Source organism: Bombina bombina, chromosome 9 (assembly GCF_027579735.1).
Source record: "Bombina bombina isolate aBomBom1 chromosome 9, aBomBom1.pri, whole genome shotgun sequence".
Taxonomy (NCBI): domain Eukaryota; kingdom Metazoa; phylum Chordata; class Amphibia; order Anura; family Bombinatoridae; genus Bombina; species Bombina bombina.
Window position 1 is genome coordinate 17,743,469 of NC_069507.1, and position 144,179 is coordinate 17,887,647.

The 144,179-nt window shown below is 43.0% G+C and overlaps 1 protein-coding gene across 4 annotated transcripts in view; it reads left to right on the top strand.

Annotated features, from left to right (window-relative positions):
* The window catches only part of ASCC1 (activating signal cointegrator 1 complex subunit 1), a 376,933-nt gene extending 375,718 nt beyond the window's left edge, over positions 1-1,215 (top strand). For 3 of the 4 annotated variants that reach the window (XM_053691927.1, XM_053691929.1, XM_053691928.1), the window contains exon 10: positions 475-1,215. In XM_053691927.1, the coding sequence (XP_053547902.1) occupies positions 475-591 (117 nt within the window). In that variant the 3' untranslated portion in view covers positions 592-1,215. The remainder of the gene's footprint in view (positions 1-474) is intronic. The other variant, XR_008399255.1, reaches the window with a different exon arrangement.
* The last annotated feature ends 142,964 nt before the right edge of the window (positions 1,216-144,179 follow it).

The following is a 144,179-nucleotide window of genomic DNA, read 5'->3' on the forward strand; positions in this document are numbered from 1 at the left end:
ACGGTGTGCGTGAGAGATAGTGTGACAGTGTGTGTGTGTGATTTGTGCAGCTACATTATCCTTAAGATATTCCAGCACTGTTGCAGCACATAAGCTGGGAGCATTCTAGCGCTTAGCATGAAAACACCCAATTAATATTTAAAGTTTCCCAGAGGAAAGTTGTTCTAAAGCTCTCTGATTAAACAAAATGATTAGCTGCACTGAACAAGCAAAGAAGTTAAACAAATCTTTGCTTTGGGAATTTCGTTTCCAGGCAGTGAAAGTGTTAACATATTAATCCCCTGGCTGCCAGAGTAAGCTGCAGGGCAATGCAACACAACACAGTGTGTTCAGCCCTCTCTGGCTGTGCAGGGGTTAAACTGCAGGTTTGTGCTTAGTGCAGCCCCCTTCTGTATGACCCCCCCCCCCCCTTATCATACCATCCAATACTGAGCATTGTTTTATGTTTCACCACATCTCTTTTTTGTTTTGCAGCTTTTTGGCAACTTCAGCTTTGGAGAGTTGGATTTGTACACTGTTCACCTTTCTCAGAGATTTTCATCAGATGGTTCTGGTTATTACACGTCTGCTGGACAAGTCGCCTTCTGCTAACGCTGAGACATATATAACACATACTACGGGGGGCCCATCTGTCAGCTCCACCGCGCTCTGTCGTCATCTACCAGCGACCCCTCACAGGTAGCAGTGGTGCTGTAACATAGTACAGGGTGCCCTTCTCACAGCACTGACCCTCATGAGCTGTGGCCGACACTGTAAGATGGAGCAGATCACATTCACTGGGTCTGTTTGGCATTTTAGACCTTTTGTCATTGGCTTTTTAAGGGACATTAAACTCAAAACTGAATCTCTGTAAGTTTATTAATTAGTGAAATAAAGATATATTCTGATGTAAATATTGCATGCGCTAATTAGTTAGAACATGTAATGTCTGCTTTACTGGTGCTTCATAACTATGTGTTTAACCCCCAAAAATGGATTAAACACATAGGAAAAGTCCCACTCAAGTGTCACAAGCATTGCTGCTCACAAGTAGGAAACCATTGGCGACTGGAGGCTATGTGCAGCTGGTGCTTCTGATTGGCTGCCTTCTGCTTAGGAGCTGCACCTTATTGCAGGGGTTAAACATCTATGTCCAGTAATGCACACACTTCCTGCTGTAATGTCATTTTGTACCACAATGCTCCTTCAATGAAAATAAAACAACGTATACCTATATATTCATTTTACTGTGCTTGTCTCCCTAAATGTCTTACTTGGTTGCATGCTATATGGTGATGATATAGTACACACTCCCTTATAGCCCTAATTGGTCACAGTTAAGGGAGATAAGATAAATATGCCCATCTGGATTTCTTAATGGTTTATTAATGATTTGCAAAATCTGTACATTGTGCTAAGAACCATTTTAGATGCTTTTAAAATCTTTGCATTGTGTGCAGATATTTCTTTCCTATGGCATGGAGAGTCCACTACGTCATTCCAATTACTAGTGGAATATTCAACTCCTGGCCAGCAGGAGGAGGCAAAGCTGTTAAGTCTAACTTGACTTACCCATAATCCCCAGTCATTCTCTTTGCCTCTGTCAATGGAGGATGTGCAAAGTTGGTGTGTGAAGATATTTAATCCTTTTATGGGTACTTTTCCCTGCATGCAAGGATTGGGGTCTAGCTGTGTCCACGTCAATCTCTTTAGTAAGACCAAGAAACAAAGAAGCAGCACCTGGGAAAACAAAAATCCAGTGGTCTGATAGTCCAATAAATCTTCCAAGGACAAAGGCAAAAATATTCACTCATTTATTACAAAAAGCACAAAAATTAGCACATAGTACAACGTGCAGTGTACAAACCAACAATAAAAATATATGGTCAAACATGTTTTGTAGGGTATTTACATCTTACTTTCTCAATGACCATCATATGGCAAAAGACTAAATGCACCTATAGTAAGAGTAGTGGTGGATTTTAGCAGTTAAAAGGCTTTACTTTTAACACTTTGCTACCCCTTTGTAGAAAGCCAGAGTTGGTTACTCTGTTCTTTCTTTTCCTACAGGTCCATGACAGGGAGTGAAGTACCTGCCACACCTAAGGATCAGCATCTATCATGCATTTGGATCTAAGGTAAGTGCCTAAGCCTTCTAGGTACAGAAGGACAACAGTACTTAAGAGGTTACTCCTCATTATCAGATCCTTTTTGGGACATAATAATCCTTATCAGTAAAGGATTCATATTGGGGACAATATATTTGGCACTTATAACACAGTGGGACACTTGGCTAAGGAATACAAGGGGTTAATGGTAAAGGATATCCTTTATTATATAACCTATCATTCTTTATTTCTTCTATGTTTAGAGGTTTATTATTTATTGCACTTGATGGGGCTTATCTGATTTAAAACGGGAACACAGTTTTTTAACTGTGAGTCATTTCACACATTTTTTTCACTGTTGAAGAAAATAGATGGCGCAGTTATTTTGGTCCCGCTCACGTGATGCCCGCACTTACGGTTTATCGGAGCGGAGCTGTGGAGGAGGATTGTGAACCTTTGCTATGCAGCTAGAGGCTTCTTGTGTCGGCTTTGTTTCTAACATCTATCCGGATCGTTTAATAGGAGAGGATCTCTGCAAAAGAGTTCAGTTTTTACTAGTGGGGTGTCTCTTTTGGCTGGTAGAAGCCTCAGGCAATCTGAGGTTGTTTCAATATAAACAACCTTCTATATTTGTTATTAAAATTTGGTGTTTAATTTTCATATTCCTCCTTGATAATTAATTTTGGTATTTAAAATTACATATATGTTGTCATTGCTAGTGGGACCTGTTATACTATAGCCATGGACTCAGAACAGGATCAGTTCATCTCTATGGATAAATGTTTACTATCTTTAGAGGCCCAAATTGTTCTGCCTATGCAATTTTGCTCCTCATGTTTAACTAAAACTTTAAAATTTAAGGACAAGTTACTCCCTTCTGAGCCAAGTGTCTCTCAGGATAATGCTGTGCGGGACATGCCTCAGCTTTCTCCTCAAATGTCCCAAGCCTTAGTTGTTTCTCATACTGTGCCTTCTGTGTCCTCTCATCCACCTGGGGGTGTTTATTTACCTGGGGATTTCTTCACTCAGATTTACTTCTGCAGTATCAGCAGCTTTGTCAGCTTTCCCTGCCTCGGGTAAGCGTAAGAGAAAATCTAAACATTTGCCTGATAGTAAGACTTTTGACTCTAAGTCTGCATTAGTCAATCTTTCTCATTTGTCTGATGAGGAAAATACTTCAGTAGCTTCTGAAGGTGAAATCTCAGACTCTGACACTTTAGCAGAAAAATCTTCAGAATCTGAAGAGGTAAATTTTAGATTTAAGCTTGAACACCTCTGGTTACTACTGAAGGAGGTCCTAGATACTTTGGACGACTCTGAACCTTCGGTTGCTGTCAAGCCCACAAAGTCTTCTAAACTGGATAGAGTTTATGATTCTCCATCTTCTGAGGAGGTTTTTCCTGTTCCAATAAAGATGTCTGAAATTATAGCTTAGGGATGGGATAAGCCAGGGGTTCCTTTTTCCCCTCCCCTGTTTTTAAAAATATGTTTCCTGTTTCTGACTCTATTCGTGACTTATGGGGCAATGTGCCTAAAGTAGAAGGAGCTATTTCTACTCTTGCTAAGAGAACTACCATTCCTTAAGATGATAGTTGCTCTTTTAAGGATCCAATGAATAGGAAGCTTAGAGACTTACTTAAAAAAGATGTGCATCCATCAAGGATTACAGTGGCAACCTGCAGCGAGTATAGCCACTTTTGCGGGAGCAGCATCTTATTGGTGCGATGCCTTGTCTGATCTTATTTCAGAGGAAACTACGGTAGATGAAATCCAAGATAGAATCAAAGCTCTCAAACTGGCCAATACCTTTATTTGTGATGCCAACATGCAGATAATTAGACTGGGAGCTAAGATGTCTAGCTTCACTGTGTTAGCCCGCAAAGCTCTGTGGTTAAACTCTCAGTCAGCTGACATTTCTTCAAAGGCCAAGCTTTTGGCTTTACCGTATAAGGGTAAAACTCTGTTTGGACCTGGTCTGGCGGAAATCATTTCTGAGATTACAGGTGGAAAGGGATCTTTCCTTCCTCAGGACAAGAAGAATAGACCTTGGCGAATTTTCGTTTCTTTTGCATATTTAAGGGACAGAAGTCCAATTCCAAACCAGATCAATCCAGGTCCACTTGGAAATCCAGCCAGCCCTGGAACAAGAGAAAACAAAACAAAAAGCCTTCCGCTGACTCTAAATTAGCATAAAGGGTCCGCCCCCAATCAGTGTTTGGATCAGGTAGGGGGCAAGCTTTCCCTTTTTCGACAGGCTTGGATTTGTGATGTCCCAGATCCATGGGCTGTGGACATAGTATCCCATGGTTACAAAATAGTATTCAAGTCTTGCCCTCCAAGGGGCAGATTTCTCCTGTCAAGACTTTCCTTGAACCAGGTAAAGAGGGGGGCCTTCTTAAATTGCGTAAAGGACCTACCCTCCCTGGGAGTTATTGTTCCAGTCCCTCTAAAGGAACAAGGTCTAGGATTTTATTCAAATCTATTTGTGGTTCCCAAAGAGGAGGGAACTTTTTGTCCAATCCTAGATCTAAAGTGCCTAAACAAATTCCTCAGGGTTTCGTCCTCCAAGATGGAAAATATACGTTCCTTTCTTCCATTGGTCCAGGAAGGTCAATTCATGACGACAATAGACCTGAAGGACTCTTATTTACATGTTCCCATTCACAGGGATTATTACCAGTTTCTAAGGTTTGCCTTTCTAGACATGCATTTCCAGTTTGTTGCCCTTCCGTTTGGTCTTGCCACAGCTCCCAGAATATTCACAAAGGTTCTGGGAGCAATGTTGGCAGTGATCAGATCCTAGGGAATTGCTGTGACACCGTATCTAGACGACATCCTGGTTCAGGCATCATCTTTTCAACTAGCAAAATCTCATACAGAGATGTTGTTGTCTTTTCTACGTTCTCACGGGTGGAAGGTGAATCTGGAAAAGTGTTCTCTAGTTCCATCTACAAATGTGTGTTTCCTGGGGACAATCATAGATTCCCTGTCCATGAAGATTTTCCTGACGGAGGTCAGAAAATCCAAACTTCTTGCTTCCTGCCTTTCCCTCCAGTCTGCTTTACGTCCATCAGTGGCTCAATGCATGGAGGTGATTGGTCTGATAGTGGCCTCGATGGACATAATTTCCTTTGCTCGGTTCCATCTGCGACCGCTGCAGTTTTGCATACTCCGTCATTGGAACGGAGACCATGCAGATTTTTTGCAGAGGGTAAATCTGGACCCTCTAACAAGAGATTCTCTCTCATGGTGGATTTCACAGGACCATCTGTATCAGGGCACTTGCTTCCTGAGACCTTCCTGGGTGATTGTGACTACGGACACCAGCCTGTCAGGCTGGGGAGCTGTTTGGGGTTCTCTGAAGGCTCAGGGCCTGTGGCCTCGGGAAGGGTCTTCTCTTCCCATAAACATCTTGGAGTTGAGAGCAATCTTCAATGCCCTGTCAGCGTGGCCTCAATTATCTTTAGTCCAGTTTATCAGATTCCAGTCGGACAACATCACCTAAGTGGCTTACATCAACCACCAAGGAGGAACTCATGGCCTTGAAGGAGGTGACTCGCATTCTGCAGTGGGCGGAAGCTCACAACTGTCTCCTATCTGCCATCCACATTCTGGGAGTGGAAAATTGGGAAGCAGATTTTCTGAGTAGGCAGACCTTTCATCCCAGGGAGTGGGCTCTCCATCCGGAAGTGTTCTCCCAGATAACCCTCAGGTGGGGGGTTCCAGAGTTGAATCTGATGGCGTCCTGGCTGTCAAGCCAAAACGCGTAGAAACCTGATAACCATACCGGCAGATTGCTGGTATCAAACAAAGCCATATAACCGAAGATATGTAGCGTGGGACCATACGCTTACTCGGTATATGTGGAGGATTCATCTTCGACGCAGGAGGAGAGTACAGACCGGGACTTGATCATCTACTTGCTAAAACTTAGCAACTGGACAAGGCATCTGATAAACCTCCAAAAACCGACTGACAAGACAAGAGGACAACCGGACAACAGTGCACTGTTAAGCGACATCGGAGCGAGCGGTATACTCTTATCCGCTCTAAGGTACTACATCTTTGCCCACATGAGTTGGAGATCAACGTAAGTCACACGACTATTTCTATTTGGGAACTATCTTGAACTTAGCATCTGCCAATATAGCAACAAAGCCCAATTGATAAATATATCAGAATAAGACTGACATCAGATATATTCATCAGCCCATCAGATTGGACAGTATTTGCGGTTACTTTACTCACAAATCCTGATCACAATATACATTGTTTATTTTAATTTGTTTAGGTAGATACTATGTATTAGGTGATATATTAATTGTAGAAGTGAATTTAGGATTTTATTTGCTACTGCATTTTATTTAGGTAATACACCGGTGTCTGTTTTTTATAATCTGCTTTTTATAATCTAACGTTAACGTATATATAGAATGTCATCCCTTCTTATTTAATTATATATGTTCATATCGATAGGATATCATTGGTTATTATATCAATTATTTAGGAATAAACTTTAATTTTGATAAACCTCACATATTGTTTGTTATGTAAGGTTATAATTACCGCTGACTTATTTGGAATATGCATTTAAATAATAATTATTTAATAATTTTTTAATATTGGTTACTTTTAGGAACAGCAGTTTATGCGCCACCTATTATCTATTAATATCCAAACTCTTTTCGGGGAAATTTGTTTTAAGGTGTGCCAGTTTCCTATATTTTGATTTTATACATCATTTTTATATTGTATTTTTATACTTATATTTCTTTAAATGGAGATCTTCAATATCAAAGATAATATTCTAGAGGAAATACAACACAAAGTTAACACAAAAAAATTGATCACTGATCCATCTAAAGGCAAAATAGTTGAAGTTGAAGTCTTCAATGAGTTAGAGACTATTATGATCAAGGAGATCAAACAGAAATTAGAAATAGCGTTCCTTAATAAATACACGAAAATGACTATGGTCCCTAGAGGTTTGAGACTGAAAAAAGACTGTACATTCGAATTAAATGAAGATTTAAATAAAGAATGGTATGATGTTTTAGAAACAGCATCACTAGGGTTAATGAAAATTATCATCAAAGCCAGGGAATTTCTACAACATAGGTGTGTCCGGTCCACGGCGTCATCCTTACTTGTGGGAATATTCTCTTCCCCAACAGGAAATGGCAAAGAGCCCAGCAAAGCTGGTCACATGATCCCTCCTAGGCTCCGCCTACCCCAGTCATTCTCTTTGCCGTTGCACAGGCAACATCTCCACGGAGATGGCTAAGAGTTTTTTGGTGTTTAAATGTAGTTTTTATTCTTCAATCAAGAGTTTGTTATTTTAAAATAGTGCTGGTATGTACTATTTACTCTGAAACAGAAAAGAGATGAAGATTTCTGTTTGTAAGAGGAAAATGATTTTAGCAACCGTTACTAAAATCGATGGCTGTTTCCACACAGGACTGTTGAGATGAATTAACTTCAGTTGGGGGAAACAGTGGGCAGACTTTTGCTGCTTGAGGTATGACACATTTCTAACAAGACTTGGTAATGCTGGAAGCTGTCATTTTCCCTATGGGAACCGGTAAGCCATTTTCTTAGTTTAGTATAAGAATAAAGGGCTTCACAAGGGCTTTAAAGACTGGTAGACATTTTTCTGGGCTAAAACGATTACTTTATAAGTATATTTAGTGGATTATAACTATAAATAGTTCTTTTAATCTTGGGGATGTATTAAAAAAACGGCAGGCACTGTATTGGACACCTTTTTCACTGGGGGCCTTTTCTAGTCATAGGCAGAGCCTCATTTTCGCGCCACTAATGCGCAGTTGTTTTTGGAAAGCAAGGCATGCAGATGCATGTGTGAGGAGCTAAGAACCACTGAAAAAGCTTATTGAAGGCGTCATTTGGTATCGTATTCCCCTCTGGGCTTGGTTGGGTCTCAGCAAAGCAGATACCAGGGACTGTATAGGGGTTAAATGTAAAAACGGCTCCGGTTCCGTTATTTTAAGAGTTAAAGCTTTCAAATTTGGTGTGCAATACTTTTAAGGCTTTAAGACACTGTGGTGAAATTTTGGTGAATTTTGAACAATTCCTTCATACTTTTTCACATATTCAGTAATAAAGTGTGTTCAGTTTAAAATTTAAAGTGACAGTAACGGTTTTATTTTAAAACGTTTTTTGTGCTTTGTTATCAAGTTTATGCCTGTTAACATGTCTGAACCATCAGATAGACGATGTTCTGTATGTTTGGAAGCCAAGGTTCCTCCCCATTTAAATATATGTGATGAATGTGACATAGTGTCCAAACAAAGTAGGGACAATGATGCCACTGATAATGATGTTGCCCAAAATGATTCCTCAAGCGAGGGGAGTAAGCATGGTACTGCATCATCCCCTTCTGTGTCTACACCAGTCTTGCCCACACAAGAGGCCCCTAGTACATCTAGTGCGCCAATCCTTCTTACTATGCAACAATTAACGGCTGTAATGGATAATTCTATTAAAAACATTTTGTCCAAAATGCCCACTTATCAGAGAAAGCGCGATTGCTCTGTTTTAGATACTGAAGAGCATGAGGACGCTGATGATAATGGTTCTGACATACCCTCACACCAATCTGAAGGGGCCAGGAGGGAGGTTTTGTCTGAGGGAGAAATTTCAGATTCAGGAAAAATTTCTCAACAAGCTGAACCTGATGTTATTACTTTTAAATTTAAATTAGAACATCTCCGCGCTCTGCTTAAGGAGGTGTTATCTACTCTGGATGATTGTGACAATTTGGTCATTCCAGAGAAATTATGTAAGATGGACAAGTTCCTAGAGGTCCCGGTGCCCCCCGATGCTTTTCCTATACCCAAGCGGGTGGCGGACATTGTAAATAAGGAATGGGAAAGGCCCGGCATACCTTTTGTTCCTCCCCCTATATTTAAAAAATTATTTCCTATGGTCGACCCCAGAAAGGACTTATGGCAGACAGTCCCCAAGGTCGAGGGGGCGGTTTCTACTCTAAACAAACGCACTACTATCCCTATAGAAGATAGTTGTGCTTTCAAAGATCCTATGGATAAAAAATTAGAGGATTTGCTTAAAAAGATGTTTGTTCAGCAAGGTTACCTTCTACAACCAATTTCATGCATTGTTCCTGTCACTACAGCAGCGTGTTTCTGGTTCGAAGAACTAGAAAAGTCGCTCAATAAAGACTCTTCGTATGAGGAGGTTATGGACAGAGTTCAAGCACTTAAATTGGCTAACTCTTTTATCTTAGACGCCACTTTGCAATTAGCTAGATTAGCGGCGAAAAATTCAGGTTTTGCTATTGTGGCGCGCAGAGCGCTTTGGCTAAAGTCTTGGTCAGCGGATGTGTCCTCCAAGAACAAATTGCTTAACATCCCTTTCAAAGGTAAAACGCTGTTTGGCCCTGACTTGAAAGAGATTATTTCAGACATCACTGGGGGAAAGGGCCACGCCCTTCCTCAGGATAGGTCTTTTAAGGCTAAAAATAAGCCAAATTTTCGTCCCTTTCGCAGAAACGGACCAGCCTCAAATTCTACACCCTCTAAGCAAGAGGGTAATAGTTCTCAAACCAAACCAGCCTGGAGACCGATGCAAGGCTGGAACAAGGGTAAGCAGGCCAAGAAACCTGCCACTGCTACTAAAACAGCATGAAGTGTTGGCCCCCGATCCGGGACCGGATCTGGTGGGGGGCAGACTCTCTCTCTTTGCTCAGGCTTGGGCAAGAGATGTTCAGGATCCTTGGGCGCTAGAAATAGTTTCTCAAGGTTATCTCCTGGAATTCAAGGAACTACCCCCAAGGGGGAGGTTCCACAGGTCTCAATTGTCTTCAAACCAAATAAAAAGACAGGCATTCTTACATTGTGTAGAAGACCTGTTAAGAATGGGAGTGATTCATCCTGTTCCATTAGGAGAACTGTTCATAGTTCCCAAAAAAGAAGGAACATTCAGACCAATTTTAGATCTCAAGATTCTAAACAAATTTCTCAGGGTTCCATCGTTCAAGATGGAAACCATTCGAACAATTCTTCCTACCATCCAGGAAGGTCAATTCAATGGATTTAAAGGATGCGTATCTACATATTCCTATCCACAAGGAACATCATCGGTTCCTAAGGTTCGCCTTTCTGGACAAGCATTACCAGTTTGTGGCACTTCCATTCGGATTAGCCACTGCTCCAAGGATTTTCACAAAGGTACTAGGGTCCCTTCTAGCGGTGCTAAGACCAAGGGGCATTGCAGTAGTACCTTACTTGGACGACATACTGATTCACTTCTAAGCTCTTGTCAAGTACTTCATTCTGTTCTTCTTCCTTCCATAGCGCAGTGCATGGAAGTAATAGGTTTGATGGTTTCAGCAATGGACATAGTTCCTTTTGCGCAAATTCATCTAAGACCATTACAACTGTGCATGCTCAGACAGTGGAATGGGGATTATACAGACTTGTCTCCGACGATCCAAGTAGATCAAAGAACCAGAGATTCACTCTGTTGGTGGCTGAACCTGGACAACCTGTCACAGGGAATGAGCTTCCCCAGACCAGAGTGGGTCATTGTCACGACCGACGCCAGTCTGGTGGGCTGGGGCGCGGTCTGGGAACCCCTGAAAGCTCAGGGTCTATGGTCTCGGGAAGAATCTCTTCTCCCGATAAACATTCTGGAACTGCGAGCGATATTCAATGCTCTCAAAGCTTGGCCTCAACTAGCAAAGGCCAAATTCATAAGGTTTCAATCAGACAACATGACGACTGTTGCATATATCAACCATCAGGGGGGAACAAGGAGTTCCCTGACGATGGAGGAAGTGACCAAAATAATTCAATGGGCGGAGAATCACTCCTGCCACTTGTCTGCAATCCACATCCCAGGAGTGGAAAATTGGGAAGCGGATTTTCTGAGTCGTCAGACTTTCCATCCGGGGGAGTGGGAACTCCATCCGGAAATCTTTGCCCAAATAACTCAATTATGGGGCATTCCAGACATGGACCTGATGGCGTCTCGTCAGAACTTCAAGGTTCCTTGCTACGGGTCCAGATCCAGGGATCCCAGGGCGACTCTAGTAGATGCACTGATAGCGCCTTGGACCTTCAACCTAGCTTATGTATTCCCACCGTTCCCTCTCATTCCCAGGCTGGTAGCCAGGATCAATCAGGAGAGGGCTTCGGTGATCTTGATAGCTCCTGCGTGGCCACGCAGAACTTGGTATGCAGACCTGGTGAATATGTCATCGGCTCCACCATGGAAGCTACCTTTGAGACAGGACCTTCTTGTTCAAGGTCCATTCGAACATCCGAATCTGGCTTCACTCCAACTGACTGCTTGGAGATTGAACGCTTGATTTTATCTAAGCGTGGGTTTTCAGATTCTGTCATTGATACTCTTGTTCAGGCTAGAAAGCCTGTAACTAGGAAAATTTACCATAAAATATGGAAAAAATATATTTGTTGGTGTGAATCTAAAGGATTCCCATGGAACAAGATAGAAATTCCTAAGATTCTATCCTTTCTACAGGAGGGTTTGGAGAAAGGATTATCTGCAAGTTCTTTGAAGGGACAGATTTCTGCTTTATCTGTTTTACTTCACAAAAAACTGGCGGCTGTGCCAGATGTTCAAGCTTTTGTTCAGGCTCTGGTTAGAATCAAGCCTGTTTACAAACCTTTGACTCCTCCTTGGAGTCTCAATTTAGTTCTTTCAGTTCTTCAAGGGGTTCCGTTTGAACCCTTACATTCCGTAGATATTAAGTTACTTGGAAAGTTTTGTTTTTGGTTGCAATTTCTTCTGCTAGAAGAGTTTCAGAGTTATCTGCTCTGCAGTGTTCTCCTCCTTATCTGGTGTTCCATGCAGATGAGGTGGTTTTGCGTACTAAACCTGGTTTTCTTCCGAAAGTTGTTTCTAACAAAAACATTAACCAGGAGATAGTTGTGCCTTCTTTGTGTCCGAATCCAGTTTCAAAGAAGGAACGTTTGTTACACAATTTGGATGTAGTTCGTGCTCTAAAATTCTATTTAGAAGCTACAAAGGATTTCAGACAAACATCTTCTTTGTTTGTTGTTTATTCTGGTAAAAGGAGAGGTCAAAAAGCAACTTCTACCTCTCTCTCTTTTTGGCTTAAAAGCATCATCTGATTGGCTTATGAGACTGCCGGACGGCAGCCTCCTGAAAGAATCACAGCTCACTCCACTAGGGCTGTGGCTTCCACATGGGCCTTCAAGAACGAGGCTTCTGTTGATCAGATATGTAAGGCAGCGACATGGTCTTCACTGCACACTTTTACCAAATTTTACAAATTTGATACTTTTGCTTCTTCTGAGGCTATTTTTGGGAGAAAGGTTTTGCAAGCCGTGGTGCCTTCCATCTAGGTGACCTGATTTGCTCCCTCCCATCATCCGTGTCCTAAAGCTTTGGTATTGGTTCCCACAAGTAAGGATGACGCCGTGGACCGGACACACCTATGTTGGAGAAAACAGAATTTATGCTTACCTGATAAATTACTTTCTCCAACGGTGTGTCCGGTCCACGGCCCTCCCTGGTTTTTTTAATCAGGTCTGATGAATTATTTTCTCTAACTACAGTCACCACGGTATCATATGATTTCTCCTATGCATATTCCTCCTTTACGTCGGTCGAATGACTGGGGTAGGCGGAGCCTAGGAGGGATCATGTGACCAGCTTTGCTGGGCTCTTTGCCATTTCCTGTTGGGGAAGAGAATATTCCCACAAGTAAGGATGACGCCGTGGACCGGACACACCGTTGGAGAAAGTAATTTATCAGGTAAGCATAAATTCTGTTTTCTACACAGGAACTAGGGATTAAAATACAGAATTGTAAAGATACCCTTGATACAACACATTATAAAGAAACATTCAATACTAGACAACAGGAGTTTAATTAAAAATTTAGGGGAACTTAAAGCAGAAGTACTTGAGATGAAATGGAACAAATACAATAGAGATTTGGAAGATTATCAACAATCCACAGACACTGAGGATAATATGAACACAACTAAAGCATGTAATACACACATATTTAGTAAGAAACAGAGAATAATAAGTGAAAAACTACAATAAAAAATGAATGGGGGACAACAGAGAGAGCAACAAAAGAATACAGAGAATCATATAGAAAGGTTTGAAAGGAGTACAGACAGATGTTATTACACTCAGAAAAACGAAAGACATACAAGATTTTTTGGAAACCAAAGATATAGAAGACAGGATGAAGTATCACATGAAGGAGGAAATGGTTATTTTACTGGAAATAGGAATAATTGGTTTTCTCATAAGAATGGAAGAGAATGGCATTATAGAAATAGAGGAAGCCCACAAAGCTATCATCATGACAAACAGGAATATCACAAACACAACTTTCACAATTATAATACCAATCACATGCAATATAGGAACAGTGGAAAGGAATATTACTCAGAAGAACCTAGGCAAAATAGAGAGGATAACACATATTATAAAAATGCACAAGAAAATCGGACACCTCAGTATAGAAATTATACACAACAAAATTGGAAAAATCCATACTCTGAAAAACTAGATTGGAGTAACCCACGAGAATTTAACAGACACACAAATCAATCTAGACAAGGTGACCAATCCAAAGAATGGATGACCGACACTCACAAGGGTAACAGGAATCACTATAAAAACTGGGGCACAAGCACACACAATAGATTTAGTTCACTTATAGAGGACCATGGAGAAAATGATTCACCAAAGGCAAGTACTTTTAGTAATATTTTTTTAGAAGAGGGCCCACTACAATCTCACGACACTCAGAAAGGAAAAGAAGGTTAGAGCTACTAGAGGAAGGGGAAATAGAAATGAGAAAAGCAACAAAGAAGTCCAAATAGAATTAAAAGGTATATTTAATTTGAGTCACCTTACCCTTAACCTTGAACAAAAGAATGTTCTCAATAAAGGTTTATCATTTGCCCCCTCTAGTAAGATCAATAAATTTGAAACACTTATTCACATCAACCAATTCACCAGAAAACTTGCCCTTAAAAAATATTTTTTGAAGAATCCTATTGAAAATAGGAATACAAAAATATCCACTTTTGTCCACACAGATTTAAAACAGAAATCTAATTTCTTCCCTTTACAAGAGAAAGGTAGTGCCATTGAAATGTTCAAAAAGAAAGTGAAGGAAGACATTGACAAACTAGATACTAGTAAAGATATTAGATGGAGTTTAACAAAAAAGGAAAATCTTGTACTTAACTCAATGAGAACAAAAGTATTATAATAAAACAGGCAGATAAAGGCGGAGGGGTTGTGATTATGGACACAGATAAATATTTGAAAGAGGCGTATAGACTATTGGGAGATGAAGACACATAAAAAACACTATTAAACAACCCAATTGAGAAAATGAAAGAAAATCTAGACGCTATGCTAATGAAAGCTTACAAGGAAGGAATAATCAATAATAATGAAATTAAGTTCCTAAAAACAGAACATCCCCGCACACCAGTTTTTTATTTTCTCCCAAAAATACACAAAGACATTAGAAATCCACCTGGCCGCCCCATCATTTCGGGAATAGACTCACTGACTTCAAACCTTTCACAATACGTGGAGCAATATCTTCCGAAAATATGTAAAAGAAATACCGTCACATTTGAAGGATACAAAACACTTTTTAAATACAATAAGAGAAATAGAATGGCGTGAAAACTATATTTCTTTTACAAGATATGACGAGTCCATGGATTTCATCCTTACTTATGGGATTACGCCTCCTGGTCAGCAGGAAGTGGCAAAGAGCACCACAGCAGAGCTTTATATATAGCTCCTCCATTTCCTCCCACCCCAGTCATTCTCTTTGCCTGTGTTAGTGATAGGAAGAGGTAAAGTGAGGTGTTAGTTTAGATTCTTCAATCAAGAAGTTTTTATTTTAAAATGGTGCCAGTGAGTACTATTTTTCTCAGGGAGAAATCGTCAGTCTGTAGCTTCCCAAGAGGAGTGGAGACATTTTATTTTTCTGCCCTGATGTTGATGATCTTAGCAAATGTTATCTAAGATCCATGCTGGTTCCCACAGAGCAGTTAAAGGTAGTGTAACGAAACATCTTCAGGGTGGAGAACTGTGTCATGCTACAAGCAGCATTGAGGTATGTTCAGTCTTTTATTTCTGGGGAGACTTGATACATCAGAACAGGCTGACATTATTCCCTAACTGGGGAGGGGTAATCAGTATGCATATAGGAGAAATGGTGTACCTGGAATTCCCTTTTATTTTACTTATTTAATAGTGTGTTGGTGTTTCACTTTAAATTCACTGTGTGGGCTGACGCTGGGAGATGCAGTTTGCTGGCTGTCGTTATGATGTCTTTGTAACTGGCTTGGCAGGAGACAATATTCACTGAGATTGTGCTTTATTGTATTAAGTATAAGAGGGGCACATGGCTTTAGTATAGTTGGAGGACCTACATGTTATTTGTCTTCCCATGCGGGTCTCGGTACGGCTCGAGTAACGCCTATGGTGGGCGGGGTCTATTTTCTCGCAGTGTTTTTTTCCGGATCGGCAGCAAGGTTCTGTGGCTCCGATGGGGCCTAACTCAGTTTGTACTCGTAGGGTACAGAGAGACTTGAGATCGCTTCTTCTGGAGGATCAGTGTGATCTGGGGGCAGGTAGGCGCCGCATCAGAGCTGTGACAAGGTGCAGGGGCCTGAATGATATAAATTAATAAAACTGATAAATTTGACATAAATTGATATATAACATAACCTAACAAGTGGTGCAATAATGTTAAGCTATTTTGGGCACACTCGTGCATTTTTTATGCTGCAGACGTTGTTTTGATTGATAACAGAAAAATTGTTGCGCTTTTATTATTTAAAGGCGCAGTACACTTTTTAGTTCAAAATTTTTGAGTATATGTTTTGACTTCAGAGTTCAATATATCAAGTAAAGAACGACTATTATTGCTATAGCTAGTCTGTTTAACATGTCTGAACTTCAGGAAAGTACATGTTCTATGTGTTTAGATGTGGAACCCCCTCTTACTTTTTGTCCCTCGTGTACTGAAAGGGCCTTACAATGTAAAGAACAGATTTTCTTTAATGCAAATATGTCTAAGGATGATTCTCAGACTGATGAGAATCAAGGTATGCCGCTACTTTCTCCCCAAGCGTCACAACCTTTAACGCCCACCCAAGCGACGCTGTGTTCTTCAACCGCTTCCAATTCATTTACTCTGCAGGATATGGCTGCAGTTATGTCATCTACCCTTAAAGAGGTTTTGTCTAAGTTGCCACTATTGCAGGGCAAACGCAGCAGGACAGAGGCCACTCTGATTCCTGTGACTTCTGATGCTTTGATGGCTATTTCCGATGTACCCTCACAGGGATCTGAATTGGGGGTCAGGGAACTTCTGTCTGAGGGGGTACTTTCCAACTCGGGAAGTGTGCTACCTCAGACGGACTCGGACGTAATGTCATTTAGATTTAAGCTTGAACACCTCCGCCTGTTACTTCGGGAGCTTTTAGCGACTCTGGATGATTGTGACTCTATTGTGGTTCCACCAGAGAAATTGTGTAAGATGGACAAATATTTAGAGGTGCCTGCTTACTCTGATGGTTTTCCGGTTCCTAAGAGAATCTCGGAAATTATTACGCGCAAATGGGAAAGACCGGGTATCCCGTTCTCACCTTCTCCTAATTTTAAGAAACTGTATCCCATAGCTGACACCGTTCGGGACTCTTGGCAAACAGTCCCTAAGGTGGAGGGACCTATATCTACCCTGGCTAAGCCTACTACTATTCCTATTGAGGACAGTTGTGCTTTCAAAGACCCTATGGATAAAAAGTTGGAGGGTCTGCTAAAGAAGTTATTTATTCATCAGGGTTTTTTGTTACAAACGACGGCCTGCATTGTGCCAGTCACAACTGTTGTGGCCTTCTGGTTTGACGCCTTAGAAGAGTCTCTTAAGACTGAGACTCCCTTGGAGGAAATTTTAGATAGAATTAAGACTCTTAAGATGGCTAATTCTTTTATTACGGACGCCGCCTTTCAGATTGCCAATGCTGGATTTGCCATTTTAGCACGTAGAGCGTTATGGTTAAAGTCTTGGTCTGCTGATGTGTCATCTAAGTCAAAGCTTTTGGCTATTCCTTTCAAAGGAAAGACCCTATTCGGGCCTGACTTGAAGGAAATCATTTCTGACATTACGGGAGGTAAGGGTCATCTCCTACCTCAGGATAAAGCAGCTAAACTGAGGGGTAAACAAAATAATTTTCGTTCCTTTCGGAATTTCAAAGAAGTCCCCGCTTCTTCTTCCGCTAAACAGGAAGGGAATTTTGCTCAAGCCAAGTCAGTCTGGAGACCCAACCAGGCTTGGAACAAAGGTAAACAACCCAAGAAGCCCACTGCTGCTCCCAAGACAGCATGAAGGGGCGGCCCCCGATCCGGGACCGGATCTAGTAGGGGGCAGACTTTCTCTCTTTACCTAGGCTTGGATAAGAGATGTTCAGGACCCCTGGACGCTGGAAATCGTGTCCCAAGGGTATCAACTGGAATTAAAAAATTATCTCCCAAGGTGGAGGTTTCTTCTTTCACTATTGTCTGTAGACCAGATAAAAAGAGAGGTGTTCTTACGTTGTGTTAAAGCCCTCTATACTATGGGAGTAATCCGTCCCGTTCCAATACTGGGGCAGGGGTTTTACTAAAATCTTTTCATGGTTCCCAAAAAAGAGGGAACGTTCAGACCCATTTTAGATCTCGAGAGTCTAAACAAGTTTCTCAGAGTCCCATCCTTAAAGATGGAGACTATTCGGACAATTCTACCATTGATCCAGGAGGGTCAATATATGACTACCGTGGACTTGAAGGATGCATACCTTCATATTCCTATCCACAAGGATCATCATCAGTTCCTAAGGTTTGCCTTCCTGGACAAACATTTTCAGTTTGTGGCTCTTCCCTTCGGGTTGGCCACAGCACCCAGGATCTTCACGAAGGTTCTAGGGTCCCTTCTAGCGGTTCTCAGGCCGCGGGGTATTGCAGTGGTGCCTTATCTAGACGATATTGTGATCCAGGCGTCGTCTTACCATCTGACAAAATCTCATACAGACATTGTTCTGTCCTTTCTGAGGACTCACGGGTGGAAGGTGAATCTAGAAAAGAGTTAATTAATTCCACAGACAAGGGTTCCCTTCTTGGGAACTCTAATATATTCCATATCCATGAAAATTTTCTTGACAGAGGTCAGAAAGTTAAAGATTCTGAATACATGCTGAACCTTTCAGTCCAATCCTCGGCCATCAGTGGCTCAGTGCATGGAGGTAATTGGATTGATGGTGGCGGCAATGGACATCATTCCGTTTGCTCGTTTTCATCTCAGACCGCTGCAACTGTGCATTCTCAGGCAGTGGAATGGAGATTATGCACATTTGTCTCCTCAGATAGATCTGGATCAGGAGACAAGAGACTCTCTTCTTTGGTGGTTGTCGCCGGATCATCTGCCCCAAGGGACGTGCTTTCGCAGGCCCTCATGGGTGGTAGTGACAACGGACGCCAGTCTACTTGGATGGGGTGCCGTCTGGAATTCCCTGAAGGCTCAGGGTGTGTGGACTCGGTCGGAGTCTCTACTTCCAGTCAATATTCTGGAATTGAGAGCAATATTCAATGCGCTTCAGGCTTAGCCTCAGTTGGCTTCGGCCAAATTCATCCGTTTTCAGTCAGACAACATCACGACTGTGGCTTACATCAATCATCAGGGACGAACAAGGAGTTCCTTAGTGATGACAGAAGTATCCAAGATAATTCGATGGGCGGAGGCTCACTCTTGTTATCTGTCAGCAATCTACATCCCAGGAGTGGACAACTGGGAAGCGGACTTTTTAAGCAGACATACGTTTCATCCGGGGGAGTGGGAACTCCATCCGGAGGTCTTTGCCACTCTGATTCTCAAATGAGGCAGACCGGAATTGGATCTGATGGCATCTCGTCAGAATGCCAAGCTCCCAAGATACGGATCCAGGTCAAGGGATCCTCAGGCCGAACTGATAGATGCCTTGGCAGTGCCTTGGTCGTTCAACCTAGCTTATGTATTTCCACCGTTTGCTCTCCTTCCCCGGGTGATTGCTCGGATCAAACAGGAGAGGGCTTCAGTAATTCTAATCGCGCCTGCGTGGCCTCGCAGGATTTGGTATGCCGATCTAGTGGACATGTCCTCTCTGCTGCCGTGAAAGCTTCCATTGAGGCAGGACCTTCTTATTTAGGGACCCTTCCAACATCCAAATCTAGTTTCTCTGCAGCTGACTGCTTGGAGATTGAACGCTTAATTTTATCTAAGCGGGGGTTCTCTGATTCGGTCATTGATATTTTGATTCAGGCACGTAAGCCTGTCACTAGAAAGATCTACCATAAGATATGGCGTAAATATCTTTATTGGTGCGAATCCAAGGGCTACTCATGGAGTAGAGTTAGGATTCCCAGGATTTTATATTTTCTCCAAGAAGGATTGGAGAAGGGGTTATCAGCAAGTTCCTTAAAGGGACAAATCTCTGCTTTGTTGATTTTACTACACAAGCGTTTGGCAGATGTTCCAGACGTTCAGTCTTTTTGTCAGGCTCTGACCAGAATCAAGCCTGTGTTTAGACCAATTGCTCCACCCTGGAGTTTGAATTTAGTTCTTAATGTTCCTCAAGGGGTTCCGTTTGAACCTATGCATTCCATAGATATTAAGTTGTTATTTTGGAAAGTTTTATTTTTGGTTGCTATTTCTTCTGCTCGCAGAGTTTCTGAGCTTTCAGCTTTGCAATGTGATTCTCCTTATCTTATTTTCCATTCTGATAAGGTGGTCTTACGTACCAAACCTGGTTTCCTTCCTAAGGTTGTTTCTAATAAGAATATTAATCAGGAAATTGTTGTTCCTTCATTATGTCCTAATCCTTCTTCTAAGAAGGAGCGTCTGTTACATAACTTGGACGTGGTCCGTGCCCTGAAGTTTTACTTGCAGGCGACTAAAGAATTTCCTCTTCATTATTTGTTGTTTTTCCTCTTCATTATTTGTTGTTTTTTCTGGAAAGTGTAGGGGCCAGAAAGCTACGGCTACCTCTCTTTCTTTTTGGCTGAAGAGTATCATCCGTCTGGCATATGAGACTGCTGGACAGCAGCCTCATGAAATAATTACGGCTCATTCTACTAAGGCTGTGGCTTCCTCATGGGCATTTAAAAATGATGCTTCTGTTGAACAGATTTGCAAGGCTGCAACTTGGTCGTCTCTTCACACTTTTTCCAAATTTTCCAAATTTGATACTTTTGCTTCATCTGAGGCTGTTTTTGGGAGAAAGGTTCTTCAAGCAGTGGTGCCTTCCGTTTAGGTTCCTGTCTTGTCCCTCCCTTTCATCCGTGTCCTATAGCTTTGGTATTGTATCCCATAAGTAAGGATGAAATCCGTGGACTCGTCATATCTTGTAAAAGAAAAGGAAATGTATGCTTACCTGATAAATTTATTTCTTTTACGATATGACGAGTCCACGGCCCACCCTGTCATTTCTAAGACAGGTATTTACTTGTTATACTTCTGTCACCTCTGCAAGGGAGGAGCTATATATACAGCTCTGCTATTGTGCTCTTTGCCACTTCCTGCTGACCAGGAGGCATAATCCCATAAGTAAGGATGAAATCCGTGGACTCGTCATATCGTAAAAGAAATAAATTTATCAGGTAAGCATAAATTTCCTTTTTAGCAACATGCGACGTTAGTTCTCTCTACACATGTATTGAACATACTAGTGGATTGAAAGCAACTAATACATTTATAGAGAAGGATACAGAAATACCTAATTCACTAAGAGAATTTATCTTGGATTGCATGAATTTTATATAAAAGAAATAATTATTTCAAATTTGATGGTAAATATTATTTACAGAAAAGGGGGACAGCTATGGGCACAAGATTCGCACCCAGTTATGTCAATTTATTTGTAGGTCATTTTGAGGAAGAATTTTTGGCTACGACACCGTGGGGTACGAATCTCGTGCTATATAAGAGATTTATAGATGATGTATTTATAGTGTGGCAAGGAGATCTGGAACTTTTTAATTATTTATAGAAGATCTTAATAATAATAATGTTGGATTAAAATTTACGCACAAATTCAGTAAAAACAGAATAAATTTTTGGGATATTGAAATAACAATCATAGATAATCAAATCACTACAACAACGTTTTTTAAAAAAATGGATGCTAATAACTATAGACCACAAAATCTGTCACCATGAAAAATGGAAGAGAAATATACCCAAGGGACAATTCTCTAGAATTAGGAGGAATTGTTCACAAATTTCTGAATACGATGCACAATCTAAAATACTTCAAGATAGATTTGTAGAGAAAGGATATAATCTAACAAATATAATAGACATAAAGAAAAAGGTTAGAGATATAGAGAGAGATGATCTATTACAAAGTCAATCTAGAAATGAGGTCGAGCAAGATCCATTTAATATTCCGCTCGTTACTACATTTTCATCACAACATAGACTGATACAAAACATCATTAAAAAAACACTGGCATTTAGCCAAAAGTGACCCGATAATATGAACGAGATTGAAATATCAACCAAATATAATATTCAGAAAATCTACCAATTTAAAGAACATTCTCTCCCCAATTGAATATAAACAAAATACTACCAATACAGCAAAATATGAAAGGTGATAAGCTAGAAGGTTTTTTTCCATGTCATGACTGCAAATCCTGTAACTTCAGTAAGAAAACAAAATCAGTGATATAGACAACAATTAAAGTTGAGGTTAAATTTAGAGATATTATCAGGTGCACGGATCATAACATCATCTATCTACTACAGTGCTCGTGCAAATTACAATACTTAGGTCAAACGAGTAGGAAACTGAAGGACAGAATAAGAGAGCACATCAGGAGCATTGAACTAGAAAAAGATAATACTAGACTATACAAACATTTCAAAGAACAACACAAGGGCAACCCAAAATATATGATCTTCTGGGGTATTAGGAAGGTGAAAGATGATGATAGGGGAGGAATTATGGAGAAAAGATTACTCCATCAAGAAGCTGAATTAATCTATAGGTTGGGAACACTCTTTCCAAAAGGCCTCAACAGTGAAATGGATCTTAATTCTATAACTTAATATATAAGAAATGCAATCAGAAAAACAAATATGGATTCAGGTAAATTTGAATCAAGTAACCAGAGGAATATTCTGGTTTGAGCTAGCTCACAGTAAAGAAATATGGACATTTTTACCAATGGAATTATACTGCCATATAATATAAAACTGATACAAATAAATTTAAATTACCCTAATAGGACAGTTAATAGTTTTGAGCTAGCCCACAGTTACTAGTTACGTCTAATAAAATTGTAAAATTATGTATCCATTTGAGGCTATGATAATATATACCAAGCTACTATAACAGACAGTACATATATAAACCAAGTATGTAATACATATTGTAAAAGTATGTATCTATTTGAGGCTTTGTTAATATATATCAGTTGAACTCAATAATATGTATATATGCACTATGTATTTATTACAATGGGTAATCCACAAAGTTAAATTAATTTAGTCACTCATCAAATTTACTTTCTTGATAAAATTATAGAAACATAAATATAAAATAAATGGGATAGTAACAAAATCCATTTATACCCTTAGATTTTCCAGAGGCATTAATAGTAACATATTGAAAATACTGTAAGAGAAAGATTTCTGATTAAATAAGTATTATAGAATGCATACTCCAAATAAAAATCTAAAAAAGAGTTTATACTGTTTAACTCAAGATTATAATAATGATCAGTAGTATATATTCATAGAATTACCAGGCTTAATAACCGCAGGAGAACGTTAGGGGTTAACTGGAGATGTAACAGTTAATAATGGCCGTTAACTTGAAGGGCTTTAAAAGAAGAAGAATCGACCAGATCAGGTATCTTGATAAAGGCTGTCAAGCCGAAACGCGTAGAAACCTGATAACCACACCGGCTGATTGCTGGTATCAAACAAAGCCATATACCCAAAGATACGAAGCGTGGGACCATACGCTTACTCTGTATATGTGGAGGATTCTTCTTCGACACAGGAATAGAGTACAGACCGGGACTTGATCATCTACTTGCTAAAACTTAGCAACTGGACAAGGCATCTGATAAACCTCCAAAAACTGACTGACAAGACAAGCGGACAACAGTGCACTGTTAAGAGACATCGGAGCAAGCAGTATGCTCTTATCCGCTCTAAGGTACTACATCTTTGCCCACATGAGTTGGAGATCAACGTAAGTCACACAACTATTTCTATTTGGGAACTATCTTGAACTTAGCATCTGCCAATATAGCAACAAAGCCCAATTGATAAATATATCAGAATAAGACTGACATCAGATATATTCATCAGCCCATCAGATTGGACAGTATTTGCGGTTACTTTACTCACAAAGCCTGATCACAATATACATTGTTTATTTTAATTTGTTTAGGTAGATACTATGTATTAGGTGATATATTAATTGTAGAAGTGAACTTAGGATTTTATTTGCTACTGCATTTTATTTAGGTAAGACACCGGTGTCTGTTTTTTATAATCTGTTTTTTATAATCTAACGTTAACGTATATATAGAATGTCATCCCTTCTTATTTAATTATATATGTTCATATAGATAGGATATCATTGGGTATCATATAAATTATTTAGGAATAAACTTTAATTTTGATAAACCTCACATATTGTTTGTTATGTAAGGTTATAATTACCGCTGACTTATTTGGAATACGCATTTAAATCATAATTATTTAATAATTTTTAATGTTCGTTATTTTTAGGAACAGCAGTTTATGCGCCACCGATTATCTATTAATATCCAAACTCTTTTCTGGGAAATTTAAGGTGTGCTAGTTTCCTATATTTTTATTTGAGCAGCTATATAAACTCTTTACCTTTTGTGTACCGTCAAAACGACAAGGTTCCAAAGTACGGTTCAAGGTCAAGAGATCCTCAAGCTGTTCTGATAGATGTTCTAGCGGTTCCTTGGATGTTCTTTCTGGCATATCTGTTTCCTCCAGTGGTGTGTTGTATACAGCGCCAAAGGCAGAGGTATTTAGGAGGAGCATATCTGTTTCCTCCGTTTGCTTTCCTTCCATGAGTCATTGCTCGTATCAAACAGGAGAGAGCATCGTTAATCCTAATAGCTCCTGCATGACCTCGCAGGATATGGTTCTTGGATCTAGTAAGGATGTCATCTCTTCCCCCTTGGTGGTTACCTTTGAGGAAGGACCTTCTAATTCAGGGAGATTGAACGTCTAGTTTTGTCTAGGCGGGGTTTTTTTGAATCAGTCATTGATACTATGCTTCAGGCTCGCAAACCTGTTACTCGCAAGATTTACCATAAAGTATGGCGTAAATATCTTTATTGGTTTCTCCTGATGCCGGGTGAGGATTCCAAAAAAGAGAGGAAGTGATGGCACTACTAATATAATTTGGTGGGGATAGGCCTAGAATAATCCAAACTTAGCCTTATATAAAGTGTAAGTATCCCCAAGGACTCTTCAGGACAGTATATCCAAGAGGCAACTCGATTTACATATACATACATTTGCTTTAGGAATTGAATTGTGAAATCTATTCATTTTACATCGATAGAAGGGTCTTAAGTAATCCGCTACAGATTGAAAGGTGGAACATACACATGTTGTAACACCATAATTTATACAGTTTGCACCAAACGCCAACCCAATTTGGGAATTTCCCTTGCCAGACCCCAATTTATCTCCTAGCCGCAACATCAACTTATAGGGGCCATATATATCATAGGTCTTCTATTTGTCTACCCCATTATTATATTGACTTTTTCACCGTATATTATTTAACTTTTGGTGTAATTGTACAAAGGACAACATATGTTGACCAGCCCTATATTTCTCTAGTTGGTTTTAAAAGTACCCATTTTTAATTATACATAATAAAGTTTAATTTTTTATTCTTTTTTGTTGATGTACACCATCCAATAGTAATTACATTTATTGTGTGTGATTAGAGTGCTAAATGTGTATTCTTTTTTTGCAACTTCTTTATAGTTGTATTGGTAAAAGTGCCGGGTGAGGATTCCCCATATTTTATCTTTTCTTCAGGATGGCCTGGAGAAAGGTTTCTGATTTCAAATATTTCTGCATTATCTATCCTTTTGCACAAACATCTGGCAGACTTTCCAGATTTCAAGCTTTTGTACAGGCCCTGGTCAGAATCAGGCCTGTGTTTAAACCTGTTGCTCCTCCTTGGAGCCTTTATCTAGTTCTTAAAGTTTTGCAGCAGGCTCCGCATGAGCCGATGCATGTTGTTGATATATAATTGTTATCTTGGAAGGTTTTGTTTCTTGTTGCTATTTCTTCCGCTCGCAGTGTTTCTGAGCTTTCAGCTCTGCAGTGTGATTCCCCGTAACTTATTTTTCATGCAGATAAGGCGGTATTTTGTACTAACTTGGGGTTTCTCCCTAAAGTGGTGTCGGATCGAAACATTAATCAGGAAATAATTGCTCCTTCTTTTTGTCCTAATCCTTTTTCTCATAAGGAATGTCTTTTGCATAACTTTGATGTTGTGCGCGCTCTAAAGTTTTACTTTAAAGCTACTAAAGATTTTCGGCAGTCTTTGTTGTTTTCTCTGGAAAGCGTAAGGGTCAGAAGGCCACTTCTACTACTCTGTCTCTCTGGTTGAGAAGTTTGATTCGTTTTGCTTATGAGACTGCTGGACTGCAGCCTCCTGAGAGAATTACGGCTCATTCCACTAGGGCTGTCTCCTCTTCTTGGGCTTTCAAAAATGAAGCTTCTATGGAACAGATTTGCAAGGCATCTACATGGTCCTCTCTGCATACTTTTTCCAAAATCTTCAAATTTGATACGTTTGCCTCGGCTAAGGCCTCTTTTGGGAGAAAGATTCTTCACGCGGTGGTGCCTTCTGTTTAGGTCCTCCTGCCTTGTTCTCCCTCCCTATTCATTCCGTGTCTTCTAGCTTGGGTATTGGTTCCCACTAGTAATTGGAATTACATTGTGGACTCTCCATGCCATAGGAAAGAAAATAACATTTATGCTTACCTGATAAATTTATTTATTTCAGGGCATGGAGAGTCCAGGATCCCGCCCTCTCTTTAATTATAATTCAGCAGTTTTTTTGAGTAAACCTCAGGCACCCTTTCACCCTTGTGTTTCTTCTTTTTCCATTTTCCTTTGGCTGAATGACTGGGGATTATGGGTAAGGGAAGTTACACTTAACAGCTTTGCTAGGGTGCTCTTTGCCTCCTCTTGCTGGCCAGGTGTTGAATATCCCACTAGTAATCGTGGACTCTCCATGCCTGGAAAGAGAGAAATTTATCAGGTAAGCATACTTTTTGTTTTTGCAATGCCATAATGTGCAGATATACATAAATTACTTGAATGGTCGTTCTCCATAGTAGACTAGGCACAGCTACGCAGTCTGCTTATGTTACTTCAGTCGTACCAGTGTCATGTTATACGAATGCCAGTGCTACAGATATCCTCACCAGATTACGCCCCTCTCACACATTCAAATAAACTGATTTTGTTTCCCTCTATATTTGACTATTTATATATATACAGTATATATTATAATAAATGTATTTGTACAAAATATTCTGTTTCCTGCTACAAGCTGAGTTTGTGCCGACACTGAGATTGTATAATGCTTGTCACAAGAATGATAGAAATACAGTGTCATACAGTGTCATACAGTGTCATACAGTGTCGGGGACCTGCTGGTTTATGTGTAATGTGATTGTGCTGACACCTTCTGCAATAATTGTGCTGCTGAATAACACAAATAAATTTACACTTGAGGCCACATTGTCACTGGTGGCTCTGGGGAACCCATTGTCCTTGTAGTATACTGGTCGGCACAGGGAGACCCACTACTAGACCACTGTTTGCTTTGTTCCTACTGCTGCTTTGCACGTATGTCTGTACACTTGTGCACACTATCTGCCCAGTGATTCCTACAACAGACACATCCCTATGGTCACACAACGCAGGATCAGATAATTCCCACACTGAATCACCAGGCTCTGTAAGTCCATAGCCAGGTAATGTAGGAACTTGTGTTTTCAGAGTTCCGTGTGCTAATGTATGCAGCTCTGTACAGAAGCTCCTGTGGGGGAACGCAGCTTTGTTTAATGTCCTCTCTGGTGACAAAATGACCGATTTGTGCAGCTGGCTGTATGAAACCGTATCTGAATAGAGTTAATCATTGCTCTTTCTGTTAAAATGATAACCTCTTCTTGATACTTTTTTTTATTAAAGTCCTCAATGGTCTAATGTCCATAAGAAATGTAAAACTTTAGGGCCACATGAATGGAAAATTAAACCTTTTTTTCTTCTTCGCATCTAAAAGATATTTTGCTATTCGAGAAGCGCTGATTTTATTCAAGTTTTTGTTGTATACACAGTTAAACACATAGGAGTGTAAAATATGCATTTTGCGCATCGGGTTTCGTGATTTAGGTATAATCGCTGGCAGGATAGCGCACATGAAAACTTAGTAATCTTAAGGCACGTTATTGAAATATTACAGATAAAATATTATTAAAAAATATTAAACATACTGTAAAACATATATATATATATATATACTGTATATATATTCTATAGATTATTTAAAATATTTTACCTCATAATTTTTTTTTAATATGTTATATGTAATATTTCAATAATGCGCCCTAAGAGTACTAAATTTTCATGTGCGCTAACCCAACCATGTTAAAATTGAAATTCGCGCAAAACACATATTTTGCATTCCTATGTTCTTCACATATAAAATAATGTACTTTTTATAATATATATATATATATATTTACTGTATGTGTATGTATGTGTATATATATATTATACTATTCATGTTAAATACATATCTATACCTATATATCTATAGGAATAGAGATATAGGTATATATATATTTATTAAAAAGGACATTATCCTTAAGTGAAGAACACTAGAATGATAAATATATACAGTACATATACAGTAAAATACAGAAATATTTAAATACATATGTACACACTTATATACATACACATATTTAGACATACGTATGTAACTCTATGTTAAAGTCCGTTGTAGCCTTGTTTTCTTTCTAACACCTGAGACCTCATATCTTTGAGCCCCTATAACTTTTTAATGCCATATTTATTTATTTTTTAATTATTTTTTTATCAGATATTGTTATTATTAGTGTAACTGTACTTTTAAATGTATTTTTGATGTATTTTGTGCAATTTTTTTGTCGTGTAATAGTTAATCAGATCTCTGAGGTTGCTCTAACCCGACACAGTAAATTAAATTGCGCTCAAGCGAACGCATTTACTTTTAACTCGTAATACACTCACTACTTCCGAAGTGTGCAAAGAGCCAGAATAAACCCCTTATGACGTAATTTAGCCCATAATAAGAGACTGTAGACACATCTACAAACTGGTTGTTCATCATTTACAATAATGTAGCAATGTATCTGTAAAAAATGTATGTATGAAAAATGATTTCAGACGTTATTTGTTGCCTTAATATCCTGCTTTGTGCAATTCCTTCCAGCGAGCCTCCTGTATCCCAGGGTCTGTTATAGGCGCATGTTTGTTATCTAAATTACACATCAATGAACCATTTGTCTTTGTTAGAGGGAAGGAGAGAGCTCTCATTATTTTCCCTTTGCGTACTGACACATCCGTCGCTACCAGAGCAGATTACGTCTTTTCTTATTTTTATCATATGACTAACCTTAAAAGTCATTCTATAATTCTACCTACCTGTGTCACCTGAATGTGTGTGCTTAGCATTGTAGCCCGTGTATGGTATTAACCCCGTAAGGATCAGCGACGTATCCTGTATGTCGCTGGTCTTTCTATGGGGATTGAATTTTTAATAGTGCGGTCTCTGGAGGCCAGCAGGAAGGAGGGTGGGTATAACCAAGAAAACCCTTAAGAACCAGCGATGTACACGGTACGCCGTGGTAGCTAAGGGTTAAAGGAATCTGGAAGTCAAACTCAAATTGTATTGATTCAGATAAAATCAAATTTACCTGTATTTTTTTAGTTTCATCTGAATAATGAGTTTCATTTTGATTTCCATTACCCTTTACCATTTTGTCCTTTAGATTCCAGGGTAAATGCGTCTGTGCTTTGATCCATAAATGCCGGACTCTGTTACACAACCAGGCACACACAGCAAATTCTTATTAGAAGAAGCTTCACAGCTGGTCAAAATGACTTGTCAAATGTCTCAAAGAATGGAATTGTGCTGGTTATAGTTGTACTCTCCTCAGGTTGCACAAGCAAATACTCAGATGTTTACAACAAATAAATAGACGGAATGATGTTGCTTGAAGAGCGATTTGCCACTAGTAATTGTGACTGTGCCCAAAGTCTTGGAGATAGGAAGACAACCCAAAATATATGTTATAGAAGTATCAGGCTATTCAAGGAAATCCACTGATGGGGAATTCACAACAGGTTTGTATGCAGGAAGGTGTAGGCATCAGCCTGGGTGAAATTCATTGTAGGCTGATTTCTGCAGTTCATGTTCTGGGTCACTTGAACTCTCAAGCAGATTTCCTGAGTCATCAGACGGTTCACCCAAGGTAGCAGCCTCCCCACGGCATGTTATTCTGAAATTTGCTACAATGATGAACCCTTGGAATTCCTTACCTTTTTTGAATATTTTAGATTTTCTTCAGAATGTCATTAATTTGGGTTTATTAGTTCTCTCTGCCCTTTCAGTGGTTTTATATTGTCTGTTTGCAACTCTGCACAACTTCTCATTAACCTATTAGCTTTTAAGTCTGTACTGTTGGTGGCTTTGACCCCAGCTTGGTATGTTCCTAAGAAAGGAGCATTTATTTAATTTAATGAGCATTGAACAACCTGCACCACATCGCCTGAAAAGCTGCAAATGCAGCTTAATAAATGTACCTCAATGTTTGTGTGTGAACAGTGCAGATATTTCACAGCACTTGCTCTGGGGCTGCATGTTTATGAGCAGTACGCATGTGCTTACAGTGTAACAAGTGGTGATTATCCTGTACTCTTCCTCTGGGGCTGCATGTTTATACGCAGTACGCATGTGCTTACAGTGTAACAAGTAGTGATTATCCTGTACTCTTCCTCTGGGGCTGCATGTTTATACGCAGTATGCATGTGCTTACAGTGTAACAAGTAGTGATTATCCTGTACTCTTCCTCTGGGGCTGCATGTTTATACGCAGTACGCATGTGCTTACAGTGTAACAAGTAGTGATTATCCTGTACTCTTCCTCTGGGGCTGCATGTTTATGAGCAGTACGCATGTGCTTACAGTGTAGCAAGTGGTGATTATCCTGTACTCTTCCTCTGGGGCTGCATGTTTATACGCAGTACGCATGTGCTTACAGTGTAACAAGTAGTGATTATCCTGTACTCTTCCTCTGGGGCTGCATGTTTATACGCAGTACGCATGTGCTTACAGTATAACAAGTGCTGTATATCCTGTACTCTTCCTCTGGGGCTGCATGTTTATACGCAGTACCCATGTGCTTACAGTGTAGCAAGTAGTGATTATCCTGTACTCTTCCTCTGGGGCTGCATGTTTATACGCAGTACGCATGTGCTTACAGTGTAGCAAGTGGTGATTATCCTGTACTCTTCCTCTGGGGCTGCATGTTTATACGCAGTACGCATGTGCTTACAGTGCAACAAGTAGTGATTATCCTGTACTCTTCCTCTGGGGCTGCATGTTTATACGCAGTACGCATGTGCTTACAGTGTAACAAGTAGTGATTATCCTGTACTCTTCCTCTGGGGCTGCATGTTTATACGCAGTACGCATGTGCTTACAGTGTAACAAGTAGTGATTATCCTGTACTCTTCCTCTGGGGCTGCATGTTTATACGCAGTACGCATGTGCTTACAGTGTAGCAAGTGGTGATTATCCTGTACTCTTCCTCTTGGGCTGCATGTTTATACGCAGTACGCATGTGCTTACAGTGTAACAAGTAGTGATTATCCTGTACACTTCCTCTGGGGCTGCATGTTTATACGCAGTACGCATGTGCTTACAGTGTAACAAGTAGTGATTATCCTGTACTCTTCCTCTGGGGCTGCATGTTTATACGCAGTACGCATGTGCTTACAGTGTAACAAGTAGTGATTATCCTGTACTCTTCCTCTGGGGCTGCATGTTTATACGCAGTACGCATGTGCTTACAGTGTAACAAGGGGTGATTATCCTGTACTCTTCCTCTGGAGCTGCATGTTTATGCGCAGTACGCATGTGCTTACAGTGTAACAAGTGGTGATTATCTTGTACTCTTCCTCTGGGGCTGCATGTTTATACGCAGTACGCATGTGCTTACAGTGTAACAAGTGGTGATTATCCTGTACTCTTCCTCTGGGGCTGCATGTTTATGCGCAGTACGCATGTGCTTACAGTGTAACAAGTGGTGATTATCTTGTACTCTTCCTCTGGGGCTGCATGTTTATACGCAGTACGCATGTGCTTACAGTGTAACAAGTGGTGATTATCCTGTACTCTTCCTCTGGGGCTGCATGTTTATACGCAGAACGCATGTGCTTACAGTGCAACAAGTAGTGATTATCCTGTACTCTTCCTCTGGGGCTGCATGTTTATACGCAGTACGCATGTGCTTACAGTGTAACAAGTGCTGTATATCCTGTACTCTTCCTCTGGGGCTGCATGTTTATACGCAGTACGCATGTGCTTACAGTGTAACAAGTAGTGATTATCCTGTACTCTTCCTCTGGGGCTGCATGTTTATACGCAGGACGCATGTGCTTACAGTGTAACAAGTGGTGATTATCCTGTACTCTTCCTCTGGGGCTGCAGTTTATACGCAGTACGCATGTGCTTACAGTGTAACAAGTAGTGATTATCCTGTACTCTTCCTCTGGGGCTGCATGTTTATGAGCAGTACGCATGTGCTTACAGTGTAACAAGTAGTGATTATCCTGTACTCTTCCTCTGGGGCTGCATGTTTATACGCAGTACGCATGTGCTTACAGTGTAGCAATTGGTGATTATCCTGTACTCTTCCTCTGGGGCTGCATGTTTATACGCAGTACGCATGTGCTTACAGTGTAGCAAGTAGTGATTATCCTGTACTCTTCCTCTGGGGCTGCATGTTTATACGCAGTACGCATGTGCTTACAGTGTAGCAAGTGGTGATTATCCTGTACTCTTCCTCTGGGGCTGCATGTTTATACGCAGTACGCATGTGCTTACAGTGTAGCAAGTAGTGATTATCCTGTTCTCTTCCTCTGGGGCTGCATGTTTATACGCAGTACGCATGTGCTTACAGTATAACAAGTGGTGATTATCCTGTACTCTTCCTCTGGGGCTGCATGTTTATACGCAGTACGCATGTGCTTACAGTGTAACAAGGGGTGATTATCCTGTACTCTTCCTCTGGGGCTGCATGTTTATACGCAGTACGCATGTGCTTACAGTGTAACAAGTAGTGATTATCCTGTACTCTTCCTCTGGGGCTGCATGTTTATACGCAGTACGCATGTGCTTACAGTGTAGCAAGTGGTGATTATCCTGTACTCTTCCTCTGGGGCTGCATGTTTATACGCAGTACGCATGTGCTTACAGTGTAACAAGTGCTGTATATCCTGTACTCTTCCTCTGGGGCTGCATGTTTATACGCAGTACCCATGTGCTTACAGTGTAGCAAGTAGTGATTATCCTGTTCTCTTCCTCTGGGGCTGCATGTTTATATGCAGTACGCATGTGCTTACAGTGTAGCAAGTGGTGATTATCCTGTACTCTTCCTCTGGGGCTGCATGTTTATACGCAGTACGCATGTGCTTACAGTGTAACAAGTAGTGATTATCCTGTACTCTTCCTCTGGGGCTGCATGTTTATACGCAGTACGCATGTGCTTACAGTGTAACAAGTAGTGATTATCCTGTTCTCTTCCTCTGGGGCTGCATGTTTATACGCAGTACGCATGTGCTTACAGTGTAGCAAGTGGTGATTATCCTGTACTCTTCCTCTGGGGCTGCATGTTTATACGCAGTACGCATGTGCTTACAGTGTAACAAGTGGTGATTATCCTGTACTCTTCCTCTGGGGCTGCATGTTTATACGCAGTACGCATGTGCTTACAGTGTAGCAAGTGGTGATTATCCTGTACTCTTCCTCTGGGGCTGCATGTTTATACGCAGTACGCATGTGCTTACAGTGTAACAAGTAGTGATTATCCTGTACTCTTCCTCTGGGGCTGCATGTTTATACGCAGTACGCATGTGCTTACAGTGTAGCAAGTGGTGATTATCCTGTACTCTTCCTCTGGGGCTGCATGTTTATACGCAGTACGCATGTGCTTACAGTGTAACAAGTGGTGATTATCCTGTACTCTTCCTCTGGGGCTGCATGTTTATACGCAGTACGCATGTGCTTACAGTGTAACAAGTAGTGATTATCCTGTACTCTTCCTCTGGGGCTGCATGTTTATACGCAGTACGCATGTGCTTACAGTGTAACAAGTAGTGATTATCCTGTACTCTTCCTCTGGGGCTGCATGTTTATACGCAGTACGCATGTGCTTACAGTGTAGCAATTGGTGATTATCCTGTACTCTTCCTCTGGGGCTGCATGTTTATACGCAGTACGCATGTGCTTACAGTGTAACAAGTAGTGATTATCCTGTACTCTTCCTCTGGGGCTGCATGTTTATACGCAGTACGCATGTGCTTACAGTGTAACAAGTAGTGATTATCCTGTACTCTTCCTCTGGGGCTGCATGTTTATACGCAGGACGCATGTGCTTACAGTGTAACAAGTTGTGATTACCCTGTACTCTTCCTCTATGGCTGCATGTTTATACGCAGTACGCATGTGCTTACAGTGTAATAAGTGGTGATTATCCTGTACTCTTCCTCTGGGCTGCATGTTTATGAGCAGTACGCATGTGCTTACAGTGTAACAAGTAGTGATTATCCTGTACTCTTCCTCTGGGGCTGCATGTTTATGAGCAGTACGCATGTGCTTACAGTGTAGCAAGTGGTGATTATCCTGTACTCTTCCTCTGGGGCTGCATGTTTATACGCAGTACGCATGTGCTTACAGTGTAGCAATTGGTGATTATCCTGTACTCTTCCTCTGGGGCTGCATGTTTATACGCAGTACGCATGTGCTTACAGTGTAACAAGTAGTGATTATCCTGTACTCTTCCTCTGGGGCTGCATGTTTATACGCAGTACGCATGTGCTTACAGTGTAGCAAGTGGTGATTATCCTGTACTCTTCCTCTGGGGCTGCATGTTTATACGCAGTACGCATGTGCTTACAGTGTAACAAGTAGTGATTATCCTGTACTCTTCCTCTGGGGCTGCATGTTTATACGCAGTACGCATGTGCTTACAGTGTAACAAGTAGTGATTATCCTGTACTCTTCCTCTGGGGCTGCATGTTTATGAGCAGTACGCATGTGCTTACAGTGTAGCAAGTAGTGATTATCCTGTTCTCTTCCTCTGGGGCTGCATGTTTATACGCAGTACGCATGTGCTTACAGTATAACAAGTGGTGATTATCCTGTACTCTTCCTCTGGGGCTGCATGTTTATACGCAGTACGCATGTGCTTACAGTATAACAAGTGGTGATTATCCTGTACTCTTCCTCTGGGGCTGCATGTTTATACGCAGAACGCATGTGCTTACAGTGTAGCAAGTAGTGATTATCCTGTTCTCTTCCTCTGGGGCTGCATGTTTATACGCAGTACGCATGTGCTTACAGTGTAGCAAGTGGTGATTATCCTGTACTCTTCCTCTGGGGCTGCATGTTTATACGCAGTACGCATGTGCTTACAGTGTAACAAGTAGTGATTATCCTGTACTCTTCCTCTGGGGCTGCATGTTTATACGCAGTACGCATGTGCTTACAGTGTAACAAGTAGTGATTATCCTGTACTCTTCCTCTGGGGCTGCATGTTTATACGCAGTATGCATGTGCTTACAGTGTAACAAGTGGTGATTATCCTGTACTCTTCCTCTGAGGCTGCATGTTTATACGCAGTACGCATGTGCTTACAGTGTAACAAGTTGTGATTATCCTGTACTCTTCCTCTGGGGCTGCATGTTTATACGCAGTACGCATGTGCTTATAGTGTAACAAGTAGTGATTATCCTGTACTCTTCCTCTGGGGCTGCATTTTTATACGCAGTACGCATGTGCTTACAGTGTAACAAGTAGTGATTATCCTGTACTCTTCCTCTGGGGCTGCATGTTTATACGCAGAACGCATGTGCTTACAGTGTAACAAGTGGTGATTATGCTGTACTCTTCCTCTGGGGCTGCATTTTTATACGCAGTACGCATGTGCTTACAGTGTAACAAGTAGTGATTATCCTGTACTCTTCCTCTGGGGCTGCATGTTTATACGCAGTACGCATGTGCTTACAGTGTAACAAGTGGTGATTATCCTGTACTCTTCCTCTGGGGCTGCATGTTTATACGCAGTACGCATGTGCTTACAGTGTAACAAGTGGTGATTATCCTGTACTCTTCCTCTGGGGCTGCATGTTTATACGCAGTACGCATGTGCTTACAGTGCAACAAGTGGTAATTATCCTCTACTCTTCCTCTGGGGCTGCATGTTTATACGCAGTACGCATGTGCTTACAGTGCAACAAGTGGTGATTATCCTGTACTCTTCCTCCTTCTCCCACTCTCAAGTGTCTACCATATGAGTGCAGTTCATGACGAGATGGATAGAGTGAGCGATAGATAGAGCGATAGATAGAGATAGAGAGCAATAGAGAGAGATAGAGATATAGATAGAGATAGGTAGATAGATAGAGATATATACATACATACATACATACATACATACATACATACATACAAAGAGAGAGATAAATTATATCGGTAGATGATATAGATAGATGATATATAGAGAGTGATAGATGATATATTGAGATAGATAAATTGGTGATATAGATAGATGATATAGGTAGAGCAATAGATATATAGGTGATATAGATTGATAGATTATATATATATATATATATATATATATATATATATACATACAGAGAGAGAGAGAGATGGCTAAATTATATAGGTAGATAGATGATATATTTAGGTAGAAAGATAGATAGATAGATAGATAGAGGGATAGATAATGATAGGTGATATAGATGATTTATAGATAGAGAAATACATATAGGTGATATAGATAGATGATATACAGATAGAGCAATACATATAGGTAATATAGATAGATGATATACAGAGAGCAATACATATAGTTATAAAGATAGATGATATATAGATAGAGCAATACATATAGGTGATATAGATAGATGATATACAGAAAGTGCAATACATATAGGTGATATAGATAGATAGATAGATGATATACAGATAGATTAATACATATAGGTGATATAGATAGATAGATGATATATAGATAGAACAATACATATAGGTGATATAGATAGAGCAATACATGTAGGTAATATAGATAGAGCAATACATATAGGTGAGATAGATAGAGCAATACATATAGGTAATATAGATAGATGATATATAGATAGAGCAATAAATATAGGTGAGATAGATAGAGCAATACATATAGGTGATATAGATAGATAGTATATAGATAGAGCAATACATATAGGTGATATAGATAGATAGTATATAGATAGAGCAATACATATAGGTGATATAGATAGATAGTATACAGATAGAGCAATACATATAGCTGATATAGATAGATGATATACAGATAGAGCAATACATATAGGTGATATAGATAGATAGATAGTTAGTATATAGATAGAGCAATACATATACGTAATATAGATAGATGATATATAGATAGAGCAATACATATAGGTGATATAGATAGATAGTATATAGATAGAGCAATACATATAGATAATATAGATAGAGCAATACGTATAGATAGATGATATACAGATAGAGCAATACATATAGGTGATATAGATAGATAGATAGTATATAGATAGAGCAATACATATAGGTGATATAGATAGATGATATATAGATAGAGCAATACATATAGGTGAGATAGATAGAGCAATACATATAGGTGATATAGATAGATAGATGATATATAGATAGAACAATACATATAGGTGATATAGATAGAGCAATACATGTAGGTAATATAGATAGATGATATATAGATAGAGCAATACATATAGGTGAGATAGATAGAGCAATACATATAGGTAATATAGATAGATGATATATAGATAGAGCAATAAATATAGGTGAGATAGATAGAGCAATACATATAGGTGATATAGATAGATAGTATATAGATAGAGCAATACATATAGGTGATATAGATAGATAGTATATAGATAGAGCAATACATATAGGTGATATAGATAGATAGTATACAGATAGAGCAATACATATAGCTGATATAGATAGATGATATACAGATAGAGCAATACATATAGGTGATATAGATAGCTAGATAGTTAGTATATAGATAGAGCAATACATATAGGTAATATAGATAGATGATATATAGATAGATTAATACATATAGGTGATATAGATAGATAGATAGATAGATAGTATATAGATAGAGCAATACATATAGATAATATAGATAGAGCAATACATATAGATAGATGATATACAGATAGAGCAATACATATAGATAGATAGATAGTATATAGATAGAGCAATACATATAGGTGATATAGATAGATGATATATAGATAGAGCAATACATATAGGTTAGATAGATAGTTTATAGATAGAGCAATACATATAGGTAATAAAGATAGATGATCTATAGATAGAGCAATACATATAGGTGATATAGATAGAGCAATACATATAGGTGATATAGATAGATAGATAGTATATAGATAGAGCAATACATATAGGTGATATAGATAGAGCAATACATATAGGTAATATAGATAGATGATATATAGATAGAGCAATACATATAGGTGATATAGATAGATAGTATATAGATAGAGCAATACATATAGGTAATATAGATAGATGATATATAGATAGAGCAATACATATAGGTGATATAGATAGATAGTATATAGATAGAGCAATACATATAGGTAATATAGATAGATGATATACAGATAGAGCAATACATATAGGTAATATAGATAGATAGTATATAGATAGAGCAATACATATAGGTAATATAGATAGATGATATACAGATAGAGTAATACATATAGGTGATATATAGATAGAGCAATACATATAGGTGATATAGATAGTATATAGATAGAGCAATACATATAGGTGATATAGATAGATAGTATATAGATAGAGCAATACATATAGGTAATATAGATAGATGATATATAGATAGAGCAATAAATATAGGTGAGATAGATAGATAGATAGTATATAGATAGAACAATACATATAGGTAATATAGATAGATGATATATAGATAGAGCAATACATATAGGTGATATAGATAGATAGTATATAGATAGAGCAATACATATAGGTGATATAGATAGATAGATAGATAGTATATAGATAGAGCAATACATATAGGTAATATAGATAGATGATATATAGATAGAGCAATAAATATAGGTGAGATAGATAGATAGTATATAGATAGAACAATACATATAGGTAATATAGATAGATGATATATAGATAGAGCAATACATATAGGTAATATAGATAGATGATATATAGATAGAGCAATACATATAGGTGATATAGCTAGCTAGATAGATAGTATATAGATAGAGCAATACATATAGGTGAGATAGATAGATAGATAGATAGATAGTATATAGATAGAACATTACACATAGGTAATATAGATAGATGATATATAGATAGAGCAATACATATAGGTGATATAGATAGATAGTATATAGATAGAGCAATACATATAGGTAATATAGATAGATAGTATATAGATAGAGCAATACATATAGGTAATATAGATAGATTATATATAGATAGAGCAATAAATATAGGTGAGATAGATAGATAGTATATAGATAGAACAATACATATATGTAATATAGATAGATGATATACAGAGAGCAATACATATAGGTGATATAGATAGACAGATAGATAGATAGATAGATAGATAGATAGAGCAATACATATAGGTGATATAGATAGATAGTATACAGATAGAGCAATACATATAGGTGATATAGATAGATGATATACAGAAAGAGCAATACATATAGGTGAGATAGATAGTATATAGATAGAGCAATACATATAGGTGATATAGATAGATGATATATAGGAAGAGCAATGCATATAGGTAATATAGATAGATGATATACAGAGAGCAATACATATAGTTATAAAGATAGATGATATATAGATAGAGCAATACATATAGGTGATATAGATAGATGATATACAGATAGAGCAATACATATAGGTGATATAGATAGATAGATAGATAGATAGATAGATAGTATATAGATAGAGCAATACATATAGGTGATATAGATAGATAGATAGTATATAGATAGAGCAATACATATAGGTGATATAGATAGATAGTATACAGATAGAGCAATACATATAGGTGATATAGATAGATGATATACAGAAAGAGCAATACATATAGCTGAGATAGATAGTATATAGATAGAGCAATACATATAGGTGATATAGATAGATGATATATAGATAGAGCAATACATATAGGTGATATAGATAGATGATATATAGATAGAGCAATACATATAGGTGATATAGATAGATGATATATAGATAGAGCAATACATATAGGTGATATAGATAGATGATATACAGAAAGAGCAATACATATAGGTGAGATAGATAGATGATATATAGAAAGAGCAATACATATAGGTAATATAGATAGATGATATACAGAGAGCAATACATATAGTTATAAAGATAGATGATATATAGATAGAGCAATACATATAGGTGATATAGATAGATAGTATACAGATAGAGCAATACATATAGGTGATATAGATAGATGATATACAGAAAGAGCAATACATATAGGTGAGATAGATAGTATATAAATAGAGCAATACATATAGATGATATATAGAAAGAGCAATACATATAGGTAATATAGATAGATGATATACAGAGAGCAATACATATAGTTATAAAGATAGATGATATATAGATAGAGCAATACATATAGGTGATATAGATAGATGATATACAGATAGAGCAATACATATAGGTGATATAGATAGATAGATAGATAGTATATAGATAGAGCAATACATATAGGTGATATAGATAGATAGATAGATAGTATATAGATAGAGCAATACATATAGGTGATATAGATAGATAGTATACAGATAAAGCAATACATATAGGTGATATAGATAGATGATATACAGAAAGAGCAATACATATAGCTGAGATAGATAGTATATAGATAGAGCAATACATATAGGTAATATAGATAGATGATATATAGATAGAGCAATAAATATAGGTGAGATAGATAGTATATAGATAGAACAATACATATAGGTAATATAGATAGATGATATATAGATAGAGCAATACATATAGGTGATATAGATAGATAGATAGTATACAGATAGAGCAATACATATAGGTGATATAGATAGATAGATAGTATACAGATAGAACAATACATATAGGTAATATAGATAGATAGTATACAGATAGAGCAATACATATAGGTAATATAGATAGATGATATACAGATAGAGCAATATATATAGGTAATATAGATAGATAGTATACAGATAGAGCAATACATATAGGTGATATAGATAGATGATATACAGAAAGAGCAATACATATAGCTGAGATAGATAGATAGATAGTATATAGATAGAGCAATACATATAGGTAATATAGATAGATGATATATAGATAGAGCAATACATATAGGTGATATAGATAGATAGAGCAATACATATAGGTAATATAGATAGATAGATAAATAGTATATAGATAGAGCAATACATATAGGTGATATAGATAGATGATATATAGATAGAGCAATACATATAGGTAATATAGATAGATAGTATATAGATAGATGATATATAGATAGAACAATACATATAGGTGATATAGATAGATAGTATATAGATAGAGCAATACATATAGGTAATATAGATAGATAGATAGATAGATAGTATATAGATAGAGCAATACATATAGGTAATATAGATAGATGATATATAGATAGAGCAATACATATAGGTGATATAGATAGAGCAATAAATATAGGTGATATAGATAGATAGTATATAGATAGAGCAATACATATAGGTAATATAGATAGATAGATAGATAGATAGTATATAGATAGAGCAATACATATAGGTAATATAGATAGATGATATATAGATAGAGCAATAAATATAGGTGAGATAGATAGATAGTATATAGATAGAACAATACATATAGGTAATATAGATAGACGATATACAGAGAGCAATACATATAGGTGATATAGATAGATAGATAGAGCAATACATATAGGTGATATAGATAGATAGTATACAGATAGAGCAATACATATAGGTGATATAGATAGATGATATACAGAAAGAGCAATACATATAGGTGAGATAGATAGTATATAGATAGAGCAATACATATAGGTGATATAGATAGATGATATACAGATAGAGCAATACATATAGGTGATATAGATCGATAGATAGTATATAGATAGAGCAATACATATAGGTAATATAGATAGATGATATATAGATAGAGCAATAAATATAGGTGAGATAGATAGATAGTATATAGATAGAACAATACATATAGGTAATATAGATAGATGATATATAGATAGAGCAATACATATAGGTGATATAGATAGATAGTATACAGATAGAACAATACATATAGGTAATATAGATAGATGATATATAGATAGAGCAATACATATAGGTGATATAGATAGATAGTATACAGATAGAACAATACATATAGGTAATATAGATAGATAGTATACAGATAGAGCAATACATATAGGTAATATAGATAGATTATATACAGATAGAGCAATACATATAGTTATAAAGATAGATGATATACAGATAGAGCAATACATATAGGTGATATAGATAGATAGTATACAGATAGAGCAATACATATAGGTGATATAGATAGATAGTATATAGATAGATAGATAGATAGATAGATAGTATATAGATTGAGCAATACATATAGGTAATATAGATATATGATATATAGATAGAGCAATAAATGTAGGTGAGATAGATATATAGTATATAGATAGAACAATACATATAGGTAATATAGATAGTATACAGATAGAGCAATACATATAGGTAATATAGATAGATAGTATACAGATAGAGCAATACATATAGATAGATAGTATACAGATAGAGCAATACATATAGGTGATATAGATAGATGATATACAGAAAGAGCAATACATATAGCTGATATAGATAGATAGATAGATAGATAGTATATAGATAGAGCAATACATATAGGTAATATAGATAGAGCAATACATATAGGTGATATAGATAGATAGATAGAGCAATACATATAGGTAATATAGATAGATAGATAGTATATAGATAGAGCAATACATATAGGTGATATAGATAGATGATATATAGATAGAGCAATACATAAAGGTGATATAGATAGAGCAATACATATAGGTAATATAGATAGATAGTATATAGATAGAGCAATAGATATAGGTGATATAGATAGATAGTATATAGATAGAGCAATACATATAGGTAATATAGATAGAGCAATACATATAGGTAATATAGATAGAGCAATACATATAGGTGATATAGATAGAGCAATACATATAGGTAATATAGATAGAGCAATACATATAGGTAATATAGATAGAGCAATACATATAGGTGATATAGATAGAGCAATACATATAGGTAATATAGATAGAGCAATACATATAGGTAATATAGATAGAGCAATACATATAGGTGATATAGATAGAGCAATACATATAGGTAATAGAGATAGATAGATAGATAGATAGATAGATAGTATATAGATAGAGCAATACATATAGGTGATATAGATAGATAGATAGTATATAGATAGAGCAATACATATAGGTGATATAGATAGATAGTATATAGATAGAGCAATACATATAGGTGGGATAGATAGATAGATAGTATATAGATAGAGCAATACATATAGGTGATATAGATAGATAGTGTGACAAAACCAATCTCGCCACTGTACATTGGAGGGCCTGTTATGGAACATTCTTTGGGCTGGAGGTACATGGGCTTAAGGATACCCAGAGACTGCATGGAAATGTGGAATTTTATATGCTGGACACCCCATGTACTTTCATAACTCTGTCTTATGTCTATGTCACCCTGTATCCATAAATACAGGATGGGTACAGGGTGTGAGTGCCCCTTGTGGGAGCAATTGTGACTCTATAAGCAAAGTGGGCATAAAAGACTTTATAGCTAATAAGAACTGTTCCTATATTCTCTAATAAGATGTATTCTATGTATGTTTAAGATCTGATTGTGTCTCAGGAGTCTGTCTGGGTAAACTGATTGTGTCCCTGTGTGATTATGTTAACTAGACTGCCCAACATCAGATTGTCTGAGTAAACGTTCTTCCCTAGTTAATTAACTTAATATGTTAATCTGTTTTACCTGTGAATAGACAATTGTTAGAGGTTTGATGCATTGTTCATATGTTTGCTTTACTGTTAAACCAATGCCCTTTGTAACCTGAAGCCAGGGTGTATAAATCTGTGTGCTGCCTTCAAATAAAGCAGATATTCTGTTTAAACCTGAAAACTGGCTGGTTTGTGAATTGCTGATTCCCTATGCAGGACGTTGTTCCCTGGTATTAACCCTTGGTACACTGTTGGTACCGTAACATTGGTGGCAGCGACGGAATGAACCTTATCGCCCAGAAGAGCAACTACACAAGCCAGTAACCTCAGGAAGAGGGGGATTATTACAATACTGACTAAGATGGAAAAGAGAAAAGTAAATTTTGCAGCTTTTAAAAACTTCCTGGAAACAGAAGGAGAGATTGATGGGTACCTTGCGGATTTTGAGAGGCAATGTGCACTACACAAGGTACCCGCAGAGGACTGGGTCACGATATTATCTGGAAAATTATCCGGCCGGGCCAGAGAGGCTTTTCGGGCCATTCCAGATGAGGAAGTCAGGGATTATAATACTGTAAAAGAGGCTCTGCTCTCCAGGTATGCGGTTACACCGGAGGCATACCGGAGACGGTTCAGAGACACTGTTAAATTAGCTGGAGATTCCTACCTTGAGTGGGCATGTAAGGTGCACCGCACAGCAGCTCACTGGATAGCGGGGTGCCAAGCCATATCTGGGGAAGAGGTGCTGCAGCTATTCCTGTTGGAACATTGCTTCGACAAATTACCCGCAGGAGTTCGAGAGTGGGTTCGGGACCGTAAACCCTCCACCCTGCAGGAAGCGGCTCGCTTGGCAGATGAGTATACGGATGCCCGCAAACTGGACACTGCTACCACTAAGCCCCCTGCTAGAGGGGAGTACAGACCCCCAGTCACCCCAGCAGCTGCCAGTTACCAAACCCCGGCGCACCACTATACCACACGGCCTCCGGCCACGAACTACCCTCAGAGAGCCCTGCGGTGCTACTCACAACCTATTCGGTGCTTTGGATGTAAGCAACTAGGGCACAAAAGACCAGAGTGTCCCCTAAACGCAGCGAACCAAGCGCAGTCCTGGAGAAGACCCGCCGGCGGAATCCCACGTAATCCTCAGCCTGCGGCCCGCTACGTAGAGGCGCAAGAATGCTGGAGCATCCTACATGAGGCAGACCTTGTGCAAGCTGCCCACCGGAATAACCGGCAACTGGTTAAAGTGAATGGGAAGAAGGTCAGTGGTCTACGGGATACTGGTGCTACCATGACCTTGCTTCAAAAGAACTTGGTGTCTGAGAAACAGTACACTGGAGACACTGTGGCTGTGAGGGTAGCAAGGGGCGATGTGTTCAGCCTACCTGTTGCCAGGGTACATTTGGATTGGGGAGTGGGCGCTAGACCTGTGAATGTGGGGATCAAGAAGGACTTACCTGCTGATGTTCTTCTTGGAAATGACTTGGCCCCCCTTGTTTCTGCCTACGCTCCTATGGGTCCCGCTGATGTTAACTCTGTGACTACCCGTGCCCAGATCCGTGCAGCAGAGACTGACCCACCTGCTGCTAAGCCCCAGGACGCTGAGCTCAGTAAATCTCTATCCGCTATTGATATGTGGAGGTCCCGTTACAATGCGCTGATGAAGGAGAAGAGGAGCGCAGAGGAAAAAGCACGTTTAGAACAGGAATCTCTGCTAGACAAGCTGCACCGACAGACTGCAGAAAACACCAGCTTGAGAGTGGAACATGAAACATTAAAGACAAACTTAGTGACACTGGAGGAGAAGCTGACGCTGGCTCATAGTGAGGTGCAGCAACTCAAGGGCACCCTATGTCAGTATGAAGGGATTGTGGATACCTATAAAGAGCAGGTACAGAAAACTCGTAAAGAAGCTGATGGGATTTTGAAGGACTGTTTGGCCCTGGTCTGGGCACTGAGGAATTTGAACCCTTGTTTGTATGGACAGGAATTCTCTCTCATAACGGGAATACAGATGGATTGTCCCAGCAAACTGACAAACCAGAGGGAGAGGAGTTTGATGGTCCTGTCCCCCAGCAACACGGCTGTTTAGCCAAAGGGGAGACGATTGGTCTCCCCCTCCAGCAGCACAGCTATGTATCCGAAGGGGAGACAGTCGGTCTTCCCCTCCAGCAACCAGGCTCCCACCAGGCTACTTCCATGGTAGTGCTGGCACCCGGGCAGAGTACAGCTGGTCTCTGCCCACCTCGCAACCCACCAATTCAGCGTACCAGTCCCCCACACAGCTGTGGTGAGGCACCTGGACATGGACAAGTTTTCCCCGTACTCAGGTGTAGTAACCATTTATTGTGGGTGGGCTGTACTACTAATTGTGTTTTATGGGTGGGTTGCTGGACTTACCAGGGCACTGACCGGCAGGAGGTCAGATACCCTGTTAGTCTGTTTGGAAAAGGGGAGAGATGTGACAAAACCAATCTCGCCACTGTACATTGGAGGGCCTGTTATGGAACATTCTTTGGGCTGGAGGTACATGGGCTTAAGGATACCCAGAGACTGCATGGAAATGTGGAATTTTATATGCTGGACACCCCATGTACTTTCATAACTCTGTCTTATGTCTATGTCACCCTGTATCCATAAATACAGGATGGGTACAGGGTGTGAGTGCCCCTTGTGGGAGCAATTGTGACTCTATAAGCAAAGTGGGCATAAAAGACTTTATAGCTAATAAGAACTGTTCCTATATTCTCTAATAAGATGTATTCTATGTATGTTTAAGATCTGATTGTGTCTCAGGAGTCTGTCTGGGTAAACTGATTGTGTCCCTGTGTGATTATGTTAACTAGACTGCCCAACATCAGATTGTCTGAGTAAACGTTCTTCCCTAGTTAATTAACTTAATATGTTAATCTGTTTTACCTGTGAATAGACAATTGTTAGAGGTTTGATGCATTGTTCATATGTTTGCTTTACTGTTAAACCAATGCCCTTTGTAACCTGAAGCCAGGGTGTATAAATCTGTGTGCTGCCTTCAAATAAAGCAGATATTCTGTTTAAACCTGAAAACTGGCTGGTTTGTGAATTGCTGATTCCCTATGCAGGACGTTGTTCCCTGGTATTAACCCTTGGTACACTGTTGGTACCGTAACAGATAGTATATAGATAGAGCAATACATATAGGTGAGATAGATAGATAGTATATAGATAGAGCAATACATATAGGTGAGATAGATAGATAGTATATAGATAGAGCAATACATATAGGTGAGATAGATAGATAGATAGTATATAGATAGAGCAATACATATAGGTGATATAGATAGATAGTATATAGATAGAGCAATACATATAGGTGATATAGATAGATAGTATATAGATAGAGCAATACATATAGGTGATATAGATAGATGATATATAGATAGAGCAATAAATATAGGTGAGATAGATAGATAGTATATAGATAGAACAATACATATAGGTAATATAGATAGATGATATATAGATAGAGAAATACATATAGGTAATATAGATAGATGATATATAGATAGAGCAATACATATAGGTGATATAGCTAGCTAGATAGATAGATAGTATATAGATAGAGCAATACATATAGGTTAGATAGATAGATAGTATATAGATAGAACAATACATATATGTAATATAGATAGATGATATACAGAGAGCAATACATATAGGTGATATAGATAGATAGATAGATAGATAGAGCAATACATATAGGTGATATAGATAGATAGTATACAGATAGAGCAATACATATAGGTGATATAGATAGATGATATACAGAAAGAGCAATACATATAGGTGAGATAGATAGTATATAGATAGAGCAATACATATAGGTGATATAGATAGATGATATATAGAAAGAGCAATACATATAGGTAATATAGATAGATGATATACAGAGAGCAATACATATAGTTATAAAGATAGATGATATATAGATAGAGCAATACATATAGGTGATATAGATAGATGATATACAGATAGAGCAATACATATAGGTGATATAGATAGATAGATAGTATATAGATTGAGCAATACATATAGGTAATATAGATATATGATATATAGATAGAGCAATAAATGTAGGTGAGATAGATATATAGTATATAGATAGAACAATACATATAGGTAATATAGATAGTATACAGATAGAGCAATACATATAGGTAATATAGATAGATAGTATACAGATAGAGCAATACATATAGATAGATAGTATACAGATAGAGCAATACATATAGGTGATATAGATAGATGATATACAGAAAGAGCAATACATATAGCTGATATAGATAGATAGATAGATAGATAGATAGATAGTATATAGATAGAGCAATACATATAGGTAATATAGATAGAGCAATACATATAGGTGATATAGATAGATAGATAGAGCAATACATATAGGTAATATAGATAGATAGATAGTATATAGATAGAGCAATACATATAGGTGATATAGATAGATGATATATAGATAGAGCAATACATAAAGGTGATATAGATAGAGCAATACATATAGGTAATATAGATAGATAGTATATAGATAGAGCAATAGATATAGGTGATATAGATAGATAGTATATAGATAGAGCAATACATATAGGTAATATAGATAGAGCAATACATATAGGTAATATAGATAGAGCAATACATATAGGTGATATAGATAGAGCAATACATATAGGTAATATAGATAGAGCAATACATATAGGTAATATAGATAGAGCAATACATATAGGTGATATAGATAGAGCAATACATATAGGTAATATAGATAGATAGATAGATAGTATATAGATAGAGCAATACATATAGGTGATATAGATAGATAGATAGTATATAGATAGAGCAATACATATAGGTGATATAGATAGATAGTATATAGATAGAGCAATACATATAGGTGGGATAGATAGATAGATAGTATATAGATAGAGCAATACATATAGGTGATATAGATAGATAGTATATAGATAGAGCAATACATATAGGTGAGATAGATAGATAGATAGTATATAGATAGAGCAATACATATAGGTGAGATAGATAGATAGTATATAGATAGAGCAATACATATAGGTGAGATAGATAGATAGATAGTATATAGATAGAGCAATACATATAGGTGATATAGATAGATAGTATATAGATAGAGCAATACATATAGGTGATATAGATAGATAGTATATAGATAGAGCAATACATATAGGTGATATAGATAGATGATATATAGATAGAGCAATAAATATAGGTGAGATAGATAGATAGTATATAGATAGAACAATACATATAGGTAATATAGATAGATGATATATAGATAGAGAAATACATATAGGTAATATAGATAGATGATATATAGATAGAGCAATACATATAGGTGATATAGCTAGCTAGATAGATAGATAGTATATAGATAGAGCAATACATATAGGTTAGATAGATAGATAGTATATAGATAGAACAATACATATATGTAATATAGATAGATGATATACAGAGAGCAATACATATAGGTGATATAGATAGATAGATAGATAGAGCAATACATATAGGTGATATAGATAGATAGTATACAGATAGAGCAATACATATAGGTGATATAGATAGATGATATACAGAAAGAGCAATACATATAGGTGAGATAGATAGTATATAGATAGAGCAATACATATAGGTGATATAGATAGATGATATATAGAAAGAGCAATACATATAGGTAATATAGATAGATGATATACAGAGAGCAATACATATAGTTATAAAGATAGATGATATATAGATAGAGCAATACATATAGGTGATATAGATAGATGATATACAGATAGAGCAATACATATAGGTGATATAGATAGAGCAATACATATAGGTAATATAGATAGAGCAATACATATAGGTGATATAGATAGAGCAATACATATAGGTAATATAGATAGATAGATAGATAGATAGTATATAGATAGAGCAATACATATAGGTGATATAGATAGATAGTATATAGATAGAGCAATAGATATAGGTGATATAGATAGATAGTATATAGATAGAGCAATACATATAGGTAATATAGATAGAGCAATACATATAGGTAATATAGATAGAGCAATACATATAGGTGATATAGATCGAGCAATACATATAGGTAATATAGATAGAGCAATACATATAGGTAATATAGATAGAGCAATACATATAGGTGATATAGATAGAGCAATACATATAGGTAATATAGATAGATAGATAGATAGTATATAGATAGAGCAATACATATAGGTGATATAGATAGATAGATAGATAGTATATAGATAGAGCAATACATATAGGTGATATAGATAGATAGATAGATAGATAGATAGATAGTATATAGATAGAGCAATACATATAGGTGATATAGATAGATAGTATATAGATAGAGCAATACATATAGGTGATATAGATAGATAGTATATAGATAGAGCAATACATATAGGTGGGATGGATAGATAGATAGATAGATAGTATATAGATAGAGCAATACATATAGGTGATATAGATAGATAGTATATAGATAGAGCAATACATATAGGTGGGATAGATAGATAGATAGATAGTATATAGATAGAGCAATACATATAGGTGAGATAGATAGATAGTATATAGATAGAGCAATACATATAGGTGAGATAGATAGATAGTATATAGATAGAGCAATACATATAGGTGATATAGATAGATAGTATATAGATAGAGCAATACATATAGGTGATATAGATAGATAGATAGATAGATAGTATATAGATAGAGCAATACATATAGGTGATATAGATAGATTGTATATAGATAGAGCAATACATATAGGTGATATAGATAGATAGATAGTATACAGATAGAGCAATACATGTAGGTGATATAGATAGATAGATGATATATAGATAGAGCAATACATATAGGTGATATAGATAGATAGATGATATATAGATAGAGCAATACATATAGGTGATATAGATAGATAGATATATAGTATATAGATAGAGCAATACATATAGGTGATATAGATAGATAGATAGATAGATAGATAGTATATAGATAGAGCAATACATATAGGTGATATAGATAGATAGTATATAGATAGAGCAATACATATAGTTGATATAGATAGATAGTATATAGATAGAGCAATACATATAGGTGATATAGATAGATAGATAGTATATAGATAGAGCAATACATATAGGTGATATAGATAGATAGATAGATAGATAGATAGATAGATAGTATATAGATAGAGCAATACATACAGGGAGTGCAGAATTATTAGGCAAATTAATATTTTGACCACATCATCCTCTTTATGCATGTTGTCTTACTCCAAGCTGTATAGGCTCGAAAGCCTAGTACCAATTAAGCATATTAGGTGATGTGCATCTCTGTAATGAGAAGGGGTGTGGTCTAATGACATCAACACCCTATATCAGGTGTGCATAATTATTAGGCAACTTCCTTTCCTTTGGCAAAATGGGTCAAAAGAAGGACTTGACAGGCTCAGAAAAGTCAAAAATAGTGAGATATCTTGCAGAGGGATGCAGCACTCTTAAAATTGCAAAGCTTCTGAAGCGTGATCATCGAACAATCAAGCGTTTCATTCAAAATAGTCAACAGGGTCGCAAGAAGCGTGTGGAAAAACCAAGGCGCAAAATAACTGCCCATGAACTGAGAAAAGTCAAGCGTGCAGCTGCCAAGATGCCACTTGCCACCAGTTTGGCCATATTTCAGAGCTGCAACATCACTGGAGTGCCCAAAAGCACAAGGTGTGCAATACTCAGAGACATGGCCAAGGTAAGAAAGGCTGAAAGACGACCACCACTGAACAAGACACACAAGCTGAAACGTCAAGACTGGGCCAAGAAATATCTCAAGACTGATTTTTCTAAGGTTTTATGGACTGATGAAATGAGAGTGAGTCTTGATGGGCCAGATGGATGGGCCCGTGGCTGGATTGGTAAAGGGCAGAGAGCTCCAGTCCGACTCAGACACCAGCAAGGTGGAGGTGGAGTACTGGTTTGGGCTGGTATCATCAAAGATGAGCTTGTGGGGCCTTTTCGGGTTGAGGATGGAGTCAAGCTCAACTCCCAGTCCTACTGCCAGTTTCTGGAAGACACCTTCTTCAAGCAGTGGTACAGGAAGAAGTCTGCATCCTTCAAGAAAAACATGATTTTCATGCAGGACAATGCTCCATTACACGCGTCCAAGTACTCCACAGCGTGGCTGGCAAGAAAGGGTATAAAAGAAGAAAATCTAATGACATGGCCTCCTTGTTCACCTGATCTGAACCCCATTGAGAACCTGTGGTCCATCATCAAATGTGAGATTTACAAGGAGGGAAAACAGTACACCTCTCTGAACAGTGTCTGGGAGGCTGTGGTTGCTGCTGCACGCAATGTTGATGGTGAACAGATCAAAACACTGACAGAATCCATGGATGGCAGGCTTTTGAGTGTCCTTGCAAAGAAAGGTGGCTATATTGGTCACTGATTTGTTTTTGAATGTCAGAAATGTATATTTGTGAATGTTGAGATGTTATATTGGTTTCACTGGTAAAAATAAATAATTGAAATGGGTATATATTTGTTTTTTGTTAAGTTGCCTAATAATTATGCACAGTAATAGTCACCTGCACACACAGGTATCCCCCTAAAATAGCTATAACTAAAAACAAACTAAAAACTACTTCCAAAACTATTCAGCTTTGATATTAATGAGTTTTTTGGGTTCATTGAGAACATGGTTGTTGTTCAATAATAAAATTAATCCTCAAAAATACAACTTGCCTAATAATTCTGCACTCCCTGTATAGGTGATATAGATAGATAGATAGTATATAGATAGAGCAATACATATAGGTGACATAGATAGATAGATAGTATACAGATAGAGCAATACATATAGGTGATATAGATAGATAGATAGATAGATAGATAGATAGATAGAGCAATACATATAGGTGATATAGATAGATAGATGATAGTATATAGATAGAGCAATACATATAGGTGATATAGATAGATAGATAGATAGATAGTATACAGATAGAGCAATACATATAGGTGATATAGATATATAGATGATATATAGATAGAGCAATACATATAGGTGAGATAGATAGATAGATAGATAGAGCAATATATATAGGTGATATAGATAGATAGATAGATAGATAGATAGATAGATAGATAGATAGATAGATAGAGCAATATATATATAGGTGATATAGATAGAGCAATACATATAGGTAATATAGATAGATAGAGCAATACATATAGGTGATATAGATAGAGCAATACATATAGGTGATATAGATAGAGCAATACATATAGGTGATATAGATAGAGCAATACATATAGGTGATATAGATAGATAGTATATAGATAGATAGATAGATAGATAGATAGATAGATAGATAGAGCAATACATATAGGTGATATAGATAGTATATAGATAGAGCAATACATATAGGTAATATGGATAGATAGTATATAGATAGAGCAATACATATAGGTGATATAGATAGACCTATGAAGAAGATATAATAAAATTATCTATTACTATGCTCCTTATTATAACAGCTCTGGCTAACACTAAATGCTAAAAAACAAATCTTCTCTGGCTCGGGGCCCTTTGTCTCACTGGTCAGTTAGTTCCTGATTAAAGTGGCGCAATATTAAAAACACCACTGCTCTTTAGAGCTAAATGAGCTTCATTTTCATCCCTATGCTCCACTTTAGCAGGAACATGGTGGGGGGTAACCGATTTGTTTATTTTATCTTCCTGCCTATTTAGGGCTAGATTACAAGTGGAGTGCTATTTAGCGCTGCCGTTCGCACGCTAACTCCGCTAGAAAGAAACATTTTGTGCGTATTGGGTAGCGCACGTATTACTAGAGGAAAGTAAAAAATGATCATTTGCGTGCTAACTTGATGCACGCATAAAGTCGAGCTTGTTAACGTATTCCGCTATAGGAATCAATAGACCGAAAAAAGTGGGGGGAAAAACTAACTCCTTACTTGCAAACCAGATCGCATATTCTCATGTGCGCTAACCCAACATGAAAATATGAATATTTCACATTCTAATGTTCTTCACATAGCAGAATATATTCTATTTATTTAATTATCAATACATATTTTTACATATATCTGATGGTATTTTAGTACAATATATATCTATATATAGGTATAGATATATACAGCTATATATATATATATATATATGAATATCTATGTATGAATGCAATTTATACATATAACATATTCTGCTATGTGAAGAATATTGGAATGGGAAATATTTACAGTAAATACGTAGTTAAAACCTTTATTAAATATGAATATTGCATACATATGCTTTTACATGTTTTCATCTACTTGACTGTAAAGCGCTCCAATGCACTTATATATGTCTATATGTGTGTACATATGTATTAATGTGTTTATATGTCTGTAAATACATATATACACATATAAATACATATGTATATACATATAAATAAATACATATATACACATATAAATACATATGTATATACATATAAATAAATACATATATACACATATAAATACATATGTATATACATATAAATAAATACATATATACAAATATAAATACATATGTATATACATATAAATAAATACATATATACACATATAAATACATATGTATATACATATAAATATATATATATATACACACACATATTTAGAGATGTATATGTATGTATGTCTATGTTAAAGCCCTTTGCAGACATTTTATATTCTAATACCTGAGACCTCATATCTTTCAGCCTTTATAACTTTCTCTTGTTAAGTGTATCCAGTCCACGGATCATCCATTACTTGTGGGATATTCTCCTTCCCAACAGGAAGTTGCAAGAGGATCACCCACAGCAGAGCTGCTATATAGCTCCTCCCCTAACTGTCATATCCAGTCATTCTCTTGCAAGCCTCAACCAAGATGGAGGTCGTAAGAGGAGTGTGGTGTTTTATACTTAGTTTATTCTTCAATCAAAAGTTTGTTATTTTTAAATGGTGCCGGAGTGTACTGTTTATCTCAGGCAGTATTTAGAAGAAGAATCTGCCTGCGTTTTCTATGATCTTAGCAGAAGTAACTAAGATCCATGGCTGTTCTCACATATTCTGAGGAGTGAGGTAACTTCAGAGAGGGAATGGCGTGCAGGTTTTCCTGCAATAAGGTATGTGCAGTTAATATTTTTCTAGGGATGGAATTTGCTAGAAAATGCTGCTTATACCTGATTAATGTAAGTAAAGCCTTAAATGCAGTGATAGCTACTGGTATCAGGCTTATTAATAGAGATGCATACTCTTATAAAAATGTAATATAAAACGTTTGCTGGCATATTTAATCATTTTTATATGTATTTGGTGATAAAACTTATTGGGGCCTAGTTTTTTTCCACATGGCTGGCTTGAATTTTGCCTAGTAACAGTTTCCTTAGGCTTTCCACTGTTGCAATATGAGTGGGAGGGGCCTTTTTTAGTGCTTTTCTGTGCAGATAAAAATACTGACAGAGACATTCAGCTTCCCTCTGCATGATCCAGGACATCTCTGGAGGGCTCAAAAGGCTTCAAAGTCGTTTTTGAGGGAGGTAAAAAGCCACAGTAGAGCTGTGGCAGTTGTTGTGACTATTTGAAAAAAACAAAAAACGTTTTTGTCTTTTATTATTCAGTTTTGGGTATTAAGGGGTTAATCATCCATTTGCAAGTGGGTGCAATGCTCTACTAACTTGTTACATACACTGTAAAAATTTTGTTAGTGTAACTGCCCTTTTTCTCTGTTATTTAAAATTTTGACAAAATTTGTGTTTCTTAAAAGGTGCAGTAACGTTTTTTATATTGCTTGTAAACTTGTTTAAAGTGTTTTCCAAGCTTGCTAGTCTCATTGCTAGTCTGTTTAAACATGTCTGATACAGAGGAACCTACTTGTTAATTATGTTTGAAAGCCATGGTGGAGCCCCATAGGAGAATGTGTACTAAATGTATTGATTTCACCTTAAACAGTAAAGATCAGTCTTTAACTATAAAATAAATATCACCAGAAGATTCTGACGAGGGGGAAGTTATGCTGACTAACTCTCCCCACGTGTCAGACCCTTCGCCTCCCGCTCAGGGCATGCACGCTAATATGGCGCCAATTACATCAGGGACGCCCATAGCGATTACCTTGAAGGACATGGCTGCAATCATGAATAATACTCTGTCAGAGGTATTATCCAGGTTGCATGAATTAAGAGGCAAGCGCGATTGCTCTGGGGTTAGGAGAAATACAGATCGCGCAGATGCTGTAAGGGCCATGTCTGATACTGCGTCACAATATGCAGATCATGAGGACGGAGAGCTTCAGTCTGTGGGTGACATCTCTGCTTCGGGGAAACCTGATTCAGAGATTTCTAATTTTAAATTTAAGCTTGAGAACCTCCGTGTGTTGCTTGGGGAGGTATTAGCTGCTCTGAATGACTGTAACACAGTTGCAGTACCAGAGAAATTGTGTAGGCTGGATAAATACTATGCGGTACCGGTGTGTACTGATGTTTTTCCTATACCTAAAAGGCTTACAGAAATTATTAGCAAGGAGTGGGATAGACCGGGGGTGCCTTTTTCCCCACCTCCTATATTTAGAAAAATGTTTCCAATAGACGCCACTACACGGGACTTATGGCAGACGGTCCCTAAGGTGGAGGGAGCAGTTTCTACTTTAGCAAAGCGTACTACTATCCCGGTTGAGGACAGTTGTGCTTTTTCAGATCCAATGGATAAAAAATTGGAGGGTTACCTTAAGAAAATGTTTATTCAACAAGGTTTTATTTTACAGCCCCTTGCATGCATTGCGCCTGTCACGGCCGCGGCGGCATTCTGGTTTGAGGCCCTGGAAGAGGCCATCCATACAGCTCCATTGACTGAAATTATTGACAAGCTTAGAACACTTAAGCTAGCTAACTCATTTGTTTCTGATGCCATTGTTCATTTGACTAAACTAACGGCTAAGAATTCCGGATTCGCCATCCAAGCGCGTTGGGCGCTATGGCTTAAATCCTGGTCAGCTGACGTGACTTCGAAGTCTAAATTACTCAACATTCCTTTCAAGGGGCAGACCTTATTCGGGCCTAGTTTGAAGGAAATTATTGCTGACATTACTGGAGGTAAGGGTCACACCCTTCCTCAGGACAGGGCCAAAGCAAAGGCCAAACAGTCTAATTTTCGTGCCTTTCGAAATTTCAAGGCATATGCAGCATCAACTTCCTCCGCTTCAAAACAAGAGGGAACTTTTGCTCAATCTAAGCAGGCCTGGAAACCTAACCAGTCCTGGAACAAAGGCAAGCAGGCCAGAAAGCCTGCTGCTGCCTCTAAGACAGCATGAAGGAACGGCCCCCTATCCGGCGACGGATCTAGTAGGAGGCAGACTTTCTCTCTTCACCCAGGCATGGGCAAGAGATGTTCAGGATCCCTGGGCTTTGGAGATCATATCTCAGGGATATCTTCTGGACTTCAAAGCTTCCCCTCCACAAGGGAGATTTCATCTTTCAAGGCTATCTGCAAATCAGATAAAGAAAGAGGCATTCCTACGCTGTGTGCAAGACCTCCTAGTTATGGGAGTGATCCATCCAGTTCCGCGGACGGAACAAGGACAGGGTTTTTATTCAAATCTGTTTGTGGTTCCCAAAAAAGAGGGAACCTTCAGACCAATTTTGGATCTAAAGATCTTAAACAAATTCCTCAGAGTTCCATCTTTCAAAATGGAAACTATTCGGACCATCCTACCCATGATCCAAGAAGGTCAGTACATGACCACAGTGGACTTAAAGGATGCCTACCTTCACATACCGATTCACAAAGATCATCATCGGTTTCTAAGGTTTGCCTTTCTAGACAGGCATTACCAATTTGTAGCTCTTCCCTTCGGGTTGGCTACAGCCCCGAGAATCTTTACAAAGGTTCTGGGCTCACTTCTGGCGGTTCTAAGACCGCGAGGCATAGCGGTGGCTCCGTATCTAGACGACATCCTGATACAGGCGTCAAGCTTTCAAGTTGCCAAGTCTCATACAGAGATAGTTCTGGCATTTCTGAGGTCGCACGGGTGGAAAGTGAACGAGGAAAACAGTTCTCTATCCCCACTCACAAGAGTCTCCTTCTTAGGGACTCTTATAGATTCTGTAGAAATGAAAATTTACCTGACGGAGTCCAGGTTATCAAAACTTGTAAATGCTTGCCGTGTTCTTCACTCCATTCCGCGCCCTTCGGTAGCTCAGTGTATGGAGGTAATCGGCTTAATGGTAGCGGCAATGGACATAGTGCCATTTGTGCGCCTTCATCTCAGACCGCTGCAATTATGCATGCTGAGTCAGTGGAATGGGGATTACACAGATTTGTCCCCTCTGCTAAATCTGGATCAAGAGACCAGAGATTCTCTTCTCTGGTGGTTGTCTTGGGTAAACCTGTCCAAGGGTATGACCTTTCGCAGGCCAGATTGGACAATTGTAACAACAGATGCCAGCCTTCTAGGTTGGGGTGCAGTCTGGAATTCCCTGAAGGCACAGGGATCGTGGACTCAGGAGGAGAAACTACTTCCAATAAATATTCTGGAGTTAAGAGCGATATTCAATGCTCTTCTGGCTTGGCCTCAGTTAGCAACACTGAGGTTCATCAGATTTCAGTCGGACAACATCACGACTGTGGCTTACATCAACCATCAAGGGGGAACCAGGAGTTCCCTAGTGATGTTAGAAGTCTCAAAAATAATTTGCTGGGCAGAGTACCACTCTTGCCACCTGTCAGCAATCCATATCCCAGGCGTGGAGAACTGGGAGGCGGATTTTCTAAGTCGTCAGACTTTCCATCCGGGGGAGTGGGAACTCCATCCGGAGGTGTTTGCTCAGTTGATTCATCGTTGGGGCAAACCAGAGTTGGATCTCATGGCGTCTCGCCAGAACGCCAAGCTTCCTTGTTACGGATCCAGGTCCAGGGACCCAGAAGCGACGCTGATAGATGCGCTAGCAGCGCCTTGGTTCTTCAACCTGGCTTATGTGTTTCCACCGTTTCCTCTGCTCCCTCGACTGATTGCCAAAATCAAACAGGAGAGAGCATCGGTGATTCTGATAGCACCTGCGTGGCCACGCAGGACTTGGTATGCAGACCTAGTGGACATGTCATCCTTTCCACCATGGACTCTGCCTCTAAGACAGGACCTTCTGATACAAGGTCCTTTCAATCATCCAAATCTAATTTCTCTGAGACTGACTGCATGGAGATTGAACGCTTGATTCTATCAAAGCGTGGCTTCTCCGAGTCAGTCATTGATACTTTAATACAGGCATGAAAGCCTGTTACCAGGAAAATCTACCACAAGATGTGGAGTAAATATCTTTATTGGTGTGAATCCAAGACTTACTCATGGAGTAAAGTTAGGATTCCTAGAATATTGTCTTTTCTCCAAGAGGGCTTGGACAAAGGATTATCAGCTAGTTCCTTAAAGGGACAGATTTCTGCTCTGTCTATTCTTTTGCACAAGCGTCTGGCAGAGGTTCCAGACGTCCAGGCATTTTGCCAGGCTTTGGTTAGATTTAAGCCTGTGTTTAAACCTGTTGCTCCCCCGTGGAGCTTAAACTTGGTTCTTAAGGTTCTTCAAGGAGTTCCGTTTGAACCCCTTCATTCCATTGATATTAAACTTTTATCTTGGAAAGTTCTGTTTTTGATGGCTATTTCCTCGGCTCGGAGAGTCTATGAGCTATCTGCCTTACAATGTGATTCTCCCTATCTGATTTTTCATGCAGATAAGGTAGTTCTGCGTACCAAACCTGGGTTTTTACCTAAGGTGGTTTCTAACAAGAATATCAATCAAGAGATTGTTGTTCCATCGTTGTGCCCTAATCCTTCTTCAAAGAAGGAACGTCTTTTACATAATCTGGACGTAGTCCGTGCCTTGAAGTTTTACTTACAAGCTACTAAGGATTTTCGTCAAACATCTTTCCTGTTTGTCGTTTACTCTGGACAGAGGAGAGGTCAAAAAGCTTCGGCAACCTCTCTTTCCTTTTGGCTTCGGAGCGTAATAAGCCTAGCCTATGAGACTGCTGGACAGCAGCCCCCTGAAAGGATTACAGCTCATTCTACTAGAGCTGTGGCTTCCACCTGGGCCTTCAAAAATGAGGCCTCTGTTGAACAGATTTGCAAGGCTGCGACTTGGTCTTTGCTTCACACTTTTTCAAAATTTTACAAATTTGATACTTTTGCTTCTTCGGAGGCTGTGTTTGGGAGAAAGGTTCTTCAGGCAGTGGTTCCTTCCGCTTAATCCTGCCTTGTCCCTCCCATCATCCGTGTACTTTAGCTTTGGTATTGGTATCCCACAAGTAATGGATGATCCGTGGACTGGATACACTTAACAAGAGAAAACATAATTTATGCTTACCTGATAAATGTATTTCTCTTGTAGTGTATCCAGTCCACGGCCCGCCCTGTCCTTTTAAGGCAGGTCTAAATTTTAATTAAACTACAGTCACCACTGCACCCTATGGTTTCTCCTTTCTCTGTTTGTTTTCGGTCGAATGACTGGATATGACAGTTAGGGGAGGAGCTATATTGCAGCTCTGCTGTGGGTGATCCTCTTGCAACTTCCTGTTGGGAAGGAGAATATCCCACAAGTAATGGATGATCCGTGGACTGGATACACTACAAGAGAAATACATTTATCAGGTAAGCATAAATTATGTTTTTTTGTGCAATTTTTTTAAAAATAATTTTTATTAGATGCTGTTATTATGAGTGTAACTGTACTTTTACACGTATTTTTGTGTTTATATACACAAATAAATACATATGTATATATATATATATATATATATATATATATATATATTTTAAGACGTGTATATGTATGTATGCCCTTTGCAGACTTTTGTTTTTTCCTAACACCTTGGACCTCATATCTTTGAGCCTTTAACTTTTTTGTGCAATGTTTTGTAATATTTTTTTATTAGATGGTTTTACTATGAGTGTAACTACTGTTACATGTAATTTTGATGTGATTTGTCCAACTTTTTATTCAAGCATAACGGCTCTGAGGTCGCACTAACCCGACGGGCCTTAAATTCAGTTCCTCTCAAGCGAATGCATTTACTTTCAACTTGTTAAACGCACGCTACTTCCAACGCATGCAAACAGGCGCAATAAACCTGATATTGCTTGTGCGCAACTGTTAGCGTACCACTCGTAATCTGCCCTTAATGCTGTATTCACAGCCTGACCACCAGCGCACCGTTATAGTCCCTGTGTGACCTGTTACCGCATGACTGGTTAGCTCCTTTTTTTTATTTTCTGTGGAAAGTTAAAAACCTTGTTCTAAAGTGATCCCTAAGATTTGCATCGCACTTAATCACTTGTCCTACAAGAACCAGATTACTGGCAGTTACATAAAGCTTGTTACACAGCGATCACTAAGCCATTGTGACTGTTTCCCATGAGAGAGAAAACAACAAGATTTGCTATTTAGCACTCTCTGTGATCCTGGTCACTGATCTGCTCTTGTTAAAATGGTGAACAAAGAGCTTAATTACACCTACAGCCAAGTGAGCGCTCCAGCCAGCACGATCTCCTGAACGTTTGCTCGTGCACCTGCACATCCCATGTCACTAAAGCCTGGAGTCAGCAGCTGCGCATCCTATGTCACTAAAGCCTGTAGTCAGCACCTGCGCATCCTATGTCACTAAGGCCTGGAGTCAGCATCTGCGCATCCTATGTCACTAAAGCCTGGAGTCAGCACCTGCGCATCCTATGTCACTAATGCCTGTAGTCAGCACCTGCGCATCCTATGTCACTAAGGCCTGGAGTCAGCACCTGCGCATCCTATGTCACTAAAGCCTGGAGTCAGCACCTGCGCATCTTATGTCACTAAAGCCTGGAGTCAGCACCTGCGCATCCCATGTCACTAAGGTCTGGAGTCAGCACTTGCGCATCCTATGTCACTAAGGCCTGGAGTCAGCACCTGCGCATCCTATGTCACTAAAGCCTGGAGTCAGCACCTGCGCATCCTATGTCACTAAGGCCTGGAGTCAGCACCTGCACATCCCATGTCACTAAAGCCTGGAGTCAGCACCTGCGCATCCCATGTCACTAAGGCCTGGAGTCAGCACCTGCGCATCCTATGTCACTAAAGCCTGGAGTCAGCACCTGCGCATCCTATGTCACTAAAGCCTGGAGTCAGCACCTGCGCATCCCATGTCACTAAAGCCTGGAGTCAGCACCTGCGCATCTCATGTCACTAAAGCCTGTAGTCAGCACCTGCGCATCCTATGTCACTAATGCCTGTAGTCAGCACCTGCGCATCGTATGTCACTAAAGCCTGGAGTCAGCACCTGCGCATCCTATGTCACTAAGGCCTGGAGTCAGCACCTGCGCATCCTATGTCACTAATGCCTGTAGTCAGCACCTGCGCATCGTATGTCACTAAAGCCTGGAGTCAGCACCTGCGCATCCTATGTCACTAAGGCCTGGAGTCAGCACCTGCGCATCCTATGTCACTAAGGCCTGGAGTCAGCACCTGCGCATCCTATGTCACTAAGGTCTGGAGTCAGCACCTGCGCATCCTATGTCACTAAGGCCTGGAGTCAGCACCTGCGCATCCTATGTCACTAAGGTCTGGAGTCAGCACCTGCGCATCCTATGTCACTAAGGCCTGGAGTCAGCACCTGCGCATCCCATGTCACTAAAGCCTGGAGTCAGCACCTGCGCATCCCATGTCACTAAGGCCTGGAGTCAGCACCTGCGCATCCTATGTCACTAAGGCCTGGAGTCAGCACCTGCGCATCCTATGTCACTAAGGCCTGGAGTCAGCACCTGCGCATCCTATGTCACTAAGGCCTGGAGTCAGCACCTGCGCATCCTATGTCACTAAGGCCTGGAGTCAGCATCTGCGCATCCTATGTCACTAAGGCCTGGAGTCAGCACCTGCGCATCCTATGTCACTAAGGCCTGGAGTCAGCATCTGCGCATCCTATGTCACTAAGGCCTGGAGTCAGCATCTGCGCATCCTATGTCACTAAGGCCTGGAGTCAGCACCTGCGCATCCTATGTCACTAAAGCCTGGAGTCAGCATCTGCGCATCCTATGCGCACAAAAACATTGCAGAGCTTATTTTGTTATTGATTTTAAAGCTAGTCCAATCAATAAGACAACAATCTGATTAAAGACACAAAAATCAAACAAAAGCTGTAATAAATCTTTATATTGCACTATTTTAACAAACCTGTGTGACAGCAAATAAAACAACAGTAAAGCAATGATGACAAATGCAGTATTGGTTACGGATTTATGTGTGTGAGTTTTTACTATTAATCATTAATACCAATTTGATGTCTGCGCAATTAATATTCAAGCAATTTTGATTCGTTTTATAATTAACATCCAAACTCGTGATTGCCGTCAGAAATTAAGATTATGATGATCAGATCTAATTTATGTACAAGTTTCACAGTTTAAAAACTGGATCTGAACAAAATTTGTTAGGTTTTATATTAACCCCTTAACTGCAGAGCCATCTACCATGTGCTGAGCTGTTGTGGAGTTTTCAACTGCTGCTCACATTTAAGCGCCACTCAAGGCCAATATCAGATTTAAACGTTTATGTTATTTTATGTATATATGCATGATATGTGAGAACTCTACATCAAAATGTGTGAAACAATATATATTTTCATTAAAATTATAATATTCAACATTGTAAACAATTGTGTGTGTGTGTGTTTGCTTTCCTAAACGCTATAGTCAAAAAGAGACGGGGTTATACTCATATAAATAGTGCACATAGGGCCTCCCATGAGCCTCTGCTCAAATAATTGTACATTTATTCACATCAGGTGATCACTATTACCACAGTGATCACCTGGAGATCCTGGGCTTTATAACAAGGGATCATGGGGTCTTTGCCTTTTTGATGGCCTATTATAAGTGTAAATTTATTTAAATGTTTTTTTGGGTCTTGAATATTTCGGAACTGAGATTGGATGGTTTGAATACTTACCCCTCCATCCACCTCCCTAACTGCAGCTTGGCAAGTTTGGGTATCTGGGGCTGGTGACATCACTTGGCCACCTCGTATGTGGGAGTAATGGGAGTAACGGATGCTATTACCTCAGAAAGCCCCCCCACACACAGATGACAACACATGGTCACCATCTGCAATAAAGACATAGCGTGCATTATGACTACTGGCCAATAAGAAATCAATTATTAAGGAAACTTATGCACAAACATGCATTTCCAGTTCGTATGGACATCAGTTTAACAGGACATTGTAGTGGATAAATGACAGGTGGTAATTCATTAGAGCTCTGATTGGTTAGAGCATTATACTACTCACCTTGGAACTCAAGATGCCAATTCTCTAAAGCTCTATGGTCTGGCGAGATTATTTATAAAGTCTTCTCAGCTCGGCACCTGTCCTGCAACCTGTGAGATTGTCACATGTTGGGAGGTGTGACCTGACTCTCACCTGCAGCCTAGTTTTAAGGGGCTAATTGAGCCCTGCCCATACATGCTAGGCCTCTCCCAGGCACACCCACAACACACCTACAGCCCCGCCCCCTCTATGTATGATTCCAGTCATCCTGCATAAAGCCCTGCCCAAATATAACTAGGCCCCACCCAGATACACCTACAGCCCTGCCCCCTCTGTGTATGACTTCACTCATCCTGCATGAAGCCCCAGCCCAACATTACAAGACACAACCCAGACACACCCACAACGCACATACAGCCCGCCCCCTCTGTGTATGATTTAACTCAGTCTGCATGAAGCCCTGACCAAACACAACTAGGCCCCACCCAGATACACCTACAGCCCTGCCCCCTCTGTGTATGATTTAACTCAGTCTGCATGAAGCCCTGCCCAAACATAACTAGGCCAGACACACATACAGCCCTGCCCCCTCTGTGTATGATTTAACTCAGTCTGCATGAAGCCCTGCCCAAACATAACTAGGCCCCACCCAGATACACCTACAGCCCTGCCCCCTCTGTGTATGATTTAACTCAGTCTGCATGAAGCCCTGCCCAAACATAACTAGGCCCCACCCAGATACACCTACAGCCCTGCCCCCTCTGTGTATGATTTAACTCAGTCTGCATGAAGCCCTGCCCAAACATAACTAGGCCAGACACACATACAGCCCTGCCCCCTCTGTGTATGACTTCACTCATCCTGCATGAAGCCCCAACCCAACATTACTAGACACAACCCAGACACACCTACAGCCCTGCCCCCTCTGTGTATGACTTCACTCATCCTGCATAAAGCCCTGCCCAAATATAACTAGATCCCACCCAGGCACCCACAATCCGCCTTCTGTGTATATGACTATGCTACTCCCACAAGTAGCCCGCAAAGTCCCTCAAGTCACTTTATAAAGGTAAATTTTAGCTTGAGAGCTGTTTATCTCACAATTCAGTGCTCTGGATGTGGAGCGAAACTTACATTATAATATAATTCTCAAAAATAAACCTTAAGTTTGTGTGCTGCAGCGTTTGCCACTCCTGAGCAGGACTTTGCATATGTGTTTAACCTGGGCAAATGAGTTCCAGGGTGAGATGTGCACAAATAAAATACATTAATTACTGCTTGTAATGTTCGTTTCTGACATTTGTATTGCTTCTTTTTTGCTTGCATGATAGAACATGTTTAAGTTTAATGCACTGGGATTTGTAATAAACGATGGACTAAGATTTGCCCCTTGGCATCATATAAGTATCCGCAGCTTTGTACCAGGTTAGATTTATCATCAGTAAAGTCAGGCAGTGCCCAGCACTGAGCTCGGGTGATACAGGTTTGTGACATCTACTATTAATTCTGTATTTGTAAATACCCGCCGTGCTGAGGAGTTACAGGATTATAGAGGACATAATGTGTGTGCATGATTAGTGATGTTACTGCACAAATAAGCATTAGCCAACCAGAAATGTAAATCCTTCCTCTGCTTTTCACAATGTCACCTGCTACGGTTCCCTGTAAACATTCTTATTCTGGCCCTGACGGTCAGGGGCCCCGGGGGACAATAGTCCTGACTGTACAAAAAGAGATTGTCATCAGCTATTTGTTTCCTTAGAGTGGATTATTCTTGTAGATTGAGTTGCTGTGTTCAGCTCTCTGCCTTCCTGTATCGTTGTAGAAAACCACAAATGCTCTTTTTCCTTGTTCTGCACAATCTGTCATTTGTTGTGATGATATTTTCCACAGTGAGAGGGTCCTTTTGCCACAGCTTTGTGCCCATAAGAATGGCAGATGCTTTGTGACACCAAATGGCCAGTTACTTAGACATTATCTCCTTACAGAAGGAACTGGGGCCTCAGGGAGTCACATGGTGTCTGCCTCTACTTATTCAGTGTGTTAGTATCTGTTATGCAGTTAGTGCATGTGTAAAACATGTTGTCTCAGCCTACTGTAAGAATGGCTCATGGGTAAGACTTTGGGGGTCACCCTGGTTGGGTCACCTGGGGCATTCTATGCTCTGGGGGGTAGCACCCCTAACAATGGTAGACCCAAGGGTGACCCACCAGAGGGTTTAACGTATGCCTTTAGTGGTAATGGTCAGTGCTGGGGCGTCTCCCTTCTTCCTCTTTGGATAACAGCGAGCACAGGGTGCTCTGTCACACCAGCGGGCACTGTGTGCTCTGTGACACCAGCGGGCACAGTTCGCTTTCTGACACCAGCAGACACTGTGTGCTCTGTGACACCAGCTGGCACTGTGTGCTCTGTGACACCAGCGGGCACAGTTCGCTTTCTGACACCAGCAGACACTGTGTGCTCTGTGACACCAGCTGGCACTGTGTCCTCTGTGACACCAGCGGGTACTGTGTCCTCTGTGACACCAGCAGGCACTGTGTCCTCTGTGACACCAGCGGGCACTGTGTGCTCTGTGACACCAGCGGGCACTGTGTCCTCTGTGACACCAGCGGGTACGGTGTCCTCTGTGACACCAGCAGGCACTGTGTCCTCTGTGACACCAGCGGGCACTATGTGCTGTGTGTTACCAGCAGGCACTGTTCTGTGGCACCAGGAGGCACTGTGTGCTCTGTGACACCAGAGGGCACTGTGTTCTAGGAAACCAGTGGCACTGTGTGCTCTGTGACACCAGCGGGCACTGTGTGCTCTGTGACACCAGCGGGCACTGTGTGCTCTGTGACACCAACAGGCACTGTGTGCTCTGTGACACCAGCGGGTACTGTGTCTTCTGTGACACCAGCAGGCACTGTGTCCTCTGTTACACCAGCGGGCAGTGTGTGCTCTGTGACACCAGCGGGCACTGTGTAATCTAGGAAACCAGTGGGCACTGTGTGCTCTGTGACACCAGCAGTGGGACACCAGCGGGCACTGTGTGCTGTGTGACACCAGTTGGCACTGTGTGCTGTGTGAGACCAGCTGGCACTTTGGGCTCTGACACCAGGAGGTACTGTGTGCTCTGTGACACCAGTGGGCAATGTGTGCTGTGTGACACCAGAGGGCACTGTGTGCTCTGTGACCCCCAGCGGGCACTGTGTGCTCTGTGACACCAGCAAGCACTGTGTGCTCTGTGACACCAGCAAGCACTGTGTGCTCTGTGACACCCGCAGGCATTGTGTGCTCTGTGACACCAGCGGGCACTGTGTGCTCTGTGATGCCAGTAGGCACTATGTGCTCTGTGATACCAGCAGGCACTGCTCTGTGACACCAGTGGGCACTGTGTGTTCTAGGAAACCAATGGGCAATGTGTGCTTTGTGACACCAGCGGGCACTGTGTCCTCTGTGACACCCGCAGGCATTGTGTGCTCTTTGACATCAACGGGCACTGTGTGCTCTGTGATGCCAGTAGGCACTGTGTGCTGTGTGACACCAGCTGGCACTGTGCGCTGTGTGACACCAGCTGGCACTTTGGGCTCTGTGACACCTGGAGGTACTGTGTGCTCTGTGACACCAGCGGGCACTGTGTGCTCTGTGACACCAGCGGGCACTGTGTGCTCTGTGACACCAGTGGGCACTGTGTGCTCTGTGACACCAGCGGGCACTGTGTCCTCTGTGACACCAGGAGGCACTGTGTGCTCTGTGACACCAGTGGGCACTGTGTGTTCTAGGAAACCAGCTTGCACTGTGTGTTCTAGGAAACCAGCGGGCACTGCGTGCTCTGACACCAGCGGGCACTTTGGGCTCTGACACCAGGAGGTACTGTGTGCTCTATGACACCAGCAGGCACTTTGGGCTCTGACACCAGGAGGTACTGTGTGCTCTGTGACACAAGCGACACTGTGTGCTCTGTGACACCAGCGGCATTGTGTGCTGTGTGACACCAGCGGGCAATGTGTGCGGTGTAACACCAGAGGGCACTGTGTGCTCTGTGACCCCCAACGGGCACTGTGTGCTCTGTGACACCAGCAGTGTAACACCAGCGGGCACTGTGTGCTCTGTGACACCGGTAGGCACTATGTGCTCTGTGACATGACACCAGCGGGCACTGTGTGCTCTGTAACACCAGCGGGCACTGTTTGCTCTGTGACACCAGTGGGCACTGTGTCCTCTTTGACACCAGCGGGCATTGTGTGCTCTGTTACACCAGCGGGTACTGTGTGCTCTTTGATACCAGCAGGCACTGCTCTGTGACACCAGGAAGCACTGTGTGCTCTGTGACACCAGTGGGCACTGTGTGTTCTAGGAAACCAGCGTGCACTATGTGTTCTAGGAAACCAGTGGACACTGTATGCTCTGTGACACCAGCGGGCACTGGGTGTTCTAGGAAACTAGTGGGCACTGTGTGCTCTGTGACACCAGCAGTGTGATACCAGCGGGAACTGTGTGCTGTGTGACACCTGCTGGCACTTTGGGCTCTGTGACACCAGGAGGTACTGTGTGCTGTGTGACACCAGCGGGCACTGTGTGCTGTGTGACACCAGCGGAACTGTGTGCTGTGTAACAGAGATAAGACTGGCACGTTGATATCTCACCTAGTGCCCAGAGATAAGACTGGCACGTTGATATCTCACCTAGTGCCCAGAGATAAGACTGGCACGCTGATATCTAACCTAGTGCCCAGAGATAAGACTGGCACGTTGATATCTCACCTAGTGCCCAGAGATAAGACTGGCATGCTGATATCTCACCTAGTGCCCAGAGATAAGACTGGCACGCTGATATCTAACCTAGTGCCCAGAGATAAGACTGGCATGTTGATATCTCACCTAGTGCCCAGAGATAAGACTGGCATGTTGATATCTCACTTAGTGCCCAGAGATAAGACTGGCACGTTGATATCTTACCTAGTGCCCAGAGATAAGACTGGCATGTTGATATCTCACCTAGTGCCCAGAGATAAGACTGGCATGTTGATATCTCACCTAGTGCCCAGAGATAAGACTGGCACGCAGATATCTCACCTAGTGCCCAGAGATAAGACTGGCACACTGATATCTCCCCTAGTGCCCAGAGATAAGACTGGCACGTTGATATCTCACCTAGTGCCCAGAGATAAGACTGACACACTGATATCTCACCTAGTGCCCAGAGATAAGACTGGCACGTTGATATTTCACCTAGTGCCCAGAGATAAGACTGGCACACTGATATCTCACCTAGTGCCCAGAGATAAGACTGGCACGTTGATATCTAACCTAGTGCCCAGAGATAAGACTGGCACGTTGATATCTCACCTAGTGCCCAGAGATAAGACTGGCACGCTGATATCTAACCTAGTGCCCAGAGATAAGACTGGCACGCTGATATCTAACCTAGTGCCCAGAGATAAGACTGGCACGTTGATATCTCACCTAGTGCCCAGAGATAAGACTGGCACGCTGATATCTAACCTAGTGCCCAGAGATAAGACTGGCACGCTGATATCTAACCTAGTGCCCAGAGATAAGACTGGCATGTTGATATCTCACCAAGTGCCCAGAGATAAGACTGGCATGTTGATATCTCACTTAGTGCCCAGAGATAAGACTGGCACGTTGATATCTTACCTAGTGCCCAGAGATAAGACTGGCATGTTGATATCTCACCTAGTGCCCAGAGATAAGACTGACACGCTGATATCTAACCTAGTGCCCAGAGATAAGACTGGCACGCAGATATCTCACCTAGTGCCCAGAGATAAGACTGGCACGTTGATATCTTACCTAGTGCCCAGAGATAAGACTGGCATGCTGATATCTCACCTAGTGCCCAGAGATAAGACTGGCACGTTGATATCTCACCTAGTGCCCAGAGATAAGACTGGCACGCTGATATCTCACCTAGTGCCCAGAGATAAGACTGGCACGCTGATATCTCACCTAGTGCCCAGAGATAAGACTGGCATGCTGATATCTTACCTAGTACCCAGAGATAAGACTGGCACGCAGATATCTCACCTAGTGCCCAGAGATAAGACTGGCACGCTGATATCTTACCTAGTGCCCAGAGATAAGACTGGCATGCTGATATCTCACCTAGTGCCCAGAGATAAGACTGGCATGCTGATATCTTACCTAGTACCCAGAGATAAGACTGGCACGTTGATATCTAACCTAGTGCCCAGAGATAAGACTGGCACGCTGATATCTTACCTAGTGCCCAGAGATAAGACTGGCACGCTGATATCTTACCTAGTGCCCAGAGATAAGACTGGCATGCTGATATCTCACCTAGTGCCCAGAGATAAGACTGGCATGCTGATATCTTACCTAGTACCCAGAGATAAGACTGGCACGTTGATATCTCACCTAGTGCCCAGAGATAAGACTGGCATGCTGATATCTCACCTAGTGCCCAGAGATAAGACTGGCACGCAGATATCTAACCTAGTGCCCAGAGATAAGACTGGCATGTTGATATCTCACCTAGTGCCCAGAGATAAGACTGGCACGCTGATATCTCACCTAGTGCCCAGAAATAAGACTGGCACGCTGATATCTAAACTAGTGCCCAGAGTTAAGACTGGCATGTTGATATCTCACCAAGTGCCCAGAGATAAGACTGGCACGCTGATATCTCACCTAGTGCCCAGAAATAAGACTGGCACGCTGATATCTAACCTAGTGCCCAGAGATAAGACTGGCACGTTGATATCTTACCTAGTGCCCAGAGATAAGACTGGCATGTTGATATCTTACCTAGTGCCCAGAGATAAGACTGGCACGCTGATATCTTACCTAGTGCCCAGAGATAAGACTGGCACGCTGATATCTCACCTAGTGCCCAGGGATAAGACTGGCATGTTGATATCTCACCAAGTGCCCAGAGATAAGACTGGCATGTTGATATCTCACCAAGTGCCCAGAGATAAGACTGGCATGTTGATATCTCACCAAGTGCCCAGAGATAAGACTGGCACGCAGATATCTTACCTAGTGCCCAGGGATAAGACTGGCATGCAGATATCTCACCTAGTGCCCAGAGATAAGACTGGCACGCTGATATCTCACCTAGTGCCCAGAGATAAGACTGGCATGCTGATATCTCACTTAGTGCCCAGAGATAAGACTGGCACGCTGATATCTTACCTAGTGCCCAGAGATAAGACTGGCACGTTGATATCTTACCTAGTGCCCAGAGATAAGACTGGCACGCTGATATTTCACCTAGTGCCCAGAGATAAGACTGGCACGCTGATATCTCACCTAGTGCCCAGAGATAAGACTGGCATGTTGATATCTCACCTAGTGCCCAGAGATAAGACTGGCACGTTGATATCTTACCTAGTGCCCAGAGATAAGACTGGCATGCTGATATCTCACCTAGTGCCCAGAGATAAGACTGGCACGCAGATATCTCACCTAGTGCCCAGAGATAAGACTGGCACGCAGATATCTCACCTAGTGCCCAGAAATAAGACTGGCACGCTGATATCTCACCTAGTGCCCGGAGATAAGACTGGCACGTTGATATCTCACCTAGTGCCCAGAGATAAGACTGGCACGTTGATATCTTACCTAGTGCCCAGAGATAAGACTGGCATGCAGATATCTCACCTAGTGCCCAGAGATAAGACTGGCACGCTGATATCTTACCTAGTGCCCAGAGATAAGACTGGCACGCTGATATCTTACCTAGTGCCCAGAGATAAGACTGGCACGCTGATATCTTACCTAGTGCCCAGAGATAAGACTGGCATGCAGATATCTAACCTAGTGCCCAGAAATAAGACTGGCACGCTGATATCTAACCTAGTGCACAGAGATAAGACTGGCACACTGATATCTCACCTAGTGCCCAGAGATAAGACTGGCACGCTGATATCTCACCTAGTGCCCAGAAATAAGACTGGCACGCTGATATCTCACCTAGTGCCCAGAGATAAGACTGGCACGCTGATATCTCACCTAGTGCCCAGAGATAAGACTGGCATGCTGATATCTTACCTAGTGCCCAGAGATAAGACTGGCACACAGATATCTCACCTAGTGCCCAGAAATAAGACTGGCACGCTGATATCTTACCTAGTGCCCAGAGATAAGACTGGCACACAGATATCTCACCTAGTGCCCAGAAATAAGACTGACACGCTGATATCTTACCTAGTGCCCAGAGATAAGACTGGCACGTTGATATCTCACCAAGTGCCCAGAGATAAGACTGGCACGTTGATATCTCACCTAGTGCCCAGAAATAAGACTGACACGCTGATATCTTACCTAGTGCCCAGAGATAAGACTGGCACGTTGATATCTCACCTAGTGCCCAGAAATAAGACTGGCACGCTGATATCTTACCTAGTGCCCAGAGATAAGACTGGCACGTTGATATCTCACCTAGTGCCCAGAGATAAGACTGGCATGCTGATATCTCACCTAGTGCCCAGAGATAAGACTGCCATGCTGATATCTTACCTATTGCCCAGAGATAAGACTGGCACGCTGATATCTCACCTAGTGCCCAGAGATAAGACTGGCACACTGATATCTCATCTAGTGCCCAGAGATAAGACTGGCACGCTGATATCTCACCTAGTGCCCAGAGATAAGACTGGCACGCTGATATCTCACCTAGTGCCCAGAGATAAGACTGGCATGCTGATATCTTACCTAGTGCCCAGAGATAAGACTGGCACGCTGATATCTTACCTAGTGCCCAGAGATAAGACTGGCACACTGATATCTCACCTAGTGCCCAGAGATAAGACTGGCACGCTGATATCTCACCTAGTGCCCAGAGATAAGACTGGCACGCTGATATCTCACCTAGTGCCCAGAGATAAGACTGGCACGCTGATATCTCACCTAGTGCCCAGAGATAAGACTGGCACGCTGATATCTCCCCTAGAGCCCAGAGATAAGACTGGCACGCTGATATCTTACCTAGTGCCCAGAGATAAGACTGGCACGCTGATATCTCACCTAGTGCCCAGAAATAAGACTGGCACGCAGATATCTAACCTAGTGCCCAGAGATAAGACTGGCACGCAGATATCTAACCTAGTGCCCAGTTATAAAACTGGCATGTTGATATCTCACCTAGTGCCCAGAGATAAGACTGGCACGCTGATATCTCACCTAGTGCCCAGAGATAAGACTGGCATGCTGATATCTTACCTAGTGCCCAGAGATAAGACTGGCACGCTGATATCTCACCTAGTGCCCAGAGATAAGACTGGCATGCTGATATCTTACCTAGTGCCCAGAGATAAGACTGGCACGCTGATATCTCACCTAGTGCCCAGAGATAAGACTGGCACGCTGATATCTCACCTAGTGCCCAGAGATAAGACTGGCACGCAGATATCTTACCTAGTGCCCAGAGATAAGACTGGCATGCTGATATCTTACCTAGTGCCCAGAGATAAGACTGGCATGCTGATATCTTACCTAGTGCCCTGAGATAAGACTGGCACGCAGATATCTCACCTAGTGCCCAGAGATAAGACTGGCACGCTGATATCTAACCTAGTGCCCAGAGATAAGACTGGCACACTGATATCTCACCTAGTGCCCAGAGATAAGACTGGCATGCTGATATCTCACCTAGTGCCCAGAGATAAGACTGGCATGCTGATATCTCACCTAGTGCCCAGAGATAAGACTGGCACGCTGATATCTAACCTAGTGCCCAGAGATAAGACTGGCACGCTGATATCTTACCTAGTGCCCAGAGATAAGACTGGCACGCTGATATCTTACCTAGTGCCCAGAGATAAGACTGGCACGCAGATATCTTACCTAGTGCCCAGAGATAAGACTGGCACGCTGATATCTTACCTAGTGCCCAGAAATAAGACTGGCACGCAGATATCTTACCTAGTGCCCAGAAATAAGACTGGCACGCTGATATCTCACCTAGTGCCCGGAGATAAGACTGACACGTTGATATCTCACCTAGTGCCCAGAGATAAGACTGGCACGCTGATATCTCACCTAGTGCCCAGAGATAAGACTGGCACGCTGATATCTAACCTAGTGCCCAGAAATAAGACTGGCACACAGATATCTCACCTAGTGCCCAGAGATAAGACTGGCACGTTGATATCTCACCTAGTGCCCAGAGATAAGACTGGCACGCTGATATCTAACCTAGTGCCCAGAGATAAGACTGGCACACTGATATCTCACCTAGTGCCCAGAGATAAGACTGGCACACTGATATCTCACCTAGTGCCCAGAGATAAGACTGGCACACTGATATCTTACCTAGTGCCCAGAGATAAGACTGGCACGCTGATATCTCACCTAGTGCCCAGAAATAAGACTGGCACGCTGATATCTCACCTAGTGCCCAGAAATAAGACTGGCACACAGATATCTCACCTAGTGCCCAGAGATAGGACTGACACGTTGATATCTTACCTAGTGCCCTGAGATAAGACTGGCATGCAGATATCTCACCTAGTGCCCTGAGATAAGAATGGCATGCAGATATCTCACCTAGTGCCCTGAGATAAGACTGGCATGCTGATATCTAACCTAGTGCCCGGAGATAAGACTGGCATGCTGATATCTTACCTAGTGCCCAGAGATAAGACTGGCACGCTGATATCTTACCTAGTGCCCAGAGATAAGACTGGCATGCTGATATCTAACCTAGTGCCCGGAGATAAGACTGGCATGCTGATATCTCACCTAGTGCCCAGAGATAAGACTGGCATGCTGATATCTAACCTAGTGCCCAGAGATAAGACTGGCACGCTGATATCTTACCTAGAGCCCAGAGATAAGACTGGCATGCAGATCTCACCTAGTGCCCAGCGATAGGACTGGCATGTTGATATCTCACCTAGTGCCCAGAGATAAGACTGGCATGCTGATATCTCACCTAGTGCCCGGAGATAAGACTGGCACGCAGATATTTCACCTAGTGCCCAGAGATAAGACTGGCACGCAGATATCTTACCTAGTGCCCAGAGATAAGACTGGCATGCTGATATCTTACCTAGTGCCCAGAGATAGGACTGGCACGCAGATATCTCACCTAGTGCCCAGAGATAAGACTGGCACGCTGATATCTTACCTAGTGCCCAGAGATAAGACTGGCACGCTGATATCTTACCTAGTGCCCAGAGATAAGACTGGCACGCTGATATCTTACCTATTGCCCAGAGATAAGACTGGCACGCTGATATCTTACCTAGTGCCCAGAGATAAGACTGGCATGCTGATATCTTACCTAGTGCCCAGAGATAAGACTGGCACGCAGATATTTCACCTAGTGCCCAGAGATAAGACTGGCACACTGATATCTTACCTAGTGCCCAGAGATAAGACTGGCACGCTGATATCTTACCTAGTGCCCAGAGATAAGACTGGCACGCTGATATCTTACCTAGTGCCCAGAGATAAGACTGGCATGCTGATATCTTACCTAGTGCCCAGAGATAAGACTGGCATGCTGATATCTTACCTAGTGCCCAGAGATAAGACTGGCATGCTGATATCTTACCTAATGCCCAGAGATAAGACTGGCACGCTGATATCTCCCCTAGTGCCCAGAGATAAGACTGGCACGCTGATATCTCACCTAGTGCCCAGAGATAAGACTGGCACACTGATATCTTACCTAGTGCCCAGAGATAAGACTGGCATGCTGATATCTTACCTAGTGCCCAGAGATAAGACTGGCATGCTGATATCTTACCTAGTGCCCAGAGATAAGACTGGCATGCTGATATCTTACCTAGTGCCCAGAGATAAGACTGGCACGTTGATATCTCACCTAGTGCCCAGAGATAAGACTGGCATGCTGATATCTCACCTAGTGCCCAGAGATAAGACTGGCACGCTGATATCTTACCTAGTGCCCAGAGATAAGACTGGCATGCTGATATCTTACCTAGTGCCCAGAGATAAGACTGGCATGCTGATATCTTACCTAGTGCCCAGAAATAAGACTGGCACGCAGATATCTAACCTAGTGCCCAGAGATAAGACTGGCACGCAGATATCTCACCTAGTGCTCAGAGATAAGACTGGCATGCTGATATCTTACCTAGTGCCCAGAGATAAGACTGGCATGCTGATATCTTACCTAGTGCCCAGAGATAAGACTGGCACGCAGATATCTTACCTAGTGCCCAGAGATAAGACTGGCACGCAGATATCTCACCTAGTGCCCAGAGATAAGACTGGCACGCTCATATCTCCCCTAGTGCCCAGAGATAGGACTGGCATGCAGATATCTCACCTAGTGCCCAGAGATAAGACTAGCACACTGATATCTCACCTAGTGCCCAGAGATAAGACTGGCACACTGATATCTTACCTAGTGCCCAGAGATAAGACTGGCACACTGATATCTTACCTAGTGCCCAGAGATAAGACTGGTATGCTGATATCTCACCTAGTGCCCAGAGATAAGACTGGCATGCTGAGATCTCACCTAGTGCCCAGAGATAAGACTGGCACGCTGATATCTAACCTAGTGCCCAGAGATAAGACTGGCACGCTGATATCTTACCTAGTGCCCAGAGATAAGACTGGCACGCTGATATCTTACCTAGTGCCCAGAGATAAGACTGGCACGCTGATATCTTACCTAGTGCCCAGAGATAAGACTGGCATGCAGATATCTCACCTAGTGCCCAGAAATAAGACTGGCACGCTGATATCTTCCCTAGTGCCCAGAGATAAGACTGGCACGCTGATATCTCCCCTAGTGCCCAGAGATAAGACTGGCACGCTGATATCTCACCTAGTGCCCAGAGATAAGACTGGCACGCTGATATCTTACCTAGTGCCCATAGATAAGACTGGCATGCTGATATCTCACCTAGTGCCCAGAAATAAGACTGGCACGCTGATATCTTACCTAGTGCCCAGAGATAAGACTGGCACACCATCCCTGTGCAGTGACAATCATTGTCCCACCCCCCAGCTTTGCTCTTGCCACGCTGGACATAGACGAATGCCCCAGCTTAGAGGTAAATAACATCTCTCTGGGTACAGCAGGCTTCCTGTTGACAAACACATCTAACAAAAGCTTTTATCCCTTGTGCTAGTAGATGCTGACAGTAATGTTCCTTATTCAGTTCCCCAACGTCAAACTGTCTGTCCAGATGCAGCTACAGCCCCTCACATTCAGGAACATCATGTGACCCTCATCTCACAAGAACAGAGAGCTTTAGGTAATCAGGGCCCTTAGAGGGACCTCACAGTACTGAGCTTTAGGTAATCAGAGCCGTTAGAGGGACCTCACAGTACTGAGCTTTAGGTAATCAGAGCCCTTAGAGGGACCTCACAGTACTGAGCTTTAGGTAATCAGAGCCTTTAGAGAGACCTCACAGTACTGAGCTTTAGGTAATCAGAACCCTTAGAGGACCTCACAGTACTGAGCTTTAGGTTATCAGAGCCTTTAGAGGGACCTCACAGTACTGAGCTTTAGATAATCGGGGCCTTTAGAGGGACCTCACTGTACTGAGCTTTAGGTAATCGGGGCCCTTAGAGGGACCTCACAGTACTGAGCTTTATGTAATCAGAGCCCTTAGAGGGACCTCACAGTACTGAGCTTTAGGTAATCAGAGCCCTTAGAGGGACCTCACAGTACTGAGCTTTAGGTTATCAGAGCCCTTAGAGGGACCTCACAGTACTGAGCTTTAGGTAATCGGTGCCCTTAGAGGGACCTCACAGTACTGAGCTTTAGGTAATCAGAGCCCTTAGAGGGACCTCACATTACTGAGCTTTAGGTAATCGGTGCCCTTAGAGGGACCTCACAGTACTGAGCTTTAGGTAATCGGTGCCCTTAGAGGGACCTCACAGTACTGAGCTTTAGGTAATCAGAGCCCTTAGAGGGACCTCACAGTACTGAGCTTTAGGTAATCAGAGCCCTTAGAGGGACCTCACAGTACTGAGCTTTAGGTAATCAGTGCCCTTAGAGGGACCTCACAGTACTGAGCTTTAGGTAATCGGTGCCCTTAGAGGGACCTCACATTACTGAGCTTTAGGTAATCAGAGCCCTTAGAGGGACCTCACAGTACTGAGCTTTAGGTAATCAGAGCCCTTAGAGGGACCTGACAGTACTGAGCTTTAGGTAATCAGAGCCCTTAGAGGGACCTCACAGTACTGAGCTTTAGGTAATCAGTGCCCTTAGAGGACCTCACAATACTGAGCTTTAGGTAATCAGTGCCCTTAGAGGGACCTCACAGTACTGAGCTTTAGGTAATCAGAGCCCTTAGAGGGACCTCACATTACTGAGCTTTAGGTAATCAGTGCCCTTAGAGGGACCTGACAGTACTGAGCTTTAGGTAATCAGTACCCTTAGAGGGACCTCACAGTACTGAGCTTTAGGTAATCAGAGCCTTTAGAGGGACCTCACAGTACTGAGCTTTAGGTAATCAGAGCCTTTAGAGGGACCTCACAGTACTGAGCTTTAGGTAATCAGTGCCCTTAGAGGGACCTCACAGTACTGAGCTTTAGGTAATCAGAGCCCTTAGAGGGACCTCACAGTACTGAGCTTTAGGTAATCAGAGCCTTTAGAGGGACCTCACAGCACTGAGCTTTAGCTTATCAGAGCCCTTAGAGGGACCTCACAGTACTGAGCTTTAGGTAATCGGGGCCTTTAGAGGGACCTCACATTACTGAGCTTTAGGTAATCGGTGCCCTTAGAGGGACCTCACAGTATTGAGCTTTAGGTTATCAGAGCCCTTAGAGGGACCTCACATTACTGAGCTTTAGGTAATCAGTGCCGTTAGAGGGACCTTACAGTACTGAGCTTTAGGTAATCAGAGCCCTTAGAGGGACCTCACATTACTGAGCTTTAGGTAATCAGTGCCGTTAGAGGGACCTCACAGTACTGAGCTTTAGGTAATCAGTGCCCTTAGAGGGACCTCACAGTACTGAGCTTTAGGTAATCAGTGCCCTTAGAGGGACCTCACAGTACTGAGCTTTAGGTAATCAGAGCCCTTAGAGGGACCTCACAGTACTGAGCTTTAGGTAATCAGAGCCCTTAGAGGGACCTCACAGTACTGAGCTTTAGGTAATCAGTGCCGTTAGAGGGACCTCACAGTACTGAGCTTTAGGTAATCAGTGCCGTTAGAGGGACCTCACAGTACTGAGCTTTAGGTAATCAGTGCCCTTAGAGGACCTCACAATACTGAGCTTTAGGTAATCAGTGCCCTTAGAGGACCTCACAGTACTGAGCTTTAGGTAATCAGTGCCCTTAGAGGACCTCACAGTACTGAGCTTTAGGTAATCAGTGCCGTTAGAGGGACCTCACAGTACTGAGCTTTAGGTAATCAGTGCCCTTAGAGGACCTCACAGTACTGAGCTTTAGGTAATCAGTGCCCTTAGAGGACCTCACAGTACTGAGCTTTAGGTAATCAGTGCCCTTAGAGGACCTCACAATACTGAGCTTTAGGTAATCAGTGCCGTTAGAGGACCTCACAGTACTGAGCTTTAGGTAATCAGTGTCCTTAGAGGGACCTCACAGTACTGAGCTTTAGGTAATCGGAGCCCTTAGAGGGACCTCACTGTACGGAGCTTTAGGTAATCAGTGCCCTTAGAGGACCTCACATTACTGAGCTTTAGGTAATCAGTGCCGTTAGAGGGACCTCACAGTACTGAGCTTTAGGTAATCGGAGCCCTTAGAGGGACCTCACAGTACTGAGCTTTAGGTAAGCTTTAGGTAATCGGAGCCCTTAGAGGGACCTCACAGTACTGAGCTTTAGGTAATCTGTGCCCTTAGAGGGACCTCACAGTACTGAGCTTTAGGTAATCAGTGCCCTTAGAGGACCTCACATTACTGAGCTTTAGGTAATCAGAGCCTTTAGAGAGACCTCACAGTACTGAGCTTTAGGTAATCAGAACCCTTAGAGGACCTCACAGTACTGAGCTTTAGGTTATCAGAGCCTTTAGAGGGACCTCACAGTACTGAGCTTTAGATAATCGGGGCCTTTAGAGGGACCTCACTGTACTGAGCTTTAGGTAATCGGGGCCCTTAGAGGGACCTCACAGTACTGAGCTTTATGTAATCAGAGCCCTTAGAGGGACCTCACAGTACTGAGCTTTAGGTAATCAGAGCCCTTAGAGGGACCTCACAGTACTGAGCTTTAGGTTATCAGAGCCCTTAGAGGGACCTCACAGTACTGAGCTTTAGGTAATCGGTGCCCTTAGAGGGACCTCACAGTACTGAGCTTTAGGTAATCAGAGCCCTTAGAGGGACCTCACATTACTGAGCTTTAGGTAATCGGTGCCCTTAGAGGGACCTCACAGTACTGAGCTTTAGGTAATCGGTGCCCTTAGAGGGACCTCACAGTACTGAGCTTTAGGTAATCAGAGCCCTTAGAGGGACCTCACAGTACTGAGCTTTAGGTAATCAGAGCCCTTAGAGGGACCTCACAGTACTGAGCTTTAGGTAATCAGTGCCCTTAGAGGGACCTCACAGTACTGAGCTTTAGGTAATCGGTGCCCTTAGAGGGACCTCACATTACTGAGCTTTAGGTAATCAGAGCCCTTAGAGGGACCTCACAGTACTGAGCTTTAGGTAATCAGAGCCCTTAGAGGGACCTGACAGTACTGAGCTTTAGGTAATCAGAGCCCTTAGAGGGACCTCACAGTACTGAGCTTTAGGTAATCAGTGCCCTTAGAGGACCTCACAATACTGAGCTTTAGGTAATCAGTGCCCTTAGAGGGACCTCACAGTACTGAGCTTTAGGTAATCAGAGCCCTTAGAGGGACCTCACATTACTGAGCTTTAGGTAATCAGTGCCCTTAGAGGGACCTGACAGTACTGAGCTTTAGGTAATCAGTACCCTTAGAGGGACCTCACAGTACTGAGCTTTAGGTAATCAGAGCCTTTAGAGGGACCTCACAGTACTGAGCTTTAGGTAATCAGTGCCCTTAGAGGGACCTCACAGTACTGAGTTTTAGGTAATCAGAGCCCTTAGAGGGACCTCACAGTACTGAGCTTTAGGTAATCAGAGCCCTTAGAGGGACCTCACAGTACTGAGCTTTAGGTAATCAGAGCCTTTAGAGGGACCTCACAGCACTGAGCTTTAGCTTATCAGAGCCCTTAGAGGGACCTCACAGTACTGAGCTTTAGGTAATCGGGGCCTTTAGAGGGACCTCACATTACTGAGCTTTAGGTAATCGGTGCCCTTAGAGGGACCTCACAGTATTGAGCTTTAGGTTATCAGAGCCCTTAGAGGGACCTCACATTACTGAGCTTTAGGTAATCAGTGCCGTTAGAGGGACCTTACAGTACTGAGCTTTAGGTAATCAGAGCCCTTAGAGGGACCTCACATTACTGAGCTTTAGGTAATCAGTGCCGTTAGAGGGACCTCACAGTACTGAGCTTTAGGTAATCAGTGCCCTTAGAGGGACCTCACAGTACTGAGCTTTAGGTAATCAGTGCCCTTAGAGGGACCTCACAGTACTGAGCTTTAGGTAATCAGAGCCCTTAGAGGGACCTCACAGTACTGAGCTTTAGGTAATCAGAGCCCTTAGAGGGACCTCACAGTACTGAGCTTTAGGTAATCAGTGCCGTTAGAGGGACCTCACAGTACTGAGCTTTAGGTAATCAGTGCCGTTAGAGGGACCTCACAGTACTGAGCTTTAGGTAATCAGTGCCCTTAGAGGACCTCACAATACTGAGCTTTAGGTAATCAGTGCCCTTAGAGGACCTCACAGTACTGAGCTTTAGGTAATCAGTGCCCTTAGAGGACCTCACAGTACTGAGCTTTAGGTAATCAGTGCCGTTAGAGGGACCTCACAGTACTGAGCTTTAGGTAATCAGTGCCCTTAGAGGACCTCACAGTACTGAGCTTTAGGTAATCAGTGCCCTTAGAGGACCTCACAGTACTGAGCTTTAGGTAATCAGTGCCCTTAGAGGACCTCACAATACTGAGCTTTAGGTAATCAGTGCCGTTAGAGGACCTCACAGTACTGAGCTTTAGGTAATCAGTGTCCTTAGAGGGACCTCACAGTACTGAGCTTTAGGTAATCGGAGCCCTTAGAGGGACCTCACTGTACGGAGCTTTAGGTAATCAGTGCCCTTAGAGGACCTCACATTACTGAGCTTTAGGTAATCAGTGCCGTTAGAGGGACCTCACAGTACTGAGCTTTAGGTAATCTGTGCCCTTAGAGGGACCTCACAGTACTGAGCTTTAGGTAATCAGTGCCCTTAGAGGACCTCACAGTACTGAGCTTTAGGTAATCAGTGCCGTTAGAGGGACATCACAGTACTGAGCTTTAGGTAATCGGAGCCCTTAGAGGGACCTCACAGTACTGAGCTTTAGGTAATCTGTGCCCTTAGAGGGACCTCACAGTACTGAGCTTTAGGTAATCAGTGCCCTTAGAGGACCTCACATTACTGAGCTTTAGGTAATCAGTGCCGTTAGAGGGACCTCACAGTACTGAGCTTTAGGTAATCAGAGCCCTTAGAGGGACCTGACAGTACTGAGCTTTAAGTAATCAGAGCCCTTAGACGGACCTCACAGTACTGAGCTTTAGGTAATCAGAGCCCTTAGACGGACCTCACAGTACTGAGCTTTAGGTAATCAGTGCCCTTAGAGGGACCTCACAGTACTGAGCTTTAGGTAATCGGAGCCCTTAGAGGGACCTCACAGTACTGAGCTTTAGGTAATCAGAGCCCTTAGAGGGACCTCACATTACTGAGCTTTAGGTAATCAGTGCCCTTAGAGGGACCTCACATTACTGAGCTTTAGTTAATCAGTGCCCTTAGAGGGACCTCACATTACTGAGCTTTAGTTAATCAGTGCCCTTAGAGGGACCTCACATTACTGAGCTTTAGGTAATCAGAGCCCTTAAAGGACCTCACAGTACTGAGCTTTAGGTAATCACTGCCCTTAGAGTGACCTCACAGTACTGAGCTTTAGGTAATCAGTGCCCTTAGAGGGACCTCACAGTACTGAGCTTTAGGTAATCAGTGCCCTTAGAGGGACCTCACAGTACTGAGCTTTAGGTAATCAGAGCCCTTAGAGGGATCTCACAGTACTGAGCTTTAGGTAATCAGAGCCCTTAGACGGACCTCACAGTACTGAGCTTTAGGTAATTAGTGCCCTTAGAGGGACCTCACAGTACTGAGCTTTAGGTAATCGGAGCCCTTAGAGGGACCTCACAGTACTGAGCTTTAGGTAATCAGAGCCCTTAGAGGGACCTCACAGTACTGAGCTTTAGGTAATCAGAGCCCTTAGAGGGACCTGACAGTACTGAGCTTTAAGTAATCAGAGCCCTTAGACGGACCTCACAGTACTGAGCTTTAGGTAATCAGAGCCCTTAGACGGACCTCACAGTACTGAGCTTTAGGTAATCAGTGCCCTTAGAGGGACCTCACAGTACTGAGCTTTAGGTAATCGGAGCCCTTAGAGGGACCTCACAGTACTGAGCTTTAGGTAATCGGAGCCCTTAGAGGGACCTCACATTACTGAGCTTTAGGTAATCAGTGCCCTTAGAGGGACCTCACATTACTGAGCTTTAGTTAATCAGTGCCCTTAGAGGGACCTCACATTATTGAGCTTTAGTTAATCAGTGCCCTTAGAGGGACCTCACATTACTGAGCTTTAGGTAATCAGAGCCCTTAGAGGACCTCACAGTACTGAGCTTTAGGTAATCACTGCCCTTAGAGTGACCTCACAGTACTGAGCTTTAGGTAATCAGTGCCCTTAGAGGGACCTCACAGTACTGAGCTTTAGGTAATCAGTGCCCTTAGAGGGACCTCACAGTACTGAGCTTTAGGTAATCAGAGCCCTTAGAGGGATCTCACAGTACTGAGCTTTAGGTAATCAGAGCCCTTAGACGGACCTCACAGTACTGAGCTTTAGGTAATTAGTGCCCTTAGAGGGACCTCACAGTACTGAGCTTTAGGTAATCGGAGCCCTTAGAGGGACCTCACAGTACTGAGCTTTAGGTAATCAGAGCCCTTAGAGGGACCTCACAGTACTGAGCTTTAGGTAATCAGAGCCTTTAGAGGGACCTCACAGTACTGAGCTTTAGGTAATCAGTGCCCTTAGAGGGATCTCACAGTACTGAACTTTAGGTAATCGGAGCCCTTAGAGGGACCTCACAGTACTGAACTTTAGGTAATCAGTGCCCTTAGAGGGACCTCACAGTACTGAGCTTTAGGTAATCAGTGCCCTTAGAGGGATCTCACAGTACTGAACTTTAGGTAATCGGATCCCTTAGAGGGACCTCACAGTACTGAACTTTAGGTAATCAGTGCCCTTAGAGGGACCTCACAGTACTGAGCTTTAGGTAATCAGAGCCCTTAGACGGACCTCACAGTACTGAGCTTTAGGTAATTAGTGCCCTTAGAGGGACCTCACAGTACTGAGCTTTAGGTAATCGGAGCCCTTAGAGGGACCTCACAGTACTGAGCTTTAGGTAATCAGAGCCCTTAGAGGGACCTCACAGTACTGAGCTTTAGGTAATCAGAGCCTTTAGAGGGACCTCACAGTACTGAGCTTTAGGTAATCAGTGCCCTTAGAGGGATCTCACAGTACTGAACTTTAGGTAATCGGAGCCCTTAGAGGGACCTCACAGTACTGAACTTTAGGTAATCAGTGCCCTTAGAGGGACCTCACAGTACTGAGCTTTAGGTAATCGGAGCCCTTAGAGGGACCTCACAGTACTGAGCTTTAGGTAATCAGTGCCCTTAGAGGGACCTCACAGTACTGAGCTTTAGGTAATCGGAGCCCTTAGAAGGACCTCACAGTACTGAGCTTTAGGTAATCGGAGCCCTTAGAGGGACCTCACAGTACTGAGCTTTAGGTAATCGGAGCCCTTAGAGTGACCTCACAGTACTGAGCTTTAGGTAATCAGTGCCCTTAGAGGGACCTCACAGTACTGAGCTTTAGGTAATCAGAGCCCTTAGAGGGACCTCACAGTACTGAGCTTTAGGTAATCAGAGCCCTTAGAGGGACCTCACAGTACTGAGCTTTAGGTAATCAGAGCCTTTAGAGGGACCTCAAAGTACTGAGCTTTAGCTTATCAGAGCCCTTAGAGGGACCTCACAGTACTGAGCTTTAGGTAATCGGGGCCTTTAGAGGGACCTCACATTACTGAGCTTTAGGTAATCGGTGCCCTTAGAGGGACCTAACAGTACTGAGCTTTAGGTAATCAGTGCCGTTAGAGGGACCTCACAGTACTGAGCTTTAGGTAATCAGAGCCCTTAGAGGGACCTCACATTACTGAGCTTTAGGTAATCAGTGCCGTTAGAGGGACCTCACAGTACTGAGCTTTAGGTAATCAGAGCCCTTAGAGGGACCTCACATTACTGAGCTTTAGGTAATCAGTGCTGTTAGAGGGACCTCACAGTACTGAGCTTTAGGTAATCAGTGCCCTTAGAGGGACCTCACAGTACTGAGCTTTAGGTAATCAGTGCCCTTAGAGGGACCTCACAGTACTGAGCTTTAGGTAATCAGAGCCCTTAGAGGGACCTCACAGTACTGAGCTTTAGGTAATCAGTGCCCTTATAGGACCTCACAATACTGAGCTTTAGGTAATCAGTGCCCTTAGAGGACCTCACAGTACTGAGCTTTAGGTAATCAGTGCCCTTAGAGGACCTCACAGTACTGAGCTTTAGGTAATCAGTGCCGTTAGAGGGACCTCACAGTACTGAGCTTTAGGTAATCAGTGCCCTTAGAGGACCTCACAGTACTGAGCTTTAGGTAATCAGTGCCCTTAGAGGACCTCACAGTACTGAGCTTTAGGTAATCAGTGCCCTTAGAGGACCTCACAATACTGAGCTTTAGGTAATCAGTGCCGTTAGAGGACCTCACAGTACTGAGCTTTAGGTAATCAGTGTCCTTAGAGGGACCTCACAGTACTGAGCTTTAGGTATTCAGAGCCCTTAGAGGGACCTTACTGTACTGAGCTTTAGGTAATCAGTGCCCTTAGAGGACCTCACATTACTGAGCTTTAGGTAATCAGTGCCGTTAGAGGGACCTCACAGTACTGAGCTTTAGGTAATCTGTGCCCTTAGAGGGACCTCACAGTACTGAGCTTTAGGTAATCAGTGCCCTTAGAGGACCTCACATTACTGAGCTTTAGGTAATCAGTGCCGTTAGAGGGACCTCACAGTACTGAGCTTTAGGTAATCGGAGCCCTTAGAGGGACCTCACAGTACTGAGCTTTATGTAATCAGTGCCCTTAGAGGGACCTCACAGTACTGAGCTTTAGGTAATCTGTGCCCTTAGAGGGACCTCACAGTACTGAGGTTTAGGTAATCAGTGCCCTTAGAGGACCTCACATTACTGAGCTTTAGGTAATCAGTGCCGTTAGAGGGACCTCACAGTACTGAGCTTTAGGTAATCGGAGCCCTTAGAGGGACCTGACAGTACTGAGCTTTAGGTAATCAGAGCCCTTAGAGGGACCTCACATTACTGAGCTTTAGGTAATCAGTGCCCTTAGAGGGACCTCACATTACTGAGCTTTAGTTAATCAGTGCCCTTAGAGGGACCTCACATTACTGAGCTTTAGTTAATCAGTGCCCTTAGAGGGACCTCACATTACTGAGCTTTAGGTAATCAGAGCCCTTAGAGGACCTCACAGTACTGAGCTTTAGGTAATCACTGCCCTTAGAGTGACCTCACAGTACTGAGCTTTAGGTAATCAGTGCCCTTAGAGGGACCTCACAGTACTGAGCTTTAGGTAATCAGTGCCCTTAGAGGGACCTCACAGTACTGAGCTTTAGGTAATCAGAGCCCTTAGAGGGATCTCACAGTACTGAGCTTTAGGTAATCAGAGCCCTTAGACGGACCTCACAGTACTGAGCTTTAGGTAATTAGTGCCCTTAGAGGGACCTCACAGTACTGAGCTTTAGGTAATCGGAGCCCTTAGAGGGACCTCACAGTACTGAGCTTTAGGTAATCAGAGCCCTTAGAGGGACCTCACAGTACTGAGCTTTAGGTAATCAGAGCCTTTAGAGGGACCTCACAGTACTGAGCTTTAGGTAATCAGTGCCCTTAGAGGGATCTCACAGTACTGAACTTTAGGTAATCGGAGCCCTTAGAGGGACCTCACAGTACTGAACTTTAGGTAATCAGTGCCCTTAGAGGGACCTCACAGTACTGAGCTTTAGGTAATCAGTGCCCTTAGAGGGATCTCACAGTACTGAACTTTAGGTAATCGGATCCCTTAGAGGGACCTCACAGTACTGAACTTTAGGTAATCAGTGCCCTTAGAGGGACCTCACAGTACTGAGCTTTAGGTAATCAGAGCCCTTAGACGGACCTCACAGTACTGAGCTTTAGGTAATTAGTGCCCTTAGAGGGACCTCACAGTACTGAGCTTTAGGTAATCGGAGCCCTTAGAGGGACCTCACAGTACTGAGCTTTAGGTAATCAGAGCCCTTAGAGGGACCTCACAGTACTGAGCTTTAGGTAATCAGAGCCTTTAGAGGGACCTCACAGTACTGAGCTTTAGGTAATCAGTGCCCTTAGAGGGATCTCACAGTACTGAACTTTAGGTAATCGGAGCCCTTAGAGGGACCTCACAGTACTGAACTTTAGGTAATCAGTGCCCTTAGAGGGACCTCACAGTACTGAGCTTTAGGTAATCGGAGCCCTTAGAGGGACCTCACAGTACTGAGCTTTAGGTAATCAGTGCCCTTAGAGGGACCTCACAGTACTGAGCTTTAGGTAATCGGAGCCCTTAGAAGGACCTCACAGTACTGAGCTTTAGGTAATCGGAGCCCTTAGAGGGACCTCACAGTACTGAGCTTTAGGTAATCGGAGCCCTTAGAGTGACCTCACAGTACTGAGCTTTAGGTAATCAGTGCCCTTAGAGGGACCTCACAGTACTGAGCTTTAGGTAATCAGAGCCCTTAGAGGGACCTCACAGTACTGAGCTTTAGGTAATCAGAGCCCTTAGAGGGACCTCACAGTACTGAGCTTTAGGTAATCAGAGCCTTTAGAGGGACCTCAAAGTACTGAGCTTTAGCTTATCAGAGCCCTTAGAGGGACCTCACAGTACTGAGCTTTAGGTAATCGGGGCCTTTAGAGGGACCTCACATTACTGAGCTTTAGGTAATCGGTGCCCTTAGAGGGACCTAACAGTACTGAGCTTTAGGTAATCAGTGCCGTTAGAGGGACCTCACAGTACTGAGCTTTAGGTAATCAGAGCCCTTAGAGGGACCTCACATTACTGAGCTTTAGGTAATCAGTGCCGTTAGAGGGACCTCACAGTACTGAGCTTTAGGTAATCAGAGCCCTTAGAGGGACCTCACATTACTGAGCTTTAGGTAATCAGTGCTGTTAGAGGGACCTCACAGTACTGAGCTTTAGGTAATCAGTGCCCTTAGAGGGACCTCACAGTACTGAGCTTTAGGTAATCAGTGCCCTTAGAGGGACCTCACAGTACTGAGCTTTAGGTAATCAGAGCCCTTAGAGGGACCTCACAGTACTGAGCTTTAGGTAATCAGTGCCCTTATAGGACCTCACAATACTGAGCTTTAGGTAATCAGTGCCCTTAGAGGACCTCACAGTACTGAGCTTTAGGTAATCAGTGCCCTTAGAGGACCTCACAGTACTGAGCTTTAGGTAATCAGTGCCGTTAGAGGGACCTCACAGTACTGAGCTTTAGGTAATCAGTGCCCTTAGAGGACCTCACAGTACTGAGCTTTAGGTAATCAGTGCCCTTAGAGGACCTCACAGTACTGAGCTTTAGGTAATCAGTGCCCTTAGAGGACCTCACAATACTGAGCTTTAGGTAATCAGTGCCGTTAGAGGACCTCACAGTACTGAGCTTTAGGTAATCAGTGTCCTTAGAGGGACCTCACAGTACTGAGCTTTAGGTATTCGGAGCCCTTAGAGGGACCTTACTGTACTGAGCTTTAGGTAATCAGTGCCCTTAGAGGACCTCACATTACTGAGCTTTAGGTAATCAGTGCCGTTAGAGGGACCTCACAGTACTGAGCTTTAGGTAATCTGTGCCCTTAGAGGGACCTCACAGTACTGAGCTTTAGGTAATCAGTGCCCTTAGAGGACCTCACATTACTGAGCTTTAGGTAATCAGTGCCGTTAGAGGGACCTCACAGTACTGAGCTTTAGGTAATCGGAGCCCTTAGAGGGACCTCACAGTACTGAGCTTTATGTAATCAGTGCCCTTAGAGGGACCTCACAGTACTGAGCTTTAGGTAATCTGTGCCCTTAGAGGGACCTCACAGTACTGAGGTTTAGGTAATCAGTGCCCTTAGAGGACCTCACATTACTGAGCTTTAGGTAATCAGTGCCGTTAGAGGGACCTCACAGTACTGAGCTTTAGGTAATCGGAGCCCTTAGAGGGACCTGACAGTACTGAGCTTTAAGTAATCAGAGCCCTTAGACGGACCTCACAGTACTGAGCTTTAGGTAATCAGAGCCCTTAGAGGGACCTCACAGTACTGAGCTTTAGGTAATCAGTGCCCTTAGAGGGACCTCACAGTACTGAGCTTTCGGTAATCAGTGCCCTTAGAGGGACCTCACAGTACTGAGCTTTCGGTAATCGGAGCCCTTAGAGGGACCTCACAGTACTGAGCTTTAGGTAATCGGTGCCCTTAGAGGGACCTCACAGTACTGAGCTTTAGGTAATCAGAGCCCTTAGAGGGACCTCACATTACTGAGCTTTAGGTAATCAGTGCCCTTAGAGGGACCTCACATTACTGAGCTTTAGGTAATCAGTGCCCTTAGAGGGACCTCACATTACTGAGCTTTAGTTAATCAGTGCCCTTAGAGGGACCTCACATTACTGAGCTTTAGGAGCCCTTAGAGGACCTCACAGTACTGAGCTTTAGGTAATCACTGCCCTTAGAGTGACCTCACAGTACTGAGCTTTAGGTAATCAGTGCCCTTAGAGGGACCTCACATTACTGAGCTTTAGGTAATCAGTGCCCTTAGAGGGTCCTCACATTACTGAGCTTTAGGTAATCAGTGCCCTTAGAGGGACCTCACAGTACTGAGCTTTAGGTAATCAGTGCCCTTAGAGGGACCTCACAGTACTGAGCTTTAGGTAATCAGAGCCCTTAGAGGGATCTCACAGTACTGAGCTTTAGGTAATCGGAGCCCTTAGACGGACCTCACAGTACTGAGCTTTAGGTAATCAGTGCCCTTAGAGGGACCTCACAGTACTGAGCTTTAGGTAATCGGGGCACTTAGAGGGACCTCACAGTACTGAGCTTTAGGTAATCAGAGCCTTTAGAGGGACCTCACAGTACTGAGCTTTAGGTAATCGGAGCCCTTAGAGGGACCTCACAGTACTGAGCTTTAGGTAATCGGAGCCCTTAGAGGGACCTCACAGTACTGAGCTTTAGGTAATCAGTGCCCTTAGAGGGACCTCACATTACTGAGCTTTAGGTAATCGGAGCCCTTAGAGGGACCTCACAGTACTGAACTTTATGTAATCGGGGCACTTAGAGGGACCTTACAGTACTGAACTTTAGGTAATCAGAGCCTTTACAGGGACCTCACAGTACTGAGCTTTAGGTAATCGGAGCCCTTAGAGGGACCTCACAGTACTGAGCTTTAGGTAATCGGGGCACTTAGAGGGACCTCACAGTACTGAGCTTTAGGTAATCGGGGCACTTAGAGGGACCTCACAGTACTGAGCTTTAGGTAATCAGAGCCTTTACAGGGACCTCACAGTACTGAGCTTTAGGTAATCTGGGCACTTAGAGGGACCTCACAGTACTGAGCTTTAGGTAATCGGAGCCCTTAGAGGGACATAGACTGTTTACTGTTATGAGGACAACACAACTGATGCTCCGGGTCACATAACCTCACGCTGGATGTAAAGGGCCTGTTGCTAAGTTACAGCACCTTGTGTCTGGTTATCTTCTGCTGTACAGTATTGTGCAATCACATCATTCACATTCTATTTACATTCTCAGATGTTTAGAGTTTTAATAAAGCAGCAGAATTGGGATCTTCATGTATAAGAAAGAAACTGAAATTGTATGTCTAGACCAAACCAATCTGAACGTGCAGCCATGACTTGTGCAAGATAAATAAAGCTCACAGCACGTTTCAGCTGATGCAGACTCTTCCTCAGACAGATGTATAGAGCTTGGCATTTCTGTTTGTCTCTTCCACTTTCACAGAGGTTGCTAATTAAGTTTCTTTCATGTAATTAGCAAGAGTCCATGAGCTAGTGACGTATGGGATATACATTCCTACCAGGAGGGGCAAAGTTTCCCAAACCTCAAAATGCCTATAAATACACCCCTCACCACACCCACAAATCAGTTTTACAAACTTTGCCTCCTATGGAGGTGGTGAAGTAAGTTTGTGCTAGATTCTACGTTGATATGCGCTCCGCAGCAGGTTGGAGCCCGGTTTTCCTCTCAGCGTGCAGTGAATGTCAGAGGGATGTGAGGAGAGTATTGCCTATTTGAATTCAATGATCTCCTTCTACGGGGTCTATTTCATAGGTTCTCTGTTATCGGTCGTAGAGATTCATCTCTTACCTCCCTTTTCAGATCGACGATATACTCTTATATATACCATTACCTCTACTGATTTTCGTTTCAGTACTGGTTTGGCTTTCTACTACATGTAGATGAGTGTCCTGGGGTAAGTAAGTCTTATTTTCTGTGACAGTCTAAGCTATGGTTGGGCACTTTTTTATAAAGTTCTAAATATATGTATTCAAACATTTATTTGCCTTGACTCAGGATGTTCAACGTTCCTTATTTCAGACAGTCAGTTTCATATTTGGGATAATGCATATGAATAAATCAATTTTTCTTACCTTAAAATTTGACTTTTTCCCTGTGGGCTGTTAGGCTCGCGGGGGCTGAAAATGCTTCATTTTATTGTGTCATTCTTGGCGCGGACTTTTTTGGTGCAAACATTTTTTTCTATTTCCGGCGTCATACGCGTCGCCGGAAGTTGCGTCATTTTTTTTGCGCCAAAAGTGTCGGCGTTCCGGATGTGGCGTCAGTGTTGGCGCCAAAAGCATTTAGGCGCCAAATAATGTGGGCGTCTTTTTTGGCGCTAAAAAATATGGGCGTCACTATTGTCTCCACATTATTTAAGTCTCATTATTTATTGCTTCTGGTTGCTAGAAGCTTGTTCACTGGCATTTTTTCCCATTCCTGAAACTGTCATTTAAGGAATTTGAACAATTTTGCTTTATATGTTGTTTTTTCTATTACATATTGCAAGATGTCCCTCGTTGACACTGAGTCAGAAGATACTTCTGGAAAATCACTGCCTGGTGCTGGATCTACCAAAGTTAAGTGTATCTGCTGTAAACTTGTGGTATCTGTTCCTCCAGCTGTTGTTTGTACTGAATGTCATGACAAACTTGTTAATGCAGATAATATTTCCTTTAGTAATGTTACATTACCTGTTGCTGTTCCGTCAACATCTAATACTCAGAGTGTTCCTGATAACATAAGAGATTTTGTTTCTAAATCCATTAAGAAGGCTATGTCTGTTATTCCTCCTTCTAGTAAACGTAAAAAGTCTTTTAAAACTTCTCATTTTTCAGATGAATTTTTAAATGAACATCATCATTCTGATTCTGATAATGGTTCTTCTGGTTCAGAGGATTCTGTCTCAGAGGTTGATGCTGATAAATCTTCATATTTATTTAAAATTGAATTTATTCGTTCTTTACTTAAAGAAGTCTTAATTGCATTAGAAATAGAGGATTCTGGTCCTCTTGATACTAAATCTAAACGTTTAAATAAGGTTTTTAAATCTCCTGTAGTTATTCCAGAAGTTTTTCCTGTCCCTGATGCTATTTCTGAAGTAATTTCCAGGGAATGGAATAATTTGGGTAATTCATTTACTCCTTCTAAATGTTTTAAGAAATTATATCCTGTGCCATCTGACAGATTAGAGTTTTGGGACAAAATCCCTAAGGTTGATGGGGCTGTCTCTACTCTTGCTAAGCGTACTACTATTCCTACGGCAGATAGTACTTCCTTTAAGGATCCTTTAGATAGGAAAATTGAATCCTTTCTAAGAAAAGCTTACTTGTGTTCAGGTAATCTTCTTAGACCTGCTATATCTTTAGCGGATGTTGCTGCAGCTTCAACTTTTTGGTTAGAAGCTTTAGCGCAACAAGTAACAGATCATAATTCTCATAGCATTATTAATCTTCTTCAACATGCTAATAATTTTATTTGTGATGCCATCTTTGATATCATTAGAGTTGATGTCAGGTATATGTCTCTAGCTATTTTAGCTAGAAGAGCTTTATGGCTTAAAACTTGGAATGCTGATATGTCTTCTAAGTCTACTTTGCTTTCCCTTTCTTTCCAGGGTAATAAATTATTTGGTTCTCAGTTGGATTCTATTATCTCAACTGTTACTGGAGGGAAAGGAACTATTTTACCACAGGATAAAAAATCTAAAGGTAAATTTAGGTCTAATAATCGTTTTCGTTCCTTTCGTCACAATAAGGGACAAAAGCCTGATCCTTCATCCACAGGAGCGGTATCAGTTTGGAAACCATCTCCAGTCTGGAATAAATCCAAGCCTTTTAGAAAACCAAAGCCAGCTCCTAAGTCCACATGAAGGTGCGGCCCTCATTCCAGCTCAGCTGGTAGGGGGCAGATTACGTTTTTTCAAAGAAATTTGGATCAATTCCATTCACATTCTTTGGATTCAGAACATTGTTTCAGAAGGGTACAGAATTGGCTTCAAGCTAAGGCCTCCTGCAAAGAGATTTTTTCTTTCCCGTGTCCCAGTAAACCCAGCGAAGGCTCAAGCATTTCTGAAATGTATTTCAGATCTAGAGTTGGCTGGAGTAATTATGCCAGTTCCAGTTCTGGAACAGGGGCTGGGGTTTTATTCAAATCTCTTCATTGTACCAAAGAAGGAGAATTCCTTCAGACCAGTTCTGGATCTAAAAATATTGAATCGTTATGTAAGGATACTAACATTCAAAATGGTAACTGTAAGGACTATCCTGCCTTTTGTTCAGCAAGGGCATTATATGTCCACAATAGATTTACAGGATGCATATCTGCATATTCCGATTCATCCAGATCACTATCAGTTTCTGAGATTCTATTTCCTAGACAAGCATTACCAGTTTGTGGCTCTACCGTTTGGCCTAGCAACAGCTCCAAGAATTTTTACAAAGGTTCTCGGTGCCCTTCTGACTGTAATCAGAGAACAGGGTATTGTGGTATTTCTTTATTTGGACGATATCTTGGTACTTGCTCAGTCTTCACATTTAGCAGAATCTCATACGAATCGACTTGTGTTGTTTCTTCAAGATCATGGTTGGAGGATCAATTTACCAAAAAGTTCATTGATTCCTCAGACAAAGGTAACCTTTTTAGGTTTCCATCAGTGTCCATGACTCTGTCTTTGACAGACAAGAGACGTCTGAAATTGATATCAGCTTGTCGAAACCTTCAGTCACAATCATTCCCTTCGGTAGCCTTATGCATGGAAATTCTAGGTCTTATGACTGCTGCATCGGACGCGATCCCCTTTGCTCGTTTTCACATGCGACCTCTTCAGCTTTGTATGCTGAACCAGTGGTGCAGGGATTACACAAAGATATCTCAATTAATATCTTTAAAACCGATTGTACGACACTCTCTGACGTGGTGGACAGATCACCATTGTCTAGTTCAGGGGGCTTCTTTTGTTCTTCTGACCTGGACTGTAATTTCAACAGATGCAAGTCTGACAGGTTGGGGAGCTGCGTGGGGGTCTCTGACAGCACAAGGGGTTTGGGAATCTCAGGAGGTGAGATTACCGATCAATATTTTGGAACTCTGTGCAATTTTCAGAGCTCTTCAGTCATGGCCTCTTCTAAAGAGAGAATCGTTCATTTGTTTTCAGACAGACAATGTCACAACTGTGGCATACATCAATCATCAAGGAGGGACTCACAGTCCTCTGGCTATGAAAGAAGTATCTCGAATACTGGTATGGGCGGAATCCAGCTCCTGTCTAATTTCTGCGGTTCATATCCCAGGTATAGACAATTGGGAAGCGGATTATCTCAGTCGCCAAACGTTACATCCGGGCGAATGGTCTCTTCACCCAGAGGTATTTCTTCAGATTGTTCAAATGTGGGGACTTCCAGAAATAGATCTGATGGCTTCTCATCTAAACAAGAAACTTCCCAGGTATCTGTCCAGATCCAGGGATCCTTAGGTGGAAGTAGTGGATGCATTGTCACTTCCTTGGAAGTATCATCCTGCCTATATCTTTCCGCCTCTAGTTCTTCTTCCAAGAGTAATCTCCAAGATTCTGAAGGAATGCTCGTTTGTTCTGCTGGTGGCTCCAGCATGGCCTCACAGGTTTTGGTATGCGGATCTTGTCCGGATGGTCTCTTGCCAACCGTGGACTCTTCCGTTAAGACCAGACCTTCTATCGCAAGGTCCTTTTTTCCATCAGGATCTCAAATCCTTAAATTTAAAGATATGGAGATTGAACGCTTGATTCTTAGTCAAAGAGGTTTCTCTGACTCTGTGATTAGTACTATGTTACAGGCTCGTAAATCTGTATCTAGAAAGATATATTATCGAGTTTGGAAGATTTACATTTCTTGGTGTTTTTCTCATCAATTTTCCTGGCATTCTTTTAGAATTCCGAGAATTCTACAGTTTCTTCAGGATGGTTTGGATAAAGGTTTGTCTGCAAGTTCCTTGAAAGGACAAATCTCTGCTCTTTCTGTTCTTTTTCACAGAAAGATTGCTAATCTTCCTGATATTCATTGTTTTGTGCAAGCTTTGGTTCGTATAAAGCCTGTCATTAAGTCAATTTCTCCTCCTTGGAGTTTGAATTTGGTTCTGGGGGCTCTTCAAGCTCCTCCGTTTGAACCTATGCATTCATTGGACATTAAAATACTTTCTTGGAAAGTTTTGTTTCTTTTGGCCATCTCTTCTGCTAGAAGAGTTTCTGAATTATCTGCTCTTTCTTGTGAGTCTCCTTTTCTGATTTTTCATCAGGATAAGGCGGTGTTGCGAACTTCTTTTCAATTTTTACCTAAGGTTGTGAATTCTAACAACATTAGTAGAGAAATTGTGGTTCCTTCATTATGTCCTAATCCTGAGAATTCTAAGGAGAGATCATTGCATTCTTTGGATGTAGTTAGAGCTTTGAAATATTATGTTGAAGCTACTAAGAATTTCCGAAAGACTTCTAGTCTATTTGTTATCTTTTCCGGTTCTAGGAAAGGTCAGAAGGCCTCTGCCATTTCTTTGGCATCTTGGTTGAAATCTTTAATTCATCATGCTTATGTCGAGTCGGGTAAAACTCCGCCTCAAAGGATTACAGCTCATTCTACTAGGTCAGTTTCTACTTCCTGGGCGTTTAGGAATGAAGCTTCGGTTGATCAGATTTGCAAAGCAGCAACTTGGTCTTCTTTGCATACTTTTACTAAATTCTACCATTTTGATGTGTTTTCTTCTTCTGAAGCTGTTTTTGGTAGAAAAGTACTTCAGGCAGCTGTTTCAGTTTGATTCTTCTGCTTATAATTTCAGTTTTTTTTCATTATAAGATTTAAACTTTATTTTTGGGTGTGGATTTTTTTCAGCGGAATTGGCTGTCTTTATTTTATCCCTCCCTCTCTAGTGACTCTTGCGTGGAAGATCCACATCTTGGGTAGTCATTATCCCATACGTCACTAGCTCATGGACTCTTGCTAATTACATGAAAGAAAACATAATTTATGTAAGAACTTACCTGATAAATTCATTTCTTTCATATTAGCAAGAGTCCATGAGGCCCACCCTTTTTTGTGGTGGTTATGATTTTTTGTATAAAGCACAATTATTCCAATTCCTTATATTTATGCTTCGCACTTTTTTCTTATCACCCCACTTCTTGGCTATTCGTTAAACTGATTTGTGGGTGTGGTGAGGGGTGTATTTATAGGCATTTTGAGGTTTGGGAAACTTTGCCCCTCCTGGTAGGAATGTATATCCCATACGTCACTAGCTCATGGACTCTTGCTAATATGAAAGAAATGAATTTATCAGGTAAGTTCTTACATAAATTATGTTTTTGCACATTAGATGCAGCGCATTAGCTGGGAACTTCCTCGGCCTCACTCGCAGCTTCCTCATGTTACAAGGAGCAACCGCTGCAAACTGATGTGTTTACCCATCCCATTAGCATATGTGCCTAACTAGGTTCAGGCTTCAAAAAAGAACACCAAGAGAACAAAGTAAATTGGAAAGTTGTTTAACATTATATGCCCTTTCTGAATCATTAAAGGAGCACCCAATGCAGTAAATTGCATAATTAACAAGTGCATAATAAAAAGACAATACAACTACTCTGAATTTCAAATAAGATTTTTTTTCTGACAAATTTATTTTTTCTCCCAATTTTCCGTCCCTCCTGTATCATGTGACAGACATCAGCCAATCACAGACTAGTATACGTATACCCTGTGAGCTTGTGCACATGCCCAGTAGGATCTTGTTTCCCAGAAGTGTGAATATAAAAAGACTGTGCAAAATTTGATAATAGAAGTAAATTGGAAAGTGTCTTAAAACTGCTGCTCTATCTGAATTTATAAAAATGTATTTTGATTTGAGTGTTCTTTTAAGCTTCATTTTGACTTTACTGTCCCTTTAAGTTACTGGTGACAATAGAAAGGTTGGCACAGAGGGCAGATAGCTGACAGAGCTGGCAGCAAACAGAAATAAAAGTTGGATGAGGCTTCATTTGGTTTCTTGTAATCTAAATGCAGCTCATCACAGTGTGATCTTTAGTCACCTCAACCTATTCTTTCATCTTTCATCTTTTCTATGTTTTCTATAGTTTTGTTTAAACCATATAACTCGCAGACATTTCTTAGAGCACTTTTGGCTATTTTCTTCTTAAACAGGGAGAGTCCACAGCTGCATTAATTACTTGTGGGAATTCAGAACCTGGCCACCAGGAGGAGGCAAAGACACCCCAGCCAAAGGCTTAAATACCTCCCCCACTTCCCTCATCCCCCAGTCATTCTTTGCCTTTCGTCACAGGAGGTTGGCAGAGAAGTGTCAGAAGATTACGGAGTAGTCTCGTATGGAGGGGTAGTGCTCTTCGCTATGGGACTGGAGTTTTTAGTAATCCTGTCAGCCTCTCAGTGAGAACATGGATGAATGTTAGTCCAGAGATGCAGGGAGAGTCTTTCTGCAAAACCATCCCGACTCATGTTAACAGCTACTTGACGAGTTTTGCTGCCTGCTTTCTTCTCTCAAGTCCATGTCAGAAGTGAGGCTACTATCTGTCACACTTGAAGGGCCGTGTTCCTGTTCCACGGCATTGATTCCGGTAAGATTGTTTCATTTTACTTCGATGATGTGAATAAAGTAATGTAAATGAAGAAGTCAGGGTCTCAGTGTCACTCCTTTATCTTTAAAAGGAATCAAGGGTTAATATCTCCTGAGGGGGGTTATTGAACAGGGGGGACTTTAATCATGTTTGTTATGTGATTCTGTCTGCTAATGTGTAGTGTTACTTGGGCTCGTGGCTAGATCGGAACATAACGGCCTTTTCTTTTCAGGCTGCGCAGCCCTTGTAGGCCGTAGCGCACTTTTCTATGGCCTGTACTGTGCACCTTGTGACGAGGCGTGGTCACGCTTCTGAGCTCCATTTTCGTATACCTGACCGCATGGCGACAGAGAGAGTCTGTTTTGCTATCTGTCTGGGTCTCAGGAGGTGGTGAGTGCCCCAGCCATTGGGGGTGTAAGGTGCCATTTTTTTATTTTTCTGTCCATAATTTCTATATACCAAGTTATGGAGGATTCTGACTTTTTGGAGATGGATGTCTCTGATTCAGATTCTACTTCTTGTGAAGAGTATGAAATGATCCGGGTAATCCATGCCCATCAGTTATGTTTCAAATGCCGTTCTAGAGTGCTCCCTTCTCCCGATACAGGCAATTTAGAGTCCGCGAGCCATCCGTCCCTGGGGATCCCATATCCCGTGCTGCGCGTCCCTTAGAACCTTCTTTGGCTACTCAAGCAGGTGTCCCTATGTCATACTCTGCAAGGGAGTAGGTTCAGGAGTTGGGAGCTGTTGTGCAGAGGTGTTAGGTTCTGGGGTTAAAGTTGTGTTTTGTCTGCGTTAGTCTTTCCTTTTTGGCTTAATTAAACATGTACAAGGTTTTAGGAAATAAAGGTGATGGCTTTATTGATAGGATAATCAGCAATGCAGAGATATGCAAATTAGATAAGGCAAAGTCTATAGGCTGTAGACTGGAACTCTGCAGTATCAGACAGGAATGCAGATCTTTGTAATAACAGGCAGGATACTTGCATATGCTGTAAACTGGAACTATAGGCTGTAGACTGGAACTCTGTAGTAACAGGCAGGAATGCAGATCTTTGTAATAACAGGCAGGATACTTGCATATGCTGTAGACTGGAACTCTGTAATAACAGGCAGGAATGCAGATCTTTGTAATAACAGGCAGGATACTTGCATATGCTGTAGACTGGAACTCTGTAGTAACAGGCAGGAATGCAGGTCCTTGTAATAAGAGACAGGATATTTGCATATGCTGTAGACTGGAACTCTGTAATAACAGGCAGGAATGCAGGTCCTTGTAATAACAGACAGGATACTTGCATATGCTGTAGACTGGAACTCTGTATTAACAGGCAGGAATGCAGATCCTTGTAATAACAGACAGGATACTTGCATATGCTGTAGACTGGAACTCTGTAATAACAGGCAGGAATGCAGGTCCTTGTAATAACAGACAGGATACTTGCATATGCTGTAGACTGGAACTCTGTAGTAACAGGCAGGAATGCAGGTCCTTGTAATAACAGACAGGATACTTGCATATGCTGTAGACTGGAACTCTGTAGTATCAGGTAACAAGCAAGCAAAAGTACCTGAGCCAATTGCCAGGAAATCAGTCCAAAAACGAAACACAGTGCCAAGGGAATATCCAGAAAAGTAGTAACAAAATGAAGCAGAAATCAGGCACCAGGAAATCCAACAAATCTGTATTTCACTCAAGAAACAGGACCAGAGGGTCTGTCAGAGTATAACACTCAATTTCAAGACCCAGAACTGCAAGCAAATCTCCCAAATATAGCAGGCTGCTGATTATATGATTTGTTTCAGCTGGTAAGCAGGTGGAGCCAGAGAGCCAAAGTTGCAGCAAACAGAAAAACCCAATATTCTTAGCCTGTGATCAAGCCATCTGGTGGCAAAGAGGTAAGACAACAGGCTGGGAAAGAACAGCAGCAGAAATAGAAACAGGTCCCAGGTTCAATTCTAGACTGGATTATGACACCCTAATGCTGTTACCCCTTCTCCGGGAAGGTGGCTTGTTTCCTCCAGAGGTTACGGCATGGTTCCGCATGGCCATATCTACGGCCCTGGCGCATTTACATCTTCCAGCGGAGGTGTTGCTGAGATACTGTCCGTTTTATGCTAACCGGGGCTCGTCAGGCGTGGGATCGCCTGGGTCAGATCAGCCATCGGAGGAAGCGGTTGGGATCGTCAGTTGCCCTGGCGGAGGTAAGTCTTGCCTTTCGGTATAGACTGGCGCGCCTTCGTGTTCTGCTACGTCATGTTTTGGTGGTGCTGAAGGATCCCAGTACTAATAGGTTAAGGGATCCTCGGTCTTCTGTTCCAGACGTCAAGCTGGGTTAGACATGTGGGGATGAAGTTAATCTCCTGGTCGTCTTCAATTTTCCTTTTCTTTTTTAGGTATCTTATTCCAGTTCTGAGCTTTGGAAGAATGGGGTCTCTGATTGGCTGGTCCTGTTGGTATACCCATTCTTCTTGGTGCTGCCCTTCTTTTTTTTTTTTTGATCTGGTAGGATGTATTTTATTTATTTTTTTAAGAAGCTCTTGTCTGTTATGATTTCTCCGTTGGGAAATATTTCTTCTCTGGAATTTGATACTAGCGATTTTGTGGTCGATTGGGCACTTCCGCTGAAGTCACATGTTAAGGTGTTAGTACACTGTTATGTCTTTAGATCCTTTTATCGTGTCCTCGTGGGGTCTCGAATCTTCTGTGGCCTGGTTCAGTTTGGAGTGCCCTATGTAGCAGGCTGGTCCTGATAGGGCGCTATTTCTGTTTCTTACGGTCTATATCATCTACGTGGTGCCGGTACAACCGACTGACATGGCTGGGTGGTGAGTTGCTCTCTCAGATGATGAGTTTATTTTTCTTGGTGTCTCTTCAGATCGAATAATATTTGTTTTTTGCTAAGAGTTTTCGTGAAGTGAACCTTCCATCAGTTCCATACATTTTTTTAGGCTCTGCCCATGCAGGGCTAAAACATGGTAGAGGAAGCCTTAGTTCCCAAACGTCAGGCTGGTTCTCGTTCTGCCTTTGGGTGGTACATCCGGGGATTGTACTCAGTCCTCACTGTCCTCTTCCTCGTGGGCAGGGGTCCAGAGCGGATCCTACTAGGGATCAATCTGGGCGATTTCCCTTGTCTTCTGTTTTGAGGTTCTCCTTTTGGAATCAGTTTTTCCATGATGACGGTTTCTCTTCCTTCGGGTTGAGGTTGATGGGCCTTTTGTCCCCTTCCTTGGGGTTGGTTTCGGGTCATCTGTTTCTGGAAGTTAAAGCCTTTTGGTTATTAGAATGATTAATAATTTTGCAAGACACTTCTGAGTTTGTTTGAAATTAAGGATAACGGATATGAGCGTTAGAGAAAAAATGAACAACAATAAAATGCAGGAGATCAGAGGTGACTGAAAAGGTACAATATGATACAAGCACTGAGCGGATCTAAAGTAGAGGACAAATAGTCACAATCTCAGTAGAAATTCAGAGATCACAGCAGCTGAAATGTATACATTTTGTAGGAGGCTTAATAAGGATAAGTAACTGATAAGAAAGTTAGTGAAGATACTGCCGTATCAGAGGAACAGCGGCCAGTAGAGGTTTGAGAAGGCCGTGTGAAGTGCGTCTGTGTCCGTTGGTTTGAGCGCTAAGCTAGGCAGATCGGTAATTGGCGATATCAGCTAAGCTGGATGACGTGCTGTAGAAAGGAGAGCTGGAAGGAGTCTGCAGCTGAAGCAGTGAACCATAATGACGGTTTAGAGAGAACTCAGGTAATCCTTTACTCCGGATGGAAGTACTGAAATGAGCTTGTCAGGATACGACCTAACATAGGAAGACAAGCAACTAGGATAGGAGGAAAGGGCCTTATAAAGGAATAGCCCTTCCCCTAATTAAAGGAACAGGCATGATAGAAATATATAACACTTTTCTACCCAGTTTCTAAGGGAGATGTGGCGTAGTGGTTAGCTCCACCGCACCTGAAGCAGGAGGTTGTGCCCTTGAACCCAGGTAAAGCTCCTGTTTTCTCATCTGTTTTGTTATTCTAGTGACAGCTAGTATTCCTAAGCAGAGTTTTCTGTTTTCTCATTCGTTACTTAGTCTTTGGACTTAGTGGAAATTGTCCCTACTATTTCTCTTACTGTTCCTTGTTCCCTCAGCAGAATGACTGGGGGATGAGGGAAGTGGGGGAGGTATTTAAGACTTTGGCTGGGGTGTCTTTGCCTGCTCCTGGTGGCCAGGTTCTGAATTCCTAAAAGTAATGAATGCAGCTGTGGAGTCTTCCCATCAGAAGAACAGAAAATTATCAGGTAAGCATAATTTAAATTTTTTGTTTTATTACCACCTTCCTAAAACATCACATATTATTATGTGAATGTGAGTTACTGTGCGACACAGACAATCTGCTTAAGTCCTCCATAACAAGTAGTCTGTGCAATGGATTCTGGGATAACTCAACGCAAGACTGTTTATCATTAAGGGCTAGATTTATCAAAGCTGAGGCGGACAGGGGCGCATATACGCGCCTCTGTACGCCTCAGCTCGCCCTTGGCGGGGCGAAATTACCCGCAGGTAATCACCATTGCACACGAGCGCAATTTTGCGCTTCTGTGCAATCCCACCCCCTGCCCGCGCACAGCCAAGCACGCGCGGCAGGAGCTGTCAATCTACTCAGTCAGACTCGACCTCGGAGATTGAATTTCGCCACCTTAGAGGTGGCGAAGTGGTTAGGGAAGCGGCGGTCCGGTGACAGCTGCTTGTTAAATTTTGGCGAGCAAGTTCTTGTGAGAACTTGCAGCCAAAGGGCTTTGATAAATTGAGCCCTAAGGAGACTTTGTGAGTTTGGCTGTTATGGCATTTTACTGTTACTTGGGATGGTAAATTATCCTACTAGAATATTAACATTCTCTGATCTCCCTTTCTATAAGACAAGGCCGTGTATTCTTCAAGATGGCAGGTACCTGCGTAATGTGAGGAAATGCTATTTTACAGGAAGGTGCACTAGATCCCTAAAAGACACATTGACACTTACCAATGCCCGGGTGAACAAGAGTATGTTTTCAAATAAAAGAACAAGGATAACGTTTTGTGAGTGACCTTGATAATTTTCTTAGTTGGATATTTATGATGAAAGCTGTGGTCTCTTTCTGAGATACATAGACAGCTTCCCTGGACACAGATGTGCATGTAAATCTACTTAACGCCTGCTCAGTTCTCTGTGAACATATGTACAGCAGAGCAAACTATCTTGTGGTCCTTCTCAAATAGATATAATAGAAATGTTTCTGATTTAATAAAGGAAGTTTGTTGTTATCAGGGCTTTGTGTCAGATGAGAATTCCTCATTAAAAGTTGCCAGCCTTTCTACAGAGAGGCCTTTATCGTGCTAGATGGGGCAGGCAAATTTTATCCTAAAAGAGAAACCGTTTGCTGCTATATGAGAGGTTTCTAGTTTGTTTTTTCTTGTCAGGAGGACCAACATGCGGAATTCTTGTCATCGTCTGACGAATATGTGTTATTCCTTTAAGGATAAAACTAGATCCTTCCTGCACCAAAGCGTCCTTCATTTGCAGAACCTCTGTGATATTGCGCATCTTTTATTATCATGCCAGTCACTTCATTCTTGCATAGTTAATTGGCAGTTTACATAAGATGGGAGGAAAGCATATAACCATGTGCACAATGTAATGTGGTCGCCATCTTACCTAGGCTGTTTTTTGTTAGATGATAGTCTCAGTAGGACAAGAATTGGACACTTCTTTTACTTGAAGTTTAACATGAATCCCTTATATCTAATTAGCATGTTCTTATCAAACATTCGGCTAGATTACGAGTTTTGTGGTATGAGTGAAAAAGCAGTGTTATGGCTCTTTTTCACTGCCGCTGGTATTACGAGTCTTGCAGGTTTAGCTGCACCGCACACTTTTTTGGCCGTAATGCAACGTAACTACCGCAGCTTTCAAAAACTCCTTTTACAATAGGACTTCCACAGCGCCGGTATTACGAGTTTGCCAGGGAGAACAAAAAGTGAGCGGTACAGCCAATAACCACAAGATTCGTACCGCCACCTGAAAGTCAGTAGTTATGGGTTTTATGCTACAACGCTGTAACATAAAACTCATAACTAAAGAGCTAAAAAGTACACTAACACCCATAAACTACCTATTAACCCCTAAACCGAGGCTCTCCCGCATCGCAAACACTAAAATTAAATTATTAACCCCTAATCTGCCGCTCCAGACATCGCCGCCACTAGAATAAACATATTAACCCCTAAACCGCCGCACTCCCGCATCGTAAACACTAGTTAAATATTATTAACTCCTAATCTGCTGTCCCTAACATCGCCGCAACCTACATTACTGTTATTAACCCCTAATCTGCTGTCCCTAAAATCGCCACCACTATACTAAAGTTATTAATCCCTAAACCTAACCCTAATTCTAACCCTAACACCCACTAACTTTAATATAATTAAAATAAATCTAAATAAAAATTACTATCATTAACTAAATAATTCCTATTTAAAACTAAATACCTATAAAATAAACCCTAAGGCCTAGATTTGGAGTTCGGCGGTAAAAGGGCTGTTAACGCTCCGCGGGTTTTTTTCTGGCCGCACCATAAATTTAACTCTGGTATCGAGAGTTCAAACAAATGCTGCGTTAGGCTCCAAAAAAGGAGCGTAGAGCATATTTACCGCAAATGCAACTCTCGATACCAGAGTTGCTTACGGACGCGGCCGGCATCAAAAACGTGCTCGTGCACGATTCTCCCATAGGAAACAATGGGGCAGTTTGAGCTGAAAAAAAACCTAACACCTGCAAAAAAGCAGCGTTCAGCTCCTAACGCAGCCCCATTGTTTCCTATGGGGAAACACTTCCTACGTCTGCACCTAACACTCTAACATGTACCCCGAGTCTAAACACCCCTAGCCTTACACTTATTAACCCCTAATCTGCCGCCCCCGCTATCGCTGACCCCTGCATTACACTTTTAACCCCTAATCTGCCGCTCCGTAAACCGCCGCCACCTACGTTATCCCTATGTACCCCTAATCTGCTGCCCTAACATCGCCGACCCCTATGTTATATTTATTAACCCCTAATCTGCCCCCCACAACGTCGCCGACACCTGCCTACACTTATTAACCCCTAATCTGCCGAGCGGACCTGAGCGCTACTATAATAAAGTTATTAACCCCTAATCCGCCTCACTAACCCTATCATAAATAGTATTAACCCCTAATCTGCCCTCCCTAACATCGCCGACACCTACCTTCAATTATTAACCCCTAATCTGCCGACCGGAGCTCACCGCTATTCTAATAAATGTATTAACCCCTAAAGCTAAGTCTAACCCTAACACTAACACCCCCCTAAGTTAAATATAATTTTTATCTAACGAAATAAATTAACTCTTATTAAATAAATGATTCCTATTTAAAGCTAAATACTTACCTGTAAAATAAATCCTAATATAGCTACAATATAAATTATAATTATATTATAGCTATTTTAGGATTAATATTTATTTTACAGGCAACTTTGTAATTATTTTAACCAGGTACAATAGCTATTAAATAGTTAAGAACTATTTAATAGTTACCTAGTTAAAATAATAACAAATTTACCTGTAAAAAAAATCCTAACCTAAGTTACAATTAAACCTAACACTACCCTATCAATAAAATAATTAAATAAACTACCTACAATTACCTACAATTAACCTAACACTACACTATCAATAAATTAATTAAACACAATTGCTACAAATAAATACAATTAAATAAACTATCTAAAGTACAAAAAATAAAAAAGAACTAAGTTACAGAAAATAATAAAATATTTACAAACATAAGAAAAATATTACAACAATTTTAAACTAATTACACCTACTCTAAGCCCCCTAATAAAATAACAAAGCCCCCCAAAATAAAAAATTCCCTACCCTATTCTAAAATACAAATATTACAAGCTCTTTTACCTTACCAGCCCTGAACAGGGCCCTTTGCGGGGCATGCCCCAAGAATTTCAGCTCTTTTGCCTGTAAAAAAAAACATACAATACCCCCCCCCCAACATTACAACCCACCACCCACATACCCCTAATCTAACCCAAACCCCCCTTAAATAAACCTAACACTAATCCCCTGAAGATCTTCCTACCTTGTCTTCACCATACCAGGTTCATCGATCCGTCCTGGCTCCAAGATCTTCATCCAACCCAAGCGGGGGTTGGCGATCCATAATCCGGTGCTCCAAAGTCTTCCTCCTATCCGGCAAGAAGAGGACATCCGGACCGGCAAACATCTTCTCCAAGCGGCATCTTCTATCTTCTTCCATCCGATGACGACCGGCTCCATCTTGAAGACCTCCAGCGCGGATCCATCCTCTTCTTCCGACGACTAGACGACGAATGACGGTTCCTTTAAGGGACGTCATCCAAGATGGCGTCCCTCGAATTCCGATTGGCTGATAGGATTCTATCAGCCAATCGGAATTAAGGTAGGAATTTTCTGATTGGCTGATGGAATCAGCCAATCAGAATATAGTTCAATCCGATTGGCTGATCCAATCAGCCAATCAGATTGAGCTCGCATTCTATTGGCTGATCGGAACAGCCAATAGAATGCGAGCTCAATCTGATTGGCTGATTGGATCAGCCAATCGGATTGAACTATATTCTGATTGGCTGATTCCATCAGCCAATCAGAAAATTCCTACCTTAATTCCGATTGGCTGATAGAATCCTATCAGCCAATCGGAATTCGAGGGACGCCATCTTGGATGACGTCCCTTAAAGGAACCGTCATTCGTCGTCTAGTCGTCGGAAGAAGAGGATGGATCCGCGCTGGAGGTCTTCAAGATGGAGCCGGTCGTCATCGGATGGAAGAAGATAGAAGATGCCGCTTGGAGAAGATGTTTGCCGGTCCGGATGTCCTCTTCTTGCCGGATAGGAGGAAGACTTTGGAGCACCGGATTATGGATCGCCAACCCCCGCTTGGGTTGGATGAAGATCTTGGAGCCAGGACGGATCGGTGAACCTGGTATGGTGAAGACAAGGTAGGAAGATCTTCAGGGGATTAGTGTTAGGTTTATTTAAGGGGGGTTTGGGTTAGATTAGGGGTATGTGGGTGGTGGGTTGTAATGTTGGGGGGGGGGTATTGTATGTTTTTTTTTACAGGCAAAAGAGCTGAAATTCTTGGGGCATGCCCCGCAAAGGGCCCTGTTCAGGGCTGGTAAGGTAAAAGAGCTTGTAATATTTGTATTTTAGAATAGGGTAGGGAATTTTTTATTTTGGGGGGCTTTGTTATTTTATTAGGGGGCTTAGAGTAGGTGTAATTAGTTTAAAATTGTTGTAATATTTTTCTTATGTTTGTAAATATTTTATTATTTTCTGTAACTTAGTTCTTTTTTATTTTTTGTACTTTAGATAGTTTATTTAATTGTATTTATTTGTAGCAATTGTGTTTAATTAATTTATTGATAGTGTAGTGTTAGGTTAATTGTAGGTAATTGTAGGTAGTTTATTTAATTATTTTATTGATAGGGTAGTGTTAGGTTTAATTATATCTTAGGTTAGGATTTATTTTACAGGTAAATTTGTTATTATTTTAACTAGGTAACTATTAAATAGTTCTTAACTATTTAATAGCTATTGTACCTGGTTAAAATAATTACAAAGTTGCCTGTAAAATAAATATTAATCCTAAAATAGCTATAATATAATTATAATTTATATTGTAGCTATATTAGGATTTATTTTACAGGTAAGTATTTAGCTTTAAATAGGAATCATTTATTTAATAAGAGTTAATTTATTTCGTTAGATAAAAATTATATTTAACTTAGGGGGGTGTTAGTGTTAGGGTTAGACTTAGCTTTAGGGGTTAATACATTTATTAGAATAGCGGTGAGCTCCGGTCGGCAGATTAGGGGTTAATAATTGAAGGTAGGTGTCGGCGATGTTAGGGAGGGCAGATTAGGGGTTAATACTATTTATGATAGGGTTAGTGAGGCGGATTAGGGGTTAATAACTTTATTATAGTAGCGCTCAGGTCCGCTCGGCAGATTAGGGGTTAATAAGTGTAGGCAGGTGTCGGCGACGTTGAGGGGGGCAGATTAGGGGTTAATAAATATAACATAGGGGTCGGCGATGTTAGGGCAGCAGATTAGGGGTACATAGGGATAACGTAGGTGGCGGCGGTTTACGGAGCGGCAGATTAGGGGTTAATTATTTTAAGTAGCTTGCGGCGACGTTGTGGGGGGCAAGTTAGGGGTTAATAGATATAATACAGGGGTCGGCGGTGTTAGGGGCAGCAGATTAGGGGTACATAAGTATAACGTAGGTGGCAGTCGGCAGATTAGGGGTTAAAAATTTTAATCGAGTGGCGGCGATGTGGGGGGACCTCGGTTTAGGGGTACATAGGTAGTTTATGGGTGTTAGTGTACTTTAGGGTACAGTAGTTAAGAGCTTTATGAACCGGCGTTAGCCAGAAAGCTCTTAACTCCTGCTATTTTCAGGCGGCTGGAATCTTGTCGTTAGAGCTCTAACGCTCACTGCAGAAACGACTCTAAATACCGGCGTTAGGAAGATCCCATTGAAAAGATAGGCTACGCAAATGGCGTAGGGGGATCTGCGGTATGGAAAAGTCGCGGCTGAAAAGTGAGCGTTAGACCCTTTAATCACTGACTCCAAATACCAGCGGGCGGCCAAAACCAGCGTTAGGAGCCTCTAACGCTGGTTTTGACGGCTACCGCCGAACTCTAAATCTAGGCCTAAGATAGCTACAATATAACTAATAGTTACATTGTAGCTATCTTAGGTTTCATTCTTATTTCACAGGTAAGTTTGTATTTATTTTAACTAGGTAGACTAGGTAGTAAATAGTTATTAACTATTTACTAACTACCTAGCTAAAATAAATACAAACTTACCTGTAAAATAAAACCTAACCTGTCTTACACTAACACCTAACCTTACAATTAAATAAATTACATTAATTAAATACAATTAACTAAATAAAAAAAATTAAAAAAAAACACTAAATTACACAAAATAAAAAAGAAATTATCAAATATTTAAACTAATTACACCTAATCGAATAGCCCTATCAAAATAAAAAAAAAAAACTAGCCTACACTAAACTACCAATAGCTCTTAAAAGGACCTTTTGCGGGGCATGAAATCAGCTCTTTTACCTGTAAAAAAAATACAAACACCCCCAACAGTAAAACACACCACCCACACAACCAAACCCCCAAATAAAAACCTATCTAAAAAACCTAAGCTCCCCATTGCCCTGAAAAGGGCTTTCGGATGGGCATTGCCCTTAAAAGGACATTTAGCTCTTTTTCAGCCCAAACCCTAAGCTAAAAATATAACCCACCCAATAAACCCTTAAAAAAACCTAACACTAACCCCCGAAGATCCACTTACAGTTTTTGAAGACCCGACATCCATCCTCAACAAAGCCGCAGAAGTCCTCATCGAACCCGGCAGAAGTCTTCATCCAAGCCGGCAGAAGTCTTCATCCAGACGGTATCTTCTATCTTCATCCATCCGGCGCGGAGCGGCTCCATCTTCAAGACATCCGGCACGGAGCATCCTCTTCTTCCAATGGCTAACGAAGAATGAAGGTTCCTTTAAGGGACGTCATCCAAGATGGCGTCCCTTGAATTCCGATTGGCTGATAGAATTCTATCAGCCAATCTGAATTAAAGGTGAAAAATTCCTATTGGCTGATGCAATCAGCCAATAGGATTGAGCTCGCATTGTATTGGCTGTTCCAATCAGCCAATAGAATGCAAGCTCAATCCTATTGGCTGATTGGATCAGCCAATAGGATTGAAGCTCAATCCTATTGGCTGATTGGATTAGCCAATAGGATTTTTTCACCTTTAATTCCGATTGGCTGATAGAATTCTATCAGCCAATCGGAATTCAAGGGACGCCATCTTGGATGACATCCATTAAAGGAACCTTCATTCTGGAAAAGCAGTCGATTGAAGAGGATGCTCCGCGCCGGATGTCTTGAAGATGGAGCCGCTCCGCGCCGGATGGATGAAGATAGAAGATGCCGTCTGGATGAAGACTTCTGACGGCTTGGATGAAGACTTCGGCCCGCTTGGATGAGGACTTCTGCCGCTTTGTCGAGGATGGATGTTGGGTCTTCAAAAACTGTAAATGGATCTTCGGGGGTTAGTGTTAGTTTTTTTTAAGGGTTTATTGTGTGGGTTTTATTTTTATCTTAGGGTTTGGGCGGAAAAATAGCTAAATGCCCTTTTAAGGGCAATGCCCATACAAATACCCTTTTCAGGGCAATGGGGAGCTTAGTTTTTTTTAGTTAGGATTTTATTTGGGGAGTTTGGTTGTGTGGGTGGTGGGTTTTATTGTTGGGGGGTTGTTTGTATTATTTTTTTACAGGTAAAACAGCTGATTTCTTTGGAACAATGCCCAGCAAAAGGCCCCTTTAAGGGCTATTGGCAGTTTAGTTTAGGCTAGGGGTGTTTTTTATTTTGGGGGGGCTTTTTATTTTGATAGGGCTATTAGATTAGGTGTAATTAGTTTAAATATTTGATAATTTCTTTTTTATTTTGTGTAATTTAGTGGGGTTTTTTTTTTCGGAATTTAGTTAATTGTATTTAATTAATGTCATTTATTTAATTGTAGTGTAAGGTTAGGTGTTAGTGTAACTCAGGTTAGGTTTTATTTTACAGGTAAATTTGTATTTATTTTAACTAGGTAGTTAGTAAATAGTTAATAACTATTTAGTAACTATTCTACCTAGTTAAAATAAATACAAACTTACCTGTGAAATAAAAATAAAACCTAAGCTAGCTACAATGTAACTATTAGTTATATTGTAGCTGGATTAGGGTTTATTTTATAGATAAGTATTTAGTTTTAAATAGGAATTATTTAGTTAATGATAGTAATTTTTATTTAGATTTATTTTAATTATATTAAAGTTAGTGGAGGTTAGGGTTAAACTTAGGGTTAGGTTTAGGGGTTTATAACTTTAGTATAGTGGCGGTGACATTGGGGGCGGCAGATTAGGGGTTAATAAGTGTAATGTAGGTGTCGATGATGCCGGTGCAGCAGATTAGGGGCTAATAACTATAATGTAGGTGGTGGCGACATTGGGGACGGCAGATTAGGGGTTTATAAGTGTAGGTAGGTGGCGGCGATGTCGGGGGCGGCAGATTAGGTTTTAATAAGTGTAATATAGGGTGGCGGCGATGTCGGGGGTGGCAGATTAGGGGTGTTTAGACTCAGGGTTTATGTTAGGGTGTTAGGTGTAAACATAAATTTTCTTTCCCCATAGGAATCAATGGGGCTGTGTTACTGCTTTTTTGCTCCTTTATTGCAGGTCTTAGGCTTTTTTTCAGCCAGCTCTCCCCATTGATGTCTATGGGGAAATCGTGCATGAGCACGTAAAAGCAGCTCAAAGCAGCGCTGGTATTGGAGTGCGATATGGAGCTCAATTTTGCTCAACGCTCACTTATTGCCTGCTAACGCCGGGTTTATGAAAACCTGTAATGGCGGCGCTGTAGGGAGGTGAGCGGTGACAATAACTTGCAAGTTAGCACCGAGCAGCTCTTACCGCAAAACAGGATTATATTTGGTATTTTTTTAACATCCTCTGTTCATACAAAAATATTTTGGGCTTCAGTCTTTTCATTTTGGGCTCACAAACACACTTTATAGTAACTCACAACAGCACAGGTAGGAACTGCCCTGGGTATAGCAGCAATTTCCCTGTTACTTTTACATTATATTTCCAGCTGTTGGGCATATAGTCGTGTGACTGCTTGGAATAGATACAAACTCCCAGGTATCCATTCACCATCATTGATATGTAGCAATTCTTTCTGAGAACTTCAGTTCTCTTAAATAAAAGGAGAGAAGAGCTCAACCTGGGAACGAACAATAGCATAATAGCTTGTTCTATGGCTAGTTACCACCCAAGAAGCAGCTTCTTTTTGCTCAACATGTGCCTTTCACATAGAAGAACTTTCCTGTAGCATATCAATCTGATCCTGACTTCACAGTACAGTCCAGCCCTGAAATACCAGGCAATCCATCTCTGAACGAGAGAAACAGCAAAATCCCAGACTTACGTTTCGGCCTATTGTGGGCCTCGTCAGTGAGGTGCAGCCATATCCCTCTAGGCACACTGAGCAACGGGTCCACGTCTGGATTCCCGCATCACACTTAGGGAGACTTCCCTAAGTGTCATAATTTGCATACATTAAAAGAGAGAAGCGCTCAACCTGGGAACGAACAATAGCATAATAGCTTGTTCTATGGCTAGTTACCACTCTAGAAGCAGCCTCTTTTTGCTCAATATGTGCCTTTCACAGAGAAGAACTTTCCTGTAGCATATCAATCTGATCCTGACTTCACAGTACAGTCCAGCCCTGAAATACCAGGCAATCCCTCTCTGAACGAGAAAAACAGCAAAACCCCAGACGTACGTTTCGGCCTATTGTGGGCCTCGTCAGTGAGGTGCAGCCATATCCCTCTAGGCACACTGAGCAACGGGTCCACGTCTGGATTCCCGCATCACACTTAGGGAGACTTCCCTAAGTGTCATAATTTGCATAAATAAAAAGAGAGAATCGCTCAACTTGGGAACGAACAATAGCATAATAGCTTGTTCTATGGCTAGTTACCACCCAAGAAGCAGCCTCTTTTTGCTCAACATGTGCCTTTCACAGAGAAGAACTTTCCTGGAGCATATCAGTCTGATCCTGACTTCACAGTGCAGTCCAGCCCCGAAATACCAGGCAATCCCTCTCTGAATGAGAAAAACAGCAAAACCCCAGACGTACATTTCGGCCTATTGTGGGCCTCGTCAGTGAGGTGCAGCCATATCCCTCTAGGCACACTGAGCAACGGGTCCATGTCTGGATTCCCGCATCATACTTAGGGAGACTTCCCTAAGTGTCATAATTTGCATAAATAAAAAGAGAGAAGTGCTCAACCTGGGAAAAAACAATAGCATAATAGCTTGTTCTATGGCTAGTTACCACCCAAGAAGCAGCCTCTTTTTGCTCAACATGTGCCTTTCACAGAGAAGAACTTTCCTGAAGCATATCAGTCTGATCCTGACTTCACAGTGCAGTCCAGCCCCGAAATACCAGGCAATCCCTCTCTGAACGAGAGAAACGGCAAAACCCCAGGAGTACGTTTTGGCCTATTGTGGGCCTTGTCAGTGAGGTGCAGCCATATCCCTGGCATAAAAGCTGCATCTGGAGCAGTGACCCCTCCTTATTTATGCAAATTATGACATTTTGGGAGGTCTCCCTAAGTGTGATGCGGGAATCCAGACATGGACCCTTTGCTCAGTGTGCCTAGAGGGATATGGCTGCACCTCACTGACAAGGCCCACAATAGGCCGAAACGTACATCTGGGGTTTTGCTGTTTCTCTTGTTCAGAGAGGGATTGCCTGGTATTTCGGGGCTGGACTGCACTGTGAAGTCAGGATCAGACTGATATGCTTCAGGAAAGTTCTTCTCTGTTAAAGGCACATGTTGAGCAAAAAGAGGCTGCTTTTTTGGTGGTAACTAGCCATAGAACAAGCTATTATGCTATTGTTCGTTTCCAGGTTGAGCGCTTCTCTCTTATTATTTATGCAAACTTCAGTTCTCTGTCTACAATCTGGGTTGTAGCTCTGCTTCAGCCTGAAGTGGTTATTTTTGTGGCAGTACATCATATTCTTTCATGTCTGGCTTTTTACCTCTAAAACGCAATTTTGATACTCTATCTGGTCATCCAAAAACAACAGCTGCCCTTAAAGAAACCAGGGAGAAAATGTATCTAATGCTGATTGACAGTACCACATGCGTTGTATGGCACAGTACAGTCTTTTCCATTGGATGGTTTGAACATACACAATTGTCAGCAGAATAGGTACATAAACTGCAGACCAGATGGGACAGCAGATGGAAGAATCCTGGTAATGGGTTATTTGTCTCTATGGATGAGTGGCGGATACAAGCAGTACCAGGTTATCATCTGTGTAGGATGAATAGAGGGAATTGTAATCACTGACTTTGTACAGCAGGTGACTACTACACCAACTTGATTGGAAAATTGAGCAAAGTACCTAAAGAAGCACAAGTCCTTTATCATGGCTGCACTTGCTGACACTTCAGTTGCTGGATCACCCCATATTCACCTGACCCAGTGACTATTACCTTTGTTGCGCATTTGAAGGATCAATTGAGAGGAGTTTTGTGCACGATGACAAAATTACAACAGATTTGAATGAGCAGTCGGACAGTCAAGAACAAAGTTTTTTTTAGGAAGGCCACATCCTTGTGCTGTACAATTATAGGAAAATTAAACCCAAAAATGTTCTTTTGTTATTCAAACAGAACATACAATTCAAAAATTGTTTCCAATTTACTTCTGTTATCAAATGTGCTTCATTCCCATGATATTCTGTGTTGAAGAGATACCTAGGTAGCATCTTGAGCATGCTGCTATCTAATGCTCTTTTAAATGGATAACATTCTTGCAAAACTGCAGCCATATACTGCTCCAGACACGTGCACGCTCCTGAGCTTACGTTCGGTATGGACATAACATCATATATTACAAATACTACTCACCAACATGTAGCACCTCAAACAATTGTTTTTTTTTGTTAGATATTTAATTTAAACATTTTCTGTTTTTATTTTCACTTGATTGTCCATTTACCACAAAGCTTTATACAATATCGAAAAAGGCAAAAGATGGTGGCCCTATCCGTGATGGGATCAGTCTAGAGCTTCCATTGGCTTCAGTCAGTCAGGTGACGCCTGTGCTGGAAGTACCTGGTGCTCCCTTTTTTTGAGTAGTATTTGTTAACATGTTGTGTGACGTCCGTACCAAAGTAATCGTACTGCACAAGGAGCCTTGTGTCCTTTGTTGATAAAATGGAGGGACCAGCATCACTTGGGAGGAGCATCACCCTTATAGAGGGTTTCATTTTTGGAATATCTTTATTGTTATCTTTTGGAAGACATAAAAATGTTGCAGCATTATTTGCAGAAGTAAACTGAAGGGTTTGTTATATTGTCTTCCTATGACAGGATTTATTGATAGTTAGAGGTTAAGGTGGGAGCTTTCTGCCTATTCCAGCATGGCATGGGACCATATAGTCCTCTTTACTTACTGGTTGGTCACATGAGATGGATGAGAATAAAGCTGGTTAGTTTGCAGTCACTGCTGTCAGTATGTGAGAGGGATGTCAGATGGCTAATACGGCAGATCTGTTGCCAGAGCTTGTGCCCGTGCTGTGTCTATATCTCTGGGGGTCACTGCTCCAGATGCAGCTTTTATGCCAGAGAGAAGTGGTTGCACAGTAACAAAACACCTTCAGCTGGGGGGATGTGTGCTGTGCAAGATTAAGGACTCAAACATAAACTGTCATAGGAAAACAGCACAGGGGTCTTGCATGTCTGTGGGCTCTTTTTCCTGAGACTTCATCTGCAAAGAGGCAGACAGAGGGGTAGTCTATCAGATAGATAGATAGATAGATAGATAGATAGATAGACAGACATACAGATAGATAGATAGACAGACAGACGCACAGATAGATAGATACATACATACATAGACAGACACAGACATACAGGTAGATAGATATAGATAGACGGACAGACAGACGCACAGATAGATAGATAAATAGACAGACAGGCACAGACATACAGGTAGATAGATATAGACGGACGCACAGACAGATAGATAGATAGAAACAGACAGATGGTTAGGTAGATAGATAGATACACAGATTGACACAGATATACAGGTAGATAGATAGATACACAGATTGACACAGATATACAGGTAGATAGATAGATACACAGATTGACACAGATATACAGGTAGATAGATAGATACACAGATTGACACAGATATACAGGTAGATAGATAGATATAGACAGACTGATAAATAGGTAGATAGACACAGAAGATAGACATGGGGTAAATTTATCATATTCCGTGCAGAAATGATTTGCTGTAGCGGATCATGTCCGCCCGACATTGCTAAATACCGACAGCATACACTATCGGCATTTAACATTGAAATCGCGTCCAATCGGCTGCTAGCAGGAGGTGTCAATCAACCTAATCGCATCGGGATGATTTCACTCCACTACCTAAAAGGTGGTGGTCAAGCTAACGCACAGAGGTCTTATGACCGCTGCTTCTTAGGGGCTGAATTATTAAGCTGCGAATGGAGCTGTTTCAGGCTTGCTGGAAACAAAAGTTAAGAAGCAGACCATTGCTCCTTAACTCATCCGCTACCTCTGAGGTGTCAGATAGCAATCATCCCAATCAGGTCCGATCGGGATGATTGACACCCCCTGCTAGCGGCCAATCTGCAGGGGGCGGCATTGCACAAGCATTTCACAAGAACTGCTGGTGCAATGATAAATGCCGACAGCGTATGCTACAGTGGATCATATCCACCCGCACATTAGTAAATCTACCCCTTAACTTTAAGGAACACTAAACCCAAAAAAATTATTTCATGATTTATGCAGAGGATACAATTTGAAACAACATTCCAAATTACTTCTATTATCTAATTCTAATTCTTTAGATATCCTTTGCTGAAGAAATAGCAATGGACCTGGGTAAGCCAATCACACGAGGCATCTGTGCAGCAACCAATCAGCAGCTACTGAGCTTATCTAGATATGCTTTTCAGCATAGTATATCAAGAGAATGAAGCAAAATAGATCATAGAAGTAAATTAGAAAGTTGTTTAAAATCACATGCTCTATCTGAATCATGAAAGAAACCATTTGGGTTTCATGTTCCTTTAAGTTTCTGGCAAGCCGGCAATTTCAGGGGGTAGAAAGCCTCATCCGCTGCTTGTTAAATCGACCCCATATTCTTCTCTGTCCCCCAGACCCCCCATCCTCATTTATTACTCCCAGCGCACAGCCAGGAACACACGGAGAGCGTTTGTATTAAGCATGAGAACTAGAGAGTCAGAGGAGCATAGGAAGAATTCATATTGGGAATCTGCCCCATGATGCTGCCCTAGGCACAGGCTTTTTGTGTTGGCTGATACCAAATAACCCTGTTGTTATCCAGGGAGGGGATTCACTAAGCCTGGATAGCTGTCTCACACCCATAGGATAACATAGTGGTGGGAATTGAGACTTTACAAAGGAACGCTAGGTACAAACATCACACTAATATCTTCAAATGAAGAAATGAAAGTTCTGTGTGCCAGCCCAACTCAGTGCCACTCAGCAGATGCCAGCCCAATGGGCAGTGCCACTCCGGAGATGCCAGCCCAATGGGCAGTTCCACTCCGCAGATGCCAGTCCAACGGGCAGTGCCACTCCACAGATGCCAGCACAACGGGCAGTGCCACTCAGCAGATGCCAGCCCTACGGGCAGTGCCACTCCGCAGATGCCAGCCCAACGGGCAGTGCCACTCCGCAGATGCCAGCCCAACGGCCAGTGCCACTCCGCATATGCCAGCACAATGGGCAGTGCCACTCAGCAGATGCCAGCCCAATGGGCTGTGTAACTGAGCAGATGCCAGCCCAAGGGGCAGTGCCACTCAGCGGATGCCAGCCCAACAGGCAGTGCCACTCAGCGGATGCCAGCCCAACAGGCAGTGCCACTCAGCGGATGCCAGACCAATGGACAGTGCCACTCCGCAGATGCCAGCCCAACGGGCAGCGCTACTCCGCAGATGCCAGCACACCTCTCATGTCACTGCTGCCAGGATCATTTGATTTTCATCCATTCCCCAATCAGCACAAAATGTCCATCCAAATGATACTCCACATAATAGCATTCAGCAGACTATACATCTGTGTATTTCACAGATAAATGTGCACCTCTGAGCACAATAAGGACGTCACAGCCATTCACCGTACGGACTAGTGTGTGTATTGTGTGTGTCTTATGTGTTTTGTGTGTGTATCCTATGTGTGTATTGTATGTGTCCTATGTGTTTTGTGTGTGTATTGTGTTTTTCCTGTGTGTGTCCTATGTGTGTATTGTGTGTGTCCTGTGTGTATCTTATGTGTGTCTTATGTGTTTTGTGTGTGTATTGTGTGTGCCCTATGTATGTATTGTGTGTGTCCTATGTGTTTTGTGTGTGTGTTGTGTGCCCTATGTGTGTATTGTGTTTTTCCTGTGTGTGTCCTATGTGTGTATTGTGTGTGTCCTATGTGTGTATTGTGTGTGTCCTGTGTGTGTCTTATGTGTGTCTTATGTGTTTTGTGTGTGTATTGTGTGTGTCCTATGTATGTATTGTGTGTGTCTTATGTGTTTTGTGTGTGTATTGTGTGTCCTATGTGTGTATTGTGTGTGTATTGTGTGTGTCCTATGTGTTTTGTGTGTGTATTGTGTGTGTCCTATGTGTGTATTGTGTGTGTCTTATGTATGTATTGTGGGTGTCCTGTGTGTGTATTGTGTGTGTCCTATGTGTGTATTGTGTGTGTCCTATATGTGTATTGTGTGTCCTATGTGTGTATTGTGTGTGTCCTATGTGTGTCTTATGTGTGTATTGTGTGTGTCCAAATCATACTCTACATAATAGCATTCAGCAGACTATACATATGTGTATTTCACATTAGATAAATGTGCACCTCTGAGCACAATAAGGACGTCACAGCCATTCACCGTACGGACTAGTGTGTGTATTGAGTGTGTCTTATGTGTTTTGTGTGTGTCCTATGTGTGTATTGTGTGTGTCCTGTGTGTGTATTGTGAGTGTCTTATGTGTGTATTGTGTGTCCTATGTGTTTTGTGTGTGTATTGTGTGTCCTATGTGTGTATTATGTGTGTTTTGGGTTTGTATTGTGTGTCCTATATGAGCATTGTGTGTGTCCTATGTGAGTATTGTGTGTGTCCTATGTGTGTATTGTGTGTGTCTTATGTGTTTTGTGTGTGTATTGTGTGTCCTATGTATATATTGTGTGTGTCCTATGTGTGTATTGTGTGTCCTATGTATATATTGTGTGTGTCCTATATATATATTGTGTGTGTCCTATGTGTGTATTGTGTGTGTCCTATGTGTGTATTGTGTGTGTCTTATGTGTGTATTGTGTGTGTCCTATGTGTTTTGTGTGTGTATTGTGTGTGTCCTATGTGTGTATTGTGTGTGTTTTATGTATGTATTGTGGGTGTCCTGTGTGTATTGTGTGTGTCCTATGTGTGTATTGTGTGTGTCCTATATGTGTATTGTGTGTGTCCTATATGTGTATTGTGGGTGTCCTATGTGTGTATTGTATGTGTCCTATATGTGTATTGTGTGTGTTTTATGTATGTATTGTGGGTGTCTTGTGTGTGTATTGTGTGTGCTATGCGTGTATTGTGTGTGTCCTATGTGTTTATTGTGTGTGTCCTATGTGTGTATTGTGTGTGTTTTATGTATGTATTGTGTGTGTCTTATGCATGTATTGTGTGTGTCTTATGTATGTATTGTGTGTATTGTGTGTGTCCTATGTATTGTGTGTGTCTTATGTATGTATTGTGTGTGTCCTATGTATGTATTGTGTGTGTCTTATGTATTTATTGTGTGTATTGTGTGTGTCTTATGTATTTATTGTGTGTATTGTGTGTGTCTTATGTATGTATTGTGTGTGTCTTATGTATGTATTGTGTGTATTGTGTGTGTCCTATGTATGTATTGTGTGTGTCTTATGTATGTATTGTGTGTATTGTGTGTGTCTTATGTATGTATTGTGTGTGTCCTATGTATGTATTGTGTGTGTCTTATGTATGTATTGTGTGTGTCTTATGTATGTATTGTGTGTGTCTTATGTATGTATTGTGTGTATTGTGTGTGTCCTATGTATGTATTGTGTGTGTCTTATGTATGTATTGTGTGTATTGTGTTTGTCCTATGTATGTATTGTGTGTGTCCTATGCGTGTATTGTGTATGTCCTATGTGTTTATTGTGTGTCCTATGTGTGTATTGTGTGTGTTTTATGTATGTATTGTGTGTGTCTTATGTATGTATTGTGTGTGTCTTATGTGTGTATTGTGTGTGTCCTATGTGTTTTGTGTGTGTATTGTGTGTGTCCTATGTGTGTATTGTGTGTGTTTTATGTATGTATTGTAGGTGTCCTGTGTGTGTGTATTGTGTGTGTCCTATGTGTGTATTGTGTGTGTCCTATGTGTGTATAGTGTGTGTCCTATGTGTGTATTGTGTGTGTCCTATATGTTTATTGTGGGTGTCCTATGTGTGTATTGTGTGTGTCCTATGTGTGTATTGTGTATTTCCTGTATGTGTATTGTGTGTGTCCTATGTGTGTATTGTGTGTGTTCTATGTGTTTTGTGTGTGTATTGTATGTGTCCTATATGTGTATTGTGTGTGTTTTATGTATGTATTGTGGGTGTCTTGTGTGTGTCCTATGCATGTATTGTGTGTGTCCTATGTGTTTATTGTGTGTGTCCTATGTGTGTATTGTGTGTGTTTTATGTATGTATTGTGTGTGTCTTATGTATGTATTGTGTGTATTGTGTGTGTCCTATGTATGTATTGTGTGTGTCTTATGTATGTATTGTGTGTATTGTGTGTGTCCTATGTATGTATTGTGTGTGTCCTATGTATGTATTGTGTGTGTCTTATGTATGTATTGTGTGTATTGTGTGTGTCTTATGTATGTATTGTGTGTGTCCTATGTATGTATTGTGTGTGTCCTATGTATGTATTGTGTGTGTCTTATGTATGTATTGTGTGTATTGTGTGTGTCTTATGTATGTATTGTGTGTGTCCTATGTATGTATTGTGTGTGTCTTATGTATGTATTGTGTGTGTCCTATGTATGTATTGTGTGTGTCTTATGTATGTATTGTATGTATTGTATGTATTGTGTGTATTGTGTGTGTTATGTATGTATTGTGTGTGTATTCAGTGTTTGAGGGCCTGATTCTCTAAAGCTCTTGGTCTGGTGAGATTCTAAAAGATGCATTGTGGGTGGAACTAGGAACTTACTCAGCTGTAATGCTGGAAAGTGTCAATTTGTTATTTCTTACCCTTTATGTCAAACGTTGGAAAAGGACAACTATGTTAATGGTACAGAATGGTTTCTATGTGTATTGGCAACAATATGTTATTAGCTGATGGGCTACTAACAGCAGGTGCACAAGCCTTGCCTGACCATAATTTAGCCATATGAAAGTATCTGCTGCTATATAACCTTATTTGATAGAACCGCCATGCTGTAACCTGTGATTAGATTTCTGTTTTAAGTAAATCTTCAGTCCCCAGAATCTGCAGAACTGGCAGCTTGTTATATTACACAAGAAACAGACTGGTTGACCCAAAAGTTATAACTAAGGCAAAAATAAAAAAGATTATATTTAGGTTTGTGTCAGGTGAAAATGAGTTTTTTCACAGGTGAAGGGACCATTATTGAGATAAGGAACATCTAGCATAACTGTTTCTTTAATATGTTATTATAAAGCAAGGTTTTATCTTTTGTAGAGGGAGATAGGAGAGACTGGGAAAGCATAAGAGAGAGAAGGGGAATGATATAAAGAGATACAGAGAGGGAGAGTGAAGGAATGAGACAAAGAGGGGGAGGAAGAGTGAGGGGGTAGACTGATGGGGAGAGATAGGGAGGAGTTAGAGGAAGAGTGAGGGGTAGACTGATGGGGAGAGAGAGGAAGAGTGAGGGGGTAGACTGATGGGGAGAGAGAGGGAGGAGTGAGAGGAAGAGTGAGGGGGTAGACTGATGGGGAGAGAGAGGAAGAGTGAGGGGGTAGACTGATGGGGAGAGATAGGGAGGAGTGAGAGGAAGAGTGAGGGGGTAGACTGATGGGGAGAGATAGGGAGGAGTGAGAGGAAGAGTGAGGGGGTAGACTGATGGGGAGAGAGAGGGAGGAGTGAGAGGAAGAGTGAGGGGGTAGACTGATGGGGAGAGAGAGGAAGAGTGAGGGGGTAGACTGATGGGGAGAGATAGGGAGGAGTGAGAGGAAGAGTGAGGGGGTAGACTGATGGGGAGAGATAGGGAGGAGTGAGAGGAAGAGTGAGGGGGTAGACTGATGGGGAGAGAGAGGGAGGAGTGAGAGGAAGAGTGAGGGGGTAGACTGATGGGGAGAGATAGGGAGGAGTGAGAGGAAGAGTGAGGGGGTAGACTGATGGGGAGAGATAGGGAGGAGTGAGAGGAAGAGTGAGGGGGTAGACTGATGGGGAGAGAGAGGGAGGAGTGAGAGGAAGAGTGAGGGGGTAGACTGATGGGGAGAGAGAGGAAGAGTGAGGGGGTAGACTGATGGGGAGAGATAGGGAGGAGTGAGAGGAAGAGTGAGGGGGTAGACTGATGGGGAGAGATAGGGAGGAGTGAGAGGAAGAGTGAGGGGGTAGACTGATGGGGAGAGAGAGGGAGGAGTGAGAGGAAGAGTGAGGGGGTAGACTGATGGGGAGAGATAGGGAGGAGTGAGAGGAAGAGTGAGGGGGTAGACTGATGGGGAGAGATAGGGAGGAGTGAGAGGAAGAGTGAGGGGGTAGACTGATGGGGAGAGATAGGGAGGAGTGAGAGGAAGAGTGAGGGGGTAGACTGATGGGGAGAGATAGGGAGGAGTGAGAGGAAGAGTGAAGGGGTAGACTGATGGGGAGAGATAGGGAGGAGTGAGAGGAAGAGTGAGGGGGTAGACTGATGGGGAGAGATAGGGAGGAGTGAGAGGAAGAGGGAGGGGGTAGACTGATGGGGAGAGAGAGGGAGGAGTGAGAGGAAGAGTGAAGGGGTAGACTGATGGGGAGAGAGAGGGAGGAGTGAGAGGAAGAGTGAGGGGGTAGACTGATGGGGAGAGAAAGGGAGGAGTGAGAGGAAGAGTGAGGGAGGAGTGAGAGGAAGAGGGAGGGGGTAGACTGATGGGGAGAGAGAGGGAGGAGTGAGAGGAAGAGTGAAGGGGTAGACTGATGGGGAGAGAGAGGGAGGAGTGAGAGGAAGAGTGAGGGGGTAGACTGATGGGGAGAGATAGGGAGGAGTGAGAGGAAGAGTGAGGGGGTAGACTGATGGGGAGAGAGAGGGAGGAGTGAGAGGAAGAGTGAGGGGGTAGACTGATGGGGAGAGAGAGGAAGAGTGAGGGGGTAGACTGATGGGGAGAGATAGGGAGGAGTGAGAGGAAGAGTGAGGGGGTAGACTGATGGGGAGAGATAGGGAGGAGTGAGAGGAAGAGTGAGGGGGTAGACTGATGGGGAGAGAGAGGGAGGAGTGAGAGGAAGAGTGAGGGGGTAGACTGATGGGGAGAGATAGGGAGGAGTGAGAGGAAGAGTGAGGGGGTAGACTGATGGGGAGAGATAGGGAGGAGTGAGAGGAAGAGTGAGGGGGTAGACTGATGGGGAGAGAGAGGGAGGAGTGAGAGGAAGAGTGAGGGGGTAGACTGATGGGGAGAGAGAGGAAGAGTGAGGGGGTAGACTGATGGGGAGAGATAGGGAGGAGTGAGAGGAAGAGTGAGGGGGTAGACTGATGGGGAGAGATAGGGAGGAGTGAGAGGAAGAGTGAGGGGGTAGACTGATGGGGAGAGAGAGGGAGGAGTGAGAGGAAGAGTGAGGGGGTAGACTGATGGGGAGAGATAGGGAGGAGTGAGAGGAAGAGTGAGGGGGTAGACTGATGGGGAGAGATAGGGAGGAGTGAGAGGAAGAGTGAGGGGGTAGACTGATGGGGAGAGATAGGGAGGAGTGAGAGGAAGAGTGAGGGGGTAGACTGATGGGGAGAGATAGGGAGGAGTGAGAGGAAGAGTGAAGGGGTAGACTGATGGGGAGAGATAGGGAGGAGTGAGAGGAAGAGTGAGGGGGTAGACTGATGGGGAGAGATAGGGAGGAGTGAGAGGAAGAGGGAGGGGGTAGACTGATGGGGAGAGAGAGGGAGGAGTGAGAGGAAGAGTGAAGGGGTAGACTGATGGGGAGAGAGAGGGAGGAGTGAGAGGAAGAGTGAGGGGGTAGACTGATGGGGAGAGAAAGGGAGGAGTGAGAGGAAGAGTGAGGGAGGAGTGAGAGGAAGAGTGAGGGGGTAGACTGATGGGGAGAGATAGGGAGGAGTGAGAGGAAGAGTGAAGGGGTAGACTGATGGGGAGAGATAGGGAGGAGTGAGAGGAAGAGTGAGGGGGTAGACTGATGGGGAGAGATTGGGAGGAGTGAGAGGAAGAGTGAGGGGGTAGACTGATGGGGAGAGATAGGGAGGAGTGAGAGGAAGAGTGAGGGGGTAGACTGATGGGGAGAGAGAGGGAGGAGTGAGAGGAAGAGTGAGGGGGTAGACTGATGGGGAGAGATAGGGAGGAGTGAGAGGAAGAGTGAGGGGGTAGACTGATGGGGAGAGATAGGGAGGAGTGAGAGGAAGAGTGAGGGGGTAGACTGATGGGGAGAGATAGGGAGGAGTGCGAGGAAGAGTGAGGGGGTAGACTGATGGGGAGAGATAGGGAGGAGTGCGAGGAAGAGTGAGGGGGTAGACTGATGGGGAGAGTGAGAGGAAGAGTGAGGGGGTAGACTGATGGGGAGAGAGTGGGAGGAGTGAGAGGAAGAGTGAGGGGGTAGACTGATGGGGAGAGAGAGGGAGGAGTTAGAGGAAGAGTGAGGGGGTAGACTGATGGGGAGAGATAGGGAGGAGTGAGAGGAAGAGTGAGGGGTAGACTGATGGGGAGAGATAGGGAGGAGTGAGAGGAAGAGTGAGGGAGTTGACTGATGGGGAGAGATAGGGAGGAGTGAGAGGAAGAGTGAGGGGTAGACTGATGGGGAGAGATAGGGAGGAGTGAGAGGAAGAGTGAGGGGTAGACTGATGGGGAGAGATAGGGAGGAGTGAGAGGAAGAGTGAGGGGGTAGACTGATGGGAGAGATAGGGAGGAGTGAGAGGAAGAGTGAGGGGTAGACTGATGGGGAGAGATAGTGAGGAGTGAGAGAAGAGTGGAAGGGAGTAGACTGATGGGGAGAGATAGGGAGGAGTGAGAGGGAAGAGTGAGGGGTAGACTGATGGGGAGAGATAGGGAGGAGTGAGAGGAAGAGTGAGGGGGTAGACTGATGGGGAGAGATAGGGAGGAGTGAGAGGAAGAGTGAAGGGGGTAGACTGATGGGGAGAGAGAGGGAGGAGTGAGAGGAAGAGTGAGGGGGTAGGAATGATGGGGAGAGATAGGGAGGAGTGGAGGAAGAGTGAGGGGTAGACTGATGGGGAGAGAGGAAGAGTGAGGGGGGTAGACTGATGGGGAGAGATAGGGAGGATGAGAGGAAGAGTGAGGGTGGTAGACTGATGGGGAGAGATAGGGAGGAGTGAGAGGAAGAGTGAGGGGGTAGACTGATGGTGAGAGATAGGGAGGAGTGAGAGGAAGAGTGAGGGGGTAGACTGATGGGGAGAGATAGGGAGGAGTGAGAGGAAGAGTGAGGGGTAGACTGATGGGGAGAGATAGGGAGGAGTGAGAGGAAGAGTGAGGGGTAGACTGATGGGGAGAGATAGGGAGGAGTGAGAGGAAGAGTGAGGGGGTAGACTGATGGGGAGAGATAGGGAGGAGTGAGAGGAAGAGTGAGGGGGTAGACTGATGGGGAGAGATAGGGAGGAGTGAGAGGAAGAGTGAGGGGGTAGACTGATGGGGAGAGATAGGGAGGAGTGAGAGGAAGAGTGAGGGGTAGACTGATGGGGAGAGATAGGGAGGAGTGAGAGGAAGAGTGAGGGGGTAGACTGATGGGGAGAGATAGGGAGGAGTGAGAGGAAGAGTGAGGGGGTAGACTGATGGGGAGAGATAGGGAGGAGTGAGAGGAAGAGTGAGGGGGTAGACTGATGGGGAGAGATAGGGAGGAGTGAGAGGAAGAGTGAGGGGGTAGACTGATGGGGAGAGATAGGGAGGAGTGCGAGGAAGAGTGAGGGGGTAGACTGATGGGGAGAGATAGGGAGGAGTGAGAGGAAGAGTGAGGGGGTAGACTGATGGGGAGAGATAGGGAGGAGTGAGAGGAAGAGTGAGGGGGTAGACTGATGGGGAGAGATAGGGAGGAGTGAGAGGAAGAGTGAGGGGGTAGACTGATGGGGAGAGATAGGGAGGAGTGAGAGGAAGAGTGAGGGGGTAGACTGATGGGGAGAGATAGGGAGGAGTGAGAGGAAGAGTGAGGGGGTAGACTGATGGGGAGAGATAGGGAGGAGTGAGAGGAAGAGTGAGGGGTAGACTGATGGGGAGAGATAGGGAGGAGTGAGAGGAAGAGTGAGGGGGTAGACTGATGGGGAGAGATAGGGAGGAGTGAGAGGAAGAGTGAGGGGGTAGACTGATGGGGAGAGATAGGGAGGAGTGAGAGGAAGAGTGAGGGGGTAGACTGATGGGGAGAGAGAGGGAGGAGTGAGAGGAAGAGTGAGGGGGTAGACTGATGGGGAGAGAGAGGGAGGAGTGAGAGGAAGAGTGAGGGGGTAGACTGATGGGGAGAGAAAGGGAGGAGTGAGAGGAAGAGTGAGGGAGACTGGAAGTGGAGAGGAAGAGTGAGGGGGTAGACTGATGGGAGAGATAGGGAGGAGTGAGAGGAAGAGTGAAGGGGTAGACTGATGGGGAGAGATAGGGAGGAGTGAGAGGAAGAGTGAGGGGGTAGACTGATGGGGAGAGATAGGGAGGAGTGAGAGGAAGAGTGAGGGGGTAGACTGATGGGGAGAGATAGGGAGGAGTGAGAGGAAGAGTGAGGGGGTAGACTGATGGGGAGAGAGAGGGAGGAGTGAGAGGAAGAGTGAGGGGGTAGACTGATGGGGAGAGATAGGGAGGAGTGAGAGGAAGAGTGAGGGGGTAGACTGATGGGGAGAGATAGGGAGGAGTGAGAGGAAGAGTGAGGGGTAGACTGATGGGGAGAGATAGGGAGGAGTTCGAGGAAGAGTTAGCGTGGTAGACTGATGGGGAGAGATAGGATGAGTGGCGAGGAAGAGATAGGGGTAGGACTGATGGGGAGAGATAGGGAGGAGTGCGAGAAGAGTGAGGGGGTAGACTGATGGGAAGAGATTGGGAGGAGTGCGAGGAAGAGTGAGGGTGTAGACTGATGGGAGAGAGAGGGAAGAGTGAGGGGGTAGACTGATGGGGAGAATATAGGGAGGAGTGCGAGGAAGAAGAGATGGGGTAGGGTAGACTGATGGGGAGAGATAGGGAAGGAAGTGAGAGGAAGAGTGAGGGGGTAGATGATGGGGAGAGAGATAGGGAGGAGTGAGAGGAGACGTGAGGGGTGGTAGACTGATGGGGAGAGATAGGGAAGGAGTGAGAGGAAGAGATGAGGGGGTATAGACTGATGGGAGAGATAGGGAGGAGTGAGAGGAAGAGTGAGGGGGTAGACTGATGAGGAAAGATAGGGTGAAGAGTCGAGAGGAAGAGTGAGGGGTAGACTGATGGGGAGAGATAGGGAGGAGTGAGAGGAAGAGTGAAGGGGGTAGACTGATGGGGAGAGATAGGGAGGAGTGAGAGGAAGAGTGAGGGGGTAGACTGATGGGGAGAGATAGGGAGGAGTGAGAGGAAGAGTGAGGGGGTAGACTGATGGGGAGAGATAGGGAGGAGTGAGAGGAAGAGTGAGGGGGTAGACTGATGGGGAGAGAGAGGGAGGAGTGAGAGGAAGAGTGAGGGGGTAGACTGATGGGGAGAGATAGGGAGGAGTGAGAGGAAGAGTGAGGGGTAGACTGATGGGGAGAGATAGGGAGGAGTGAGAGGAAGAGTGAGGGGGTAGACTGATGGGGAGAGATAGGGAGGAGTGAGAGGAAGAGTGAGGGGGTAGACTGATGGGGAGAGATAGGGAGGAGTGAGAGGAAGAGTGAGGGGGTAGACTGATGGGGAGAGATAGGGAGGAGTGAGAGGAAGAGTGAGGGGTAGACTGATGGGGAGAGATAGGGAGGAGTGAGAGGAAGAGTGAGGGGTAGACTGATGGGGAGAGATAGGGAGGAGTGAGAGGAAGAGTGAGGGGTAGACTGATGGGGAGAGATAGGGAGGAGTGAGAGGAAGAGTGAGGGGTAGACTGATGGGGAGAGATAGGGAGGAGTGAGAGGAAGAGTGAGGGGGTAGACTGATGGGGAGAGATAGGGAGGAGTGAGAGGAAGAGTGAGGGGGTAGACTGATGGGGAGAGATAGGGAGGAGTGAGAGGAAGAGTGAGGGGGTAGACTGATGGGGAGAGATAGGGAGGAGTGAGAGGAAGAGTGAGGGGGTAGACTGATGGGGAGAGATAGGGAGGAGTGAGAGGAAGAGTGAGGGGGTAGACTGATGGGGAGAGATAGGGAGGAGTGAGAGGAAGAGTGAGGGGGTAGACTGATGGGGAGAGATAGGGAGGAGTGAGAGGAAGAGTGAGGGGGTAGACTGATGGGGAGAGATAGGGAGGAGTGAGAGGAAGAGTGAGGGGGTAGACTGATGGGGAGAGATAGGGAGGAGTGAGAGGAAGAGTGAGGGGGTAGACTGATGGGGAGAGATAGGGAGGAGTGAGAGGAAGAGTGAGGGGTAGACTGATGGGGAGAGATAGGGAGGAGTGAGAGGAAGAGTGAGGGGGTAGACTGATGGGGAGAGATAGGGAGGAGTGAGAGGAAGAGTGAGGGGGTAGACTGATGGGGAGAGATAGGGAGGAGTGAGAGGAAGAGTGAGGGGGTAGACTGATGGGGAGAGATAGGGAGGAGTGAGAGGAAGAGTGAGGGGGTAGACTGATGGGGAGAGATAGGGAGGAGTGAGAGGAAGAGTGAGGGGGTAGACTGATGGGGAGAGATAGGGAGGAGTGAGAGGAAGAGTGAGGGGTAGACTGATGGGGAGAGATAGGGAGGAGTGAGAGGAAGAGTGAGGGGGTAGACTGATGGGGAGAGATAGGGAGGAGTGAGAGGAAGAGTGAGGGGTAGACTGATGGGGAGAGATAGGGAGGAGTGAGAGGAAGAGTGAGGGGGTAGACTGATGGGGAGAGATAGGGAGGAGTGAGAGGAAGAGTGAGGGGGTAGACTGATGGGGAGAGATAGGGAGGAGTGAGAGGAAGAGTGAGGGGGTAGACTGATGGGGAGAGATAGGGAGGAGTGAGAGGAAGAGTGAGGGGGTAGACTGATGGGGAGAGATAGGGAGGAGTGAGAGGAAGAGTGAGGGGTAGACTGATGGGGAGAGATAGGGAGGAGTGAGAGGAAGAGTGAGGGGTAGACTGATGGGGAGAGATAGGGAGGAGTGAGAGGAAGAGTGAGGGGTAGACTGATGGGGAGAGATAGGGAGGAGTGAGAGGAAGAGTGAGGGGGTTGACTGATGGGGAGAGATAGGGAGGAGTGAGAGGAAGAGTGAGGGGTAGACTGATGGGGAGAGATAGGGAGGAGTGAGAGGAAGAGTGAGGGGGTAGACTGATGGGGAGAGATAGGGAGGAGTGAGAGGAAGAGTGAGGGGGTAGACTGATGGGGAGAGATAGGGAGGAGTGAGAGGAAGAGTGAGGGGGTAGACTGATGGGGAGAGATAGGGAGGAGTGAGAGGAAGAGTGAGGGGGTAGACTGATGGGGAGAGATAGGGAGGAGTGAGAGGAAGAGTGAGGGGGTAGACTGATGGGGAGAGATAGGGAGGAGTGAGAGGAAGAGTGAGGGGGTAGACTGATGGGGAGAGATAGGGAGGAGTGAGAGGAAGAGTGAGGGGGTAGACTGATGGGGAGAGATAGGGAGGAGTGAGAGGAAGAGTGAGGGGGTAGACTGATGGGGAGAGATAGGGAGGAGTGAGAGGAAGAGTGAGGGGGTAGACTGATGGGGAGAGATAGGGAGGAGTGAGAGGAAGAGTGAGGGGGTAGACTGATGGGGAGAGATAGGGAGGAGTGAGAGGAAGAGTGAGGGGTAGACTGATGGGGAGAGATAGGGAGGAGTGAGAGGAAGAGTGAGGGGTAGACTGATGGGGAGAGATAGGGAGGAGTGAGAGGAAGAGTGAGGGGGTAGACTGATGGGGAGAGATAGGGAGGAGTGAGAGGAAGAGTGAGGGGTAGACTGATGGGGAGAGATAGGGAGGAGTGAGAGGAAGAGTGAGGGGGTAGACTGATGGGGAGAGATAGGGAGGAGTGAGAGGAAGAGTGAGGGGGTAGACTGATGGGGAGAGATAGGGAGGAGTGAGAGGAAGAGTGAGGGGGTAGACTGATGGGGAGAGATAGGGAGGAGTGAGAGGAAGAGTGAGGGGGTAGACTGATGGGGAGAGATAGGGAGGAGTGAGAGGAAGAGTGAGGGGTAGACTGATGGGGAGAGATAGGGAGGAGTGAGAGGAAGAGTGAGGGGTAGACTGATGGGGAGAGATAGGGAGGAGTGAGAGGAAGAGTGAGGGGGTAGACTGATGGGGAGAGATAGGGAGGAGTGAGAGGAAGAGTGAGGGGTAGACTGATGGGGAGAGATAGGGAGGAGTGAGAGGAAGAGTGAGGGGTAGACTGATGGGGAGAGATAGGGAGGAGTGAGAGGAAGAGTGAGGGGGTAGACTGATGGGGAGAGATAGGGAGGAGTGAGAGGAAGAGTGAGGGGTAGACTGATGGGGAGAGATAGGGAGGAGTGAGAGGAAGAGTGAGGGGTAGACTGATGGGGAGAGATAGGGAGGAGTGAGAGGAAGAGTGAGGGGGTAGACTGATGGGGAGAGATAGGGAGGAGTGAGAGGAAGAGTGAGGGGTAGACTGATGGGGAGAGATAGGGAGGAGTGAGAGGAAGAGTGAGGGGGTAGACTGATGGGGAGAGATAGGGAGGAGTGAGAGGAAGAGTGAGGGGGTAGACTGATGGGGAGAGATAGGGAGGAGTGAGAGGAAGAGTGAGGGGGTAGACTGATGGGAGAGATAGGGAGGAGTGAGAGGAAGAGTGAGGGGGTAGACTGATGGGGAGAGATAGGGAGGAGTGAGAGGAAGAGTGAGGGGTAGACTGATGGGGAGAGATAGGGAGGAGTGAGAGGAAGAGTGAGGGAGTAGACTGATGGGGAGAGATAGGGAGGAGTGAGAGGAAGAGTGAGGGGTAGACTGATGGGGAGAGATAGGGAGGAGTGAGAGGAAGAGTGAGGGGTAGACTGATGGGGAGAGATAGGGAGGAGTGAGAGGAAGAGTGAGGGGTAGACTGATGGGGAGAGATAGGGAGGAGTGAGAGGAAGAGTGAGGGGTAGACTGATGGGGAGAGATAGGGAGGAGTGAGAGGAAGAGTGAGGGGTAGACTGATGGGGAGAGATAGGGAGGAGTGAGAGGAAGAGTGAGGGGTAGTCTGATGGGGAGAGATAGGGAGGAGTGAGAGGAAGAGTGAGGGGTAGACTGATGGGGAGAGATAGGGAGGAGTGAGAGGAAGAGTGAGGGGGTAGACTGATGGGGAGAGATAGGGAGGAGTGAGAGGAAGAGTGAGGGGGTAGACTGATGGGGAGAGATAGGGAGGAGTGAGAGGAAGAGTGAGGGGTAGACTGATGGGGAGAGATAGGGAGGAGTGAGAGGAAGAGTGAGGGGTAGACTGATGGGGAGAGATAGGGAGGAGTGAGAGGAAGAGTGAGGGGTAGACTGATGGGGAGAGATAGGGAGGAGGTGAGAGGAAGAGTGAGGGGTAGACTGATGGGGAGAGATAGGGAGGAGTGAGAGGAAGAGTGAGGGGTAGACTGATGGGGAGAGATAGGGAGGAGTGAGAGGAAGAGTGAGGGGTAGACTGATGGGGAGAGATAGGGAGGAGTGAGAGGAAGAGTGAGGGGTAGACTGATGGGGAGAGATAGGGAGGAGTGAGAGGAAGAGTGAGGGGGTAGACTGATGGGGAGAGATAGGGAGGAGTGAGAGGAAGAGTGAGGGGTAGACTGATGGGGAGAGATAGGGAGGAGTGAGAGGAAGAGTGAGGGGTAGACTGATGGGGAGAGATAGGGAGGAGTGAGAGGAAGAGTGAGGGGTAGACTGATGGGGAGAGATAGGGAGGAGTGAGAGGAAGAGTGAGGGGGTAGACTGATGGGGAGAGATAGGGAGGAGTGAGAGGAAGAGTGAGGGGTAGACTGATGGGGAGAGATAGGGAGGAGTGAGAGGAAGAGTGAGGGGGTAGACTGATGGGGAGAGATAGGGAGGAGTGAGAGGAAGAGTGAGGGGGTAGACTGATGGGGAGAGATAGGGAGGAGTGAGAGGAAGAGTGAGGGGGTAGACTGATGGGGAGAGATAGGGAGGAGTGAGAGGAAAGTGAGGGGGTAGACTGATGGGGAGAGATAGGGAGGAGTGAGAGGAAGAGTGAGGGGTAGACTGATGGGGAGAGATAGGGAGGAGTGAGAGGAAGAGTGAGGGGGTAGACTGATGGGGAGAGATAGGGAGGAGTGAGAGGAAGAGTGAGGGGGTAGACTGATGGGGAGAGAGAGGGAGGAGTGAGAGGAAGAGTGAGGGGTAGACTGATGGGGAGAGAGAGGGAGGAGTGAGAGGAAGAGTGAGGGGGTAGACTGATGGGGAGAGAAAGGGAGGAGTGAGAGGAAGAGTGAGGGAGGAGAGAGGAAGAGTGAGGGGGTAGACTGATGGGGAGAGATAGGGAGGAGTGAGAGGAAGAGTGAGGGGTAGACTGATGGGGAGAGATAGGGAGGAGTGAGAGGAAGAGTGAGGGGGTAGACTGATGGGGAGAGATAGGGAGGAGTGAGAGGAAGAGTGAGGGGGTAGACTGATGGGGAGAGATAGGGAGGAGTGAGAGGAAGAGTGAGGGGGTAGACTGATGGGGAGAGATAGGGAGGAGTGAGAGGAAGAGTGAGGGGTAGACTGATGGGGAGAGATAGGGAGGAGTGAGAGGAAGAGTGAGGGGGTAGACTGATGGGGAGAGATAGGGAGGAGTGAGAGGAAGAGTGAGGGGGTAGACTGATGGGGAGAGATAGGGAGGAGTGAGAGGAAGAGTGAGGGGTAGACTGATGGGGAGAGATAGGGAGGAGTGAGAGGAAGAGTGAGGGGTAGACTGATGGGGAGAGATAGGGAGGAGTGAGAGGAAGAGTGAGGGGTAGACTGATGGGGAGAGATAGGGAGGAGTGAGAGGAAGAGTGAGGGGTAGACTGATGGGGAGAGATAGGGAGGAGTGAGAGGAAGAGTGAGGGGTAGACTGATGGGGAGAGATAGGGAGGAGTGAGAGGAAGAGTGAGGGGTAGACTGATGGGGAGAGATAGGGAGGAGTGAGAGGAAGAGTGAGGGGTAGACTGATGGGGAGAGATAGGGAGGAGTGAGAGGAAGAGTGAGGGGTAGACTGATGGGGAGAGATAGGGAGGAGTGAGAGGAAGAGTGAGGGGTAGACTGATGGGGAGAGATAGGGAGGAGTGAGAGGAAGAGTGAGGGGTAGACTGATGGGGAGAGATAGGGAGGAGTGAGAGGAAGAGTGAGGGGTAGACTGATGGGGAGAGATAGGGAGGAGTGAGAGGAAGAGTGAGGGGTAGACTGATGGGGAGAGATAGGGAGGAGTGAGAGGAAGAGTGAGGGGTAGACTGATGGGGAGAGATAGGGAGGAGTGAGAGGAAGAGTGAGGGGGTAGACTGATGGGGAGAGATAGGGAGGAGTGAGAGGAAGAGTGAGGGGTAGACTGATGGGGAGAGATAGGGAGGAGTGAGAGGAAGAGTGAGGGGTAGACTGAGGGGGAGAGATAGGGAGGAGTGAGAGGAAGAGTGAGGGGTAGACTGATGGGGAGAGATAGGGAGGAGTGAGAGGAAGAGTGAGGGGTAGACTGATGGGGAGAGATAGGGAGGAGTGAGAGGAAGAGTGAGGGGTAGACTGATGGGGAGAGATAGGGAGGAGTGAGAGGAAGAGTGAGGGGTAGACTGATGGGGAGAGATAGGGAGGAGTGAGAGGAAGAGTGAGGGGTAGACTGATGGGGAGAGATAGGGAGGAGTGAGAGGAAGAGTGAGGGGGTAGACTGATGGGGAGAGATAGGGAGGAGTGAGAGGAAGAGTGAGGGGTAGACTGATGGGGAGAGATAGGGAGGAGTGAGAGGAAGAGTGAGGGGTAGACTGATGGGGAGAGATAGGGAGGAGTGAGAGGAAGAGTGAGGGGTAGACTGATGGGGAGAGATAGGGAGGAGTGAGAGGAAGAGTGAGGGAGTAGACTGATGGGGAGAGATAGGGAGGAGTGAGAGGAAGAGTGAGGGGTAGACTGATGGGGAGAGATAGGGAGGAGTGAGAGGAAAAGTGAGGGGTAGACTGATGGGGAGAGATAGGGAGGAGTGAGAGGAAGAGTGAGGGGTAGACTGATGGGGAGAGATAGGGAGGAGTGAGAGGAAGAGTGAGGGGTAGACTGATGGGGAGAGATAGGGAGGAGTGAGAGGAAGAGTGAGGGGTAGACTGATGGGGAGAGATATGGAGGAGTGAGAGGAAGAGTGAGGGGTAGACTGATGGGGAGAGATAGGGAGGAGTGAGAGGAAGAGTGAGGGAGTTGACTGATGGGGAGAGATAGGGAGGAGTGAGAGGAAGAGTGAGGGGTAGACTGATGGGGAGAGATAGGGAGGAGTGAGAGGAAGAGTGAGGGGTAGACTGATGGGGAGAGATAGGGAGGAGTGAGAGGAAGAGTGAGGGGGTAGACTGATGGGGAGAGATAGGGAGGAGTGAGAGGAAGAGTAAGGGGGTAGACTGATGGGGAGAGATAGGGAGGAGTGAGAGGAAGAGTGAAGGGGTAGACTGATGGGGAGAGATAGGGAGGAGTGAGAGGAAGAGTAAGGGGGTAGACTGATGGGGAGAGATAGGGAGGAGTGAGAGGAAGAGTGAGGGGGTAGACTGATGGGGAGAGAGTGGGAGGAGTGAGAGGAAGAGTGAGGGGGTAGACTGATGGGGAGAGAGAGGGAGGAGTTAGAGGAAGAGTGAGGGGGTAGACTGATGGGGAGAGATAGGGAGGAGTGAGAGGAAGAGTGAGGGGTAGACTGATGGGGAGAGATAGGGAGGAGTGAGAGGAAGAGTGAGGGAGTAGACTGATGGGGAGAGATAGGGATGAGTGAGAGGAAGAGTGAGGGTAGACTGATGGGGAGAGATAGGGAGGAGTGAGAGGAAGAGTGAGGGGTAGACTGATGGGGAGAGATAGGGAGGAGTGAGAGGAAGAGTGAGGGGTAGACTGATGGGGAGAGATAGTGAGGAGTGAGAGGAAGAGTGAGGGAGTAGACTGATGGGGAGAGATAGGGAGGAGTGAGAGGAAGAGTGAGGGGTAGACTGATGGGGAGAGATAGGGAGGAGTGAGAGGAAAAGTGAGGGGTAGACTGATGGGGAGAGATAGGGAGGAGTTAGAGGAAGAGTGAGGGGTAGACTGATGGGGAGAGATAGGGAGGAGTGAGAGGAAGAGTGAGGGGTAGACTGATGGGGAGAGATAGGGAGGAGTGAGAGGAAGAGTGAGGGAGTAGACTGATGGGGAGAGATAGGGAGGAGTGAGAGGAAGAGTGAGGGGTAGACTGATGGGGAGAGATAGGGAGGAGTGAGAGGAAAAGTGAGGGGTAGACTGATGGGGAGAGATAGGGAGGAGTGAGAGGAAGAGTGAGGGGTAGACTGATGGGGAGAGATAGGGAGGAGTGAGAGGAAGAGTGAGGGGTAGACTGATGGGGAGAGATAGGGAGGAGTGAGAGGAAGAGTGAGGGGTAGACTGATGGGGAGAGATAGGGAGGAGTGAGAGGAAGAGTGAGGGAGTAGACTGATGGGGAGAGATAGGGAGGAGTGAGAGGAAGAGTGAGGGGTAGACTGATGGGGAGAGATAGGGAGGAGTGAGAGGAAAAGTGAGGGGTAGACTGATGGGGAGAGATAGGGAGGAGTGAGAGGAAGAGTGAGGGGTAGACTGATGGGGAGAGATAGGGAGGAGTGAGAGGAAGAGTGAGGGGTAGACTGATGGGGAGAGATAGGGAGGAGTGAGAGGAAGAGTGAGGGGTAGACTGATGGGGAGAGATATGGAGGAGTGAGAGGAAGAGTGAGGGGTAGACTGATGGGGAGAGATAGGGAGGAGTGAGAGGAAGAGTGAGGGAGTTGACTGATGGGGAGAGATAGGGAGGAGTGAGAGGAAGAGTGAGGGGTAGACTGATGGGGAGAGATAGGGAGGAGTGAGAGGAAGAGTGAGGGGTAGACTGATGGGGAGAGATAGGGAGGAGTGAGAGGAAGAGTGAGGGGGTAGACTGATGGGGAGAGATAGGGAGGAGTGAGAGGAAGAGTAAGGGGGTAGACTGATGGGGAGAGATAGGGAGGAGTGAGAGGAAGAGTGAAGGGGTAGACTGATGGGGAGAGATAGGGAGGAGTGAGAGGAAGAGTAAGGGGGTAGACTGATGGGGAGAGATAGGGAGGAGTGAGAGGAAGAGTGAGGGGGTAGACTGATGGGGAGAGAGTGGGAGGAGTGAGAGGAAGAGTGAGGGGGTAGACTGATGGGGAGAGAGAGGGAGGAGTTAGAGGAAGAGTGAGGGGGTAGACTGATGGGGAGAGATAGGGAGGAGTGAGAGGAAGAGTGAGGGGTAGACTGATGGGGAGAGATAGGGAGGAGTGAGAGGAAGAGTGAGGGAGTAGACTTATGGGGAGAGATAGGGATGAGTGAGAGGAAGAGTGAGGGTAGACTGATGGGGAGAGATAGGGAGGAGTGAGAGGAAGAGTGAGGGGTAGACTGATGGGGAGAGATAGGGAGGAGTGAGAGGAAGAGTGAGGGGTAGACTGATGGGGAGAGATAGTGAGGAGTGAGAGGAAGAGTGAGGGAGTAGACTGATGGGGAGAGATAGGGAGGAGTGAGAGGAAGAGTGAGGGGTAGACTGATGGGGAGAGATAGGGAGGAGTGAGAGGAAAAGTGAGGGGTAGACTGATGGGGAGAGATAGGGAGGAGTGAGAGGAAGAGTGAGGGGTAGACTGATGGGGAGAGATAGGGAGGAGTGAGAGGAAGAGTGAGGGGTAGACTGATGGGGAGAGATAGGGAGGAGTGAGAGGAAGAGTGAGGGGTAGACTGATGGGGAGAGATAGGGAGGAGTGAGAGGAAGAGTGAGGGGGTAGACTGATGGGGAGAGATAGGGAGGAGTGAGAGGAAGAGTAAGGGGGTAGACTGATGGGGAGAGATAGGGAGGAGTGAGAGGAAGAGTGAAGGGGTAGACTGATGGGGAGAGATAGGGAGGAGTGAGAGGAAGAGTAAGGGGGTAGACTGATGGGGAGAGATAGGGAGGAGTGAGAGGAAGAGTGAGGGGGTAGACTGATGGGGAGAGAGAGGGAGGAGTGAGAGGAAGAGTGAGGGGGTAGACTGATGGGGAGAGAGAGGGAGGAGTGAGAGGAAGAGTGAGGGGTAGACTGATGGGGAGAGATAGGGAGGAGTGAGAGGAAGAGTGAGGGAGTAGACTGATGGGGAGAGATAGGGATGAGTGAGAGGAAGAGTGAGGGGTAGACTGATGGGGAGAGATAGGGAGGAGTGAGAGGAAGAGTGAGGGGTAGACTGATGGGGAGAGATAGGGAGGAGTGAGAGGAAGAGTGAGGGGTAGACTGATGGGGAGAGATAGGGAGGAGTGAGAGGAAGAGTGAGGGGTAGACTGATGGGGAGAGATAGGGAGGAGTGAGAGGAAGAGTGAGGGAGTAGACTGATGGGGAGAGATAGGGAGGAGTGAGAGGAAGAGTGAGGGGTAGACTGATGGGGAGAGATAGGGAGGAGTGAGAGGAAAAGTGAGGGGTAGACTGATGGGGAGAGATAGGGAGGAGTGAGAGGAAGAGTGAGGGGTAGACTGATGGGGAGAGATAGGGAGGAGTGAGAGGAAGAGTGAGGGGGTAGACTGATGGGGAGAGATAGGGAGGAGTGAGAGGAAGAGTGAGGGGTAGACTGATGGGGAGAGATATGGAGGAGTGAGAGGAAGAGTTGAGGGGTAGACTGATGGGGAGAGATAGGGAGGAGTGAGAGGAAGAGTGAGGGAGTAGACTGATGGGGAGAGATAGGGAGGAGTGAGAGGAAGAGTGAGGGGGTAGACTGATGGGGAGAGATAGGGAGGAGTGAGAGGAAGAGTGAGGGGGTAGACTGATGGGGAGAGATAGGGAGGAGTGAGAGGAAGAGTGAGGGGGTAGACTGATGGGGAGAGATAGGGAGGAGTGAGAGGAAGAGTGAGGGAGTAGACTGATGGGGAGAGATAGGGAGGAGTGAGAGGAAGAGTAAGGGGGTAGACTGATGGGGAGAGATAGGGAGGAGTGAGAGGAAGAGTGAGGGAGTAGACTGATGGGGAGAGATAGGGAGGAGTGAGAGGAAGAGTAAGGGGGTAGACTGATGGGGAGAGATAGGGTTGAGTGAGAGGAAGAGTAAGGGGGTAGACTGATGGGGAGAGATAGGGAGGAGTGAGAGGAAGAGTGAGGGAGTAGACTGATGGGGAGAGATAGGGAGGAGTGAGAGGAAGAGTAAGGGGGTAGACTGATGGGGAGAGATAGGGAGGAGTGAGAGGAAGAGTAAGGGGGTAGACTGATGGGGAGAGATAGGGAGGAGTGAGAGGAAAGATATACAGTATATGTATAAATACCACAGTGCATTGATTGCACTCTCTGGATTTAACTCACAGCAAACTTTATTGTGAACGTTTTTGGAGCATTCACTCCTTCCTCAGACAATCAAAAAGTGAACAAAAAATCAACTTTCTAATTTACTTCTATTATCTCATTTGCTTAATTCTCTTGAGTGAGAGGAAGAGTAAGGGGGTAGACTGATGGGGAGAGATAGGGAGGAGTGAGAGGAAGAGTGAGGAAGTAGACTGATGGGGAGAGATAGGGAGGAGTGAGAGGAAGAGTAAGGGGGTAGACTGATGGGGAGAGATAGGGAGGAGTGAGAGGAAGAGTAAGGGGGTAGACTGATGGGGAGAGATAGGGAGGAGTGAGAGGAAAGATATACAGTATATGTATAAATACCACAGTCCATTGATTGCACTCTCTGGATTTAACTCACAGCAAACTTTATTGTGAACGTTTTTGGAGCATTCACTCCTTCCTCAGACAATCAAAAAGTGAACAAAAAATCAACTTTCTAATTTACTTCTATTATCTCATTTGCTTAATTCTCTTGACATACTTTGCTGAAAAGCATATCTAGATAGTCTCAGTAGCTGCTGATTGGTTGCTGCACATAGATGCCTTGGGGCCCATTTAACAAGCTCTGTAGGGAGCTTGTGGGCCTGTGTTTCTTGCGAGTCTCTTGTGAGCTGCTGGTGCAATGTTAAATGCGGAGAGCGTTTTGCTCTCCACATTTAGCGAGGTCTTGCGGATCTGATCCGCACTGTCGGATCAGGTCCGCAAGACCTTTGATAAATAGGGGCCCTTGTGTGATTGGCTCCCCCATGTGCTATTTCTTCAATAAAGGATATCTAAAGAATGAAGCAAATTAGATAATAGAAGTAAATTGGAATGTTTTTTAAAATTGTATTCTCTACTTGAGTCATGAAAGAAAATATTTGGGTTTAGTGTCCCTTTAAGGGTTGTGATTGGTTTCAGGGGATATGGGAGGGTCCTGTATTTCCATTTAAGCACTGTTTTGTTCACTTTTTGATTGTCTGAGGAAGGAGTGAATGCTCCGAAAACGTTCACAATAAAGTTTGCTATGAGTTAAATCCAGAGAGTGCAATCATTGGACTGTGGTATTTGGAATTTGTTGCACCCTGGTCCTTATTTCAAAAGCGAGTGGGAGTGCGCCTTACATCTATATTTGATTTATCTATTTCTTTCATGTAATTGGCAAGAGTCCATGAGCTAGTGACGTATGGGATATACAATCCTACCAGGAGGGGCAAAGTTTCCCAAACCTCAAAATGCCTATAAATACACCCCTCACCACACCCACAATTCAGTTTTACAAACTTTGCCTCCTATGGAGGTGTTGAAGTAAGTTTGTGCTAAGATTTCTACGTTGACATGCGCTTCTCAGCATTTTGAAGCCCGATTCCTCTCAGAGTACAGCGAATGTCAGAGGGACGTGGAGAGTATCATCTATTGAATGCAATGATTTTCCTAACGGGGGTCTTTTTCATAGGTTCTCTGTTATCGGTCGTAGAGATTCATCTCCTACCTCCCTTTTCAGATCGACGATATACTCTTATATACCATTACCTCTACTGATAACTGTTTCAGTACTGGTTTGGCTATCTGCTATATGTGGATGGGTGTCTTTTGGTAAGTATGTTTTTATTACTTAAGACACTCTCAGCTATGGTTTGGCACTTTATGCATTTATATAAAGTTCTAAATATATGTATTGTACTTATATTTGCCATGAGTCAGGTTCATGTATTTCCTTTTTGCAGACTGTCAGTTTCATATTTGGGGAAAGTAAATATTAAGAAATATTTTTCTTACCTGGGGTTTAGTCTTTTTTTCAATTGACTACTTTGTTCAAATTGCTGGCTGACTTAGGCTCGTGGGTGCGCCAAATGCTACACTTTATTGCATCATTTTTGGCGCAAGAATTTTTTGGCGCGAAAGGCACGTCCGTTGATGCAAGTTCGTCATTTCCGACGTTGTAATTGACGCAGAGGTTCACACAGGGTTGCGTCGTTAGTGACGCAAGTGTTTCATTTCCAGACATGGTTAGCGCCAAAAAAATTTCCAGTTGCGTTGTGCCTCATACTTGCCGCTAAATTTTTTTCATTATTTATTTGCCCCATTGCTTTTGCCTCTTGCCTTTTTCTAGGTCAAAGGGCTATGCTTTTTGCATTTTTTTCCCATTTTTTGAAACTGTCATATAAGGAAATTGACAAATTTTGCTTTATATGTTGTCTTTTATTTTACATTTTGCAAGATGTCTCAATCTGATCCTGCCTCAGAAGTATCTGTTGGAACTTTGCTGCCTGATGTCGGTTCTTCTAAAGCTAAGTGCATTATATTTCCGAATGTCATTGTATGATTAACTTTTTACATGCAGTTATTGTATCCATCAGTTAATAGTACATTTCCTGTTGTTGTTCCTTCAACTTTTAATGTACATGTTATACCTATGAAATTTAAAGAATTTGTTTCTGATTCTATTCAGAAGGCTTTGTCTGCTATTCTGCCTTCTAATTAATATAAAGGTCTTTTAAAACTTCTCATAAGGTTGATGAAATTTCAAATGACCGACAACATAATAAATTATCCTCTTCTGATGAGGATCGATCTGATTCAGAAGATCTTTCCTCAGATATGGACACTAACAAATCTACTTATGTATTTAAAATGAAGTATTTTCGTTCTTTGTTAAAGAAGTGTTAATTATTTTGGATATCATGGAAACTAGTCCTCTTGATATTAGAACTAGTCAATTCTGTTTTTAAACCTTCTGTGGTTACTCCAGAGGTTTTTTTCCATTCTTGATGCTATTTCTCTTATGATTTCTCAGGAATGGAATTAGCCGGGTACTTATTTTATTCCTTCTTCAAGGTTTTAAAAAATTGTATTCTTTTACCAGCAATTTCTATAGAGTTTTGGGAAAAGATCCTCAACTTGTTGGGGCTATTTCTACTCTTGCTGTACGTACCTCTATTCCTATGGAAGATAGTACTTAAGTTCTTTTAGATAGGAAACTTGAATCTTATCTAAGGAAAGCTTATTTATATTCAGGTCGTCTCAGGCCTGCATTTTCTTTGGCTGATGTTGCAGCTGCATCAACTTTTTTGTTGGAGATTTAGAGCAACAAGAGTTGGATTCTGATTTATTTAGTATTGTTCGCTTTCTGCAACATACTAATCAGTTCTGATGCCATTTTTTGATATCATCAAGATTGATGTTAGATGTATGTCTTTAGCTATTTTTAGCTACAAGAGTTTTGAGGCTTAAATCTTGGAATGCTGATACAACTTTTTTAGTCTAGATGGCTATCTCTTTCTTTCCAAGGTAATAAGAGACCTAAGGGTAAATGTTAAGCTTCTAAATCGTTTTTCGTTCTTTTTTTTCAATAAGGAACAAAAACCTAATCCTTCCCCTGTTTCCAATTGGAAACCTTCTTTAAATGGAATAAATCCAACCCATTTAAGAAACCAAAAAGCCAGCCCCTAAGTCCGCATGACGGTGCGACTCTCATTCCAGCTCAGCTGGTAGGGGGCAGATTAAGGTTTTTTTCAAGAATGTTTTGGATAAATTCGGTCCAAATCAATGGTTTCAGAGCATTGTCTCTCAGGGGTTTCGAATAGGATTCTGAGTAAATCCTCCTGTGAGAAGATTTTTTTTTCTCTCACATATCCCAGCAAATCCAGTTAAAGCTCAGGCTTTCCTGAAGTGTGTTTCAGACCTGGAGTTTCAGGGATAGCCATGCCAGTTCCTTTTCAGGGACAAGGTCTGGGGTTTTTATTCAAATCTATTCATTGTCTCAAAGAAGGAAATTTCATTCAGACCAGTTCTGGATCTGAAAATTTTGAATCGTTATGTAAGAGTACCAATTTTCAAATGGTGACTTTAAGGACTGTTCTGCCTTTTATTCAACAAGGACATTTTAGGTCCATAATGGATTGCAGGATGTATACCTTCATATTTCGATTCATTCAGATCATTATCAGTTCCTGAGATTCTCTTTTCTAGACAAGAGTTACCAATTTGTTGCTTTTCCATTTTTTGATTAGCAACTGCTCAAAGAATCTTTTTTAAAAAGGTTCTTGGTGCCCTGCTTTATGGAAACCAGTGAGCAGGGTATTGCGGTGTTTCCTTATTTGCACGATATGTTGGTACTAGCTCAGTCCTTCCATTCTGCAGAATCTGACTCTAATCAACTAGTGTTGTTTCTTAGGAAAAATGGTTGGAGGATCAATTTACCAAAAAGTTTCTTGATTCCTCAGACAAGGGTCACCTTTTTAGGTTTCCAGATAGATTCAGTGTCTATGACTCTGTCTCTAACAGACAAGAGACATTTTAAAGTGGTTGCAGCCTGTCGGCACCTTCCGTCTCAGTCATTCCCTTCAGTGGTTATGTGCATGGAAAATTTAGGTCTCATGACTGCAGCATTGGACGCATTTCCCTTTGCTCGTTCTCACATGAGACCTCTCCAGCTTTGTTTGCTGAATCCATGGTGCAGGGATTATACTAAGATATCACAATTAATATCCTTAAATCCCAATGTTTGACACTCTCTGACGTGGTGATAAATCACTGTTTAGTTCAAGGGGCTTCTTTGTTCGGCTAACCTGGACTATGATCTCTACAGATGCAAGTCTTTCAGGTTGGGGAGCTGTTTGGGGATCTCTGACAGCACAAGGGGCTTGGAAATCTCAAGAGGCGAGATTACCAATCAATATTTTAGATCTCCGTGCTATTCTCAGAGCTCTTCAGTTTTGGCCTTTGTTGAAGAGAGAACTGTTCATTTATTTTCAAACAGACAATATCACATACAGTGGCATTTGTCAATCAGCATGGTGGGACTCACAGTCCACAAGCTATGAAGAAGTATCTTGGATACTTGCTTGGGCGGAATCCAACTCCTGTCTAATTTCTGCGGTGCATATCCCAGGTATAGACATTGGGAGGCGGATTATTACACCCGTCAGACTTTACATCCTGGGTAGTGGTTCCTCCATCCAGATGTGTTTTCTCAGATTATTCAAGATATGGGGTCTTCCACAGATAGATCTGATGGCCTCTCATCTAAACAAGAGACTTCCCAGATGCCTGTCCAGGTTCAGGGATTTTCATGTGGAAGCAGTGGGTGTGCTGACACTTCCTTGGTGTTATCAACCTGCTTATATTTTCCCGCCTCTAGTTCTTCTTCCAAGAGTGATTTTCAGAATCATCATGGAACATTCGTTTGTGTTGCTGGTGGCTCAAGCATGGCATCACAAGTTTTGGTATGCGGGTCTTGTTCGGATGTCCAGCTGCCAACCTTGGCCACTTCCATTAAGGCCAGACCTACTGTCTCAAGGTCAGTTTTTCCATCAGATTTTAAAATCATTAAATTTGAAGGTATGGGAATTGATCGATTAGTGCTAACTCATAGAGGTTTCTCTGACTCAGTGATTAATA